Below are 144,179 nucleotides of genomic sequence, written 5' to 3' on the forward strand. Positions count from 1 at the left end.
GGGTCTTTGTCTTTCTGCTTGACCCATGTTCTCCTGAGGTTCACATCATGGACAGATGTCCTAACATTTCCCTTTAGACTTTGCTGGTATAATTCAGAGTTCGTTATTCTATCGATGATAGCTTTCCTGACCAAAAACCATGATACCACCCTAACCATGTTTGAAAGATGGGATACGTTTTTTTTATGCTGGAATGCAGGGTTTTTACTTTCTCCAAAAACATTTCTCATTTAAACCAAAAAGTTCTATTTTGGTCTAATCCGTCCGTAAAACATTATTCCAATAGCCTTCTGGCTTGTCCAAGTGATCTTAAGCAATCTTCAGAAGGGCATCAATGTTCTTTTTGGGAAGCAGGGTCTTTCTCCTTTCAATCCTGCCATGCACACCATTGTTGTTCAGTGGCCTCCTGACGGTGGACTCATGGACAATTAACATTAGCTAACGTGAGCAAGGCCTTTAGTTGCTTAGAGGTTACCTTGGGTTATTTAGTGACCTCACAGAATATGACCACTTCTGGGGAGGGTAATAATGGTCTTGTATTTCCTCCTTTTGCATACAATTTGTATGACTGATGATTGCAGGAGGCCAAACTCTTTAGAGATGGTTTTGTAACCTTTTCCAGGCTGATGAGCATCAACAACTCTTCTTCTGAGGTTCTCAAAAATCTCCTTTAATGTTCATGTCATGATTTACACTTCCACAAATCTCTATTATGAAGATCAGACTTTAGTAGATCCTGTTTCTTAAAATAAAACAGGTCGCCCACTGACATCTGATTGTCATCCCATTGCTTGAAAACACCTGACTTTATCCTAAAGGGCCACATACTTTTACCACTCGCAGACATATGGTATTGGATCATTTTTCTCCATAAATAAATGACCAGTTCTAATATGTTTGACTTATTTGTTTGATTTGGTTATCTTTATCTACTTTTAGGATTTGTGTAAAAATCTGATGTAGTTTTATGTAAAATGTATGCAGAACTATAGAATATTATGAAGGGTTCTCAAACTTTCAAGCATCTGGGACCCCGTACCCTCCTATCCCATGAGAGGACAGCAGTCCTATGAATGTTGTGAGATGGTGGGACAGCGCTGGTGGACATGTTGCAGGAGTTTCAAGATATAGATCTTCAGGTCCCCAATACAGTGTCTACCTCACCCTTATTTACTGGTCCCTTTGTGAACCAGGGGGCATCTGGTTAGAAAATCCATTTGTATTAGGATGTAAAGGAGGGGGGCCCTCATTTGGCGATTTAGAGGAGAGAGGACCTTAGGACCATTGATTTTAGTGAGAACTGTGTAATACTTTCTTTCACCTGCGGGGGTGCTGTAGGAGAATTGAACAGTCGCTACTGATTACCCAACAGACTACAGCTGATTGCTGGTGGTCTCCACGTGGCCTTATGTTCAGTGGATTCATGTAAAAAAGAGGAGGACCTCTATAACCTAAAGGATGCTAGTGTTGTTGACTTGGAGAACTGGTCAGGCCTTGGTAAAAAGACTCTTCCTCTGTAGACAGTTGTGTCATGTGGCTCATAATGGTTCTGCTCATTGGTCACAACTGTCCACTGTAGGGAGGAATTTGTGATAACCCTCGTGACTGACACATTGGGAGGTCATTCATGGTCTCCATTGCAGACCCTTAGGACATCAAAGGTTGCCCACTGTGCCCAGTTTGTAGACAGAGGACCAGTTAAACAAAAGCAGAAAAATCCAGATATTGACACACTTGAAAAAATTTTTACAAACCGACGCGAAGGTGAAGCTGGAGGCACGGCAGCACCCGGCAGCGAGGAAATCCTTCACTTAGTAAAATTATAAATCGTGAGAGCGGCAGACCTGGTGTGCAAAGCTCAAAGGAGGGGGGCGGACTGAGGAAAACACTCTACACGACAGCAGATTACAGGGCGGCAGCGCCAGGCAGGACCCGGGCAGCCGGGCCATGGAAATAATGCCTAAAGGAACAGGACTGCAGATGCACAAGGAGTAACTTGAGGCTCCTGGGCTCCAGTGCGAAATCTGGGCCCCTGCCCACCACGGATCACCTGTTGATGCAAACCACATGACTTTCATCATCAGATCATAACAAGTGACATCACTGTGCAGGAGCGATGATGTCACCAATGCAATTCTCAGTCCTGACTTGGTAAAGAGGTACTTGCCCCCCTTTATAAAGGCTATGCCATTAATTGATGACTGGTGGGCATCCCCACCAATCCTAAAAAAAAATGTAAGGGGTTGTCCAGGATAACAATAAACATGGGGATACTTTATTCCGAAAAATAACTATCAATGAGAGGACACATAATGGGCGCCGTGACACCAAATTTCCTTCTGCTAATCACCTAGAAATGTTCCGGGCAGAGACCACCGGGGTGAGTAATGAAGGGGCCACCTGCGTCTGGATGGTGGACACTTAGGCTAGGTCTACACGACGACAATAAGTCGCGCGACACATAGGGCACAACTACACTGCAACATGTGTCGCGCGACAATTTTTATAATGATAGTCTATGGTGTCGCAATGCGACATGCTGCAACTGCGACGCGACAGACGCAGAAAAATCCATCTCGAATGGATTTCTATGCTAACACAGCTACACTGCCTTCCTTGGGTGCCTCAATCCAACATCCAATGGCGTGGAACAGGGATCAGCAATCTTCAGCGCTCCAGCTGCTGTCAAACTACAACTCCCAGCATGCACACTTACTTGCTGTTCTTGTGACTCCCATAGAAGTATAAGAAAGAGAGGTTAACTATATATTTTTTATATAACTTTTTGATAATCCAGAACATTTCATAAATTAGGATCAGTAAAAACTAAATTAAAGGGATTCGGGTGGATTAGGTAATTGCTACTTAAGCAATTCCCTGGTCGTTTCAGCAGCATTCTCAGCTGAAAGTCATGGTCAGTTCTGAGAATAGTCACTTGGCTTCTCCAGACAGAAGGTCAGATATCAATGTCGTCTGAGTAGCAGCTGCTCATGTCCCCCCCCCCCCCCCCTCAATGATATGTCTAAGAATTCACGTGTTTTCTTTCTGTCTTCTCCAGATATTCACCCGTCTTCAGGGAAACAGCCAGAGGTTACAGAAACTACCCCTCGCTCCAAGACGACGTGCATGGTGGAGGCATCATCTGAGCAGGGCAGGCAAGGGTGGGAGGGCCGCCTGCCTCCATCTTCATCTAAAATTAGTCCCCTTGGAATGATCAGCTTGGGGGGGATCAAGTGTCATCTTCTAGAAGAGGAATAAGAGAGGGTGTTGGTGTTGGGGTGGGGTGGGGTGGGGGGGCATCGGAGGAGACCAAGAAGTGAAAAGCAACAAGACGAAGAGACGTAAGAAAGAAGGGGCGACGGGAGGGTGACTCATAAAGTATAAGGAAAACTGGAGGAGGCTTGAAATGTAGCAAGACAACGGAGAGAAGGACATTGAGAAGAATAAAGAGACAACAACGTCTTAAAAAGCAACTGGAGGGGCGGAAGACTTCTGGTGGCTCCAGAAGGTCCAGGATAAAACATGGACTACTGGGTGGCGATGCTAATATGCCTTATGGCAGGTGAGTGACATCCTTCTTGGTGAGCCCAAGTCAACTCTCCATTTAAAGGGGAATTCCACGTGACGTGGTAGAAAATATGTACCGGGTACTGTTCCCCTTTAAATCAACACAGTTGGCTATGAATGTAACAATATTCAGTCTAAATAATAAACAGTGCGATTGCTTTTAATCCTAACAGGCAGAGATCTGCTGGGAGTTGTAGTATCTCAACAGCTGGAGATCTGCAGTGGCAGATGGTGCACATGGTTATATAGTAGATAAGGCTGTGATATACAGGCGAAGGGGGGGTGGGGCGTTGGTGGCTTGTGCAATAGGCAGGACCAGATGGTTTTATTTCTATCCCCTGGTTCAAGGGCTCTGACCATCTGGAGACCTCATTTTTGCTGACTGAGGGTTGCGGTTGCGGGGGCATGTGGGGGCTTGTAATATTACGGTACAATAATATACAGAGCGGTACATGATACCGCGACCTGCCTGACATTTTGTATGTACCTGTGAGGAATGTGACTGCTGTGATTGGCCAACATCTGTGACCTTATAGTGTAACCGAGGTGCCTTCAGGGAACTCGCTAGGAGAGGGGGGGGGGGGGGGTTATAAGATGGTGTTAAATAATGAAGATCAGACATTACATAGTACAGGACAACCTCTTTCTAAAAAAGCTACAACCAGCCCTGTACCTCACATGGATCCAGAGATCTCCTCATTCATTGCTCCAATTGTTCTGCTACGTTTTTCAGTTTTTTTGTTTCAGTAGTGTTTCCGGTTCCATTCTGCTCTTCCGTTCCGTTTTTTCCGTATGGCATATACAGTATACAGTAATTACATAGAAAAAATTGGGCTGGTCATAACATTTTCAATAGATGGTTCTGCAAAAACGGAACGGATACGGAAGACATATGGAGTACATTCCGTATGTGTTCAGTTTTTTTTTGCGGACCCATTGACTTGAATGGAGCCACGGAACGTGATTTGCGGGCAATAATAGGACATGTTCTATCTTGGAACGGAAATACGGAAACGGAATGCATACGGAGTACATTCCGTTTTTTCCCCAGAACCATTGAAATGAATGGTTCCGTATACGGACCGTATACGGAAGGCAAAAAACTTTTGTGTGAACGAGCCCTAAAGTCCAGAATAAAACCTCATGTCAACTACATGTATGTACCTGCCCCTGGAGGCTTCATAAAAGAACCTGAAACAGGAGCCTGCGTTCTCCATAGTTCTCTGTGAGATGAACAGCCTGGACTTCAGACTGATACATTGTAGAGAGATGTGCTAACCTCACAGAGGATTGCCCAAACTGATACACTGTAACAAAACTTCAGAGTTAGAGTTGTGGGGTTTTCGGCCTCTGGATGTATGTATAAAGTAGTGAACCCCATCCTATTGTGAGGCTCACGGCTTGATTTTCTCACCACGTGCGTTTTTGTGCATCTTCTGATAATTGGCCAAAATCCAGTTTCACTTTGGCAAAAACGTTTTAGGTCGATGCAATCCACTTCTCCATGAAACAAGCAGGTCAGATGTGGCATGGACCGGCAGTTTACCCTGTAAATGCAGCTCATTTCAGGGGAGACCTCTAACCTTTAGGATGAAGGATTCTACCTACGGTATAGGTTTAAAGGGGTCTTCCACCTAAAATGGTCCTCTGACATCCCATATAAAAATCACTGAGCATACCTGATGCTATTCTGAGCTCCTCAACCCTCACCTTTAAGATACCAGTTGCAGTTCCAGGTCTTCTCGCTTGTCTACATGGAACCTTGACCAGTTCCACAGCAGCTCTGGTGCCCAGTAGACCATCTGAACCCCCCTTGGCACTGCTCATTGGGTAAATGCCTGATCTGATGCTTGTTCTCCACTGACTTCAGTATTTCATTTGAGCGCTGTGTCCAAGATTTCCAGTTATAAATGGTCTATCGGGCCCCTCGTACTGGTGGTGGTCCCAGCTCATGGTTCTCCACCAGGAGGTTCTGAATATACTTAGGTGGATGGAATGGGATCCACCGCAGGAGCAGCGTTTGTCGGCTTCAGCTCATGTCAAAGATGATATTACAGATGATGGGAGTAGCTACCTAACAGCACTTTCATTAGAGTAATCATGCAATATAGTGGTATTATGGTCATGTCCAGTGGTCAGCTCATATTGGGGGTTGTAGTTTCCTGTGTATGGAGTACAATAGAATTGTATTATGGTCATGTTCAGTAGCCGGTCATGTTGGGGGTTGTAGTATTCTATATGTAGAGAGTATAATAGAATTATATTATGTTCATGTCCAGTGGTCAGGTCATGTTGGGGGTTGTAGTGCTCTAGATATATATAGTGTATACAATTGTATTATGATCATATCCACTGGTCAGGTCATGTTGGGGGTTGTAGTTCTCTTTATATAGCGTATAATACAATTGTATTATGGTCATGTCCAGCGGTCAGGTCATGTTGGGGGTTGTAGTTCTCTTTATATAGCGTATAATACAATAGTATTATGTTCATATCCAGTGGTCAGGTCATGTTGAGGGTTGTAGTTCACTTTATATAGCATAAAATACAATTATATTATGGTCATGTCCAGCGGTCAGGACATGTTGGGGGTTGTAGTTCTCTTTATATAGTGTATAATACAATAGTATTATGGTCATGTCCAGTGGTCAGGTCATGTTGGGGGTTGTAGTTCTCTTTATATAGCGTATAATACAATTGTATTATGGTCATGTCCAGTGGTCAGGTCATGTTGGGGGTTGTAGTGCTCTCTATATAGCACATAATACAATTGTATTATGGCCATGTCCAGTGGTCAGATCATGTTGGGGGTTGTAGTGTTCTATATCTGGTGTATAATACAATTGTATTATGGTCACGTCCAGCGGTCAGGTCACGTTGGGGGTTGTAGTTTCTGACTGGTTGCTGTGCTCCACATCCAGTCACACGCAATCCTCTATTAGCAGGGTTTATCAGCTCCCATCCCATCGTGTCCATCATTCAGGCTCTTAATGGACTCACGCGTTTCCTTTTGGCTCTCCTGCTTTCCCTCTATGTTTCTCGGAAGGAAATGCTGAATCTGCAGATCTCTTGAAAAAAAAAAAAATGCAGGAGCCCTGATGGAATAGACATGGATGGGGAGGAGAGGGAGGGCAGCCGCAGCAGACGCCCTGACATGCTGCTCTCTGCACAGCAGGCCTGGGAAACACAAAATGCAATTTCCTATTCTGGGAAAAAATTGAATTTCCTTTGCCGGTGGAATGAGACGGGAGTAAATGCAGTTACACCACAACAGAGGCATTTGCAGCTCGGCTTTGTTCTGTCGGCTTACTGTATGGCGGAGCAGCAGGCCCTGTACTTATGTCAGCGGATAATTAGAGGGTTAATACATGAAGTAGGAGCAGAAATAACAATGCAATAATTAGGTAATTGATTTCATTCTTTCTGATGCCACAATCAGCAATTACTGAGCAATGTCACCTCTGCTGTGGTGCACGACTCCTTAAGGCTTGTTTGGTTAAGGAGCTTTCTTCAGTCAGAGCGGAAAACCACTGCAAAGACTCCCACTCTTCAGGCATCAGAGGGTCTTTGTATTACGTGATGATCCATTCATTCAAATGGACACGTATAATACTACAAGATCCTACAGGAATCATAAGGACCCACAGTGTCCCCTGCTGAGTGGTTGGGATTTCGGCTACTATTGGTTTTCAGTGTGTCTGCAGAGGGGATGTCCCATCGGGAACCCTTGAACTGTCTCTGGTCTCTTATGTTGGATCACCAGTTTTCAACTTCCATGGTTGTTGTCTGGTCGTCGTCTTTACTCAGCATTAATGACTTTGTAGAATTAGGCCCAAAAGATGAAAAATCCTTAGTAAGGTGCAGATGCATGGACTTCAACACTAAAGTCCAAGAGCATTCTGTTTGTTTTCATATTAATGCCATTAGGATCTTCTCAGTTGCTTTCATCCTTGCTCTACTGAGTACCAATCTACATCATACTTATAATGCCAAAAATGAAATGTGAACAGAACCTAAGTATCCATTTTTGACCTAAGGAGAAAAGGCCTGTAGAATCCCTAACTTTTCCAAAAAAGGGTGATCCTCTGACAGCTTCTTGCAGGTTTGGTTTGATCTAATCATTGCTTCCCACCAATGCAGAAGTCCAAAGTCATCAATACTTCTTCTGTCTTTCTTCTTTAGGGTTCAGTTCCTCAGACTGGACCATTCTGATTCTGCTTGTTTTCATAGAATTGTCAATGCGGGTGGCCATCTCTTTAAGATCTTTCTTCATGCTCTACTGAGTACCATTTTACCTCATACTTCTTATGCCAAAAATGAGATGTGAATAACAGAACCTAAGTAGGTACTTTTGACCTAAGGACTGACACTAAGGAGAGAAGACCTGTATGACCCCTAACTTTCTAAAAAAAACCTATGTGGTGGTGGTGGAGAAGAGTTTGTGTGTCTCTCTTAAGTTTGCCTTAAACATGAGTTATATGTTGGTTGAACCCCGGTAATTTTAATGGGACCAGTCTTCCTGACTCCCATGATGATTGATGTTGAGGAACAGTAGGTTCAGGCATTTGTATTTACACTTGCTTGATCCTTGTGATCTTGGGGAGATAAGCCACCATCATAGTTTCTGGCAGTGGCTTACTCCCCTCTCTCTATTTAGAACATGTACATGGCCAACTGAAGGTAGGCTCTGGCCTAGGGCCCAGGGTCCAGAGGTGGAATGGAAGCTTTGACTTGATTTTTTTCCCAGGAACCTCAGCCAACTATAATTCAACTCCATTCTTGACTTCTGGATCTTCCATTGTTCATAACTGACCCAAGAACAAAATGCTTCCAGTAGTTTTATGTTCCTCTGTTCACATCAACTCTGTGTCCTACCTGGACATGGTAGGGAACCTCTGTTTATGAGCTAGAATGGCTTCCATTCTTGTAAATCTAGCTCCATATATTACATAGTCATTTATCTGATTGCTCAATCCTCAGATTCTCCATCTTTCAATCTGAGGATTGAGCACAGTGTTCATAAACATTCTCATTTTCATAAGGCATATCTGCTGTGCTAAAACACTTCAAACCAATGCCACTGCCAGATACATCTTGCTGAGGACTCGTTGGGCACAGCTAAGGCTACGTTCACACCAGCGTTTTTGCTGGATCCGGCAGGGTTCAGCAAAAACACTTCCGTTACTGATAATACAACCATCTGCATCTGTTATGAACGGATCAGGTTGTATTATCTTGAAAATTGCCAAGACGGATCCGTCATGAACTCTACTGAAAGTCAATGGAGGACGGATCCGTTTTCTATTGTGGCAGAGAAAACGGATCCATCCCCATTGACTTGCATTGGGGGTCATGCCGGATGCGTCTTGCTCCGCATCCCAGGACTTAAAGCAAACTACAACATGTTGCGGTTTGCTCTCTGGTATGGGAACGCAACCAAACGGAACGGAATGCATTTTGGAACGTTCTGTTCAGTTTTGTCCCCATTGACAATGAATGGGGACAAAACTGAAGCGTTTTATTCCGATATTGAGACCCTATGACGGATCTCAAATGCTCAAACTAAAACGCTAGTTTCCAATGTGTTAAGGTTCTGTTTACATCTGTCTGAGGAACATTGCAGAGAATACTCCTGACATACACCTCTGACAAATAAGTAGATGTGAACAGAGCCTGAGCTGTTAATGTACAAATACAATATAGATCAATACCCTATGTAGGGTGGCTGGTTTGTGTGCGATTGCACACAGTAGGGTATTTGTTTGGCGCACAAAAGGACGACCTCAGACAGTGGACTTTGGTGAAATAGCTGTTTTTATTGTTCAGTAGACAACGCGTTTCGGAGTTTATAACTCCTTTATCAAGTCTGGAGCGTCTGGTTAGTGCTGGGAACGGCGTTCCCAGCACTAACCAGACGCTCCAGACTTGATAAAGGAGTTATAAACTCCGAAACGCGTTGTCTACTGAACAATAAAAACAGCTATTTCACCAAAGTCCACTGTCTGAGGTCGTCCTTTTGTGCGCCAAACAAATACCCTACTGTGTGCAATCGCACACAAACCAGCAACTTCTTCCTTCACAGTCCCTAGGAGTCCCTGGCAACTCCACCTAAGGGACCGAACGGGTATTGGCAGCACCGACCTTTCCAAAATAACCAACGCCCCCCTATTTCTCCACGTGTACCTACCTTCACGGACGTTGAGCTCCAACCAGCACAACACCAAAAGGTGAGCACACTTCGACCATTACGCAGAACAACACAACCGCTACCCACCACCCTATGAGCGCCTCTCCCCTTTCTTTTCTCTCTTGCCAAACTGCTCTATGTAGGGTGGAGTATTGACAGCTCAGATCTTTGCTAATATGGTCATGGCCAGCAGCTCTACCAGTCAATCAGTATTTCTTTTTCCTGGAACTATCGTCAAGATAATTCCCACCATACTGATTCCCCGAAAAATTTTCCTCTGGTCAATGATATACTGTATACCCTATGTCATAGCTAAATACTCCTATCAGATTTACTCATTCTAGAGATCATGAATTGTCTGGTTGGGTTTACATGATATAGCTTCATGGTAAACTATCTCAATTGTTCTCTTTGTCTTGGTTTAGGCTTTGATGGCCATCACTTAAACTATTCTTGGATTTCTTTTAGGGAAGTTCATTTATGTTTTTTTTTTTGATCCCTCTATCCTTGTGGTCAAATCCAGGAGGCAAATCTTAAACTTCAGGGGGTAGTTGAAGTTTATTTTTTCTTCTTGATAAGTGGTGGACAACAAAGGTGAAAATTCAGTCCTTCAATGGCCTAGTAAAACTATTGTCCTCGAAGTGGTGGGAGATGTGAAAGATGAGTATGTGACAATTGGAGTCAGGAGGCAGTAGGGAGGCTCCTATATACATTAGATGGTCAGCAGGTCCTACTAACACATACCTAGATACAAAGAACCAAAAAAAAGTGTCTTCTTTCTTCCAGAAACAGTGTCTCACTTTACCATGGGTTGTCTCTCTTGTTGCATCTCAGCTCCATTTAAGTGAATGGAGTTGATCTGTAATACTACACACAACCTATGATCAGGAACGGTGGTTTTGATGGAAAGTAGTCATGTTTTTCTAATCCTGTAATACTGTACAACTCAAAGCTATGAAGAAGAACATTTGCCCCAAAAATAACCAACCTTCCAAATGGCCATTATTGGTCTCTAAAGGGGTATTCCCATAGCAGGCATTGATGGCAGGTCGCCAGAATATAGTGTCTCTTCTCTCCTTGAAGTGAAGGGGAGTCCACCACGCAAGAGTGGCCACCGTCCATTCGCAGTTCCGAAAATGCATAGCTAAGCTCTATTTCCAGCAGTCTCATAGCAGTGAATGAAGAGGTGGACGTGCACATGCAATGTGTTCTCCTTCACTTTAGAAGCCCCTTTCTAGAGATAGAAGCAGGTCAGAGTTGGGAGCCGCATCTATTTGAAATCGATGGCAAATCCTGAGATGGCAATACCACTTTAATTAAGCAGAGCGCACCATGCAAGAGTGGCCACCATCCGTTCACCGCTATCGGAGTTTCAAAAATTGCTGAGCACTTGTTTGACTGTTTTCAGGAACTCCCATAGCAATGAATGGAGAGCGCGCTGTGCATGCGTAATGTGCTCTTCTTCACTTCGGGGACCCCGCTCAAGAGATACAGGTGCATCCCAGAGGTGGAACCTGTACCTATCTGACATTGATGGCATATTCTAGCAATATGTCACCAATGTCTGAGATGGTGAAACCCCTTTAAAGAAGAAGATATTAAAAGTTGCCCCCTACAATAAACCATTTGCAAAATATTTGGATGGACAAGGATTTGACTCTGACTTCACCTATCGCCTCCTCCTGTGATCTGCAGCAGTGCCACATGCGATAGCATGATGCAGCTTCTACAATGCTGCCATAAAAAGCAAGGGTGAATCCAAGATTTTCCTATGGACACCAGCCTTCTGGTTGGTCATATTTGGTCATTAAGGGTAGGGCTACAAAACGACTTAGCAGGTTTGGATTTATGGCGCCTTGTAGGTCATGGTCATGGCAACTTGCAGATTGCAAGGTGACCACATTCACTTTTGTTACGTAGCGATGTCGAATTACGAGGCTGCAGTCTTTGGACAGGCGCCATTGAGTCCTAGCCTACGGGGGCAGACACGAAAAGATCATTGTAACAATTCTATGGATGAATTGTAACATTGTTGCTACTTCTCTGATCAATTTTATTTCATGCTGGAAACCTACCAGTGTAGACATCCATGGTTATTAGAAGTACTTATTATGGCTTGTAAGTCATGCAGAATAAGTCATCGAGGCAACTCAACGGAGGAGCCGTGGACATTGCTAACAACATCACTGTCAGTCTATAAACCGAGGACATAAGAAGTCCTCAGCTTCTCTGGTGCATTCTGCTCACATCAGCATGGATGGAAGTGATGGACTTGGTAAATGAATGGACTTTGCAGAAGATATTCCTATAATAGATGTAAATTTGAAGTTTAGACTTCTCATTCACAACACAGAGTTAACCTATTACATGCTGGAATATAGTTTTCCTGTATCTCCACCTTGGCTAAACTGAGGTGAGAAGTAATATCCTTCTAGTCCTACTAGAAGTCATGATCTTTCTCAGTTAGGGTCTTGATAGGGGATGATGATGAGTACACAAAGGTATCAGATCCTTAGGCAGAGACTGATGCTGGTAGTACTGGTCAGAGGTCAGGTCAGACCATAGTTATAGTTACTGTGGCAGATTATAATTCAGGTTTGTCATAGACTTTTATTGACTCCATAAAGTTGGTTTTGGCTAAACCTGGGTATGATGTCTAAGGTGACCTCCCATTACTAACTCTTATATACCTCTGTATGGTGTCATGGTCAACATAAAGGTATCAAGTCAACAGGGAAAATCTTGGTTGGTCATTACAGCCAGAAATCAAGACAAGATCTGAGGCAGTAAAATTGGCACTGTGTGAAGACACTCTAAGGAGAGGGCTTTTAATCTTCAGCTATCAGTGCAGGCTGAGAGTTGTAGTTGTGCAAAACACAGTCAACCACATCTTGGGGATCGCTGCCAAGGAAAGTCTTGCTGGGAAGGTTGCCTCATACAGGTGTCATCTATAAAGGTGCAGATTATACTGTAGAGTCTCCAAATTTCCATTTGGACAGTCCAGGCCATGCCCATGCTTTGAGACTGTTGGCAATCAACGATTTGGCTTTACCCATCGTCAAAAGTAGGGGGTCCCGTTTAGATTTGACTATGGGGACATTCCTTCTAAGTAAGTCTCCTCCTCAGAAGAAAGTTTATCCTCTTTAAAGGGGTTCTCCAGGAATTAAAAAAAAGAAAATACTTAAATATTATTTTATAATAAATATATTCACAAATATATTTCATTTACCAGTCTGTCCTGTCCGTCCGCTCTGTACTTCATGTCTTCTCATGAACTAAATTCTCCAGAGATTCAGCTAAAGTTCTTATCATCTGTATTCAGGATCAGAACCCCTGACAAGCAGAGCAGAGAGGAGGATGAGGCAGCTCTTTACCTCAGTGTTGTAAAGTAACTTGTCCTCATGTGTGATCAGGACAGGTTTTGTGTGAACTAATAGGACGGCGGCCATTTTGTTTCTCCTGATGATTGTTCCCCAGACAAAATGAACCATTATAAATAATGGAAGGTATTTAAGAATATATTTATAAGAAAGTAAAATTTCTGTATCTTTATTTTCTTAATTCCTGGAGAACCCCTTTAAGGACATTAATGTCCTGTAGTTTATTACTGAGGTCCCAGCTGTTTCTTACCAGTTTCCTCCCAGTTATCGCTGACCAGTCTGGAATGTGTACAGAGATACAACGGGTTAAGATAATCCATTAACATGTCCTGGTTGTGGATCCACAGTCACTGACATTAGAAGCCTATAGTGTAAAGTGCACTCCCAGAGCCCCAGGGGCCCGCGCTGCCTCAGCACAGGATGCAGCTTTCATTACTGCTGAAATAGTCATATTCTTCCCCACAACAGAAACATAAGATATTCCAGGGTCCAAGCTCCTCACATTAGATCTATAACAATAGAGCACAACGAGGTGGTAAAGAAATGGTTAATACAAGATATGGACTCTAACTATACTGACACCTGATATATCTATCTATCTATTATCTATCTGTCTATCTATCTATCTATCTATCTATCTATCTATTATCTATCTATCTATCTCCTATCTATCTATCTATCTATCTATCCATCTCTCTACCTACCTCATATCTTTCTATCCCATTTCTTTCTCTCTGTCTCATATCTACAGATGTAGCCGAGGTAAACTTGACTCTGATGACACATGGCACAGTGTTATCTCGGTTATCTCCTGACAACACCAATTGAAATCCATTGAAAAGTTAGTCATCTTTTTCTTGCCATACTTTACTTAACGCGTAACCATCAAGTTCATCTCGGCTTCATCTGTATCTCATATCTATCTCTCTGTCTTCACCTACATGGGTCCTTGCATGTCTTTTGCTTTTGGTTTTATCTGCTTTGTTTTCTTCTGTCTGGGTTTATGGTCTGACCCCAGTTTTGACTCCTGGTCTGACCTCTGCTTAATATTTGGTCTCCTGTAGATGTGTGGTCCTGCATCTCCTTCTGTTTGCAGTGTGGCCGTGACCTTGGGTAGATGTCTTTCTATATTTGGCCTGTGCTCACAGTACAGATAGACAATATTTGCCCTCAGTGCCATAAAACCTTGTCTATTTTGACAAATGCTCCAGTGATCAGGAACACAACGCAGGGCATGAGGGGAGGAACATGTCACAGTTAACCTTTGTTTGGTATCTTCTGAATCCCTTTCTCATGCTCCACTCTTTGGGCACAACACTAAACAAAACAAAAAGTCTCCCTATTGGTGACTTGTGTGAGAACAGTCAGTGTTGGGACTGCCATGAGAAGGAGGTTTAGGGGTCGGTGGAGGAACCTATGTATAACTGTGTCAGTGGTGGCAGTATGGGCAGTGGTAGTGACAGTGGCACTCAGGGAAAATACAGAGCAGGGAATCGAGAAGGACCCCACGATGACAAGTTACGGTCTGATAAAAGTGGCGAGGAGGGTAAGAACTATGACAATGACTATGTGTTGGACAGGACCTAAGAGCTAGATTGCGGTGCTGAGGAGAGGGAGGAGGTGACATCAGAGGAGGACTGTGGTGGTCACAGGGGCGGCAATAAAGAGTAGAAGCAACAAATGGAAACTTTTGGCCAGGAAGCAACTCTACACACCCGGCATTCCGATGGTATGCAGGCTTAACTCCCACCTAGCCAAGTGGCTGGCCGTGCAGTCGCCGATGTACCTCTTAGGGGATTCTGCTGTCATTAGGAAGCTGATGGCATGTGCTGAGCCTCGCTAGAAGATTCCTAGCCAGCATTATCTCTCTCAAAAAGCAACCACTGCCTTATTCTCTCATGTCGCGGAGAACGTGGGCTTCTCCTTGCAATTCTCACTGTGCATGCCATGGTGGACACCTGGAACAACTGTTACAGGCAGGAACAGTACATGTCTTTCACAGCCCACTGGGTCATTGTTTTTTTTTTGTCCGCTGCAAAACAGCAGCCCAGCAACAACGCCAACTCCTATTTACACATCCATGTTTGTGTCGGCCTGGTTCCCACACCAGGCACTTATCCTCCTCCACCTCTTCCTCCATGGTCATCCTCCTGTCATCAGCAGAAGGGCAGGGCGTCACTCCCACCCTCTCCCTCCTATCACATGTGTAAATGGAAGTGTTGCCATGCAGTTTAAGAGATCGGCTCGGGTGAGAGTAGCCACACAACTGATCTCTTGCTGAAGCACATCAAGCAGCAAACATCCTGCTGGCTGTCTCCTTGCCAACTGGAAAATCATGGCCATGGTGGATAGGTGCAAATAACACGTGCTCCCTGCATGGCAATCGAGATGAATTTAGTCATGCAATGCTTTTTGAAAAGTACACTGGCTTGCAGATGGTGCTGGCCATGTCCAGGAAGCAGAAAGAACTGTCTCCTCTTGCACGCTGGCCAGAATGGCAAGCTGTATGCTCCAGTGTTTACATACTAACAGGCGTATTATTTACAAGGGGTAGTCTTTTAGACTATCGCTATCAAAGCAGAATGAGGGAATATTTTCCTCCTTATGAAAGTATAGCCAAATTACTTTATTACCAGTATATACACTGTACGCAGTTCGCTGCAGCAGACACCAGGAGGCCTGGATTTGGGAGGATTTTCACACATCTACAGCTGAGACCGATGAACAGATCTGCCATTGCTGACTATATTATCACCGGCCTGATCATGCCACTTCCGCTGTCTGCCTATCATTATGTTGCATACCATATGGGTGATGCTTCTGTTACTCCCTGCTAGTAACCCCCTGCTGCCACAATCTTTACCACTACACAGCCCCCACTACTACTACTACTACTACTACTACTCCAACAGAGCCGCACACACATCTGCTACCTTGTCTGTTCCATGCGAGCTTTTACTGCTACGACTACTTTTGTGGCCACATGCCATTTTTACCCTATTCTTTCTACATTCACATTTGTCCAGAACAAACCACAGTTTTTCTGACAATTAACAACTGTGTATGTATAAATAAGGACAGGCATTCTTCCCCTGTTAACATATCATTTTTGGATGCTTGTGCAGAACAAGCCACTGTTTCTTATTACGTTAACATATGCGTATAAACAGGGGCAGGGATTTGCCTCCGTTAAGGCATAATTTCTGGATGCTTGGTCCTAACAAGCCATTGTCCCCCCCCCCCCCCATAACACTGTGTGTGCATAACTGGGGACAATGCTGCTGCCAGTATTGGAGGGATGGGGCAGGTAATGTATGTCACTAACCATGTGATTAGGCATTTCTGCACTTTTATTTTCTTTTTTTGCTGCATTGATGGTTTATATAGGGGGATGACCAGGAAAAGCAAAATGCAAAAACCATTGTATATTTGTGTCCGCACCTGTTCCGTAATCTGGCAGAACTGATGCGGACCCATTCATTTTAATGGGGCTGCAAAAGATGCGGACAGTACACAGTGCGCTGTCCGCATCTATACTTCCGTTCCGTGGATGGATGCTAAATGTACCTACATACCCCCTCTAGCTGTCAAATTGTATCACAGCCAATCATATTTGTGGCCTCCATTAGAGTCAATGGAGACTAAGCCTCACCTAGTGGTGAGCGGATTATTCAAAAATGTTATTCGACTGCTTCACCGAATTTTACAAAAAAAAGTCACGAAGCTCATTTCTTCGTAAGTAGTGGGTGCAATGACAGGGACCCCCCGTCATTGTACCCTTCAGATGCTGCGTTCATCACTGATTGCACCATCTGATATAAATAGAGTATAAAATAAAACATAAAAAAAAAAATCATACTTATTCGATCCATTTGCTCGCGATGGGCCGGCCGCCCCCATCTTGCTTGAAGATCTGGTGCGAAATCTTGCATGGCCCGTGGTGACGTATGATTTCGCTTGAGATCTTCAAGTAAGATGGTGGCAGCTGGCCCGTCGCGAGCAAATGGAGGAGGTAAGTATAGTATATTTACACTATTTTAGGTTAAATCTATTCGCTACCACGAAGCACGAGGACATTTGGCTTTGTGGCGAATCGAATTTATCCTGAAATTCGGATCGATTCGCTCAGCACTAGGCCCCCCCTTTCGCTCTAACTTCTGGTTTTGGAGACCGTGCTCGTGTACACAGTCCATCTGCTGCAGAAGACGGGGAGAAAAGGGATCCTTTCTGCCTACAATATTACAGGAAGGCCCCATGCACACGGCCGTTGTTCACAGCCGTGTGCGGGCCGTGGAACCGCGGCCTGGATCCCTCCTGAGAGCAGGAGCGCACGGCGTCACTGGTTGCTATGACGCCGTGCGCCCCCTGCTGCCGCCGCAATACAGTAATACACTGGTACGATCTATACCAGTGTATTACTGTACTGTGCCGGCAGCAGGGGGCGCACGGCGTCATAGCAACCTGGGGGCCTAAAACTGCTTGCTGTTGAACCTTGCAGACATATGTAAGAGACATATTTATAAATGTACTAGCAGAAGGAGCCGGCTTTGCACGGGTATATTTCATCTATTTCATTGAATGTTTGTGTGTGTCGTTAAAAGATATCGACAGTATCCCCCATAACAGTGACCTCTACAGCTCCCCGCCCCCTTAACAGCGAACTCCACAGTCCCCCCACCCCTTAACACTGACCCCTCCCACAGTGCCCGCCACCAATGGGACCTCCACAGCAGCCCATCCCCTTAACTTTGACCTCCTCAGGGGCCGGCCCCCTTAATAGTGACCTTACAGTACCCTGCCCCCTTAACAGTGACCTCCACAGTGTCCCTCCCTTTAAGAGTGACCTCCACAGTGGCCTGCCCCTTTAATGCTAGGTCTACACGACGATATGTGTCGCGCAACATTTTGTATCAACAATTTTTATAATGAGAGGCTATGGTCTCGCACTGAGACATGTGACATGCTGCGATTGTGACACGACATTTGCTGAGTCTGTCGCGTCGCAGTATGTCACATGTCGCAGTGCAACACCATAGACTATCATTATAAAAATTGTAGCGCCACATTGGTGTCGAGCAACACATGTAGCAGTGTAGTTGTGCAGTATGTGTCGTGCAACATATGTCGTCGTCTAGCCTTAGACTAAAGCTGACCTACAGCAGTGAAGAAAAATGGCTGTGTTGTTATGGAAACCTGGTGTAAAACTGTGTGTATGTGGAGACTAACAGCCTGCGAGCTTCTATTGGCTGATAAGGGTCATGTGAACAGGATTCTATTGGCTAATGCATTTTTTGTGAATATCTCACACAGGGATATCCTTTTGAACAGCTCACTCTCAGACAGCAGCACTGTGCTGTCTGAGCATGAGCTGCAGGGAGAAAGTCATCCTCCCTCCCACCCCTGCAGCTGACAGAAGATGATTTTTACCTTTATTTTTTTAAATCTCTGTCGACTGTGGAGGGGAGGGGGCGTAGCCTAACCAGATCGGGGGCGTGCCTTATCGGGACCTGGGGGTGGGGTTTTTCAGTTCATCTTTTGAGGTTGGCCTGAATGGCCATCCTACCTGCCCCCTGAACTGTGACCTCCACAGCACTCCGCTCCCTTAACAGTGTCATCCACAGCACCCTGCCCCTTTAAAGCTGACCTACAGCAGTGGGCTGGGTTGTTATGGAAACCGGGAGTAAACTGTGTGTATGTGGAGACTAAGGGCCTGCAAGCTTTTATTGGCTGATAAAGGACATGTGACTGTGTGTATAGCAGTTGGGATACGAAGAGAAAGGCTTGCAGGCTTGTATTGGCTAATGCAGGTCATTTTTGGGGAATATGTCAGGAACAGTACGTCCTAGAGAGAGCTGTGGCCCCACCATATTTCTTTCCAGGTAGCAAGGGTTGTGTACACCAAGTGTAACGGATCTCCTGGCACCCCGACCGGGTACCTCCGTCAATGGATGCTCCTAGTGCTTCCCGAGGACTCCAAGCACTCCACTTGACCCATAAGCACTGCAGACCCCACGAACCGCCGAAGCTTGGTTGAGGTCTCACCGTCTCCTACCCACCCTGGACCTACGACAAGGCTCCAGGCTCCAGTGGGTGAACCTCTCCTAAATCCAGAGAGCAGGAACAGCTCTTACAAGAGCTAGGAGTTATAGCCAGGGGAGTATACAGCGTATAGCAATCCCTATACACATGAGACGAGGCTCTATGTTGAATGTAAAACAGGAACTCTTTATTGAACACACAAGCATTGACTTATACACATTTTCCAACAAGGTTATCACCCCCATGGACCTGGTTGGGAACTGAGGACTAGTGTTGATCACAAATATTCGAATTTCGAATTTTTATCGCGAATATAGGTACTTCGAAAATTCGCGAATATTTCGAATATAGTTATATATATTCGTATTTTCGAATATTCTAATTTTTTATTTATTTATTTTTTATTAGATTTTTTTTTTTTAATCAGTACACATGATCCCTCCCTGCTTCTAGCTTGTGGGCCAATAAGGATACTTTCACACTTGCGGCAGAACTGATCCGACATGCTGTTCACCATGTCGGATCCGTCCTGCGGCTATTTCGCCGTGCCGCCGGACTGCCGCTCCGTCCCCATTGACTATAATGGGGACGGGGGCGGAGCTACGGCGCAGCACGGCGGTGCACAGCGAAAGGCCGCCGGACTAAAATTACTGCATGTCAGGCTTTTTAGTCCGGCAGGTTTCGCCGTGCACCGCCGTGCTGCGCCGGAGCTCCGCCCCGTCCCCATTATAGTCAATGGGGGCGGAGCGGCGGTCCGACGGCACGGCGAAATAGCCGCAGGACGGATCCGACATGGTGAACAGCATGTCGGATCCGTCCTGCCGCAAGTGTGAAAGTAGCCTAAGAAGGCTGCAATATACTTGACTTTAGGAGTAGTAGTGTTTGCGAATTTTGCTCTATATTCGTTTTTTTCGAATATTCGCTATATTGCTATATATTCTTGTTTTAGAATATTACGAATATTCGAAAAAACTAAGTTATAGCAATATAGCGAATATTCAAAAAAAAACGAATATAGAGCAATTTAGCTAATATAGTGCTATAATCTTCTTTGTCTAATAGTTGTAAGTTGAAAAATTCGCAATAAAAAATTCGAATACGAAAATTCGCATATTACACAATCATTACCTTGCCGATTTTTTGAGAGAAAAAAAAATTACGAATTTTCGAATTTGCGAATATTCGACGAATATTCTACAAAATATTCGCAAAATATCGCGAATTCTAATATGACCCCTGCCGCTCATCACTACTGAGGACATGACCTAGCAGCCAATCCTTTACAGCTTTACAGTTAAAACACTCCCATACAAAATCCTCCCCTCTGCCTGTGATACAATTACCTTACACAATGGGTTGATGTAATTATCACAGGCAGGAGAATACATAGTTTTAAACAATGTCTTCTGTCCTGGAGACAACCGAGGAGTAATTCAATTATCTCTCAGGACAAAGGGAAATCGCCAATACACACGTGGGGACAATAGGGCAGACATCACTATTCAAATATACAATGTCCCAACCATTACAGTAAATATAGACATTTAACATATCCCCAGATGGCTTGGATCTGAGCGCTCAATATATCCAAACAGTGCTCAGATGCCAAAAACAGTCAAATCGCCATGGGGTTTAAGTTTAGCATGGGCTGATGAGAGGGCCCATAATCCTGGGGCAAGAGGCTGGCAACCAGGCTTCTTCAGCAAACAGTGGCGAGGTTGGTTTTGCCACACCAAGTTTTGTTGAAATCGATGGTTGTGTTTTTGAGTGATCGCCGAACATACACATATACATAGATGGCATTTAGTAATTATAAAAAAACAAAAACAAAACGAGGATGACAGGCAAATTTATAAGATTAGGCAGAGAGAGGCCAAGCAAGTTATAAGAGCTTCTAAAGCACAGGCAGAAGAGAAATTAGCTCAGTCAGGGAAAAAAGGCGATAAGACATTCTTCAGATACATAAATGAAAAAAGGAAACTAAAACAAGGAATTACAAAATTTAAAACAAAAGAAGAAAGGTATATGGAAGAAGATAAAGAACTAGCTGACTGCCTCAATGAATACTTCTGTTCAGTTTTTACAAAGGAAAATAAAGGAAAAGGACCTCAGTTAGGAAAGAAGACTAATGAATCTTTTGATGCATGTGTCTTTACAGAGGAAGAGGTTCTAAGTCAACTGTCTAAAATTAATACAAATAAGTCACAGGGGCTGATGGGATACACCCAAAGCTATTAAAAGAGCTCAGCGGTGAACTAGCAAAACCATTAACAGATTTATTTAACCAATCACTGGCAACAGGAGTCGTCCCAGAAGATTGGAAATTGGCAAATGTTGTGCCCATTCACAAGAAAGGTAGTAGGGAGGAATCGGGCAACTATAGGCCAGTAAGCCTGACATCAATAGTGGGGAAATTAATGGAAACCATACTTAAGGAGAGGATTGTGGAACATCTAAAATCCCATGGATCGAAAGATGAAAAACAGCATGGGATTACTTCAGGGAGATCACGTCAAACTAATATTATAGATTTTTTTGATTGGGTGACTAAAATAATAGATGGAGGAGGTGCAGTAGACATCGCTTATCTAGACTTTAGTAAGACTTTTGATACTGTCCCACATAGAAGGCTTATCAATAAATTAGAGATTTTGGGCTTGGACTCCCATATTGTTGAATGGATTAGGCAGTGGCTGAGGGACAGACAACAGAGGGTTGTAGTCAATGGAGTATATTCAGACCATGGTCTTGTTACCAGTGGGGTACCTCAGGGATCTGTTCTGGGACCCATATTGTTTAATATCTTTATCAGCGAAATTGCACAAGGCCTCGATGGTAAGGTGTGTCTTTTTGCTGATGACACAAAGATTTGTAACAGGGTTGATGTTCCTGGAGGGATACACCAAATGGAAAAGGACTTAGGAAAACTAGAGGAATGGTCAAAAATCTGGCAACTAAACTTTAATGTTGATAAGTGCAAGATAATGCACCTGGGACGTAAAAACCCAAGAGCAGAATATAAAATCAGTGATACAGTCCTAACCTCAGTATCTGAGGAAAGGGATTTAGGGGTCATTATTTCAGAAGACTTAAAGGTAGGCAGACAATGTCACAGAGCAGCAGGAAATGCTAGCAGAATGCTATCCATAGTATTCAGTATATTGGGCAGACTAGATGGGCCAAATGGTTCTTATCTGCCGACACATAGAAACATAGAATGTGCATCTGTTCCGTTAGGATGCGGTTGTGTGAAATCAAAACGGAAAAAAAACGGATTTGTCACTAAATACTTCAATGGGTGATGGATCAGTGCCAAATCTTTTTTCTTTTTTTCTTTTTATGACCGGACACAAAACCGCAGCTTGCAGCGGATTTGTGTCCTATCACAAAACGGAACGCTGCCAGAACGGAAGACATCCTGATGCATCCTGAACACATCTCTTTCCATTCAGTGTGCATGAGGACTAAACGGAAGCGTTTTTTTTTTTTCCGGTACTGAGATCCTCTGCCGGATCTCAATGAGGGTTGCCAAGGCCGGTAATTTTTTTCTACCGGCAATTGCTGGTATTTTCCTGTGCGGACTGCTACGGCTACTTTCACACTAGCGTTTTTTGCGGATCTGTCATGGATCTGAAAAAATGCTTCCATTACAATAATGCAACAGCCTGCATCCGTCATGAACGGATCCGGTTGTATTATGTCTTCTATAGCCAAGACGGATCCGTCATGAACACCATTGAAAGTCAATGGGGGACGGATCAGTTTTCTATTGTGTCAGAGAAAACGGATCCGTCTTGCTCTGCACCACACCGCGGACAGAAAAACGTTCAGTTCAGTTTTGTCCCCATTGACAATGAATGGGGACAAAAATGAAGCGTTTTCTTTCCCTATTGATAAACTATGACGGATATCAATAGCGGAATTGAAAGTAGCCTACTAATTGTGGAGCGCTCATTAGTGCAGCCTTTCCCCCGTGCACTTGCTGTACTGCTCTTCCTGTGCAGCAGGCTTTGTCTTCCCCTGTTATCTCTAGCTGGGAACTGGCTCCCTCTGCTGGACTGGAATGATGACAGCAAGTCTCTATGTCAGCATCTCCTGACACTACAAGCTCAGGATACTTTCACCTATGGGAACAGCCTGCCGGAATTCTCCGGATTCGGCGCCGCCGTATGCAAACTCAATGCCTGCCGGCCCCATTAAGTATAATGGGGTCCAGCTGAGATCCAAGCACATTCCGGCAACAGTGCTGAGAATCGCCCAGACACAAACCACTCCATGCTGTGGCCGATTCTCGGCAGTTTTGCCCGGTCAGGCGTCCAGAGCGATGGGAAAGTAGCCTCAGAGAGGATTGTGTAAAATGGCTACAACTGTAACAAGAACTCAGCGGTAAGCACCTTTAGGACCTTGCCCTGCCTTTCAATTTAAAGGGGATATCCAGGAATTAAAGGGGTATACCCATCTTGGAAATTGGGGTCATAAACCTAGGCTATGCCCCCAATTTCTGATAGGTGCGGGTCCCACCTCTGAGACCCGTACCTATACTTAGAATGGAGCCCGCAAAGTGGCAGAGGGTGCACCGGACATGGGGGCGGCCACCCTCCATTCATTCCTAAGGGAGCGGTGAATATAGCGAAGTGGCACAATCGGTTATTATTTAGGAAGTCTCACTGGAACGAATGGGAAGCACACAGCGCAAGTGCGGCCGTCGCTCCATACACTTCTATGGGGCTTACGGTAATAGCCGAGCCAGCGCTTGGCTATTATAAGCACTCCCATAGGAATGAATGGAGGGCGGCTGCGCATGCGCTGTGCGTCCTCGGGCACTTTGCATTCTAAGTATAAGTGTGGGTCTCAGAGGTGGCACCCGCACTCGGATATTGGGGGCATATCCTAGCACAAGGACCCTGAGGATAACCCCTTTAATTTCAGTGGTCAGGAAACTGAGTGGAAATCTCTCTGAATCATTTAAAATGTTGATAGAACCATTGTCGCTGTCATGCCTGCTGAGGGTTGTAGTTTTCCAAAGCTTGGAGAATATGTACAGATAATCTATAGTAACTTTGTCCTTCTTCACACGTAGCATACACTTGCTGGTCCGGCTGCGTGGAGGTGGATCCCGAGACAGAGGCCGTCTACGGGCATGAATTCAAAATCCGGTGCATTTCCTGCAAGAAGCGAGGAGAAACGGTCGCCAAAACCTTTACGGAGTGGTTTTTTAAAGGAGACACGATGGAGAAATTTGACCTGGTGAGTAATGCAGAAGAAAGCAGAATATTCAGGGAATACCATGTATAACCTAGGCATGTTCTGTACATTGTAATATGGAGCCTGCTGGTATAACCTGGGCATCTCCTGTATATAATTATATATGTACAGCGGGTATAACCTGGGCATCTCCTGTATATAATTATATATGTACAGCTGGTATAACCTGGGTATCTCCTGTATATAATTATATATGTACAGCGGGTATAACCTGGGCATCTCCTGTATATAATTATATATGTACAGCTGGTATAACCTGGGTATCTCCTGTATATAATTATATATGTACAGCTGGTATAAGTTATACATCTTCTGTGTATAGTGATATGGACTATGCTGGTATAACCTGGGTATCTCCTGTATATAACTATATATGTACAGCTGGTATAACCTGGGTATCTCCTGTATATAATTATATATGTACAGCTGGTATAAGTTATACATCTTCTTGTATATAGTGATATGGACCATGCTGGTATAACCTGGGCATCTCCTGTATATAATTATATATGTACAGCTGGTATAAGTTATACATCTTCTTGTATATAGTGATATGGACCATGCTGGTATAACCTGGGCATCTCCTGTATATAATTATATATGTACAGCTGGTATAAGTTATACATCTTCCTGTATATAGTGATATGGACCATGCTGGTATAACCTGGGCATCTCCTGTATATAATTATATATGTACAGCTGGTATAAGTTATACATCTTCTTGTATATAGTGATATGGACCATGCTGGTATAACCTGGGTATCTCCTGTATATAATTATATATGTACAGCTGGTATAAGTTATACATCTTCTTGTATATAGTGATATGGAGCATGCTGGTATAACCTGGGCATCTCCTGTATATAATTATATGTGTACAGCTGGTATAAGTTATACATCTTCTGTATATAGTGATATGGACCATGCTGGTATAACCTGGGTATCTCCTGTATATAATTATATATGTACAGCTGGTATAAGTTATACATCTTCTTGTATATAGTGATATGGACCATGCTGGTATAACCTGGGCATCTCCTGTATATAATTATATATGTACAGCGGGTATAAGTTATACATCTTCCTGTATATAGTGATATGGAGCATGCTGGTATAACCTGGGCATCTCCTGTATATAATTATATATGTACAGCTGGTATAAGTTATACATCTTCTTGTATATAGTGATATGGAGCATGCTGGTATAACCTGGGTATCTCCTGTATATAATTATATATGTACAGCTGGTATAAAGTTATACATCTTCCTGTATATAGTGATATGGACCATGCTGGTATAACCTGGGCATCTCCTGTATATAATTAGATAGGCACAGCTGGTATAAGTTATACATCTTCCTGTATATAGTGATATGGACCGTGCTGGTATAACCTGGGTATCTCCTGTATATAATTATATATGTACAGCTGGTATAAGTTATACATCTTGTATTCGTCTTCGTTGTGCTGCCTGCAGTCATTTTGAACTTCAAACTTCAAAGACATTTATTTTGCAGTTTGCTCCTTGTTGCCGGATCTTTTAGATATGAGCGATATAAATATTCAATCACGTCACTTATTTTTAGCTCTTCATTATGATGCCGTGCGCTGTGATCCGTAAAGCTTTAGGTGTTGTTTTATTTTCATTAGTTTCGCTCTTCAGAAGATCCCTGTATATAGATTTAACTTATTTCTGTTCCTGGGAAAGCTGGGTGACAACCTCTGTGGCTGATATTACAGCTCCTGCGGTCTGCTTATACAGCTGGCCTAGACTTAAGCAAGAGATTTTACTTGATAGAGGATTGAAGGACATTTTCGGTCCCTCTGTTTCCAAAGCCAGGAGAACACCATAATTCTTATATGGGGCATTTATCAAACTGGTGTACAGTAGAACTGGCTCAGTTGCCCATAGCAACCAATCAGATTCCACCTTTCATTTTCCAAAGGAGCTGTCCAAAATGAAAGGAGGAATCTGATTGGTTGCTATGGGAAACTGAGCCAGTTCTACTTTGCACTAGTTTGATAAATGACCCCCATAATAATAGTCTCTATTCCTATCGATGTATAACTAGGCAGCAAAATTATTAGTTTAATCATACAGAACTGGGAGGTTTGGAGATCAGATGCTGTGCATGCCTTTAAAGCCTGGGTGACTCTGTGAGTACAGCTGATAAAAAAAAAGTCTCCTAATTTAGATGGACTGATGTCACTTTACTCTCCTCTAATGTTTCCACCACATGTTCTCCAGGCAATCACACCTCCAAAGCAAAGCCACGTCTTAGGTGTCCACCTCGCTCACTCACAGTTCTATCTCTTCCTCGACTGCTCCACCAGAGCCAGTCTCAGCTCACACTTGTCTCACACACAGTCCAAACTAGTCCAGGACTTCTCCACCAGGGCCAGTCTCAGCTCACACACAGTCCAAACTAGTCCAGGACTTCTCCACCAGGGCCAGTCTCAGCTCACACACTACAAACTAGTCCAGGATTTCTCCACCAGAGCCAGTCTCAGCTCACACACAGTCCAAACTAGTCCAGGACTTCTCCACCAGAGCCAGTCTCAGCTAACACACTACAAACTAGTCCAGGGCTTCTCCACCAGAGCCAGTCTCAGCTCACACACAGTCCAAACTAGTCCAGGACTTCTCCACCAGAGCCAGTCTCAGCTCACACACAGTCCAAACTAGTCCAGGGCTTCTCCACCAGAGCCAGTCTCAGCTCACACACAGTCCAAACTAGTCGAGGGCTTCTCCACCAGAGCCAGTCTCAGCTCACACACAGTCCAAACTAGTCCAGGACTTGTTCACCAGAGCCAGTCTCAGCTCACACACAGTCCAAACTAGTCCAGGACTTCTCCACCAGAGCCAGTTTTAGCTCACACACTACAAACTAGTCCAGGATTTCTCCACCAGAGCCAGTCTCAGCTCACACACTACAAACTAGTCCAGGATTTCTCCACCAGAGCCAGTCTCAGCTCACACACTACAAACTAGTCCAGGGCTTCTCCACCAGAGCCAGTCTCAGCTCACACACAGTCCAAACTAGTCCAGGACTTGTCCACCAGAGCCAGTCTCAGCTCACACACAGTCCAAACTAGTCCAGGACTTCTCCACCAGAGCCAGTCTCAGCTCACACACTACAAACTAGTCCAGGGCTTCTCCACCAGAGCCAGTCTCAGCTCACACACAGTCCAAACTAGTCCAGGGCTTCTCCACCAGAGCCAGTCTCAGCTCACACACAGTCCAAACTAGTCCAGGACTTCTCCACCAGAGCCAGTCTCAGCTCACACACAGTCTAAACTAGCCTAGGACTTCTCCAACAGGCCACGTCTCAGTTCTGCACCTCGTTCACACTTGGCTAACACACAAGGGGTCATTTATTAAACAGAAAGACGCCTGACCTTTGTGCCGCAGTCTGCGGCTTTTCCCCGCTCACGCCAGGTATAAAAAAGTGGGCGTGGCGTGGGCAGGGAAGGGGGCAAGCCGGCAGGACCGTCTCATTTACCACTTTCTGTGCCTGGTTTTGGCGTAGAGAATGATCTAAATGTAAGACAGCAAGGAAGCTGTCTTACATTTAGAAGCGGCGCGTAGTTATGGAGAGGCCGACACCTTTGCATAACTTCGGCAGATCCACCGCCATCGCAGGGGCTTATTAAGACTGGCATCTAAAAAAACTGTCTTAATAAATGTGACCCCCACAGTCCATTCTAGTCCACAACTACTCCACCAGACCATGCCACAGGCCTGCAGGGCAATTATTCTCCACTAGTGTTGAGTGAACTTGTGTTTTAAGTTCGGCGTCTGAAGTTCGGGTTATCGAAGAATCGCGTTATGGATTCCGCTACCACGGACCATAACTTGGTCCGTGGTAGCGGAATCCTTAACGCAAATCTTCGATAACCCAAACCCAAACTTTAGACGCCGAACTTAAAACACAAGTTCCCTCAACACTATTCTCCACCAAACCTGCCTCTCTGGGCCTCTAACATGGAGCCTCTCTAATCCCACCAAGGACCTGAATAGTATCTCCCCCATTGAGTACAGTGCCCCCAAACACCAAGCTGTTTACTTGTATGCTTTAACATACACTATAGTTGCAAAATTTGGGAAATTTCAGTGAGGTTCTTGCTGTGGCACATGGTGCAACCTTTGGTCTTAAACCATACCACATTTACAAGGCTTCTGCTGCCAATTATGCCATGTTCTTCCCCTGGTGCCCCACAAGTCTCAGCTGTTAATGAGATCCTGGGACTGCTGATAGTCTCTGGTGTCCACTGTGATTTAAGGAGTTCTTCTTTTCCGGCAGGAACATAGAGGAACTTAGTCTAGTTTTCAGAGGTGGGTCCTGTGATGGAAGCTGTGTGGAACTCTGAGCAGCATGGGTGGCAACTCATAGTTTGTATGTGTCCTACCTACATGGTGGTGCAGTACGTCAACGTCACAATGCTCTGTCCTTTGCTGGCACTAGCCTCTTCCCGGGCATTACCAGTCCTCTGTACCTCTCCAGAAGACCCTGGTTCTCCTGAAGAATCTCATCCCTCATGCCTTATATACAGCTCAACATATATACATTGGTCTGCCCAGTCCTCCAGCAGATATGTAGTCCTCCTAAAGAAGCAGCAAACCCACAAAGGATTTAGCATAGTCCATCATATGCAGAGAGGACTTTTTCGATGACCCCAGAGGCTTCCTGGTCCATTTTTGCCCGTTACCTGATAACCGCCTCATGCCCACGACTGTGGTTTTTATCCGCATCTGATCCACATTCACTTCAATGGGGCCACGTCCATATCTCCATCCTGCAAAAACAGAATATGTCCTATTCTTGTCTGTTTTGCAGACAAAGATAGGACACTTCTACAAAGGGCAGGACATTCCGTTCCACAAAATGCAGTGATACTTCTTTATGTCTTGTCCTGTCAGTCAAAATGCAGAGGGCGCGGCAGTTGCAAAGAGAGCTGAGCCTCTAGGTGCAACTGCAATGCCCCCATTGCTCCTAGTGGCTCATTTGCATAAATTACATTTTTTAATTTTACATTAGAATTTTTTTTCTATGCTGACGGTAATGTTTCTCTTGTGTCTCCTTCTCTGAGACAGATACTTATGTACCAGTATCCGCAGCTGAGCGTCGTAGATGACCGCTTTACAGGGCGGCTGAAATGGAATGGGAGCAGTCACTCCGAAGACTTGCAGGACATGTCTGTCGTCATCACCAACGTGACCTACGACCACGCGGGGACCTACATGTGCCGCGTCAACCGCACGCTTATCTTTGATAGCCACGACTACAACACCAACGTCACCAAATTCATTGATGTGACAGTAGTGGACAAAGGTGAGTCATGGGGGGGGAGGGGCTGCTCTCCGTGTGTATAGTCTTAGCAAAGGATCAGTTTTTTGTCCCAGCGTTAAAGCTTGAGTGAAGTTTTGAAAAATTAGATTCTGCAGCTTCACCGAACCTCGTCAAGAAATTTGATTCGTTCCGAATGACTTTGTCACGAATCGCTTTTCATTGTATGGAGCGGGCTCAATGACTGGGAACGGCGATGGCGCCCTCCCCCCGTCATTTAACCCCTCAGATGCCATATTCAACGCTGATCACGGCATCTAAGACTCACATTCAGGTGCTCAGGGTTTAATTAGAGGTTAAAAAAATAAATGATACTCACCCCATCCACTTTATTGGTGGAGAGGCTGTCCAGTTCCATCTTGATAGACCTGCGGCGAGCGTGAAGACATCACCACATGATCACGCTGGACGCGCGTGGTGGACCGCAGGTCCTTTGGCCGGTTTTCTTCAATCAAGGTGGCCTCTCCGCGATCAATGTGCATGAGCCCTTAGGCTGAAAATGAATTTGAAAAGCAATTCCTACCCATGGTCTGTGAAAACCGTTGATCGCCTCCGTGTTGGGTCCGTGGTTTTCATGGAGCTATAATATGTGTGAGGTATCTGTAATGCCTGACCAAAATAGGACAGGCCTCCATGGTGTCACCACAGGTGACCCGCTGTCCATGGAAAACCAGTTACATGTGAACACACACATTAAAGTCAATGGATGCGTGTTGTAGACAGCACACGTCCACAATTCACCTACGTGTGAAAGAGGTCCCTAGGCCAGGGGTGGCAACCTCTGACACTCCAGCTGTGGTGTCGTGATTTACCAGGCATTATAATGATATACAGGGTGAGTGAAAAGTCGCAGGACGCCCTTTTATTTCTGAAACAAAAGGGAAAATGAAGTATCTGAATACCCTAGCAAGTAATGGGGGAGTGGCCTATCTTTTAGGAACATTTCCAGCCATCTTGAAAGTCTCCATATTGGCAAATTTTTCCAATGGGAAGGATGTCATGTAGCATATCAAAGAAGACCAGAATTTTCTCAGAAATCGATTGCCTCAATCAGATCTGCAATGTCTCTTGTGGTTCAAAAGTTATCAACACAGAAAGTTGTAACAACAACTGGGAACGTTCCCTGTGATGCACAGCTATTTGACGTGTTCAATCCCTGGTGCTGAACACAGAACTTTCTGTGTTGATACATTTTGAACCACAAGAGATATTGCAGCATCTGATTGCTGCAATCGATTTCTGAGTAAATTCTGATCTTCTCTGATATGCTACATGACCCGCTTCCCATTGGGAAAATTGATCCAATATGACAGCTTTCAAGATGGCGGCCATGTTCCGGACATAGCCTAAAAGATAGGCCCCCCTTACCCAATACTTGCTGGGGTATTCCGATATTTTATTTTCCCTCTCGTTTCTGAAATAAAAGGGTGTCCTGCGACGTTTGGCTCACCATGTATAATGCTGTGCAATCCTGTCGTAGGAGAAGTGTCCAGTCCACATGGATCGTGTTTCCGGCAGTGGACATGCTCGTCTGAAATTAGCCGTAAGTGTTTCGCAGATTCACAGAACACGGATACTGGTAGAGTGCATGCCGCCATTTTTGTTTTACTCCTGCTGAAATGTCCCATGTTTGTCTGCAAAACGGACAAGAATAGGACATGTTCTATTTTTTTTGCAGGGCCGCAGAACGGACTTACGGATGCGAACAGAACAAGGGTGTGCTGTCCGCATCTTTAGCGACCCCACTCAGATGAATGAGTCCGGCATCGGATCCGCGTTTTTTTGCCAAACTATGGCCGTGTACATGAGCCCTCAGGCGTAGCAAGGAGTTAGCTACACTCACCACCTATGTAACACACATTCACCCCCTCACTGGTATATACATACAGCATGCAAAGAGAAAAAAACTGCTGGGTGTGAACAGTAGCACACACTGACCTCCTCATTAGCGTCAGTGAAGGTGAATAAGAGAAACTGCTGCTGAATCACAAGGGGTTAACACCCGGAGAGCAATGAATGTAGCAGATTCTAAAAGGAATACAAATAGTTGTAACAATTGGCAACAAATATAAAAAATAAATAAAAATTATAAATAAATAAATGAATATAGTTCTCATATTATAAGGCAAGATTCAGCAACCTCCGGCACCCCCAGCCGCTGTGAAACTACAACTCCCAGCATGCACACTTGTTTGGTTGGTTTTAAAATTCTAATAGAGGTGCATGGAGCATGCTGGGAGTTGCAGTCCCACAACAGCCGGAAGCCGCTGACGCCCAGCTACAGTATAAGGGCTCATTCACACGACCGTATGAATGGGTCCTGCAACCGTTTCGCAATTTTTTTTGCAATTAATTTCAATGGGGCAGCAAAAGATGCCGACAGCACGCCGCGTGTTGTCCGCATCTGTTGCTCCGTGCCACGGCCCCGCAAAAAAGATAGAAAATGCTAATTCTTGTCCGCAATAGTCCTGACAAGAATAGGCATTTTCTATCATAGTGGCGGCCACGCTCGGTCCGCAAATTGCGGAACGCGCACTGGCCGGTATTCGTGTTTTTGGATCCGCAAAACACTACGGTCGTGTGAATGTAGCCTAAGGGACAAAGTGAATGTTCATAATGAAACATAAGTTCCCAGCAGAAATTAACTCCCAGGTATCTGATGAGAGGATCCAAAATATTATCGCCTCCTCTAGGGGGAGCTTTAACGTGTTCTACACCAAATGCTTTAAAAGACGCAAGCTTACCGTTTATTTAAATAAAGTTGGATCAAACCGTCTATATTTTGGACACAAGTGAATGACAGATGAGACAAAAAGAAAGGAAAAATTTTGCATGCAGCTTTGGCAGTGAGTGGAGAATATATCACACTGTAGCTCAAGTGTAAAAGCCAATATGACGTCAGACTGAGTGTTACACGATTCTGTGTCCCCGACGCAGGGAATAGAGATGTCGCCTCTATCGTGTCAGAGATCATGATGTACGTCCTCATCGTGGTGCTCACCATATGGCTGGTGGTCGAAATGATCTACTGCTATCGGAAGATTGCCGCCGCCGGGGAGGAGGCAGTTCTGGAGAACGCGTGAGTGCAATGTGTGGGACTATATGTTAGCCTCATGGATGCTGGACCCCCACGGCTCAGACTAATGGGGTTACCACTCATGAAGATGTGGCGGGGGAGGGGTGTTAGCATTTTCCTATTTCTGCATCCGCCTGTAGCAAAATTTCTATTGTCCAGCGTCACTGCGTGCAATAGATCAAAATATCCTCCAGTCTAACCTATATTGCCTGGGGCTGGTAACAGCTAATTGGATATAAAATGCAGAATTCCTATGTCAGTATGACTAAAACTCCACTGAAAAAATCCCATCATCTGCCATAACATCCCAAAGCTGGGAAATATAAGCCTCCATAGATTTGTTAATATGCAGCACCATCTAGTGGCCGTGCCAAGTATGGCATCCGACTGTGCAAACTTCTACATCTACAATATCCAAATCATGCCAGATTATCAAATATTCTGGATCAGCCGACAATCACTGCTGTAAAATACATATATGATTATTTGTCAGGGTAGAAATCTCCTAATAAGATCTGGAAAGAAAATACTGAGTCTCTTCAAAGTCATTGGGGCACATTTACTATGGCGTCTGTGCCTGTTTTTAGGAGTAAAAGTCTTATTCTTTTAAGTCTCATTTAGCAACTGATTTTTCGCCTGTTTAGGAGACGTTTGCACCTTGTACGTGTAATTCTTATTTTGAGACTGATTTCGTAGTCGTCTTATTTCCGATGTATTTGTGTTGGCGCGCCTTTTTTCCCTCCTGAATTAGACGCCTAAATGGTCTTATTTCTACTCCACGCCGGACCAGGCTACTTTTTTCCCTTCTGTTTTGCATTTTTGCACAATTTTTTGCATTGAATGAGACAGAGTTGTGACTTTATTTCATTTTGTGACAAGTCTTGGTGAATATGAACCTGTCTTACTAGAAAACAACCACTAGAGGTCAGACATCAACCAAATAATGAAGGCCTCTTTCACGCAAACGATACAGATTGTGTCAGGGTGCGTTCAGTGAAACTCGCACCATTTTGCAAGCAAGTCGTTTTTTCCGCGCGGGTGCAATCAGTTTTGTTGCGCTTTTCACGCGTGTGAAAAAAAACCTGAAGGTTTACAAACATCTCTTAGCAACCATCAGTGAAAAACACATCACACCCGCACTTGCTTCCGGATGCAATGTGTTTTTCACTGAAGCCCCATTCACTGCGTGAAAAACCCAGAATATAGAACGTGCTGCGATTCACACGCAACGCAGAACTGATGCGTGAAAAACAACTCTCATCTGCCAGACCTATTGAAATGAATGGGTCAGGATTCAGTTCGGGTGCTATGCGTTCCCGTCACGTCACGGAAAACTCGCTCGTGTGAAAGGGGCCTTGCGCTGATTTATTACAGGATCATAAATTTGAGGCAATTTAGAGACAGACGTTACAAATACTCCTGAAAATAGGAGAGCTTAGTAAATGTGCCCCAATGTCTACAGTATTTCCGTACAGACTCTCTCTTGATTTCCGAACCTCTTGGTGTTCTGTGTAGTTGCGGATTATCAGAATTACCGGACTACTGGATGCCAGATTAAATAAATTGTAATTGTATATTATAATAGTCACAGCACAGTCATAGAGCTACACGATAGAATTCCTGCTGCGCCTGCGCAGGTTATTTGGAGCTTTGTATCAGGGAAACGACGCTCAAACTGTTAAAAATGTATTCAAAAATTTACGTAAAAATCACAATGTGTCAGAAGACGCATATTAACTGTAAGGCGGACCTACTCGTTATTCGCAGGGCCGTTTATACGCATGACGTGCCCCGCATTGTTTGCATTGTATTGTTCGCGGTTTGACCCTTTTTTTGCCTTCTTTCACAGTTCAGATTATTTAGCAATAACCTCTGAAAGTAAAGACAATTGCCTAGGAGTGCAGCCGCAGGAATAGCAGGACCCGGGACAGCGACACAGGGAAACCAGGTAAGTGGCCAGACATATAGGGGGTCATTTATGAAAAAGGATACGCCACTTTTGGGCATATTAAGGCGCGGATTTTGTCGCAAAGGTGTTTTGTTGGCAAAAATCTGCTTCTTATGCCTCTTTTTTCGAGTTTTGAGAAAAGGAGGCATAAAGAGGGAAATGACGTAGATTTAATCTTGTTGAACGTCTACCGGACCACGCTCCTAAGTTAAGTAGAGGCCGGCTGCAGCGGACAGGAACTAAGACCGGCGACCAAATCGTCGGCCTTAGCAAATATCCCCCAAAATGTAATTTTTTTTCTATAAGACCAGGGGTGGTGCTAAAGGGGGTGCAGAGGTAGCAGTTGCAACGACCCGTCCGCCACATAGAAAGCCACCGGTTTTCTGAAATAGCAAGATCCAGAGTAGTGAATAGGGATGAGTGAACCCGAACTTTGCGAGTTCGGGTACCCGGACCCTGAACCCAGACTTTTTCACAAAAGTTCAAGTGTTCGGGTGATTTTATTATTTTCCGTTATAACGTGGTGATATATCGGAAAATAATTGTATTCTTAAGACAGAATGCAAAACAATATGGCCATTTAGGGGTTAAAAAAAAAACCTCACTTCATCCAGTCGATCACGCTGCAGAAGCTTCTTCTATCTTCACTGAACAGGACCTGCGATGTGCGAGATGACTTCACCACGTGTGAGAGAGCGCGGTGTCGTCATCACGCACATCGCGCACATCGCAGGTCCTGTTCAGTGGAGATAGAAGAAGCCGCTTCTGCAGCGCGATCAACTGGATGAGGTGAGGTTTTTTTAACCCCTAAATGGCCATATTTGTTTTGCATTCTGTCTTTTCCGATATAACCATGTAAAAAAAAATGAAAATAATAAAGTGAAGTTCGGGTCCCCATTGACTTCAATAGGGTTTAGGGCCAAGTATTGGTCCCGAACGTTTACCTGAAGTTCGTCCAAATCCGGCGAACCCAAACTTCCACAGATTCGCTCATCCCTAATCGAGAGAGATACCGGTTCTTACTGTTTGGGGGTGCAATGCTCCATGGGAAATGTATGCAAATTAGCCTATACCCAGCCAAACCAGAGCATTCATCTGAACTTTGCATACTTTTTTTCCCATGGTGAACTGTACAGCCGCCGGGTCTCTTCGATGAGATCGATGAGAACCGGTACTCCCTTCCCCCCCCCCGAGCTACATGTAAGGCATCTCATCCAGCCCACCAGTGCCAGCTCTGTACTGGTGAAGGGTGAAAACACCAAAACAAATGTGTGCCCCAGTATGGCTGGGAGTTCATTTGTGCAAGACGGTAAAAGACGGTGAGGTCCTGAATGCTAAAAGCGACTTGGGCATAAAGTGTTTCTTCCCCTTTAAATGATTCCCTTCATGTTGTCAACAGCGGAAAGAAGGTATGATGGAGCCAGGAGCAATGTGAACACTGCTGGGAGGATCGAAATCTGTAACAGGTCACCAATGAGCCCACCGCCGCCGCCGCCAACCCTATCACCACCGCCAACCCTATCGCCGCTGCCGCCACTCTCTCTCTCCCCCAGGAGTGCGTCAGGATCTGTTCCAAGTTGCTTTTTTTTATGCAGAAGACTCAACAAGACTCGATGCTCTTCACGCACATATGCAATGCTCCTTTGCGTCTTCACTGCTACCTCACCGGCAATGAAGGGGTTAAGGAAATTTTAAAAAATAAATAAAATAAATGCTTCCATGGAAAGTAAGACTTTTGCTTTTCGCGGCGTTGCTGTTGCTTTTTATTGCTCGCTGTTTGCTTCGGAAGCATGAAGTGGGGAGAGGAGGCTGCGTTCACAGGAGCCGACCATCAAATCCACATCCGATATTCTCGAAGAAAATTTTTAAAATTTCAATCTAAGGGGCACCCTAAATATTTCTTGCATGTCGCTCCAAGCACATATCCTTTTCTTCGCTGCTGCTGCTGCTGCAAACAAAAAAAAAATGTTGCATTTACTCAACCGTGCCAGGAAGGAAGGGGGGGGTTGCTCTCAAAGTATTGTCCGACAACGTGGTCCGGCACCCGATGAGTTAAACCCCCGCACATTCGAAGCTTTAATTACACGTCAATGCTCAGGACGGCATTATGGGGGAGATACCCATTGGAAAAGCGGATAGAACTCGCTCAGCTCTGCTGTTCCGGCTTCCGCAATGGATACCGGGACGACGTTATGAATGTGAACTACCTGCCGGGGTGAAATCCAAGTGTGATTCCCCAACTCCTGCTGTGTACTGGGTCTCTGAAGTTTGGGGGTGAAGGGGTTAAATGACTTTTTATCAAAGCATGTTATTTATTTTGTAATACAGAGAAAACACTTAACAAAAAAAAGAGAATAAAATTAGATTCTATTATGTATGATCCAAAGAGGAAGGTTTGACGAGGCTGCTTCTCCCCTGTGAGGCTCGGCAATCCAGAGGGGGTGGCCTTCTCTGAGATCCAATGCAAGCCCGAGGTAGGACGCTGCGGCCAAATTTCCTGAAAGCGCCAGTGGTCACCTATAGCCCCCTATTGCGTCCAACAATAGAGGGGTTTTGTTTCAAAAATGTCTGCCCCAATCGATGAGGATATATATTCACCCACAAAGCATGTATTTTTGTAATTCTTGCACTGGGCTATATCAGAAAATGTAAGTTCCTGCACTAAATATGTCTACCACTAGGTGGAACTCTGTGTCACTCATGGACAGGTCTCTTTTAAACAGCACACCATGTGGTCATACAGGGTATTACAAGCTAAACATATCAATATGGAGGCTAGATTGGCTCTATGACCCATGACGGAGGCATACTGTCTAGGGGGACTATGTCATGTTGACTGGTCAGCTGCCACCACCCTGAATGATACCAGCTGATTACCAAGAGAGTGGTCGCTGATCCAAACCTGACATCCCCTTTACTGCTAATTATTGGCGTTTCTAGAGGGGGCACCTCGGTGAATGATCTGCCGTACACGATTAGTGCAGAACCCAACCTGTTTAGGTTTTTTGGCCAAAGTCACTTCTGTGTCATCCCCTTATGGTGCATGAGGTGTAGTAAATATCCCTCCCCATAATTAACGGACAACTCCAGGCGAAAATTCTGCATTTATTTACAATCTATCTATCATGGCAGGTGTCTATGAAACTGAGATCTTCTCTTGTATAAGGTCCTTCTACCAAAGAGCTGCTCCACTACTGACTCCATGACCTTGCAAAGCAACTCTATGGTTAGTTATGTGGTCACCATATTTCTCATCCCATATCTGTGGTGATCCAGGGATGAAGCACTTTACAAGAACTCAATGTGACCCAATCATGGGGTTCGGAGTCCTTTCTTTGGTGGCCACGGCATCAATGACCGGTGGGCCCAACTCTCACAACCTAGCAATCATTTTTGATGATATCTCTCGTGGTCCAGAGATTTCATAGTTATCCCTGGTGTGCCAGTGGTGTCCCATGTAACCAATGTTCAGCTGTGGTTTTGTGCATACAATGACAATGAGAAGTGCTTCTTCTCTAGTGACCTCCATGTACCTTTCATGTGAACTCCACAGACTCCTGGGCAACTGAAGCAGCTCGTTGGAAGCAAGTTCTCATCCATGAGCGCCCGATCAATGGATTCTAGACCCTGTGATTCATAGATCTTGATTAAGTGCAGTCAACCCTTCCTGGTTTCGGCTGGAGTTGCCCTTTAAAGCCTCATGGAGAACTTGGCATGCCGATACAAACCTCCTCAGTAGCATATGATTTAGTAGGGCTACTGCGTAGCCGCAAATTATGTATGATGCATGCTGAATTTTACTGTACCAACAAGCTGCAGCCTTGCAAAGCAAGCTTCTACTGTCTTATTGTGCCTGCTTCTTAACCCTTCCTGAACCAGCCAGATGCTTCAAGCTGGAGATGAAGGGGTTGAACTTGTCTGTCTGTCATCACCCGCCGTCACCATGGTAATCCCTGATGTAAAATGTATTTTTCTTTTCATCTTTTATTATATTGTTACTCTTTCTATTTTTTTTTACATATAATTTTGCATACTTTCTGTTAATCTGAGGCTGGGAAACGTGCGGGCCGCACAATGTTTTTTTCTTTATTTTTCTTTTTTCTTTTTAGATAAAATATTCTATTTATTTGACTGAGACAAATAAAGAGATCTGACAATATAAACATCTAAAATGACTTTATACAAGGTCTGTCGTGTGAATTACTTATGTATGGATTGATATGTTGAGGAGGGCGGGCGGCTCGTCGTTCTGCCCTTTGGGTTCCAGATGCCTATGTTTTATGTATGCAACTTTACAGCAAACCAGATGAAGGCAATAGCAGAGCCCAAGGGTTACTGCTGCCCACTGAGGCCATAATAATCACTTAATGGTAAGTAGGTAACTCTGAGATGTTGATGTGGTGAGGGCCTCCTGGTATGTAAGAGACTCCATAGCAACATTATAAATGGAATGTGATAATTTAGGGATTATATCAATTTACAGTCAATGTGCGGCCAGTGCCAACCACAGTGCCCCAATACCAGCCACAGATTCTTCATGTCAGTTTTAGTGCTGTCAATGCCAACTACAGGCCCTCAGAACCAGCCGCAAAATCTCCAGTATCAGCCATAGCGCTGCCATTGCCAACCACTGTGCCCCAATACCAGCTGCAACGTTTCCAGTGTCAGCATAGCGCTGTCAGTGCCAACCACTGTGCTCCAATACCAGCTGCAACATTTACAGTGTCAGCATAGCGCTGTCAGTGCCAACCACTGTGCCCCAATACCAGCCACAGAGTCTCCAGTATCAGCGAAAGTGTTGCTAGTGCCAACCATAGTATCTCAATAGCAGCCACAAGGTCTCCGTTTCAGCCATAGTGCTGCTAGTGCCAACAACAGTGCCTAAATACCAGCCACAAAGTCTCCAGTATCATCCACAGTGATGCCAGTGCCACCACGTTACACCGGCACTGGCCACAAAGTCTCCAAAATCAGCCATATTACTGCCAGTGCTTACCACTGTGTCCCAATAGCAACTTCAATATCATTTACTTTGCACCAATACCAGCAGCAAAGTCTTCAGTATCAGCCATAGTGCTGTCACTGCCAACCACCGTGCCCCAATATCTACCACAAAGTCTCCGATATCAGTCACGGAAGATGGAACCCCCAGTTTTCACAAAAAAAACTAATATCAGCCACACATTTATTTATTTACAGCTTAACACCTTCAATTTTAAGCCATAATGCTTAAGTATTAGCCAGACCATCCCTAGCACTGGTCACACAGACCCCAGTAACAACTACAAAGTTATCAGGACCACAGTAACAGGGTGCGCCTCTGTAAACAGTGAATGGGACACAACCTTCGCTGGAGCGCAGCAGCTCTCTAATTCTGCTAACCAAGTACAAATGCCATACACAAGTATTGCAGTGTATAGTACTGCACAAGCGATCAACAGATCAGGTCCCCTAGGGGGGCTTACAAACTGAATAAATAAACCAGCACAATAAATTAATAAGCGGTGCCAGCCTGTTGGTCAATGTACTTATTCCTTGTGGAGAATGTCCAAAAATATAAATTCACAATACCACATTCACCTCCCACCAAAAAGAATGAATACAAATGATCCAAAAGCTGTATGTCCCTCAATAAATACTACAGCTTACCCTGCAAAAAAAATGAAAAAAACAAAAACCCTCATACAGCTCCGTTGACAGAAAAAACTGTTGTTATAAATGGTGTCATCACAAAATACAACCCATCGAGTAAAGAACAAGCCATGTTGTTGGAGACGTAAAAAAAAAAGTTTTGTCTTTTGGAAGCTGAGGAAGAAAAATGAAAACATCGCTGCCAAAACTGGCGGGGTCCTTAAGAGGGATAAATGTAGCAGACATTTCTTACATGCAAAGCACAATTTAATGAAAAGTTATACAATGCATAATGATTATATAATCGCAGGAAATAAGTGATTACAATAGTGCAGAGGGGTTCACAGAGCCAGACACCATAGGAAGGGTCAATACCAAAGATAAGTAGACAGAAGCTGTATTATCATGAAGTCATAGGATCCCGATGCTTGTAGACATCTTCATTGAGGTCTCTGGGGTGGTGGTCCTCATCATATGGCTCTGCACAGACGCAGAGCGGTGACTTTCATTAGGATGAATGTTGTTTTATGGAAGTTCGATGGCTACATCATTCTACGTTGTTACATTGAGATCCCGGTCATGACCTCAGAATCTAAGAGAAGCTTCAGAAGGCAAAGAGCACCTTCCCAAAAGATGTACCCTGACTCATGAGACCACTAGAAAATAGAAAGAGAATATTAGACATTTTCATGGTGTAGAACTGCAGCGTGCTGAAATATACTGCAAAGCACTGAAAGTGTGGATATCACTGTATTTCGTGTATTATGTGCATGTACTACAAATCCCATAAGGTTGTAATAGGGAGTGGAAGCCCCCATGTGGCAACAAGGGCTGGTTCCTCCCTTCCTCTCCAGGAGGAAGACTCTGGAATTTATGGCTGTCTGCTGAGGAGGGAACATCTCAGAGCAGCAAGGAGCAGCTCCTATAGGGAGATCCAAGTCACCTACAAAATACAAGCAGTTTATGTGCAAGTCCTTCAGAAGGGAAAGAATTTCCAGAAGGTTTAGCCAAGGCAGAGGGATTGTGGACTACTTTGCCAAAGAAGGTAATCACCTCTAGTCTGGCTACAGCCTCCTCTGCATGTGGTGGGAACACTATAAGCTACAAGCTGCCCACCATAACCAAAGGACAGGAGGGCCCTTAGTTCAGAGACTGTATTCCCCTGAAGATACCATGGATATTTATATACTTATTTATATCTGATGATAGAGAAGGTGCATCTCTTTAGGCTGTGAAAAGGAGAGATTGACCAGTTTGATTGTAAGAAAGAGAATCTAGCCTCCATATACAACTTTTTGGAATTGACCAGTCTGATTGTAAGGGCTCATGCACACAGCCGTTCTGTGCATTAGGGACCACAATTTGCGGTCCCTAATTCACGGGCAACATTGGTGCGGCGGCCAGGACGGATTGAGACCCATTCAACTTGAATGGGTCCGTGATCTGTCCGCACCGTAAAAAAATAGAACAGGTTATATTTTTTTGCAGTGTGGAGGGACGGACAGAAACACCACGGAAGCACTCCGTAGTGCCTCCATGGGCTCCCGATCCGTGTTTCCGTTCCACACCGCATCTCCCGGATTGCTGACCCATTCATGTGAATGGGTCTGCATCCATGATGCGGGGTGCACACGGCCAGTGCCCGTGTATTGTGGACACGCTGTATGCGGACCGGGCAACGGCTGTGTGCATGAGCCCTAAGAGAGAGAAGCTAGCCTCCATGTACAACCTTTGGGAATTACTTGAGTGGACTGTAAAGACTGGATTTCATGTGAATGGTGCTTGTATGGATCACCTGTGGACCGGCTTCAGTAAAGTGCTGTGCATCCGTTATACCAAACCCGGTCTCATCATTATACACTACATTTGCACCACAAGGTGCTGGCATCACGACAATCGGGTACCAAGATCAAGATCAAGGGTACCTCGACTGCCATCAGGCAGGATGAACCAGAGTGTGCCCCGAAGGGAAGAACCGGTGCACCCTTCCCGTCACTGCACACCGGCCCAGGGAGCTTCAGAAAACCGTGAGTACAATGTTGCTGCAAAGCCAGACTTTTATTCCAGCCAATAGTCAGATGAAACATCCGAAGTCGATTAGCATAAAACTTAGTTTCAATACTGTACGGAGAGAGCGCTCCGTACAATATTATAATGTATTTGCTCCGATGAGTCTCACGAGACTTCACATAATAACTTCATAAATTGATTTATTCTGTAAAAAACTACAATGATACCTGTGCTGTGCTTGTCTGCTTTATTATAGAGGCATTTCCGTGTCCATTCCGTACTGCACCCTTTTTCAAACCTACAAGCACTCGCCAATAGGACTATGCCGCTAGTGTCTGCGCTGCTCACCGATGTTACTTCTGTTGCCCTCAGCTTTGTCAATCTTTGCCCGTAGGCATCGGGCGAGTTCAATGCCTGCAAGCTGCAAGTATTAGTACTCATAATGGCCAGAGCACACCCTGTGCACTATTATTGCAGTACCCCAGTGGACAGGAGTACCTGCAGATATTTGTTAATGTACCGTACTGTAATGTTGTACACTGCAATTGAGAATGAAGATACCATACAATTTACATTACCAGGCTTTTCGTCATTTACACTATACACCGCTTACTCTAACTTGGGGGGTGTCTCAGAGCTGACAGATTCCCTCTAAGCATGAGGCAGGCACGGCCAGAGTTAACAGTCCTTGTCCAGCCTTCTCTGGAGCTTTGGGTGTGGGCTGGCCCCTCTCCCTAGTTCTAGGAGAAGATTCTAGTTGTTCTAGGAGTACGGAGTGTGAGGACTAGCCTGGAGGAGGCAGAAATCAGAGATTATTTGCTCCTCTTCTCAGGCATTCAGTTTCAATGCTATCGGAGATTAACAGATCCCTGTGTGTCCTGCACTACCATCAGAGAGAGAACAACTGGAGAATTTCCATTGCTACAGCATGTCAGTAAGGTAACCAGTTTGGAGCACCCATTAGGTTAGTGCAACATTTTAGTCAGCAAGGTGATCAGTGTACAGCAGTCTCAGGCCCTGCTGCAGTGGAGGGATAACGAGTTCAGACTTCAGGTATGATTTGGATCCATTCTATCAGCAGCCTCCATTCACTTTTACTGGGGATGGACTGCGCATGCACTAGTTCTTCAGTCCATCTCCAGGATAAGTAAATGGAGACCGCTGATGGGATCTTCCATCAACAGCCATGTTTCCAGTGCAGCGTTGGCACACAGATTATGGGACCGATGTGTAAACAGGAATAATTATTATTAAACTGTTGGATATCATTGCATAGTTTAAGAATTATTACTAGCTGCATGCATGTGCTGTTACCAGCAGATATGCATCCAGTAATAAGAAGAGTTAAACCACTTTAAATGCACCCTTACTGCTCCCATATAAATTAAGGAGATGCGTAGTATCCAGGTGCTGCTAATCAAATGCACTTAATGGGGTTTTCTGAAATGTTAATACTGATGACCTATCCTCATGAGGGTCTGACAGCCGGGACCCCCACTGATCAGCTGTTAGAGAAGGCATTGTCACTCGCAGTAGTGCCGTGGCCTTCTCTCTGCATTCTCTAGGCCAGTAACGTCACATTCATCATCACATGGCTGAGCTGCGATATCAAGCACAGCCACTAGACAAAGTACTGCATTGTGCTTGGTTGTGCATGGAGTAGGCTGCGATGCTCATAGGAGCTCTGGTGCCTTCTTAAACAGCTGATCAGTGAGGGTCCCAGGTGTCAGACCCCACACTAATCAGATACTGATAACCTAACCAGAGGATAGGTCATCAGTTTTAAAATCTCAGAAAACCCTTTAAATTAAATGATCATCAGCATGTGTGAGCACCTCTATAAAGGTAGACGTTTTGGCAGTTTGCTGGTCTGGAGCATTCAGGCATGTGATAACACAATGCCAATAAGGAAAGACATCAGCAGAAGATCTGAAGAAACTGTTGCTGTCCATCAATCGGGGAAGGGTTATAAGGTCACTTACAAACAATTTGAAGTCCATCATTCTACATAAGAAAAATTATTCACGTCTTCCAAAAGGGGGTAAATATTCAATGATGGAAAAATACCTACCAGGTAATAAACAGCCAAGCATGCTTCTCCTCCCCTTAGCAGGGATAGGGTGCCATCAAACGTAAATGTGTTGTCCATCTTTGGGGGTAGACATCCCTTTTGCAAGAGTCGGAGGAAAAGATACAGTGGATATAAAAAGTCTACACACCCCTGTTAAAATGTCAGGTTTCTGTGATGTAAATAAATGAGACAAAGATAAATCATTTCAGAACTGTACAACTCAATTGAAAAACAAACTGAAATCTTTTAGGTAGAGGGAATAAAAAACAAAACAAAAAAAAAAAAAATAATGTGGTTGCATAAGTGTGCACACCCTCTTATAACTGGGAATGTAGCTGTGTTCAGAATTAAGCAATCACATTCAAAATCATGATAAATAGGAGTCAGCATACACCGGCCATCATGTAAAGTGCCTCTGATTAACCCCAAATAAAGCTCAGCTGCTCTAGTTGGTCTTTCCTGAAATTTTCTTAGTCGCATCCCACAGCAAAAGCCATGGTCCACAGAGAGCTTCCAAAGCATCAGAGGGATCTCATTATTAGAAGGTATCAGTCAGGAGAAGGGAACAAAAGGATTTCCAAGGCATTAGATATACCATGGAAAACAGTGAAGACCGTCATCATCAAGTGGAGAAAATATGGCACAACAGTGACATTACCAAGAACTGGACGTCCCTCCAAAATTGATGAAAAGACGAGAAGAAAACTGGTCTGGGAGGCGACCAAGAGGCCTACAGCAACATTAAAGGAGCTGCAGGAATATCTGGCAAGTCCTGGCTGTGTGGTACATGTGACAACAATCTCCTGTATTCTTCATATGTCTGGGCTATGGGGTAGAGCGGCAAGACGACAGCCTTTTCTTAGAAAGAAAAACATCCAAGCCAGGCTACGTTTTGCAAAAACACATCTGAAGTCTCCCAAAAGCATGTGGGAAAAAGTGTTATCGTCTGATGAAACCAAGATGGAACTTTTTGGCCATAATTCCAAAAGATATGTTTGGCCCAAAAACAACACTGCACATCACCAAAAGAACACCATCCCCACAGTGAAGCATGGTGGTGGCAGCATCATGCCAAGGGCCTGTATTTCTTCAGCTGGAACTGGGGCCCTAGTTAAGCTAGAGGGAATTATGAACAGTTCCAAATACCAGTCAATATTGGCACAAAACCTTCAGGCTTCTGCTAGAAAGCTGAACATGAAGAGGAACTTCATCTTTCAGCATGACAACGACTCAAAGCAAACATCCAAATCAACCAAGGAATGGCTTCACCAGAAGAAGATTAAAGTTTTGGAATGGGAGGCATAGCGGCATGACGTGAGGACGTGCTGCGCTCTCGCCCCTTCCCTGCTCCATGGGCCGCGATGTTTGAATGGCGTCTGGACGCCGACAGCTAGAGGCTCCAGACTGAACCAGGAGGTGCCGATTGCTTCGAGGCGGCTGCAAGGGTGCATGATGGCCCCTGTTTTCTGATTATTCTCCCTTACGCTGCACTGAGGGTACTGAAGGCTGCGGCGCCTGAACTTCTTTCTTTAGCACAGCACAGCAACCCTGGTTTGACCGGGGGCGTGTGGACGGTCGCTGTAGCAGTTGGGGCTTGTGATAACGGCGGCCTCCACTAAGGAGGTGAGAGGCATGAGCGGCAGCTCAGGATCCATGTCGGAGCAGAAGTAGCTGGAATCAGGTGAATCCCCCGCCGTTACTTTCCCCCCGCAAAAGGCTGGCTGTCGATCCCCCCTTCTCCTCAGAGTTACACTGGAATACCTGGCGCTGAGAGCGCATTGAACTGTAAAGGGTGGCGACCAGGGAGTGTACCTGGGTTAAAACATTATGGATGGCCTGGTAATCAGGAATCCTGAAAACTGGGGAGGGGGGAGAGAGAAAGGAGAAAAGTGAAAGGAGGGGAGGAAGGAAAAGGAAAAGGGGAAAACGCCAGCTTATAGCTGTTCCTGAGGATTTACCAACTAGACTTTTTTCCTCTATCTTTTTATTGGTGGATGGGGGATTTGGAAGGAAGAGAAAGGGAGAGAAAGAAGGAGAAAGAGAGATTCACATGTAACCGGCGGAGCTGTTGATTGTATCTCTTGTCGGGTTCAAGAGTATTTGCTCGCTTGATATGTATCTATTCACCAGAGGAATTGCGGATTGTATTTTGAAGAGCATCCCTTGTTGGGAATATAAGTAATCAGACGAACTGCTGAATGTATCCCCCCCAGGTGGAGGACTGTGTTATTGCTGGATTTTTTTTCTTTTTTTTTTTCTTTCTTTACCTGCATCGCCAGCTAGATTTGTATGACACCAGGTGTTTTTGTTGATTATATTTTTTTCTTGTGTGGAGGAAGGCTTCTCTTGCTGGATACCTGTGCAATTAGAGGAACTGCTGAATAAATCTGGGCCTGTGGATAAGGGCACTGCTCGCTGGATACATAAGTTATCAGAAAGGATATTGACTAAACCCGCTCCCGTGGACGAATTATGAATTAAATCGAGTACTCCCTTCCCTCCCTACCCCAGCAATTATATTTAAGTGCTATGAACTGATTTGCTCTTGTTTTTTCTTTTTGAGAGTACTGTTTATTAGATATATACGTAATTAGAGGAAACACGGACGATATTATATACCCATTCTTCTTTTTTTTGCTGTATAAACTTTCGTTTAGTATCTGCTGGGGGGTTGTAATCATGCCTCCAAAGGGCATAAACCGAAGATCTGCTGGTACCTCCTCGCCGGGGGGTGGAAAGGGCAATAGCACAACAACTAGTCTGGAGAAATACCTTAGATCCCCCCCAAAAATTAAGAGCTCTTTACGGGGTAATAAGGAAATCCAGAAGGATATTGGTGAAGTCGTGGTTCTTGAGGAACACGGCAGGGTGGAAAGGAGGGTGGATAGTGGAGAGGGGATGGAGGAAAGAATTAACTTGGTAGATAATAAGCTTCTGGAAATTCTTGGTGCAGTACATCAAACTAACCATAGCCTGGAGGAGCTGACCATTAAGATTGCTTCAGTACAGGTTGATGAGGGGGGGATTGGTTGTCTTGGGAGTTCTAACAGGGTTTAAGGTGAAGGAAAAGCAAGTGATAGATCTGAATGAGTAGTATTATGACATGGAATGTACGGGGCCTTGGAGACAGGGTTAAAAGGGTAATGGTTTTTGACAATGTTACTAAACATCTCCCGGCCATAGTAGGATTGATAGAGACACATAGTACAAAAGATAAGCTAAACTGCTTAAAGAAGAAATGGGCCCAATACCAATATCATTCATGTTTTTCTACATACTCATCCGGAGTCAGTGTATACATTCATCACAAAGTAGATTACCTCCCAATTGATCAGAAAATAGATGAGAGGGGTCGATATGTATTCCTTCACTGTCAGTGGAATGGTATAGTATGTATTTTGGCTTTTGTATATATACCCCCCCCTTTTTCCTTATTGGTTATCCACAGATTGGTGGAGTATGCAGATTCAAGGGGTAAGTGCCCCATAATAATAATGGGGGATCTAAATAACGTTATGAACGACGAGTTAGATAGATATTCCGTGACCCCAAAAGCTACACACGTGACGAGGCGACAATCAATGCTGTGGAAAATATCGCAGGAACTCTCATTAATAGATGTATGGAGATATCTTTATGATGATAAGCCAGGGTTTTCCTGCTTTAGCCGGGGAAACAAAATAATGTCCAGGATAGATTTGGCACTAGTTAGCGTAGAATTAGTTAATAAGATATCCAGCATGAGGTATGAAGCAAATAGCATTTCAGATCATTCCCCCGTATGTCTGCTGTTTAAAACAAACTTGAGACGAACAAACCGTGAGTTTCGCTTGAATCCACACTGGTTGAATTTAATTAAGGAGGAAGACGATATAAGGGTGGACATAGAGGAGTTTTGGAAAAACAACTTGGGGTCAACAGGTTTAGGGTATGTATGGGATGCTTTTAAAAGCATTTTTACGTGGTATTCTGGTAAGCAAAATTAAGGGTCTGAAACGGGGATATGCAAAACAGGAGAGAGAACTGACAGATAGGATAAAAGAAATAGAAGTAGAACTTATGAATAGGAAAATCCCTGAAGTAATAGGCCAACTGGATCTTGCCAAAAGTGCACTGAGGAATTACTTGACGGAAAAGGCACAACAAAAAGTATTTTTTGAGGGGGAACGATACTTCAGGGAATCAGGGAAGTCGGGGAGATTGCTTTCCACACTTATACAGAATCAAAGGGGGGGGGGGGCACCAGGATTGATAGGGTGGAAAGAAGAGATGGGGGGATGGCATCCAGCCAGGGAGATATAGAGTTTGAATTTATGGAATATTATGGGGACCTATACTCCTCGGAGGGAGGAGGGGGACCCGAGGAAGTCAGACTCTTCCTGGAAGGAGTGCCGATCCCCAGACTCTCGGAGGAGGAGAGGGACTGGTTGAGTGGCCCCATTGAAGCAGAGGAATTACGGGAGACATTAAAAACCATTCAGGGGAACTCCAGTCCTGGGTTGGATGGCCTCCCCTTTGAGATATATAGAAGATATGAAGATATTACCCTACCAGTGTTAGTGCAGGTCCTAAATGAGTCATATGACAGTGGTGAACTCCCGTCCTCCCTCTCGGAAGCTGTAATAAGTTTGATAGGTAAAAAGGGGAAGGATGAGAAAAAGGTGGATTCATATCGCCCTATCTCCCTCCTTAATCTCCCTTATCTCCCTCCTTAATACGGATTTCAAAATATGTGCCAAATTACTTGCTAATCGCCTAAGAAAAGTTATTGAAAAGTTAATACACCCGGATCAATCAGGGTTCGTACCTAAACGTCAAGCTCAGACGAATATTCGACGAACACTACTCAACATGCAGATTGGTGGGGAGGGTGCTCATTCCATCCTGTCATTGGACGCTGAAAAAGCGTTTGACAGGGTGGAATGGGCATACCTCTGGAAGGTTATGTATGAGTTCAATTTGGGAGAAAAATTTATTAGATGGGTCCAGCTTTTATATAACAAATCAAGGGTTAGGATAAAAATTCATGGAGCAATATCAGAATCGATTCCTCTGCAGAGGGGAACCCGACAGGGGTGCCCACTTTCCCCACTATTGTTCGCCATATTTATTGAGCCGTTGGCTTGTAAGATCCGAGCAGATGATAAAATAAGGGGGTTTGGGGGAAAAGGTGCAGCGGATAAGATATGCCTTTATGCTGATGATATTCTGTTTTTCGTTAATGGTGGGGTACCAATGGTGCTGCACCTGATGGAAATAGTAAAGCAGTTTGGTCTCATCTCCGGCTTTAGGGTGAACTGGACAAAGTCGGTATTGCTCCCAATTGGTCAGGAAATCGGGCCGGAGGAAATAAATGTTAACATCTTGAAACCCACGGAGTCGTTTGAATATTTGGGCATTAAAATCAGCTCAAGGATACAGGAATATTTAGAACTCAATATTGAGCCTCTCTTAAAAAGGGTTAGGGAAAAAAACAGTACCTGGCAAAAATTGCTAATTCGACAAGTGGATCGAATTGCGATAATAAAGATGGATCTCTTACCACAGATCTTGTATGTTATCTCCGCCTGCCCAGTTTGGATAGGGGACCATTTTTTTTATGCTCTAGAAGGAGTGATAAATGACCTTATCTGGGGGAGAAAAAGGGTTAGGCTGAAACAAAAATACTTATGGCTAGATGAGGAAGACGGTGGCCTGTCTGTACCATGTTTCCGGGGGTATTATTATGCCTCTCAGCTTCAGTGGTTAATGATGGACTGCGTCGTTTTCTGGAAGGGGAACTGGGAGGGCTCCAATATAATATCATTAGCACCCTAGAAACTGGAGTGATAAAAATAAAGGGTAGGCAATGTCCAATTAGTAACATGATACATTTAGTTTGGGTTAAAGTTAAAAAATTATTAGGAATAAATTATGCACTAAAGTTTTCCCCCATTTGGGGAAATTTAAATTTAAAAGAATTTTGGAAGTTTGAAGATTTTATATTTTGGGATAAAAAGGGTATTAGGTTTGTGTTCCAGATGGTGGCGGAAGGACAGCTGAAGACACTAGAGGAAATGGGTTTAAATACAGATAAAGATTGCCTCACATGGTTTAGATATGCTAGATTAAAGCATGCATTCGATAAAACGGAGAATAGAGAATATTTTACTACGAAACACTCAGATTTTGCTGAATTTTGTTATCAGGGAATAGGGAGTAAAGTATCAATTTCACAGATTTATAAAAAAATAAAGAAGGGGTTGGGGGGGTGATTAGATTTAATAGTGAAAAGAAATGGGCACAGGAGGTGGAGCCCTTAACCCTGGACTGGAGAAGTATTTACAAAAATGTAAAAAGGAGCACCATCTCCAGTAGCTTTCGATTGACGCAGTTTTTTTTATCCTCCACCGGACCTATATTACCCCTAGGGTATTGAGCAAGATGTACAAAACAGGGGAGGCAAAGTGCTGGAAGTGTGGAAAGGACAGGGCCGACTTTGTGCATTTGATATGGCTCTGTTCGTTCGTACAGGGGTACTGGATTCAAGTTTTCCAGGACCTAGGGAGAGAGACTGGGAAATTTGCGCCTCTGGAAATCTATATAGCAGTGTTGGGAGATACTGGAAGAATAGGGGCGGATAAAGTAAGCGAAAGGAAATGGGAAAAGGGGTTGATGCTGGCATGTGTTGTACTGGCTAGAGGATGGGGAGCGGAAAGGCCCCCAAGCGTAGTTGAGTGGAAAAATCTATGTGAAAGGGTGTATAGATATGAGAAAATTAGCCAGGTAAAATAGGTAGGCAAAGAAGGAGTAAGAAGAGGAGAGTATAAGTGTTTGTAGAGAAAAGTTAGGGTAAGGAGACGCTGTGAGGATACTCCCAAGACAACCAAGAGGGTGGAGGGGAGAGGGAGAAGGGAAAAAGAAAAAAAAAGCAAGAGTAAATTGGTTGAGGGAAAATATTGTTTTAGTTCACCTTTGTAATTGACGATGGTGTATATTTGTATTTGTGTACTGTTTATTTTCCATTTTGTAACTTGTTTTAACGAGAAAATTGACAAAAAAATTTAATTAAAAAAAAAAAAAGTTTTGGAATGGCCCAGCCAGAGCCCAGACCTGAATCTGATTGAAAATCTGTGGGGTGATCTGAAGAGGGCTGTGCACAGGAGACTCGCAATCTGACAGATTTGGAGTGTTTTTGCAAAGAATAGTGGGCAACTCTTGCCAAGTCAAAATGTGCCATGCTGATAGACTCATACCCAAAAAGACTGAGTGCTGTAATAAAATCTAAAGGTGCTTCAACAAAGTATTAGTTTAAGGGTGTGCACACTTATGCAACCATATTATTTTATTTTTATATATTTTTTTCCCTCTACCTAAAAGATTTCTGTTTGTTTTTCAATTGAGTGGTACAGTTTACAGGTCACATTAAAGGTGGAAAAAAGTTCTGAAATGATTTATCTATATGTATCAGAAACCTGACATTTTCACAGGGGTGTGAAGACTTTTTATATCCAATGTATGCCCGCTACTTAACATTGAGTTCCAGCTTCTTCGCTACCCTCTTAGGGTGACCCGCCCCTCTTGTGTCACATGACATGATCTCATTGGTTGCCAATCCGGATGTTAACGTGTAGGGACCAGAGCACTGTGGCAGGGGAACAAAGGAGCTGGTGTGTATGCTTCCCTCTGCAGGTTTGGTTACATTGGGGAGGGGGGAGTCTCCCCAAACTGCCTCTATCTATATACACATATTAATATATACAGTCATCCAGTAGACTGGGATTACTGATAATCCAGCAATATAGCAGCTTCATAAACTTACCATCCTTCTGCAATTTTACCTATTGCAGCAAATCCCTTATTAACCCAGTAGTCAACTTTTACCAATAACGCTGCTCCTGTAAAAAAAAGAAAGTCAGCCCATTTATGATACTAGGAGTTCAACTAATGGCATATGTGGGGGTATCAGTTGCAAGATTAAGCTTCACATGTTACTCAGATCCCCAATACACAGGGTTAGTGCTGTCTCTGACACCAAGCATCTGGAGCTCACGTTTTGCCCTGTAACCGGGACCTCAGGACCAGTAACTGCATTAGTCTTCTCTGGACACATGTACAACTGCTGAGCAGAAAGCCATTGGCTGACTGCTCCACTATGTATTCTCATAGGCAAGAAGACACATGTGGCCTACAGGACGTTCAGACCATGTCCTTGAGATCAAGAGACCAGCATAGCGATGACTCTGCATCACAACATCCATGCAGTATGGCTGAGAGGTGCTCACCCAAGATGCCTTAGGGTTGAGTAGCTGTGTTTTTATTTCAGGAGGCACAAAGGAGGCACTACTAAAGAACAACATGATGAAACATAGAAAGAAAGAATGGGGCATAAAAAAAACACATTACCATGTGGGGGAACAATGTTCTGGGGGCACAAATGGAGACAACAGTACCGTGTGCGGGCAGAAGCATGCAGGTTCCATAACTGTGTGATAGTAGTTAGCTAACAAGAGGAGGTGAGCGGCGCTTGATAAATGTTGCACCACCTCATGGCTTGGATAGGACTGGAGCAGCAGTAATGTCTGCAGTACAAGGGAAGCCTAGAGCACAGGTAGCAGACAAACCTCAGCACCCTGGAGTGTCAGAGGACCTCAGCCAGCACAGACCATCCAGGAAGCTGCAAGTACAAACATTGGTATAGGGAATGGAGGACATAACAGAGTGTGAAGTGTGTGAGAACAGCAATCTGCCTGTGAAGAGTGTGCATCTGTGCGCCCCAAGGAGAGCTGCCGTGACCATCTTCATTGTTGTCTCTGAGAGGGCGACTCAAAGACAGAGGAAAGTCAGGTGCAACACCAGGGAGGAGAGGAAGCCTGTTGCCATTTTTCATCTCCCTATGCTATTTCTAAGGCATAAAAAAATGCCTAGACCCTGTGTTTGAGATGTTTTAAAAGCCATTGCTACAACATTTTGTTGCACTTAGCATTTCTACATTGCCCTTGTCACTTTCCAAAATGAGGCAAGGCATTGGCATGGAGGGGACAGTACCATCGGGCCCCGCACATTTATCTACTTTTACACCAGTTTTCTGGGGGTAAATGAAGACCCAAATCTATGGCAGCTCAGAACTAGATTTCAGGTTATGTGCACAGACTGTCGGAGGATGCACCTTGTATATGTGCCTCACCATAATGTAGGCGTATTTTCTAGAAGTGCAAGAATAACCATCAAGCTTGTTTCCCCATATGAGATCAGATTGTTCCTGTTCTCACAATGTCCACCTTTTACCTTGAGTGGGGAGCCCTGCACAATAATCACAGGCCAAAAAGATCCTTGGTATGGTCTGGTCTCGCTCTGATAACCCAACCTTTTGGTACTTGGATCGTTCATTAGCATTCGGCAACCAACAGGGTGGTCTCCCTAGCGGCAGGCATTATACTTCTGCTCCATTATTTGCACAGGTTGCTTAAATACAATACGTCCACTCCTTCTCTGGCTACTAGACAGTGGCACTATAAAAAGAGGATCCGGTAACCCTTGGGCTTGGCTTCCTAGATATATGTATCGCCCTCCTGGGTAGTGCCCAGGGGCACACAGCAGAAGCTACATGCTCTCCTCTCCTTTACTAAGCTCTCATCTCCACTTCCTGTGACTGACTGACCACCGCCTAGTGGTGACTGGATGTAATGAAGTTACCAGCCTGTTGTAGGGAATTTGCAGCTATTAGAGTAAATCGACATTATAATGAGATGACATATACAAAGGTTTTAAGTGTCCACTTTTAGCACATAGTGGGACATTGCATATGTACACCTTTGGGGGGGATTTTTTTAAATTTATTATTGCATTGTATTTATTTTGAGCTAAAAATAATTTTTTCAATTGTTTTTTATTAAAAATATGGAATCCTTTATTTGTGTACATAGCTGACATGCTCTTCTGTCTTTTCTGTCATCTGGGGAGCAGACAGACTCCTTATCTCTACTCTCTGACCAGATAAACACTCATTATAGCTCAGTTAGTTTCTTACTGATAAGAATGTGGCTTAAATAAGTGTTTATTAGCTCCTAGTAGTTTAGATATAAGGTTTATTAGATGACCGGCACAAAGTGAAAGGGAAAGTACCAGTCACACAGCTAGAAAAACAGTTAACTCTTTGTGACAGAACAGCTCAATATAAAAAAAAAAAGGCCAATTGAAAATATGATTTTAGCCAAAAAGGAGTAAAATGCAATCTTAAACAATTGCCTCCGAAGGTGTACATAGCCTTTAAGTATTTTTTTATTTTAATTTTTACATAGGGAGATTTCATAAGCGGTTAAAGCCAACATACCAAAAGTAGAAGTAGTAATATAATAGTATGTAATATATGAGATATGTACCTTTTGTAATCCAATTCGATGAATGGACGGATGGGATTCCACAGGTCCAAGAGCTGCCTGCCTATGCCACTAGAAAACAGAATAAGAGAATATTAGATATTTTCAGGGTGTAGAACCGGACTTTTATTCCAGCAGTAGATGCTGAGACTAGAGATGAGCGAAGTATTGAAAAATTCAACTCAGCTGCTTTGCCCATATTTGACAATTTGGTTTGTGAGGAATTACTTCGTAACAAAGCGCATTTCTTTGCAAGTTATGGGTGCAATGACAGGTGATAACAGGGACCCCCATCAATGTACCCCTCAGATGACGAGTTCATAGTACAGCGTAAAAAAAAAAAAAAATTACCTCCTCCATTTGATCGCGAGGAGCTGGCCGCCGGCATCTTGTTGAAGATTTAGCACGTACGCTCACGTGGTCTGCGATCACGTCGGCTGGAGTGGTGACGTCATACGTCACCACGTACACAGGATTTTCTAAGTATGCAGTATAGCACTCTATTGTATACAGCACCCCACAATATGCAGTATAGCACCCTATACTATACAGCACCCCACAGTATGCAGTATAGCACCATGTAGTATACAGCACCCCACAGTATGCAGCATAGCACCATGTAGTATACAGCACCCCACAGTATGCAGTATAGCACCATGTAGTATACAGCACCCCACAGTATGCAGTATAGCACCCTATTGTATACAGCACCCAACAGTATACAGTATAGCACCCTATAGTATACAGCACCCCACAGTATGCAGTATAGCACCCTATAGTATACAGCACCCCACAGTATGCAGTATAGCACCCTATAGAATACAGCACCCCACAGTATGCAGTATAGCACCATGTAGTATACAGCACCCCACAGTATGCAGTATAGCACTCTATAGTATACAGCACCCCACAGTATGCAGTATAGCACCATGTAGTATACAGCACCCCACAGTATGCAGTATAGCACCCTATAGTATACAGCACCCCACAGTATGCAGTATAGCACCATATAGTTTACAGCACCCCACAGTATGCAGTATAGCACCCTATAGTACACAGCATCCCACAGTATGCAAGCAGTATAGCACCCTATAGTATACAACACCCCACAGTATGCAGTATAGCACCCTATAGTATACAGCACCCCACAGTATGCAAGCAGTATAGCACCCTATAGTATACAACACCCCACAGTATGCAGTATAGCACCCTATAGTATACAGCACCCCACAGTATGCAGTATAGCACCCTATAGTATACAGCACCCCACAGTATGCAGTATAGCACCATTCGCGAGAATTCGCGAATATTTAGTTTTTCAAATATTCGTCAATTTTTTCCATCTGAAGTCATAATTCCTCCCTGCATAAGTTGCGGAATGGAGACGGAACGGAGGCAAACTGATGCATTCTGAGTGGATCCTTTTCCATTCAGAATGCATTGGGGCAAAACTGATCCGTTTTGGACCGCTGAGCCCTGAACGGATCTCACAAACGGAAAGCAAAAACAACAGTGTGAAAGTAGCCAATCACAGCTCTCGCTCTCACAGTTCACTGCCTGGAGTGCCCGCACGCAGGTAGGCATGGCAGCACCCCCTGTGTAGCTGACAGCATGACACCCGGGGAAGCCCCCCCCCCAGGACGCTACTCGATGTAAATGAATTTGTGGGCAGTGGCCAGCGGGACTCAAGAAATTTAGACAAGCACATTCATAGTCGCAGGTGCACATCCATAAATGTAACATGCAGAAAGCAAACAAAAAACAGGTATGGCAGCACATTCATATTTTGTTAGACCATAAAACCAAATCATGTACTAAAGGGACACCCCCCCCCCCCATTGGTATTGATTGCGGCATCATTAATGGTTAGTATCATGGAAACAACCAGGCTCCTCTACCTTTTCACAGGTGGAGAAAAGACACAGAGGGCGTCACATACCTGCGGCCAGCCCTGCCTCTATCTATATAGTCACATAACTGCGGCCAGCCCTGCCTCTATCTATATAGTCACATACCTGCGGCCAGCCCTGCCTCTATCTATATAGTCACATACCTGCGGCCAGCCCTACCTCTATCTATATAGTCACATACCTGCAGGCCGGCCCTGCCTCTATCTATATAGTCACATACCTGCGGCCAGCCCTGCCTCTATCTATATAGTCACATACCCTGCGGCCAGCCCTGCCTCTATCTATATAGGTCACATACCTGCGGCCAGCCCTGCCTCTATCTATATAGTCACATACCTGCGGCCAGCCCTGCCTCTATCTATATAGTCACATAACCTGCGGCCAGCCCTACATCTATCTATATAGTCACATACCTGCGGCCAGCCCCTGCCTCTATCTATATAGTCACATACCTGCGGCCAGCCCTGCCTCTATCTATATAGTCACATACCTGCGGCCAGCCCTGCCTCTATCTATATAGTCACATACCTGCGGCCAGCCCTGCCTCTATCTATATAGTCACATACCTGCGGCCAGCCCTGCCTCTATCTATATAGTCACTACCTGCGGCCAGCCCTGCCTCTATCTATAGTCACATACCTGCGGCCAGCCCTGCCTCTATCTATATAGTCACATACCTGCGGCCAGCCCTGCCTCTATCTATATAGTCACATACCTGCGGCCAGCCCTGCCTCTATCTATATAGTCACATACCTGCGGCCAGCCCTGCCTCTATCTATATAGTCACATACCTGCGGCCAGCCCTGCCTCTATCTATATAGTCACATGCCTGCGGCCAGCCCTGCCTCTATCTATATAGTCACATACCTGCGGCCAGCCCTGCCTCTATCTATATAGTCACATACCTGCGGCCAGCCCTACATCTATCTATATAGTCCATACCTGCGGCCAGCCCTGCCTCTATCTATATAGTCACATACCTGCGGCCAGCCCTGCCTCTATCTATATCACATACCTGCGGCCAGCCCTGCCTCTATCTATATAGTCACATACCTGCGGCCAGCCCTGCCTCTATCTATATAGTCACATACCTGCGGCCCGCCCTGCCTCTATCTATATAGTCACATACCTGCGGCCAGCCCTGCCTCTATCTATATAGTCACATACCTGCGGCCAGCCCTGCCTCTATCTATATAGTCACATACCTGCGGCCAGCCCTGCCTCTATCTATATAGTCACATACCTGCGGCCAGCCCTGCCTCTATCTATATAGTCACATACCTGCGGCCAGCCCTGCCTCTATCTATATAGTCACATACCTGCGGCCAGCCCTGCCTCTATCTATATAGTCACATACCTGCGGCCAGCCCTGCCTCTATCTATATAGTCACATACCTGCGGCCAGCCCCTGCCTCTATCTATATAGTCACATACCTGCAGCCAGCCCTGCCTCTATCTATATAGTCACATACCTGCGGCAGCCCTGCCTCTATCTATATAGTCACATACCTGCGGCCAGCCCTGCCTCTATCTATATAGTCACATACCTGCGGCCAGCCCTGCCTCTATCTATATAGTCACATACCTGCGGCCAGCCCTGCCTCTATCTATATAGTCACATACCTGCGGCCAGCCCTGCCTCTATCTATATAGTCACATACCTGCGGCCAGCCCTGCCTCTATCTATATAGTCACATACCTGCGGCCAGCCCTGCCTCTATCTATATAGTCACATACCTGCGGCCAGCCCTGCCTCTATCTATATAGTCACATAACTGCGGCCAGCCCTGCCTCTATCTATATAGTCACATACCTGCGGCCAGCCCTGCCTCTATCTATATAGTCACATACCTGCGGCCAGCCCTGCCTCTATCTATATAGTCACATACCTGCGGCCAGCCCTTCCTCTATCTATATAGTCACATACCTGCGGCCAGCCCTGCCTCTATCTATATAGTCACATACCTGCGGCCAGCCCTGTCCTCTATCTATATAGTCCACATACCTGCGGCCAGCCCTGCCTCTATCTATATAGTCACATACCTGCGGCCAGCCCTGCCTCTATCTATATAGTCACATACCTGCGGCCGGCCCTGCCTCTATCTATATAGTCACATACCTGCGGCCAGCCCTGCCTCTATCTATATAGTCACATACCTGCGGCCGGCCCTGCCTCTATCTATATAGTCACATACCTGCGGCCAGCCCTGCCTCTATCTATATAGTCACATACCTGCGGCCAGCCCTGCCTCTATCTATATAGTCACATACCTGCGGCCAGCCCTGCCTCTATCTATATAGTCACATACCTGCGGCAGGCCCTGCCTCTATCTATATAGTCACATACCTGCGGCCAGCCCTGTCTCTATCTATATAGTCACATACCTGCGGCCAGCCCTGCCTCTATCTATATAGTCACTACCTGCGGCCAGCCCTGCCTCCATCTATATAGTCACATACCTGCGACCAGCCCTGCCTCTATCTATATAGTCACATACCTGCGGCCAGCCCTGCCTCTATCTATATAGTCACATACCTGCGGCCAGCCCTGCCTCTATCTATATATCACATACCTGCGGCCAGCCCTGCCTCTATCTATATAGTCACATACCTGCGGCCGGCCCTGCCTCTATCTATATAGTCACATTACCTGCGGCCAGCCCCTGCCTCTATCTATATAGTCACATACCTGCGGCCAGCCCTGCCTCTATCTATATAGTCACATACCTGCGGCCAGCCCTGCCTCTATCTATATAGTCACATACCTGCGGCCAGCCCTGCCTCTATCTATATAGTCACCATACCTGCGGCCAGCCCTGCCTCTATCTATATAGTCACATACCTGCGGCCAGCCCTGCCTCTATCTATATAGTCACATACCTGCGGCCAGGCCCTGCCTCTATCTATATAGTCACATACCTGCGGCCAGCCCTGCCTCTATCTATATAGTCACATACCTGCGGCCGGCCCTGCCTCTATCTATATAGTCACATACCTGCGGCCAGCCCTGCCTCTATCTATATAGTCACATACCTGCGGCCAGCCCTGCCTCTATCTATATAGTCACATACCTGCGGCCAGCCCTGCCTCTATCTATATAGTCACATACCTGCGGCCAGCCCTGCCTCTATCTATATAGTCACATACCTGCGGCCAGCCCTGCCTCTATCTATATAGTCACATACCTGCGGCCAGCCCTGCCTCTATCTATATAGTCACATACCTGCGGCCAGCCCTGCCTCTATCTATATAGTCACATACCTGCGGCCAGCCCTGCCTCTATCTATATAGTCACATACCTGCGGCCAGCCCTGCCTCTATCTATATAGTCACATACCTGCGGCCAGCCCTGCCTCTATCTATATAGTCACATACCTGCGGCCAGCCCTGCCTCTATCTATATAGTCACATACCTGCGGCCAGCCCTGCCTCTATCTATATAGTCACATACCTGCAGCCCTGCCTCTATCTATATAGTCACATACCTGCGGCCAGCCCTGCCTCTATCTATATAGTCACATACCTGCGGCCAGCCCTGCCTCTATCTATATAGTCACATACCTGCGGCCAGCCCTGCCTCTATCTATATAGTCACATACCTGCGGCCAGCCCTGCCTCTATCTATAGTCACATACCTGCGGCCAGCCCTGCCTCTATCTATATAGTCACATACCTGCGGCCAGCCCTGCCTCTATCTATATAGTCACATACCTGCGGCCAGCCCTGCCTCTATCTATATAGTCACATACCTGCGGCCGGCCCTGCCTCTATCTATATAGTCACATACCTGCCCTGCCTCTATCTATATAGTCACATACCTGCGGCAGCCCTGCCTCTATCTATATAGTCACATACCTGCGGCAGCCCTGCCTCTATCTATATAGTCACATACCTGCGCCGAGGCCCTGCCTCTATCTATATAGTCACATACCTGCGGCCAGCCCTGCCTCTATCTATATAGTCACATACCTGCGGCCAGCCCTGCCTCTATCTATATAGTCACCATACCTGCGGCCAGGCCCTGCCTCTATCTATATAGTCACATACCTGCGGCCGGGCCCTGCCTCTATCTATATAGGTCACATACCTGCGGCCGGCCCTGCCTCTATCTATATAGTCACATACCTGGGCCGGCCCTGCCTCTATCTATATAGTCACAGACCTGCGGCCAGCCCTGCCTCTATCTATATAGACACATACCTGCGGCCAGGCCCTGCCTCTATCTATATAGTCACATACCTGCGGCCAGCCCTGCCTCTATCTATATAGTCACATACCTGCGGCCAGCCCTGCCTCTATCTATATAGTCACATACCTGCCTGCCTGCCTCATCATACCTGCGGCCGGCCCTGCCTCTATCTATATAGTCACATACCTGCGGCCGGCCCTGCCTCTATCTATATAGTCACATACCTGCGGCCGGCCCTGCCTCTATCTATATAGTCACATACCTGCGGCCAGCCCTGCCTCTATCTATATAGTCACATGCCTGCGGCCGGCCCTGGCCTCTATCTATATAGTCACATACCTGCGGCGGCCCTGCCTCTATCTATATAGTCACATACCTGCGGCCGGCCCTGCCCCTATCTATATAGTCACATACCTGCGGCCAGCCCTGCCTCTATCTATATAGTCACATACCTGCGGCCAGCCCTGCCTCTATCTATATACATGTGCATAGAAATATATACAGTATGTGTATTATACATAGACTGGGATACTAAGGATTCCAAAGTTTAGCAGTCTTAGGAATTCGTTACCACAAAGCACAAGGAAATTCGCTTCGTGGTTAGGGTGGGTTCTCATCACGTTTTTGCTATCCGTCTAACAGATAAAAAGTGCAGTACACCACTCTTTAAACGTTAAAGTATAATTTTTTTTACACTGGAACCCTATGGAGAACGGAGGCCACTGTATGGCGTTAGTCTGAGGCATTCGTTAACATATATGTTTTTTGTACACGTTAAACAGATGGCAAAAAACGTGATGTGAACACAGCCTTAAAAAGAGGTTTTTACAGTACTTACCATAAACTGGTCACTAAAGATACACCACCGCCTATCACACCAGTAACACACTCCATCATTTCCATGTCTTATTTTCTGCAAAAAATAAAACATCCTTATGGAGGTATCAAATGGGAGCTCGGGTCTCAAATGATATATGGATTTATGTTAATGATGTATATCATACACAGACTTTAAAGAGGTTGTCCTGCTAAATACAGCGCCTTGAAAAAGTATTTATATCCCTTGAAATTTTCCACATTTTTTCACGTTACACCCACAAACGTAAAGGGAATCTGTCACCAGTTTTATGGTGGGCTAAATACGGGCAACATAGTAACTAGTGACAGATCTCCTCGGCAAAATGCTGGGCCACTTTCTTTAATTGACCCAGCAATTTTGTTAAAATCTTGTATTGAACACCTCTGGTACATAACCAATGAGTCCCAATATTCATGAGCTCCTGGATTTCCCCACCCTCCTGTTGCTGATTCATATGGAAAATAACCTGTCACTCAGAGGCAGGTGGGCGGGAGATCTGAAGCTTATGAATATGGGGACTTGTTCGGATGCGCTGGAGATGTTCAATACAAGATTCTGGCAAAATGGTTAGTTCAATTCCAAAATTGACCCAGCATTTTGCTAAGGGGATCTGTCACTTGCTTATGTTGCCCTTAGACGGATTCCCTTAAACTCCTTAGGTACCGGGCTCATTTTCACCTTAAGGACCAGGCCATTTTTTGCAAATCTGACCAGTGTCACTTTATGTGTGAATAACTTTAAAACGCTTTGACTTATCCAGGCCTTTCTGAGATTGTTTTCTCGTCACTTATTGTACTTCATGACAGTGGTAAAATTGAGTAAAAAAAATACCAAATTTACCAAAAATTTTGAAAAATTTGCAAATTTCCAAGTTTCAATTTCTCTACTTCTATAATACATAGTAATACCTCCAAAAATAGTTATTAATTTACATTCCCAATATGTCTACTTCATTGATCACTTTGGATCATTTTGTGAATGCCATTTTATTTTTTGGGGGACGTTACAAGGCTTATAAGTTTAGAAGCCAATCTTGAAATTTTTCTGAAAATTTCTAAAACCCACTTTTTCAGGACCAGTTCAGGTCTGAAGTCACTTTGTGAGGCTTACCTAATAGAAACCACCCAAAAATGACCCGATTCTAGAAACTACACCCCTCTAGGTATTCAAAACTGATTTTACAAACTTTATTAACCCTTTAGGTATTCCACAAGAGTTAATGGAAAATAGAGATAAAATTTCAAAATTTCACTTTTTTGGCAGATTTTTCATTTTAATAATTTTTTTTCTAGTTACAAAGCAAGGGTTAACAGCCAAACAAAACTCAATATTTATGGCCCTGATTCTGTAGTTTACAGAAACACCCCATATGTGGTCGTAAACAGCTGTACAGGCACACGGCAGGGTGCAGAAGGAAAGGAACGCCATACGGTTTTTGGAAGGCAGATTTTGCTGGACTGTTTTTTTTGGCACCATGTCCCATTTGAAGCCCCCCTGATTCACCCCTAGAGTAGAAACTCCAAAAAAGTGACCCAATTTTAGAAACTACGGCATAGGGTGGCAGTATTGTTGGTACTGTTTTAGGGTACATATGATTTTTGGTTTCGACAATATGAAATATTACTTTTTTTGGTTGTTTGTTTCAGTTTTACATAACAAAGCATTTAAAAATAAATAAAGATTCTTTAGTGTCTCCACATTCTGAAAGATAGAGAAAAAAAGACAATGCAGCAGCACCCTGCATACCAGATAAAGTACAATAATGCCATAGTCACAAAAAATATTATAGTGCTAATGCTACGCTTATTTATAAAGTGAGATGCTTGGCAAATGCATTTTGTACAAAACCATCTGAGCCCGTCTGCCGTACGTCAAGGCGATCTCTGTTAGACGGGTCCTAACACTAAATACTACCTGTTATGCGCCATAATGGCCGCTATAAAGTTCAGGAAGTGTTGGATCCACATGCATGTTGGGTCCACTCTGCCTTTTACCATTTTTGGTGCCATAATGGCCTTTATTACTTACAAGGGATGCAGGTACCAACATGCATGCTGAGCCCACTCCATACTTTTCCTTGTGCCAGACAGCTTCCAATGAATGCAGTGAGAGCATGCCACAGCTTTAGGCCGAATGCACACGGCCGTGTTTCACAGCCGTGTGCGGGCCGTGGAACCGCGGCCTGGATCCCTGCCGAGAGCAGGAGCGCACGGCGTCATTGGTTGCTATGACGCCCTGCGCTCCCTGCTGCCGCCGCAATACAGTAATACACTGGTATGATCTATACCAGTGTATTACTGTACTGTGGCGGCAGCAGGGAGCACACGGCGTCATAGCAACCCATGACGCCGTGCGCTCCTGCTCTCAGGAGGGATCCAGGCCGCGGTTCCACGGCCCGCACACGGCCGTGTGCATTCGGCCTTATACTGAGACTAATTAAAATCAGCCTATGGGGCAGACAGGCTAATCAGAAGTGCACGACTCGCTGGAGTGCCACATCTCCAGCGCTGTAAATCTGCAAAGAAAAGGGGGTTAGTCAGCACATCCCAGTGCGCAGGTGCACGCCGCCATGGCTAAAAACATAGAGAAAAAATAATATTTTTTGTGACTATGGCATTATTGTACTCTATCTGATTTGCAGGGTGCTGTTGCATTGTCTTTTTTTCTCTATGTTTTAAGACATGGCAGCGTGCACCTGCGCACTGGGATGTGCTGACTAACCCCCTTTTCTTTGCAGATTTACAGCGCTGGAGATGTGGCACTCCAGCGAGTCGTGCACTCCTGATTAGCCTGTCTGCCCCATAGGCTGATTTTAATTAGTCTCAGTATAAGGCCTCTTTCACACTACCGTTTTTTTTTTCCGTTTTGCGGTCCGTTTTTTGCGTTCCGTATACGGTCCGTATACGGAACCATTCATTTCAATGGTTCCGCAAAAAAAACTGAATGTGTTCCGTATGCATTCCGTTTCCGTATTTCCGTTTTTCCGTTCCGTTGAAAGATAGAACATATCCTATATTTGGCCGCAAATCACGGTCCGTGGCTCCATTCAAGTCAATGGGTCCGCAAAAAAAACGGAACACATACGGAAATGCATCCGTATGTCTTCCGTATCCGTTCCGTTTTTTGCGGAACCATCTATTGAAAATGTTATGCCCAGCCCAATTTTTTCAATGTAATTACTGTATATGCCATACGGAAAAACGGAACGGAACAACGGAACGGAAACGGAATCACAACGGAAGCAAAAAAACGGCACAACGGATCCGTGAAAAACGGACCGCAAAACACTGAAATGGACATACTGTAGTGTGAAAGAGGCCTAAGGCTTCTTTCCCACGGGCGTGTGCGCCCAGTGGTCGTGCTGGGGCCCACAAAAAGATAGGACATGGTCTATCTTTTTGTGGAACGGAAGTACGGGACGAAACGCCACGGAAGCACTCCGTAGTGCTTCCGCAGGGTTCCGTGGTTTCCGTTCCGCACCATTCCGCATCTCCAGATTTGCGGACCCATTGAAGTGAATAGGTCCGCATCCGTGATGCGGAATGCCCACGGAACGGCTCCCGTGTATTGCGGATCCGCAAATGCACACGCCCGTGGAAAAGAGGCCTAAGGCTACATGCACACAAACGTTGTTTGTTTCCGTTTCAGTGTCCGTTCCTTTTTTTTTTGCGGCGGATAGGATGCGGACCCATTCATTTCAATGGGTCCGCAAAAAACGCAGGCAGAACACCGTGTGCTGTCCGCATCAGTATGTCCGTTCCATTGCCCCGCAAAAAAAATAGTGCATGTCCTATTTTTTTTCTAGTTTGTGGACAAGGATAGGCATTATTACAATTGATTTGCAAATGGATTTATTTTGCGGATCTGCAATTTGCAGATCGCAAAACACATACGGTCGTGTGCATGTAGCCTTAAGCTGTGGCCTGCTCTCACTACATTCATTGGAAGCTGTCAAGGCACAAGGAAAGGTATGTAGTGGGCTCGGCATGCATGCTGGTACCTGCATCCCTTGTAAGTAATAAAGGCCATTATGGCACCAAAAATGGTAAAAGGCAGAGTGGACCCAGCATGCATGTGGATCCAACACTTCCTAAACTTTATAGCGGCCATTATGGCGCATAACAGGTAGTATTTAGTGTTAGGACCCATCTAACAGAGATCGCCTTGACGTACGGCAGACGGGCTCAGATGCGCGCACTCACTCACACCCGGCCAGGCAGTTCCGTTTCTATAGTGAAGCAGGGAAACCTCACCGCTCCCTGCTTCACTGATCTTCAGAGCTCAGGAGCTCCCCCTGCTGGCCCCAGATTGTGCTGCTGGCTGTGGGAGGAGACCTGAAAGTCCGGCAATCTGCCTCCTCTCATCAGGGAAGAAGGTAAGTATGTGTATTTTTTTTTCTAACGCTGTAGACTGGGGGCAGGGGGGGGGGGGGTTTGATGGGAACAACTAGAGTGAGGGGGCACAAACAAAAGTTGGCATCTCTACTGAGGGGAACCTAATCTGCCATAACTAATTTGAGGGGGCATCTAATGTGGCATAACTACTGTGAGGGGGGTACATATAAAGGCATAACTATGAGGGGGCACATATGAAGGCATAACTACTGTGATGGGGCATGTAATCTGGCATAACCAATGTGAGGGGCACATAATCTGGCATGACTACTGTGAGGGGACACATAATCTGGCATAACCGCTCTGAGGGGGCACATATCTGGGCATATTTACTTTGAGGGGGGCACATAACTGGGCATAAATACTGTGAAGGGGCACATAATCTGGAATTACTACTGTGAGGGGACACATAATCTGGCATAACCACTCTGAGGGGGCACATATCTGGGCATATCTACTTTGAGGGGGCACATAACTGGGCATAAATACTGTGAGGGGCACATAATCTGGCATTACTACTGTGAGGGGCATATATTCTGGCATTACTAGGTGAGGGGCACATAGTCTGGCATTACTACTGTGAGGGGGCACATATCTGGGCATAACTACTGTAAGGGGACACATATTTGGCATAACTACTATGAGGGGGCACAAATCTCGGCATAATTACTGTGACAGGAACAAAGGTGGGCATAACTACTGTGAGGGGCCACAAGGTGGGCATTAGTACTGTGTGGTTGCACTTAGGGGAAATTTCCTAGATTACCCTGCTATACATTAGCATGGCTCAGTCTTACAGGCCAGCACAGCGCCCCCTGCTGGTGATTTCACAGGGGCAGTCACCATCCCTTCCTTATGTGATTATTCTTTTTTTCTCACCACAGGGACCTTGTTCTGGATCCAGCGGACATCAGGCCGATGCCAGCGACACCCTGGATGAGGTAGGACAAGATTTTATTAGGACTGGGTGAGTGTAGCCATGCATTGGGCTTAGGGCTCTTTAACATGAGCGGATCCCGTGCGGGTAATCCACTGCGTGAAAGACAGCCAAGCCCCGTTCCGGACAGCAGAGACACGGAGCAGTAACATGATTGATAATGCTTTGTGCCTCTCTGTGATCTTTTTACTACAAAATCACAGAGACATAAAGTTGTCACCGTGATTTTGTAGTAAAAAGATCACAGTCAATCATGTTACTGCTCCGTGTCTCTGCTGTCTATAATGGGGCTTGGCACTCAGTCACGCAGCGGATTAGCCACACGGAAAGAGTCCTTAGTAAGAAAATCTGCCGGTTCTTTGTAAAAATGTTTGGACTGGGGCCCATTACACTATAGTTACAACACCTCTAGGGGAGGTAGTGGAGGGGGGGGGGGGGGCTTGGATGCAGGTTGGGGGGGGGGGGGGGCGACGGGGAGGGGGCCCCATAGATCAGTTTCACACCGGGGCCCCATGGATTGTGTGTACGCCACTGCTCAGATGGTTTTGTACAAAATGCATTTGCCAAGCATCTCACTTTGTAAATAAGCGTAGCATTAGCACTATAATACTTTTTGTGACTATGGCATTATTGTACTTTATCTGATTTGCAGGGTGCTCTTGCATTGTCTTTTTTTTCTCTATGTTTTGGCCATAGCAGCGTGCACCTACGTATAGGGATGTGCTGACTAACCCCCTTTTCTTTGCAGATCCACATTCTGAAAGCCATATTTTATTTATTTTTTGGGCGACTGTCTTGTGTAGGGGCTCATGTTTTTCGGGATGAGATGATGGTTTGATTGGCACTATTTTGGTGTGCGTATGACATTTTGATAGCTTGCTATTACACTTTTTGTGATGTAATTTGACAAAAAAATGGCTTTTCTTATGCCGTTTTTTTTTTATTATTTTTATTACGGTATTCACCTGAGGAGTTAGGTCATGTGATAATTTTATAGAGCAGGTTCTTACGGACACGGTGATACCTAATATGTATATTTATTTTTATTTATGTAAGTTTTACACAATGATTTCATTTTTTAAACAAAAAAAATCATGTTTTAGTGTCTCCATAGTCTGAGAGCCATAGTTTTTTCAGTTTTTGAGCGATTATCTTGGGTAGGGTATGATTTTTGCGGGATGAGATGACGCTTTGATTGGCACTATTTTAGGGTGCGTATGACTTTTTGATTGCTTGCTATTACACTTTTTGTGATGTAAGGTGACAAAAAATAGCTTTTTTCTTAGATAGGGGCTCATTTTTTGCGGGATGAGGTTACGGTTAGATTGATACTATTTTGGTGGGCATACACCTTTTTGTTCGCTTGCTGTTCTTTTAGTGATGTAAGGTAACAAAAAAATGGTTTATTTAGCACAGTTTTTATTTTTAATTTTTTACGGTGTTCATCTGAGGGGTTAGGTCATGGAACAGCTGGCCCCTGATAGAACAGTACTATCCTTGTCCACTATGCATCCATTGGATGTAAATACCCTCAAATTACAGCTGGCAGTCTGCAGGTAAAACACATCTTGTTTGTTTCATTTCAAATCCATTGTGGTGATGTATAGAGCCAAAAATTTTTGAATTGTGTCGATGTCCCAATAATTATGGACCTGACTGTAGATATGCACATGATGCAGGACCTGGAAATTATACATCGAATGACATTAGGTTAACTACAGGAAACAGTAAGGCGCAAAGGTGGTAACGGCACTCTGGGGCGTTACAAGTCAAAAACAGGAAACCATACCATTACTGATCTTATAATGTGTCATATCCTCAGACTCATGTTCTCTGCTTTGCTTTTTCGTTACTTTATGATCATTACCATGAAGGGAAGAATTTCTAGTCTAGTCACTTGAGCTTGCTTTTCATTTTCTCCCAGTCTTCAAGACCTCTGCTTACTACCAGTGAATGGAAACATGGATGAATTATGTGGAGGTCACCAGTCGAGTGCCTCTACCACCCACACTCCTGATGCAGAGCACTTACTCCAATCCAGTTGTTAAGAATACAACTGGATACATTTATAAAATGACAACTGCCAGCATGCACTTACTATTGTCTTGTCACGGCTGAGGATGGGGAAAACCCTCAGCCGTGCGATGCCAGAAGATGTTAAGTGCTGCTTGGCCAGGACGACAGAATTAGGGAGCAGGTCACCTCCTATTGCGTCCCTAACCTGACCCTGACTCCTAACCATATGAGCCAACCCTGAAGGTGGGAGGGCTCATACACCGGATGCCTTGGGGTCCCTGCTAGCCCTCAGGATTGCCCTGGAACAAGGAGCAGGGTAAGACGACCTGTTCTTCCTAGGCACGGAGGAACAGGAGTCTCACTAGCCAAGCTGCAAAGGGAAAAGAACATAAACAGCCTATGGATATGGCAGGAGGATGAAAAGCACTTCCACACCTACCTGCCACAGACACACAGACTGGATCCCATGCAATACAAGCAAGTGTCCACACCCAAACACCAATGGACACAGCACACACACAAACACACAGGAACCCAGATCCATAGGTGCATAACATAACAAAGGAAAACATCAACCGAACATCATGACATAAAACTTAAGAGTCACAATTTGTTTATGACCACAAGGGTGGCTCCCACTGGCAGATGGAAATACAAGGAGGGTGTCTCCAGCAAAGCATGGCTGAAGCACCCCTCAGCTTCTGATCTCCAACAAGGCTATATAGCCCAAAGTGGCCACACCCACGCGGACACACCCCGTGCTCACAGCCTAGGAAGGGAATTAACCCTTCACACACTAGACAAGGGAAGACAGCAACTTAAAGGGGAAGTGAACACACAAACAACCCCGTGCACACCAAACATGGGAAGTGCACACCAATCACACAAGTTGCCAAGTGCAACCGCACGCACAACACAGCAAGCTGCCACGACACAGCTCAGGCTGCCATGCTGCCACATAAATACTGTTGCCAGCGGCAACCACAGGTGAGGCAAATACCACAGTCCTCACCTGTGATTGACAACCAGACCAAACCGCTGACAACCGCATGCGGTTTAGGAGTCACGACCATAACCATGGCCGTGACATGTCTATGCCAAACTAGCAGCTGTAGTTTTGCGTGTCCTTATGCAGTACCTAAGAACAGGGTACTTGCAAACTGTTCTTGTTGTGAAATGTTATTTAATGCTCTTTAATATGCTAATGCCGTTTAATACACCATATTTAAGTAACTGTATGGATCAGTTGGGGTTAAGTATCCTGGCTCTGCCACTACAGGAAGTTAGAGGTGAGGTCCGCCCCTAGCTCGCTCTACTGTTAACAGAGGAAGTGAGAGGTTGCGAAATGTCAATCATCTCTGGGGATACTTGCCTGAAGCAAGCCATCATTACTTCACAGTACTCCAGGGAGAAGCATAGAGGAAGATAGTGTCAAGAAGGTCCAGAATCTGGATGGTCCAGTAGTGAAGTCAGTAAGGGAGAGTTCACATCACCGTTTATTTTTCCGTTCTGCAACACGCCAGACCTGCAGGGTATAGCGAAGTGAGGTCACAGTTATGGGCAATCGAGGGTTACTCACTGTATTGGAGAACCCTGGGCAGGCGCGTGGCAGTGAAGGAGAGGTAGACACGGTTCCTCTGGGGCACACTCTGTATATAGGGACCAGGCCTGATGGTGGATGAGGTGCCCTGGATGTTACGGGTATTTTGAGTGCCTGGGGCAAGGTCCCTGTTGGATTCGTGACGCCAGTGCCTTTGGACGGTGGCACGCCGGTTGGTAGTTGGAATGATGGAGGTACACAAGTATATAGTGAACCAAAACGTAAACTTTACTGGACAATCCAACTTTGTACAGCAGGGAGTAGTACAGTCTTTCAATCACAGTTCCACAAGTAGGCTTATTCACAAAATGGCAGGTAATAATTATGCAAGATACACAGAGGGTAACTTCACAAGCACTCAGCAGCAGGTTGTACCTTTCCTCAGAATCAATGTACACTGTCCTTTCTAGAACTCCTGCTCTGGCTCTATATCCCAAGGCCCGGATGCCTAAAGGGTGGCTTATATCCTTGGTAATTACAGTATATCTTCCTCAGGTATTAGATTCTTGCTGCACTTTCTACTGCATCTGCCCATCAGGGTTACTTATCTTCCCCTGGAGTTTCCTCTCTTGTAAAGTGGATAACTGTGGGTTTCTCCCAGGAGGTTCTGTCCTGCGACTGGGGTATCTCTACTGAGCTAATCCTAGCCTCAGGAGCTTCAGGTGGATGAAGTAACTCCTCTAGTCCCCTGGAATGAACTAACCCTCCCCTGTCTGGGCCTTCCTATATGTAACTAGGGCTCTCCAGCTCCCTCTAACGTCCGGGAGGCCAAACTACACCCTGACAGGCCTGACACCCAGATAATACAGGGAAAAACATGCACATGACATTCAATGCAATGAAACACATTAACCTGTGCAGTGCCCACCTTTACCTAGTGGGACACTACAGTTCTACTGATCCTTCAGGAGCAGTGATGGCCAGTTCGCAGTGTTCGCCATCACAAGTCTGGCGATGCACAGGTAAGCCCTTACCTGTGCCTGTGTCGGGAGCCGGTCTGAAACAAATGCGGTCACCCGGAGCAGGCAGTTCCAAGAACAGCCCGATGAAGGCCCCCGGCGGCTGTTCTCGGAACTGCCTGCTCCCAGTGACCGCATTTGATTTCAGACCGGCTGGCGGCACAGATAAAGGCTTACCTGTGCATCACCGGACTTGTGAGTCAAGATGGCAGCCCGCACGTGTTCGTTGGCGAACACTGCGAACTGGCCATCACTGTTCAGGAGAACAGAAAAATAAAAGGGATCCTGTAAAAAAACAGACCATCAGTCATGTACATTTGGCATCCATTTGAGCCATTGCCATCTGAGATCCTGCATGCAGTGCTTTTGCTCTGTCTAAAAAACAGATGTCAGACCAAAATGGCTAAAAAGGATGCCAAATGTGCAACAGGATGCCTTTTTTTTTTTTGCATTATTTTTTTTTGTTTCTCTGCTGGTTTAGAAGGTGGGAAAAATACACAGTGATGTGAACTCTCTCTCCCTCATGCACACGACTGTTGGATGCTTTGTGGTCCTCAAAACACAGATACCAGCCATGTGAATCCCACATTTTGCAGAACGGAACGTCCGGCCCTCAATAGAACAGTCCTATCCTTGTGGAACAGCCGGACCTCTTTAATGTCAACGTGAAACAGGCCTAAAACTGCTGCCCTATAAAAAGACTCCTGGAAGCTACGTTTGGGTAGTGTTGTGTAGGCTCCGGATGGCCCAGACAGATCACTAATAGACAGGATCGTGTGATCCACCGACCAACAAGAGCAGCTCCACCATCCAGACACAGATGACTCCTTCATTACACACCCCTGTCTCTGCCTGGACCATTTCGAGGTAATTAGCAGGAGGGATTTGGTGTCACATTGCCCATTACATGTCCAGCCACTGTTGTCTTCATTTGCAGTGGTATTGTCAATGAGAAACCTGGACTGCTACAGACCAGATGCGGATAGTTGGCTTTGCTGCACTATGTTCTCTTGCTGTTAAGTTCTAGCACACAAGATAGGATCTCACACATCGGGGGCAAGTTGTGTGGAACTACAGATTCTCGAAGGGAGCTTGAGCGCAGAGGTCTCAGCACAAGGGAGAAGAGGTTTTACATCAAATGCGGCCTGTGTGAAGAATAAAGCTTGGTAAGGAGACCGAGTGCGGCAAGTGCACTTTCTTCTCTGTTGGAGGGAGTCACCTTTTGGAATTCATTTGAACTGGGACTTAGGAGCGTAGAGTGATACAAGTTTGTAAACTTGGACTTCTAGAACCACAGCAAAATGGGACATCAATAAAAGTGTCACAATTAAAAGGAAGCTGTCATGCTGAAAACCCAGTCCAATGTGCAGGCAGCAGGTTAGAGAGTAGGAGGAACTGAGCAGATTGATCTATAGTTTTATGCGAAAAGATTCAGTATAACACATTTTATGCATTTGTAATCATGCTGTTTATACACTTAGAAGTCTAGGGACGGTCCAATTAGTGATTGACAGCTATCTCTGAATGCACAGTCATACAAGAAATGCTCTCAGTCCCATTTAGAAGACGATGAAAATCATTTTAAGTCATCAGTCCAACCCTTTAACCCCTTAAGGACACAGGACGTACCGGTACATCCTAACTTAAAATCGGGATTCCGGCGCCGCGGGGGTTAATCACAACGGGATGCCGGCTGAAATCATTCAGCCGGCATCCCGTAACAACGCAGGGGAGTTCATTTGACCCTCCCGTATCGGCGATCGCAGAAAACCGCAGGTCAATTCAGACCTGCGGTTTTCTGCGTTTCCGGTCCATTCGGGTGTCCTGTGACCCGATGAACCGGAAAAACACTGCGATCGGTGGCGTGATTATACACCACCAATCGAAGTACGAAGATTTGAAGAGGCGGTGCTGGCCCTGGTGCTGAACGCCGCTGTCCAGGGTGCTGGTTCAGGGGAGAGAGTCGCGAGATTCAAACTTCCTGCGCTCCTCTCTCCCCTCCTCTTCCTGTTCTGCACGAGCACCCGGCAGCATCGTCCAGCACCAGCTCCTGCGTCCCCCTAATCGGCATCCATCACCCTTCTGCACCCATCGCCACCCAGGTAGGTTAGGGTCAGTGAGGGAGAGGCACCGTTAGGCAGGGAAAGAAGGGAAAAGTTAGTTAGGAAAAAAAAAGAAAAAGTACTTTTATTCAAAACTTAATTTGATCCATCTATCAGACCCCAGAACCCCACCACCACCAGACCCCCCACCCCCCACCGTTGTACCGCTGATCAGCAAGTTTGAACTTTTTTTTTTCCTAACACTTGCCCTTTTTTTTTTTGCAGCCGAGATGAGGACATTTTGGGGCCTCGTGCTGCATATGGGTCTAGTCCAAAAACCCAGTGTCAGGCAATACTGGAGTGGGGACGTCCTATACCAGACCCCACTGTACAGTATGGTCATGACACGCTCCCGGTTTGAGGCCATCCGGAAATGTCTGCATTATTCCGATAATGCAGCATGTCCACCCCGAGGTGATCCTGCCTATGACCGTCTGTATAAGATACGGCCGGCCATCGATCACTTTGGGGCCAAATTCATGGAGGCCTACGTACCTGGAAGGGAAGTAGCGGTTGATGAGTCTCTCGTTGCGTTCAAGGGGAGACTCAGTTTCCGCCAATATATTCCCACAAAGCGGGCGAGGTATGGCGTGAAGCTATACATAATTTGTGAGGGTACACTTACAAATTTCGTGTGTACGAGGGGCGAGATTCCCGTATTCAACCCCCAGAATGTCCCCCCACCGTTAGGCAGGGAAAGAAGGGAAAAGTTAGTTAGGAAAAAAAAAGAAAAAGTACTTTTATTCAAAACTTAATTTGATCCATCTATCAGACCCCAGAACCCCACCACCACCAGACCCCCCACCCCCCACCGTTGTACCGCTGATCAGCAAGTTTGAACTTTTTTTTTTCCTAACACTTGCCCTTTTTTTTTTTGCCTTTTTTAGTACGCGAACACCCGTTGCCCCCACACACACGCACATATAATAAAGTTTTCCACACACGCACACCTACACGCGCACACACCCATGGCCCGCCGCATGTTCTCGGCCGAGGAGACATACGCCCAGATTGCCTCAGACTCTGAGAGCCCCAGTGAGGATGAGGATGACCCCACATTCCTTTTGTCATCCGCATCCTCCTCATCATCAGCGGATGACGATGAGCCACCAAGGCGGCGGAGACGCCGCCAGGCGGAGCCAGGGGCCCCACATGCTAGGGATCCTGTGGCCCACCCTAGTACGAGCCGCCCTGGAGTTCGTACTGGTTTCCCGGCCCACCAAATAAGTCCACCGGAGCCCCCTGCTGATGAACTTAGTTGGTGTCCCCCAGTGGACTTTGAGCCTGAGATTCCGGATTTTGCTGGCAATCCTGGAATCCAGATTCCCACAGTGGGGTTTACTGAAATTGACTATTTTAGTTTTTTTTTCAGTAACCCACTGGTGAATCTGATGGTGGAGCAGACAAATCTGTACGCCCAACAGTTCGTCGCTCAAAACCCAGGCTCATTTTTGGCTAGACCTGGTGGCTGGATGCCGGTCAGTGCAGCCGAGATGAGGACATTTTGGGGCCTCGTGCTGCATATGGGTCTAGTCCAAAAACCCAGTGTCAGGCAATACTGGAGTGGGGACGTCCTATACCAGACCCCACTGTACAGTATGGTCATGACACGCTCCCGGTTTGAGGCCATCCGGAAATGTCTGCATTATTCCGATAATGCAGCATGTCCACCCCGAGGTGATCCTGCCTATGACCGTCTGTATAAGATACGGCCGGCCATCGATCACTTTGGGGCCAAATTCATGGAGGCCTACGTACCTGGAAGGGAAGTAGCGGTTGATGAGTCTCTCGTTGCGTTCAAGGGGAGACTCAGTTTCCGCCAATATATTCCCACAAAGCGGGCGAGGTATGGCGTGAAGCTATACATAATTTGTGAGGGTACACTTACAAATTTCGTGTGTACGAGGGGCGAGATTCCCGTATTCAACCCCCAGAATGTCCCCCCACTCTGGGTGTTAGCGGGAAACTCGTGTGGGACCTTATGTACCCACTGCTGGATAACGGTTACCACTTGTACGTGGATAACTTTTATACCAGTATCGCCTTGTTCAGGTCCCTTGCCGCCAGATCCACGTTCGCTTGTGGGACCATGCGGAAAAATCAACGCGGCCTCCCTGCCTACCCCCTCCAGGTACCTATCCCCAGGGGTGAGACCCGTGCACTTACCAGTGGAAACCTGTTGCTGGTCAGGTATAAGGACAGAGGGATGTCCTTATGCTGTCCACAATCCACGGTAACAGCACCACCCCAGTCTCTGTGCGAGGTACCACGGCAACGGTCCTCAAGCCCGATTGTATCGTCGACTACAATCGGTATATGGGAGGAGTTGATCTCTCTGATCAAGTCCTCAAGCCATATAACGCCATGCGCAAAACCCGGGCATGGTACAAAAAAGTTGGGGTCTACTTGGTGCAGGTTGCCTTGTACAACTCTTTTGTACTATCCCGAAGCGCTGGCAGCACAGGGACATTCCTCCAATTCTATGAGGCAGTCCTCAAGGACCTGATCTTTTCGGACCGGGAAAGAGCAGGCCGGAGTACCTCGGAAACTGTACGCGCCCGGATTAGGGTTGCCACCTTTTCTTCAAGCCAAACCCGAACAGAAGGGAGGGAGGGCCCCCTTCCAGGCCCCACCCATGTCCCGCCTCCAGCCACGCCCATGTTCCGCCTCCAGCCACGCCCATGTCCCACCTCCACTTCTGGTCGCTGTCGCACCGCGATCGTTACGCCCCTGATCCCACGCCTGCGCCGTCCCGTTTAGTATTCGGTGCAGGTGCGGGATTTACGGGACGAAGAGGAGAACTTGGACGTCAATCAACTGGACATGGACGTGCCACTGCCAAAGGGTGAATAGACGGAGCCTCTAGGTGCTGCAGCAATGCCCTCATAGCACCTAGAGGCTCATTAGCATATTATAAGTCTTTATTTTAAGAGAACAGCGGCAGCGGCGGGCAGGGAGTTATAAAACACACTGTTATGTACTGCTGACATTAGCCCATCGCTAATGTCAGTCAGCTACATAACAAAATGTTTTTTCTGATTGACAGATTCAGAATTGAGGCTGTTTAAACACTGTATGTTACATACACACTTCAAATGTTGTATATTTATACCTTTTTAGAAGTAGTAAGTGATTATCTGGTGTCTTGGTCAGGTTGAAAAACTGGCAGGGCACAGTGGGTACAGTCTGGGCTGGGCATGGGCAGGCTGCTGGAGCCTGGAGCTGCTGGAAGAATGATTTCAATTCTCCCTCCCTGCCTCTCTCTCTGATGTCACTTCCTGTGGACCTGACTTCCTTATCAGAGAGAAGGAGGGAGGGACTGGGAGGCAGGGGAGGAGCGAGGAGGAGACCGGAGACTACTGAACAGTGAGTGAGCTGGAGGAGAGGAGGAGGAGGGGAGAGGAGAGGAGGAGGGGAGAGGAGGAGGGGGAGGGAGCGCTCAGCCTCCGCTCCACTCCTCTCAGCTGATCACCCGGCCGCCGCAGTGTGAGTCACTAGTGACAGCCGACAGGCAGCTTATGCGATCGGACGGACTCCACACTCACTGTCTGCAGTTTGAATGAATAGAATAATCCTGTGCCCGGGTCTAAGAAAGGCTTGTACCCGGGCACAGGATTACAAACCCGGACTGTCCGGGTCAATCCCGGACGGGTGGCAACCCTAGCCCGGATCGTCCCTGGCCAACACTTTCCAGGTGTGGTCCCCCATACTGGAAAGAAGGGACGAACCCAAAAAAAAGTGCAGAGTGTGTCACAAGAGGGGGATACGGAAGGACACCACAACTCAGTGTGACACGTGCCCCGATCATCCGGGCCTCTGCATTATCGATTGCTTCAGGGAGTATCACACTTCCATGGAGTACTAAATTTTTATAATCCCCAACAGTCCCCTAGAGAACATAAAACACTATGGCTCTCAGACTTTGGAGACACGGAAAAAATTTTTCTTTCCCCCAAAAATATTAGTTTTAGTGCAGGCATCCTCAAACTGCGGCCCTCCAGATGTTGTAAAACTATAACTCCCAGCATGCCCAGACAACCTACAGCCATCATCAGGGCATGGTGGGAATTGTAGTTTTACAACATCTGGAGGGCCGCAGTTTTAGGATGCCTGCTTAGTGTCTCCAAAGTCTGAGAGCCATACATATTGGGCATCGTCGCGTGCGTAAAAGTCATCGCTATAAAAATAACTTTTGACCAAACGCCTCGGATGAACGGTGTTAAAAATATAAAATGAAAACGGTGCCAAAACACCCATTTTTGGGCAAAATTTCAATTTGAATCCATTTTGCCGGTAATAAAGCAAGGGTTAACAGCCAAACAAAACTAAATATTTTTTGCCCCGATTCTGTAGTTTGCAGAAACACCCCATATGTGGTCGTAAATGGCTATATAGCCGCACGGCAGGGCATAGAACGAAGGGAACTCCATACGGTTTCTGGAAGGCAGATTTTGATGGACAGTTTTTTTTTTACACCATGTCCCATTAGAAGCCCCCCCTGATGTAGCCTAGACTAGAAACTCCAAAAAAGTGACCCCATCTAAGAAACTACACCCCTCAAGTTATTCAAAAGTTACTTTACAAACTATGTTAACCCTTTAGGTGTTCCACAAAACTAAATAGCGAATGTAGAAACAATTTTAGAATTAAATTTTTTTGTTACATTGCCTCAAAAAAGAGTAATATAGAGCAACCAAAAATCAAATTTACCCCTACAATAGTCCCAAAACAACAACCACCTTATCCCGTAGTTTCCTAGATGGGGTCACTTTTATGGAGTTTCTACTCTAGGGGTGCATCAGGGGGCTTGAAAGGGTACATGGTGTAAATAAACCAGTCCTGCAAAATCTGCCTTCCAAAAACCATATGACGTTCCCCTTCTTCTATGTCCTGCCGTTTAGCCAAATAGTAGTTTACGACCACATATGGGGTGTTTCTGCAAACTACAGAATCAGGGCAACCCATTTTGAGTTTTATTTGGCTGTTAACCCATTTTTTCCAGTAATAAAGTAAGGGTTAAAATGGAAAATTTTCCAAAAAATAGAAATTTCGAAATTGTTTCTCCATCTGCCATTAACTCTTGTGGAACACCTAAAGGGTTAACAAAGTTTGTAAACCCAGTTTTGAATACCTTGAGGGGTGTACTTTCTTAGATGGAGTAACTTTTTTGAAATTTCTATTCTAGGGGTACAACAGGGGGCTTCAAATGGGACATGGTATAAACAAAACCAGTCCTGCAAAATCTGCTTTCCAAAACCCATATGGTGTTCCCCTCCTTCTATGTGCTCCCGTTCGGCCAAACAGTAGTTTACGACCACATATGGGGTGTTTCTACAAACTACAGAATCAGGGCAACCCATATTGAGTTTTGTTTGGCAGTTAACCCTTGTTTTACTCCTGGAAAAAATTGATTATATTGGAAAATTTTCCCAAAAATTGAAATTTCGAAATTGTTTCTCCATCTGCCATTAACTCTTGTGGAACACCTAAAGGGTTAACAAAGTTTGTAAACCCAGTTTTGAATACCTTGAGGGGTGTACTTTCTTAGATGGAGTCACTTTTTTGGAATTTCTATTCTAGGGGTGCAACAGGGGGCTTCAAATGGGACATGGTATAAACAAAACCAGTCCTGCAAAATCTGCCTTCCAAAACCCATATGGTGTTCCCCTCCTTCTATGTGCTACCGTTCGGCCAAACAGTAGTTTACGACCACATATGGGGTGTTTCTGCAAACTACAGAATCAGGGCAGCCCATTTTGAGTGTTGTTTGGCAGTTAACCCTTGTTTTACTCCTGGAAAAAATTGATTATATTGGAAAATTTTCCAAAGAATAGAAATTTCGAAATTGTTTCTCAATCTGCCATTAACTCTTGTGGAAGACCTAAAGGGTTAATAAAGTTTGAAAAAACAGTTTTGAATACCTTGAGGGGTGTAGTTTCTAGAATGGGGTCATTTTTGGGAGGTTTCTATTATCTAAGCCTCACAATATGACTTCAAACCTGAACTGGTCCATAAAAAGTGGGATTTTGAAGATTTCTGAAAAATTTCAAAATTTGCTTCTAAACTTTGTAACATCCCCAAAAAATAAAATATCATTCCCAAAATGCTACAAACATGAAGTAGACATATGGGGAATGTAAAGTCATCACAATTTTTGGGGGTATTACTATGTATTACAGAAGTAGAGAAACTGAAACTTTGAAATTTGCTAATTTTTCAAAATGTTTGGTAAATTTTTTATTTTTTTATGCAAAATTTTTTACTTTTTTGACCCAATTTTAGCAGTGTCATGAAGTACAATATGTGACGAAAAAACAATCTCAGAACGACCTGGGTAAGTCAAAGCATTTTAAAGTTATGAGCACTTAAAGGGACACTGGTCAGATTTGCAAAAAATGGCCTGGTCCTTAAGGTGAAATATGGCTGTGTCCTTAAGGGGTTAAGTAACTACTTATTATGGTAAAGCCTAAATGTATGATAAATGGCACAAAGCTATTCTAAAAAAAACTTTATAAAAAATACACACAGTACATGTCATTACACAATACAGGCACAATCATAAAACAGATAGTAAAATAGCAAAAGTAGACAAATGATCTCACCAGGTGTGTCGTAGACTCTCGTCGCAGTGGCACTCTGCTCGGATTCTCACCCCTACCTTATATGTACTCTGCTGTTCAACCAATAGGAAATGTGTTACTGTGCTAACCACCAGTCAAAAAGACTATTGATTGGCCATGGCTATTTCTTCTCCTCCTTTCTTCACTCTGGTTGTGCCCATAATTTTCACTTTCAGTTTTTGAGCATTTTTTTCTTGTTTTGCAGCCATTATTATATCTTTCTCGGTGACCTGTGATCTGTAAAGACATGCCTTACTGATGAATCACTGTGAAAGCAGATTGAAACTGTGCTCGATGTCTGCATAGTTTGTACCACAGATTTCTATAGACTCATCATGACCTACAAGTCTCTGATGGAGTTGATCATTACAATTAGAGATGAGCGAATCGAAGCTGACGAAGTGGAATTTGATCTAAATTTCAGGAATTATTTGATTTGCACCTAATACGAATTTCCTCCTGCTTCGTGGTGACGAATCACATTTTTTCCTAAAATAGCTGCTGCACATGTAAGGACATGGAGCAATGAACTCTGGGAACGGGGGATCATCCACAATGCCATGCATGCAGCCAATCAGCAGCCAGCCAGCCCTGAGATGTCACAGCCCTATAAATAGCCTCAGCCATCTTGGATTCAGCCATTTTCCAGTGTACTTAGTGCAGGGAGAGATGTCAGCAGGCGCTAGGGACAGTGCTAAGAAAGACTTGAAAACTTATATTTTGCTCAATAGAAGTTCAGGGAAAGATCATTAGAAGTGTAGGGAAAGGATAGGAAGGAATTATTCCACAGTATTGAAGCAGAACAGGGTTCAGTAGGAGAGGTTACAGCCTGGGTAGTAGGAACAATCCTATTACACCTTGCTGCACTGACTGGGGACCCAAATTGCCATTATACTGCTCTGTAATTCCAGCAAACCGTTCTTGTTATTGGGGTCTTATTAGGCCCCTTTCACACTAGCGTCAAGGGACTCCGGCAGGCTGTTACGGCAGGTAAACAGCCTGTTGGATCTGTGCTGCCGCTAGTGCACGCGTGGCGCCGGAGGTACACTCCATCCCTGTTGACTATAATGGGGTCGGGGCGGAGTTCTGGCGGAAGCATGGCAGTGCATGCCGAGAGGCGGCCGGAATAAAAGTACTACATGCAGGACTTTTATTCCGTCTGCCTCTCGGCATGAGCTGCAGTGCTGCCGCCAGGGGATGGAGCATACCTCCGTCGGCACGCGTGCACTAGTGACAGCACTGATCCGACAGGCTGTTCACCCACCGGAACACCCTGCCGGAGTTCCTTGCTGCTATTGTGAAAGTAGACTTAGCCCTTGTGCGGTGCAGTTATATGTTCTAAAGCTTTTTTTTTGTCATGTATTAGTGGGTGGAAAAAAAGGGGCTTATTAGCCGTTGTGTGGTGAAGTGGGAAAATTACAACTCTTTTTGGTGTGTATTAGTGGCAAAAAAAGTATTATTTGCCGTCCATGGCCGCAGTTATATGTAAAATCTAAAGCCTTTTTTGTAGTGTATTAGTGGGGGGGTGGGGGCAATAGGGTAGAAAGAAATTTGGGGGCTTCTGCTCTGCTCTATCTAGATGGATCTGGGCATCAGACTTGAGGGTATGCTATGGTGTGAGTGCTAGGCCCTAGGAGGGAAACACTAAGCCAACTTTCCCATCACAAACTTATGGTAGCAGTGGTTTCTGTGTGCTACTAATTTCTCAGCTATTGAGGGGATAGTTGTACTTTTCCAATATTTGGTCATGGATAATTTTGTAGCAAGGAGCAGGTGGGCTATGGGGGTTCTGTACGGTATTGGTATCTCTTGTATTCCCATAAAGAAGAGCGCCCAGAAAACTGATTTCTCAATGTGTAACCCGCTAAATCTAGAGGCGAGATGAAAGACTTCAGAATGTGTAGCAGTGTTCCCCTTCCTCCGCAGTTGCGCCAACATAATGGGGGTGTATTCGGTTGCATATGGCTAAGCCAGTCTGGTGTGTAGTACCAGTGAAGGCATGTTTAAATTGCAGCCTCGTAGTGTGTAGTGCATTTGAATGTGGAAGAGATAAAACGGAACATGTATAAGGCCATATATAAAGGTCGTATATTTTGCTTACTAGTCACACATTGAGGGTTTGACCATAATTTTATTTCAAGACACGGAGGCTCCTATTGCTTAATCTCTCTTTACTGACAACCACAGCAGCAAAGAAAAAGTGAACACATTAACATATTGCCATAGCAACGGACCCTCCCCACACAGTAGACCCTATATAATGTCCACCAGTCCTCATAACTTCCTCTTTCTTTGCTGCTGCCACAAGCTAAGTATACTCTTATTTCGCAGCATCTGTTTTAAAAGTATTGGATTCGTTTTGTGTTTGATTTATGCTCCATTATCCTGTTATTGCGGGGGGGGGGGGGGGGAGGCGGGTTCGGGGGACGGAAGGGTTAATTTTGTTCTTGCGCTCGCTGCTTGCCCCCACTTTTTCCCTCTATTCCTGGTGGGTCTAGCGCTCCGGACGTTGTTCCCCTTACCGTTTTTACTCTCCCCGCTTCGCCCGCCTGCGTTCTTTCAGCGGCCGTTTTTCTGTAGTCTTTTCTCCGGCGCCTTCTCCTTTCGGTCCTTCCCCCTGGCGCAGCCTTTCTCTCTTCCGTCTGTGGCCACGCCCCCCGCCCTGCGCTCGTTCAGTTTTCGGCTGCTTCCTGCGCGCACACTTGCTGGGTGACTACCCGTTGTGTGTCTCCTACCCCAGGCCCAGTCGCTCGGTTAGGTTGTTCCATCCCCTGATTGTTCTTGCCTGCCTTTAGATTTATTTGACCCTATTAGGTGCTCTTGCTGGCTACTGTGATTCTGTTGGGCACAGTTATCTTCTGCCAATCATGTCTCATACTGGGCATCCCTCACAAGTGGTGGAGACAGGGAGAGACGCACAGCTCTCTTCTCCTGCACCTGCAATGGCTGGCACCGCATTCTCTGCGGATGCTTTCCAGCGGTCTGTGTCTGAAGCCATCATGGCTGCTATGGGGTCTGTTACCAACACCCTCACTAAATCTATTTCTGATGCCCTTTCAGCACGCCCTAGTGTTTCTAGTGACACCATACAAGCTGAATTACCTGTTCCTCATGCCTCCAGAACCCCTGTGATTCGTGAGTCTAATGCCACCCAAGAGAGCTCGTTACCGCGCAAAAGAGCCTCATCCCGCCAGGCAGAACGGGCGCGGAATTGGAAGTGTGCGAGAGCACACCCTGAGTTTGAGATCGACTCCGAGGTCGACTCTGAGGAGGAGGTGAGATTTGAAGACATGGTTTTCCCTGAGGACGAGCTATCCGATTCTGCCCCTACCGACCTTGCTACGGCACCCACCCCGACGCCTCTGGGCGCTTCGTCCTCGGACGCTATACAGGGGCCTTCTGGCGTTCTAACCGACCCTCTCGGGGAACCCCTCTTTGATCCCGATAGTCTCCACCACCCTAGATCTGCCGAATGGCTTCCCCTTGACCACGTGGCACAATACCTGGAGGCACGGGTTCGTTGCCCTTTGTCTAAAGAGGCCCGCAATAAAATGAAAGCGGAATGCCCTAGACCCATTGTGGCAAATAAGGTTTGTGAGACTCCAGCGGTGGATCCTAAAATGGTCCAGTTCCTATCTAAGTCGGGGTGGAACCCCAGAAGGGGTCTGGAGTCGGCCCTAAAAGCGTGCCAGGACAAACTCCTGGACGTTTTCGGCCCGCTGGCAAAAATCTTTGAGATGGCTGAGATCGCCAGAGAGTCCAATACACCTGTGGATCCGGAGGAACTCCGTGGTTGGATCCAACGGGCCATATGTATAGCAGGCAACGTGAACAGTTTCCTGTCTATCGAACGCCGTAAGGCTATTTTATTTAAAATTGAGCCCAAATTAGTGAACTTGGCCCTCACTGAGGCCGGAAGTGATGCTCAGGGTCTCCTGTTTGGGGATTCCTTCATTAAGGACATGGGCAGATTCGTTGGAGCCCTTACAGCTCTTGATAAGGCACAATCTTCCATGAGGAAGGTATTCCAAGGCCGTTTTTCCTCAATTGCCGGCAATTTCAGGGGCCGTCCTGCCGGCCGCTCGTCCTTCCATGCCCGGGGCTCGGGCAGAGGCTCCTTCGGTCAAAGACCCTTTAACCAACGATCCTCCTTCCAGGACGCGAGGCAATCGCAGAGTTTCTTCCTGTCCCGAGGGGCTCCCAGCCGACGACCGTTCAGAGGAAGCTCCGGGTTCCGTCGTCCCCTTGGTAAGTGTTCCTCGTCTTCCTTCTTTTCCAGTTTGTGTAGGGGGCAGACTCCGACTTTTTTCGCATGTATGGGAATCAATCACGTCGGACGGCTGGGTGTTAGTGCAATCCAGGGTTTCCAGATAGAACTGGTTCAGTTCCCTTCTCATCTTCCTGCTCCCCCGCCTATTCCAGCTTCCGGGGCTGCGGCGTTAGCCATAGGCAAGGAGCTCACAGACAATCGAACTGGTCCCGTACCCTTCGGAGGGTCTGCTCAGCAGTATTTTCCTTGTGCGAAAAAAAGAGGGGCAGATGCGTCCCGTCATAAACCTCAAACCCCTAAACAGGTTTGTTCGTTACAGGCATTTCAAAATGGAGGGTATTCACCTTCTCAGGGATCTCCTTCTTCAAGGGGATTGGATGGTGAAGTTAGATCTGAATGATGCCTATCTCACCGTCCCGGTCTCAGTGCCGTCCAGAGATCTCCTCTGTTTCCTGTGGAAGGGTCAGGTTTGGCGTTTCACCTGTCTCCCCTTTCGGCCTGTCCTCGGCCCCCTGGTGCTTTACCAAGGTCATGCGCCCGGTTGTGGCTTGGCTCCGCAGTCGCGGGATCAGGCTGATCATCTACCTGGACGACATCCTTCTTATGGCCCAGGATCCCGCTGTTCTCCGCTCGCAGTTACAGGTAACTATGGACCTCCTATCCCGATTAGGTTTCCTCATCAACTACGAGAAGTCTTCCCTGGACCCCTCCAGGGTCATGGAATTCCTCGACTTCTCAGTGGATTCCATCTCAGAGACTCTCAGCCTCCCTCTAACGAAACTCCGGTCCATCCGCAAGGAACTACGCAAAACGCTGACTGCTCCTCGGATTACGCTTCGCCACCTTGCGCGGATTATAGGACTACTCTCCTCTTCCATTCAAGCGGTGTTTCCGGCTCCTCTCCACTACCGGGCTCTTCAGCGCTTGAAGCACGCTCACCTTCAGACCGGGGCTTCGTACGCGGATACGATCTCGCTGGATTCCGAGACTCGGGACGAGTTGCGTTGGTGGATCTCGAACCTTCAGGCATGGAATGGGAAGGCGATTTGCGGTCCTCGTCCGGATTTCACCATCGACTCCGACGCCAGCCTGCTCGGGTGGGGGGCCCACTGCGACGGAGTTTCCACTGGAGGTCCCTGGTCTCAGGAGGAGGCCTCACTCCATATCAACGCCCTGGAGCTCCTGGCCGGCTCCTTTGCCATCCGCAGTTTTGCCAAGAACAGTGCCAGTGCCTGCATTCGCCTACGCATGGACAACGTGTCGGCTGTCCGATATGTCAACTCCATGGGAGGTACCCATTTGAGCATGTTATCTCACTTGGCCAAGGAGTTCTGGTCCTTCTGCCTCAACCAGCAGGTTACGGTGGCGGAGTATCTCCCTGGTCTGCAGAACGTCCAGGCGGACTGGAACTCTCGGTATCTCAGGGATGGCAGCGATTGGAAGTTGGATGGTCGGGTGTTCTCACACATCTCCTCCCTCTGGGGTCCGTTTTGTATCGACCTGTTTGCCTCTCGGTTGAATACTCAGTTGCCACGCTTCTTCAGTTGGCGCCCGGATCCAGACGCAGAGGCTGTGGACGCATTCCTGCAGGATTGGCGCGGACCTCTACTTTACGCATTTCCACCGTTTGCGATTCTTCCACGGATCCTGACCCAGGTGCGCTGGCAGCAAGCCGAGTTGGTGTTGATCGCCCGTTTTGGACCTCTCAGTCATGGTTCCCTCACCTGCTGGACCTACTCATACTGCTGCCGTTGCTACTCCCGGATCTTCCAGAGCTTCTCTTAGACTCCGGAGGCGCGCAACACCCGCTATTGCTGGAGGGATCTCTCCGCCTGCTGGCATGCAGAATGTCAGGCGTTTCAGACAAGGCGAGGAGCTTTCGGACGCTGCTAGAAGACTCTTGGAGCAGTCGTGGGCTCCTGGTACCAGAAGGGCCTATAGAGCGGCCTGGAGATCGTGGACTAGTTGGTGCGTCGCACGATGTGTGGATCCCCTTTCGGCTCCTGTGTCAGACGTTTTAGAGTTTTTGACTTCTTTATTCGAGGAGGGTAAGGCGTACCGTACCATCAACCTTTTTCGGTCCGCAATTTCGTCCTTCCATCAGGGTTTTGAGGGTCGTCCTGCGGGGCAACATCCTCTTGTATGTCGTCTCCTGAAAGGTCTGCGTATGTCGCGACCCCCTCGACCACGTTTTTCTTCCACCTGGGATGTTTCTCTGGTCTTGGATCTTTTCACGGCTTGGCCGGCTAACTCTCTTCGCCAGCTCTCTGCCAAGCTAGTTACCCTCTTTTGTCTGGTATCTTGCAAGAGGGTTTCCAATGTTAGGGCATTGGATTTCGATGCCAGGTCATTTTACCCGGAGGGGGTCACTTTCAATATTTCTCGTCGGACCAAGACGCATATTCGCTCGGTCTCTTATCCCAGTTTTCCGGCCATTCCTAACCTTTGCCCGGTTGCTTGTCTCTGAGAGTATGAGGCTCGTACCTCTTTGCATAGGTCGACTGGAAAGCTTTTCAGTTGTTTCTCTCTTATCGGCGACCTTTTGCTCCTGGTTGCGACTCCCACGCTGGCTCATTGGGTTAAAGTGGTGTATGTCTTTGGCAGGAGTGGATACCTCTGTGTTCACGGCTCATTCAACTAGGAGTGCAGCTTCCACCTCTATGTTGGTGTCTGGGGCTCGTTTGGAGGACATTATGAAGATTGCCAACTGGTCTCGAGTTTCGGAATTTTATTTTCGCCCTGCTCGTCATGCATTTTCTTCTGTTGTTGTGCAGCTTTGAACTTGCAATAGGAGCCTCCGTGTCTTGAAATAAAATTGTTGGATTTTACTAGTCTATGACGTAAAGTCATGATTTTATGAAAGACACGGAGGCGAGTATTGCCCTCCCTTTATATTTCCCTCCCTTGGGTTATTGCTTATTTATTATGTACAGTGTCATTTTGGATGATTCATGTGGCTGTCGTTTGCTTGATTAACATGTTTGCAGGTCTTTTTGATACGGATGGAACATTTCCTTTCATGCATTTTTATTCTCTTGCAGGTTGAATAGGATGATGATTTGCATCCAGGTGTTCTTATGGGGTGTCTCCTGCCTGTTCCAGTTCGGCAGTTCCGTATTCACAGGAGGGCTCCCTTGTTTTCGTCCGTTCTGAGGAAGGATTCGGTTGTTGTCCCTCCGGTTTCCAGTTCTGCGGGTTTTGCAGTTTCCTGAGGTTTCCGGTTGAAAGTATCCAGTATCTGTTCCGGTGGAGGTGGCATTCGCCAAGAAAGAGGAAGTTATGAGGACTGGTGGACATTATATAGGGTCTACTGTGTGGGGAGGGTCCGTTGCTATGGCAATATGTTAATGTGTTCACTTTTTCTTTGCTGCTGTGGTTGTCAGTAAAGAGAGATTAAGCAATACTCGCCTCCGTGTCTTTCATAAAATCATACGTCATAGACTAGTAAAATCCAACAATTCAAATAGAGTCTTGTGTGCTATCACCTGATATTGGTTCTTATGTTCAATAGGTGCCTAATTTGCTGGAATTTATAAAAGTCTGTCCTTGGGATACCAAACTCAGTTTTTAGAATGTCGAGCGGTTTTAGACGGTCATCTGATAACAACTGAGAAATAAAGCTAATGCCCTTGTTCCTCCAGGTGGACAAGTACACCTCAGAGAGGTCTAGTTTAAGTAGCTGGATGGGTGCTACTTGAGCTAATGGGAAGCTTCCCGGAGTACACCTGCCATGGAATACCTGCCAATGCTGTATCGATGCCTCCACCAAAGAAGGTAGTGGATTGATGTTCGTGAGGTGGCTTCTCAAACCATTGATTACCAGGATCCGTAAGTCACGGGTTTTTACCAGACTGCGTTTAATGTCCACCCAGGGTATCTACACCCTTGGCGACTACCAGTTATATAAATGTTGAATTTGGGTGACTAGAAAATAATCTACTAAGTTCGGTATGCTCAGGCCTCCCACCTTGTTATGTTTTAAAAGGGTTTCTGCTGATATCCTAGGCTTCATCCCCGGCCATATGAACTGGTTCAGCATTCCCTGTGACTTAACAAAAAAGGACCAAGGTACTTTGATAGGGACTGTCCTAAATATAAACAGCAGTTTTGGGAGAATAAGCATTTGGCATGTGGCAATTCTGCCAACCCAGGAAATCTCAAATTTTGCATGTTGAGCCACATCAGCTCGAATGACCTCCACAATTGGTAGATAATTATGCCTAAATAATTTAGATAGCAAGGGTGTAAGTTGGATACCTAGGTATTTAAGTGTCTGTGCTTGCCAGGCCAGGGGTTTGGAGAATGTCAAGAGAACATCGTCAGCATATAAGTAGATCTGATGTTGCGAGTTGCCTATCTCTACACCATGTATATTTGGGTAGTTTCAGATTGCCTGGGCCAGTGGCTCCATAGCGATTACGAAGATAAGCAAGGACAGCCGGCAGCCCTGGTGTGTCCCATTGGTGATCAAGAATTCATCCAACACCGCTCCATTTATGAACACCTTGGCTGTTGGAAATGAACACAGTGCCTTGATTGCTAAGATAAAGGGCTGACCCAGGCATTCCCTGAGTTCCAATTTAAAGTGTGTTATCTAAATTGTGCAGGCATGGTCCAAGTTGGCCTTGTGCAATGTTTCCAAGGTTGCGAGCTGTTCTGAGATGGACTGTATTTTAAGATCTCTCTCTTTTTTTTGCCTATGGGAAAAATCAACCTAATGAACGCCTTATGGGCGTTCCACAGGCTGTGAGAATTGGTCACAGAGCCAGAATTGTGTTAAAAGTATTTCGCTATTGCTTTGCGAAGTTTGGAGTTTAAGGAGGGGTGCGAAATCAAATATGGATTACATCTCCATAAAGTGTCCCGAGCACTGTAGGTCTCTGATAGTGACAGGGATATGGCAGCTTGATCTGACCATTTTATCAGCTATATGGTAGACTTTGAGGCCGATTGGAGGAGGGAGCGGCTGATGAGAAACATATCAATACGAGAGTATGTGTGATGGACGGAAAAAAAACATAACATTGTTAAGTTGGCATATTAGGATTATGTATTTCCCTTGGCTATCTATAACTGATCTGTCTAGCTGAAAAGCCACTGTATTTTTAACAGCAATCAGGACACCTCTTTGTTTCTTAGAAAAATGGGCTTGGATAAGTAACATGGGAGTGGGTATACCCTCAGTGTTAGTGAGTGTAGAGCAGAATTTAGCATTTTTAGTTAGTGAACATAAAATGAATAAGCAACTAAACAACAGAAAACATAACACATAGCTAAAAAACATAGCAAATCCTTAACTGAAGGTGAGAGAAGAATAATCCCAGAATAAAGTTCATGACCAGGTTATTGTCTATTCATTTCGGGGAGTATACCACTTACCTGAAACACCCCCTGACTTCCCCCTTTCCTACCTTACCATCCTAGGAGTAATAACGACACAGAGACCGATCTTGGATTTAATGGCCACAGCAGCCGTTTATTCCCAAATCTTAAATACATAACCATAAATAACACATAAAATTTCCATAGCATTAAATAACATTAAATAACATTAAATAACATTAAATACCGTGTTATCTTCCCCACTGACGAGGGAGGTCCTCGAAGCCCCAACTTTATTAAACCGCACTTGCCCAGACTGGCACCACCGTCCTGCCTCCAGCCGTAAAAACGCCAGCTCGGAGACCAATTCACGGACGCCTTCTCCACGAGCCAACTACACCTACCATGGGAGTCCAGCCCCCACCATTGAGGCCCTCCCCTCCTCCATAAGCATCAGTGTCACCAACTTCGAGGACCTCCCCCCTCCAACGGCGCACAACCTGACCCCAACCTTAGGCTTGCGCGTCCCTCCACAATCTCAGTGCTCGCTCAACACCATCCTGTAACCCCAAAGACCAAAGACCAAAGATCAATACCAACGGCATTTAGATGAATGCCGTCAGCCCTCCAAAACGCTCCCTCACCCCGTTCCAATTCAGTATGATGAACTGCCACGGCCCCATTGCTGGCCACAAATTTACCTATCAGCCTGTTGACCTTGATCCGCGCCTTGTTAAGGCGTTCAACCGACCGAGCACCACGCCACACCTTCCGTGACACAATATCCGACCACACCGTGATAGTGCCTGGGAATAAGGACCATAGCCGAAGCAAATCAAACTTGATGTCCTGAATCAACTCCCGTACTGGCCTTGCTCCTAAATCATTGCCCCCCACATGCAGAACCAATACGTCTGGGGGCCTATTCAATCTAACATACCTGTGAACCTCTCTCATCACACCACCCCACAACATGCCTCTTACCCCAAGCCAACGGACTTCAGCTACGTCCCTATGGAAACCCAGTTGCCGACCATCAGGGCGCACATCCACCCGCAGAGCGCCACAAAAAACGAAAGAGTGGCCAAGCAACCACACTAACGCTGGATTGTAACCTGCAAAACACAACAAGAAAAACACATCAGTCAATACATACAATATTAAATGCCACCTAACCGCACATAGGAGCGGAAACGCACTGATTCCCAGCAACCTATTTTCTTAATCACGTCATCACTCAGGCCCGCCCTCGCTGCTTCGGTCGCCGCCCCAATGCGAAACGAGTGACCTGTAAAATCATCAGCTGCCATACCCAACTTGAGTATGCAGCGTTTAAACACTGCCACAAACTGATAACGCTATAAATATGATCCATCCTCATGAGTCAACAGTGGGCCAACTGGGAACATCCCACCAACACAATACTCCCTCAAGCATCGGGCCAAGTGCATCGGTCGTGGGACAAGACAACATCCTCTCTCAATATTTCCCCGCCAACGACCTGCACACTTCTGCAAACAAGTTCCCCCAGCCGAAATGCCCCAAAAAAGGCAAGAGAAAAAGCAACACGAAATAGCTTTACTTCCCAAGATGAATGACAAACCAGCTCCAGCTGCCCGCCAATCCGCAACAGGAGTTGAAAGGAAACCGGCCTACGGCTATCTGCTGACCGCGCCCCGTGCCTCCAACCTTTTAACACCTGTCGGACCAAAAAAGCCTTGGTAACATCTGGCCACTGTCGTAGCGTGAAACTAAACACAACACCCGCTATCCATTTATTAAGACTCGCGACCGACCAGCCCGTCTCCCTGATATGCCCCAAAAACAGTAACAGCGGGACCTCCCCCTCGTTCGCTGAGACACCCAAATCCGAGCACCACGACAGCCACTCCTGCCACGCTTTACCGTACGCTACCCACGTCCCGACACTCATGGAATCCTGCAGTAACCGACCTATGGCTCCTCCAACAACACCCACATGGATTCCGGACACCGCAGACCCTCGAGCTCCGCATCCGGCGCCAGCTGCCGAAACCGGTCCCACTGCGAACGAGAAAGGGCATCCGCAATACAGTTAGTAACCCCGGGCACATGTACAGCAACAATCCAAGCATTCAACCTCAGGCAAAGTAACACTAAGTGCTGCAACAAACGAATCACAGGCGGCGAGGATGCCGTCATGCCATTAATGATGTCCACAACCCCCAAATTGTCGCAGTGAAAACACCGTTTTTTGTCCCTAAAAAGGTCCCCCCACAACACCACTGCAAGCACAATCGGGAATAGTTCCAAAAGCACCAGGTTCTTAACCCAACCACGGTCCGCCCAAGCATCCGGCCATGTACCTGCGCACCACTGCCCATGACAATAGACCCCGAAACTGGATCCGCCCGCTGCATCCGAAAACAGGTCAAAATCAAAGTTGTCCACCACGTCACCTAAAACCAAAGACCTCCCAATAAAATGTTGTAAAAAATCAGCCCATACCGCCAGATGCCCCTTGAGCTCCCTGCCTAAACGAATGAAATGATGCAGGGCCGTTACACCAGCCATAGCCCCGCCAACCGACGACAAAATATTTTTCCCATGGGCATGATTCTGCATGCAAAATTGAATTTTCCCAGCAGCGACTGCAAGTCTTTTAACCTAGTTTTAGGGGACTGCCTAGCCCTGTCTACCGCCAACTTCAAGTCCACTAACTTATCCTCTGGCAGACGACATTCTAACCTGTCGGTGTTGATCACAATACCCAGAAAACTCAATTCTGTGGTGGGGCCCACCGTTTTTTCCTCCGCTAGTGGCACCCCAAAGGAATGAAAAACCGCCCTCAACGTGTTTAGTAACAGAGAACAAACCCTGGAGCCCGCCGGGCCCAGACAAAGGAAGTCATCCAAATAATGGATGAACAACCTGACATGTCAACTAACACCCACTCCAAAAAAGAGCTGAAGAAAATGCTACGCCTGATATTGACCCTATGATGTTGTGGCTAACGCACAAAGCTTACATGCGAGGAAGACTGATAGGGATTGCTTCTAAGCTGAAAAAGGAGAGGAACTCAACATTACTTGCTTTAGAGCAGTCATGTCCAAACTGCGGCCCTCCAGCTGTTGCAAAACTACAACTCCCAGCATGCCTGGGAAGCTTACAGCTATTAGGGCATGCTGGGAGTTGTAGTTTTGCAACAGCTGGAGGGCCGCAGTTTGGACATGCCTGCTTTAGAGGCTAAATTGACGAGGTTGGTTCGAGCACATCAACAAAACCCCTCTCTTTACCTTCTAAAAGCGATTAAAGATGTTAAGGCCCAAATGAATGTTCTGCTTTCCAATAACACAGAGAAGGCCTTACGCTGGACAGCCTCTTATTACTACAAATACGCCAACAAACCGGATAAGATGCTTGCCAGCCAGCTGAAGGCTAGACAGAGAATTAATCAGGTTTTCCAAATCCGTACTAGCTCGGGCCAGACCACCTCAAACCCGGACCTTATTTACGATACATTTCACTCTTTTTATAATAAACTTTACTCCAACTCTAGGGAGGCCAATGATTCCACAGGGGGAGACTTTTTGTCTTCAGTCCCACTACAAAAACTCACTCCAGAGGCAGCAGCAGGGTTGGGGGTGGAAATATCAGGGGATGAAGTAGAATATACAATCAAGACTCTGAAAATAGGAAAGGCCCCGGGTCCTGACGGATTCTCTGCACTATATTATAAGAAGTTTGCGACTTCATTAATTCCTCATATTACTAAATATTGTAATGGCCTATTACAGGGCTCTAGACCCCCGCCAGAGTTTTTATCGGCTAAAATTACAGTATTGCCCAAACCAAATAGAGACCCTCTATCACCTTCTAATTACAGACCTATCTCCCTCCTAAATTTAGACAACAAAATATTTACCTCCATTTTAGCACGCCGGCTCAATAGGCTACTCCCCGATCTTATACATAAGGATCAGACAGGGTTTATTCCTGGGAGGGAAGCCCCGGATAATATCAGGAAAGTGTTAAACTTGATACAGAAGGCCAACAGATCTAACACTCCTTTGGCGGTGCTGGCTCTAGATATAGAGAAGGCCTTCGACACTGTGACATGGCAATACCTCCATAAAGTGCTCTCCACAATGGGCTTCAGAGGCCCCTTTATAGCAGCGATACAGTCATTGTATTCCTCACCTGAGGCCAGCCTCAAACTACCTGCCTCAAGTTACTCACCTATCCGAATCCACAGAGGTACTAGACAAGGCTGCCCCTTATCACCGGCATTGTTTGCACTTGCTATGGAACCATTGGCTTCCCACATAAGATCACATCATGATATCACTGGTGTCTCGGTCGGAGGGAAAGAATATAAATTGAGCCTCTTTGCAGATGATATATTGTTGACTATTACAAACCCGGCTGTGTCCCTCCCCTCACTGATGAAGACGCTGGATGCCTTTTCATTAGTGTCGGGACTCAAGATGAACCACACCAAATCAGAGCTCCTGTTATGTAATGTTAAACCCCACATGAAATCCCTTATTCTAGATAATTTCCCGTTCCAGCACAAGCCCCACCATATCCCCTACCTAGGGATACAACTACCCACTTCAATTGAAATGGTCTATAAAACTAACTTTGTCCCACTGTACCGTAAACTCAAAACCGATCTTATATCTTGGAATACTTTACCTGTGTCTTGGGTCGGTAGGATTAACATTATAAGAATGGTGGTTCTTCCCAGACTCCTCTACCTGTTTCGGTCACTCCCAGTACCAGTTATCTGTAGGGATCTAAGAGCTCTCCAGGCTGCCATTATGAAATTCATTTGGGCTAACAAACGCCCCCGAATTGCTAGGGCGACGATGTGTCGTCACAAATCCCAAGGAGGCCTTTCAGTACCAGATCTTATAAAATATTATAAGGCAGCCAGACTGGCGCAATTGTTTTTAACTCACCTAGACCCTAAAACACATCCGCTGTGGATCCCATTGGAACAATCTTTGATAGCCCCATACACCTGGAGAGCTCTGACTTGGTCCAACCTTCTATTACCGGGTATCATCCGCACTAATTCCATACTAACACACTATTCCCTCATATTATGGAGGTCAGTTAGATTTAAGTACTCACTGCAATCCAAAACCCCACCGCTAACATACTTGGTAGGTAACCCCGCTTTCCTCCCAGGCATCCAAGCATCCTCCATGGACTGGTGGGTTTCCAACAAGCTGTGCTCCCTTTACAGGTTTTTGACTAGGGGTAAATTGCTTTCTATGTCAGACTTTGAGGACAAATACTCCCCCCCTGTACGGGAAAGGTTTTTGACCAGGCAAATTTTCTCCTTTCTGCAATCACTTAGTGCAAATAACCAATCTATCGAATTTACCCAGTTCGAGCGATTTGTTACCTATTCAATGTGTAAACAAGGCCTATTATCTCAGATTTATGGAATACTCAACGCACCACAAGAGGGAGCTAAACTGCCTTACATGAGGGCCTGGGAGGAGGATTTGAACGAGAGCTACACCGCATCCAGATGGCACCAGCGCTCACAAACACTCACTAAAGGGTCTTGGCAAACAACATTAGCAGAAACCTCCATAAAGATTTTACACAGAACCTACCTGGTGCCATCTAGACTGCACCATATCTATCCTGAAGTTTCTCCTAGGTGTTTTAGGGGATGTGAAGATAATGGTACAATGCTTCACATCTGGTGGACTTGTCCAATAGTTAGGAGATTTTGGGGCAAGATTAGCAATCTCATATCCTCCACTCTAGGTTGTACCTATCCGACATCTCCACAGCTGTGCCTACTAAGTGATAAACCTACTTGGCTTCGATATTCCAACTTTAAACTATCTCAGTTTATATTATTAGCAGCAAGAATACATATAGCTTATAAGTGGAAGTCACCTGACCTAAGTTACCAAGCGGTATTAGACAGGGTCAACAGGATCTTATTGAATGAAAGATTATCGGCCATTCGGATGGATACTTTCTCCACCTTTGAAAAATTCTGGGAACCTTGGCTTTCATCCCCACACTCCTCAGACATACGTTACTGTCTTACTCTATGATTGGTAGTGACATGTCGAGATGTATATCATCAACTCACTGTCTGGTTTTATATTCTGCCTTTATTGCACCGACTGTACTAAATCGTGTATCGCAATAGGAATGTCACCATGTACTGTTATTTCATTTGAAGTATATTCAAGTTTAAGACCTGAATTGTTCTATATTGAAATGTTAAACATTTTTACTATGCTCTCATCAATAAATACCCCATTGAAACCAAAAAAGAGCTGAAGGACTCGAAATATGCACAGGACACCGAACAACCCATTGGTAGGCACCTATCCACAAAATATCCCCCCCCCCAAAAAAAACCCAACAAATGTAAACTATCTGGTTTAACTGTCAAGAGGCGAAATGCCGCCTCAATGTCCGTTTTCGCCAATAACGCCCCCGCCCCTAACCGCCGAACCCAGGCCACAGTCGCGTCAAATGAAGTGTACACCACCGAACATAAGTCCGGATCAATACCATCATTGACCGACGCCCCCTTTGGGTAGGATATGGCGTCCATATAACAAAATAAAGCCGATCAACACTCCGGCTTTTTTTCCCCAATCACGCTGGCCAGGATCGCGAACGCTTGAAGCCAGTTAGAAAAAGTACGTGGGATTAAACGGAACCTATGTTTCTCCTTCCTCTTTTTTGCCATCATCCTTCTTCCCCCTTTCCAAATTAAAACGCTCTAGGGGAAGTAGGGAAAAAAATTTCCACATGCTCCCCCTTCCAAATACGTTCACGCATGTCTTGTTTCAAATGAGCCCCTAAAGGCCTTTCAAAACAGACATATACTTCACCACGTGCGGAATCGTCAACCTTAAGCCTGTCATCCTCTCCACCTGCTTGTACCGAGACTGAAACCCCCTCGCCAGACCTCCCAACCTCAATGCTCGAACAAGCGCCAACTCCCCCAGCCGCACCGTTACTCCCAACTGCCGCACCTGCACCTACAGTTACCATCCCAGGCAATCCGCCACTCCCCACAGTATCCCCTCCAGGCAACACACCTCCCAGACACCCCACTTCCAGCAGTTCCTACCCCCCATGCTGTGACTGGTGAGACCCCAGACGCCCCAAAACCGGACACCCAACCCGCCAGGCTATAAAAAAGCTGTCCTAAGTCCCTACCTAAATCCCATTGTGGGCCCCCCACTGCCCTGGGGCCTAATCTAAGAAGGTCATGCACGCCCCTAGTGGTCTCACCTAGCTGCCGGGGGGCTGTGGACCCCGCAGCTGAAGATCCTGGATCCAGAATGGCGCTCCTGCGTTCTGGCCTCTCTTCTCCAATCTCATCTTGCGGCGAGGCTCCTGACTGGTCCTGCATCCCAGCATGATCAATGCTGAATGCGCACATGACGCCGGCGTCCCTCCTCGGCATCCCCGGACTCCATGCGCATAGCCGCGGCAGATCGGGTCCCGCTTTCGCGCCGGGCGGCCTCCCCAGGAGTGGGAGGAGCCGCCGCTCCTGGTCCTGGATTCATGACAGCAGGAGGCAGGGGAAGATTCCGCCTGCTCGATGATAGGCCCCGTGCACAAGGATACCTCCCGCGCCGGGAGGGCCTGGTACCGGGCACTGCTTCAGCCTCCCGGCGCGGAGGGTCCCCGGAGGGGCTCCGCACTCTGCGCCTGGACCTGGGGGCCATGTCGGGGCTCAGGCGCGCCGGCAGCCATACCCGTCGCGGCCATCTAGCTGGTGGCGGTGAGCTGGTGTTACTCACCGCCGCCCCCTGCAACACTCCGGACACCTGCTCTTGGAGCCATCCCAGTCCACGCTCCTCAGCGGCCACTTGCAGACGCTGGATCAGCTCCTCCACAGACTCCATGGTGTGCGTGTCAGTTCAGGTTCACTGAGAAAAAGTGCAGGTACTGACCTACCCCTGATCTCTTCTTATATAAACTTTTCCTCCCGCCTTTTCCTCACTCCTCCCCCCTCCTTGCTTCACTGCCCTAACTTTGAAACTTTTAACCCTCAACTCGCCAAACTACCCTTCTGCAGCCAAAAGCCTGTCATGTCGGCCTCCCCTTAATTGGTGGCCCAGTACAGCCTCTCTGGATTTCAGCGGCTTGGGATGAAAAAGTCTGGTCAGATGTCAAAATCTCGGTGCAACTGCTCGGCACCTGTCGCGGTTGTTCTTTCAATGCTTGGTTCCTCAAAGTGTTGTAACTGTACGCCACTCTGTGTCCAGATGGTTCGGTGTGGCCACTTCAGGAGCTATACGGATGTTCTAAGTGTCCAGCATGCGGTGGCCTGCTTATACTGAAGAAATGATATGCTGAGTGCCATTCCTGGTAATCAAAATTTTTACTGGGAATCCCCATCTATATGCTATTTAGTAGTCTCTGAGGGCCATGGTGATTTGGGATGATGACTTCCGTTGGCGAAGGGTCGCCGCAGACAGGTCCGCTTATAGTCGGGCAGATTGGTATGGGAAAGGGAGCTCTGTTTTCTTGCGAGCTGTTTCCATTAGTTTCTCTTTTATATGGTAAAAATGTATACGATTCAGGGTGTCTCTAGGCGCTGTATTGGGTAAGTGGCGTGAGCGCGGGATCCTGTGTGCCCTGTTGATTATAATATCATTTGTAGAAGCCATTGGGAGTAGGGTTTTAATTATCCCCTGTAGGTAGCTGGACATTTCTACCGCTGTGACCTCCTCGGGGATACCCCAAAATTTAATGTCGTTGCGCCTAGATCGTGAGCTTTGCTTTAATCTACTTCAGGTCATCAGTTATATCATTATGGGTGTCTACCAAGTTATTGAGGGAACCAGCAAATTCCCCCATCTTAGTTTCGACATGAGATACCCTCTGGTCAAGGTCAGAAATTCACGCTTGTATAGGGGACAGTAGCAAGGCAATGACTTTATGGATTAGTATAAAACTAAGGAAAAGAGGATAAATTGGACCTGTACATTGACAGAGACCCCGACAAAGGCGGAGCAGGGCCTAGTCTTGCTATGAGCTCCCCGCCACGTTCTCAATCAACTTCTCCATCCCGCTCACCTTCAAGCGCCACAAGCAGCTCTCAGAAGTCGGGAACAGGAGTGGAATCCCCTGCATCTCCGCTTGACCCCAGGAAGCAGACAGACAAAGGTTCTCCCTGAATAACCGCGCACCATGCCGCCTCCCCGGAAAGGCTCGCCGCCATCTTGCTCTCTGACCCAGAGCTCTGAAAAAGAGAGGCCTAAACTACACGCTGCTACGCAACTGAATGGTGGCTCTATACATCAAGCAGATGAGCCTAATAGTAACACTATTCTGCTAGACAATTTCTCCACCTCAGAATAACCGGCCTCCAGCACATTGCTTAGTTTCTTGTTTCATTAGTTCAAAACAGTCATGTATGTCATCTGAGTCACTAAATGGGCACAGTTCTCATGGTGACCCCTCTTCTGACTCCTATTCCACCCCAGTTGTACGTCTGTCTCCTATTTGTCTCTTCTCTGGCCATTCTTCACTCCCCTCTCCTGGAGTAATGTAGCTAGATTTAGAACTGTGCAGCATTAATAGTTATATTTGGAGGGGTGAGAAAAGCTACTTCATATTTAGTAAGCCTTGCAGCAGACTGATGTTTGGTGCAAACCTGGGAGAGTATGTCCCGTCTTCTTTCATTATATGCATCTATTAGAGAGGGATGGGTGAGTGTGTGTGTGTGTGTGTGTGTGTGTGTGTATGGGGGGGGGGGGGCTGGAGGGTTCAGGGCAGTAGGGATGGCAGAATGGGATATCTCTGGATAGCTGGGGGATGGTAGGGGTAGGGGAACCATTCTTGCACATCAAACATATGAGATCTCTCTGTGGGCATCAATCACCACAGGAGTAGCAAATATTCTCTAATGGTCTAATGGCTGTGATTTGTTTTCTATACAGATCCAGTGACTCTAACTTAAGCTAATGATATATGGGGGATCTGGTGAAATTAGATTACCTATGTGATAATGTGAATGACTACAAGTTATAGGGCCCTAGTGTCTAGATCTCCTATCTTTCCCTTATTTCTTCCCTTGATAAAAGGGGGGGGGGGGGTAGATTGGGGGGTAGGTTATTGTAGCTCATCGGTGGCTGTTGTGTGACAATGAGAAGAGGAAGTTATACAATGGAAGCAGAAAGAGGCAGCAGAGTTTATGGTTGAGCTGCGATTATTGGGGAAGGTTAATGGGACTCTTAGGCTGAGGTGAGGTGCTCATCATCTTAGCTCAGTCTTACTACTCTACCACATACATTACCGCTCCTCTACCTTCTTACCTCTTCTACTCTTCACTTACTCAGAGACCTCTATCCATACTTTCACCTCTCCTTCACTTCTTTCTTTTGCTCTCCATTTCCTTTCTTTCTACTGGAACCCTTACAATTTATCCAAACACCGGTCTTGGGCATTTTTCCCCTTTTTATCACCTCCTTTATACCTTCCACTGCCTATCCTCCCTTAAGATCTATAGCATTCACTCCCTGGGACTGACTTTACCTCAGTTCACCCACCTGAGTTTTTTTACTATTACTTAAGTTCCCTCACAAAAATCCATAACATTCACTCCCCGTGGGTCTGACTTCACCTCAGTTCACCCACCTGAGTCCTTCTACAATTTTGTGAGCCCATGATCCCCTCCTGATAGGGTTGCTATGCCTACTCGCGGGACCTCTCTTCCCCTTTTGGAGGACTGGATTCCGTAACACTGCTCCATATGCCTTACAATGGTACCCCTTTTTTCTGATCCTTGAGCACAAATACAACAGAGTCACCATCATCAAGAAAGTCCCGAGATGAGGTTAACCACACCCCCTCCATCAGCCCACCATGACTATTCACAAAAAGGTATCACTATCCCACACAGCCACAAATTGATCAGATATGCATAGATCTATCCTGATTGCCTATGTCACATAGTAATCCTAGGGCTTATCTATTTCCGGGCATATGCATCTGTAAATGAGCTTTAAGGGTCTCTTATCACTCAATCACATACTCCATGGCAAACACCGGGTTCTGTGTTCACTCTACATGCACCATCTCTCACAGCAGTCTCACACTCCCTTGAATCCTGTCCATCTCTTGCTCCTGGCTGTTTGCGCCTCACTGGGTCACAAATCAGTCTCGCAGGAGAGGTATCCCGACTCGTAGGCAGGGGTGGATACCCGTCACTTCTGCAAGGATCAACTTCTAATCTGATTCCAGTGGACCCAGGGATCAGGGGCCAGAGGGAACACCTCGGACATGCCGTTTGGCGTTATCTCAGTATTTATTCTGGGTCCACGTATTGGAATCACAACAGAAGCGCTCCTGTCATTCACTCTCCTTTCACACACATAGCCTAGTGCAGTGATGGCTAACCTCGAAACTACGACTCCCAGCATGCTCCGTTCATTTCTATGGAGTTCTGAGATCAGCCAAGCAAGTGTGCATCTTGGGAGTCATAGTTTTACCACAGCTGGAGTGCGGGAAGCTAGCCATCACTGGCCTAGTGTATTGACAGGGACAAACCTGACAAACAACATGGGGACAGACAAATGAACCTCGACAAGTTCTCAGAGATTCCCCATTTCCCACACTGACTGAAAAGAGAACTCAACTATAGAGGGAAGGAGAGAGATCAGTAAGACAGGGGCGTACTCACCGCTGTTTTTATGTCTCTCCTTTCCTCTCGGGAGCTCCCTTCACCGGCTGGGGGACATCAGGCACACACACAGATGGTGCACAGTAGAGTTCGGGGTTCCCCTTCCTCAGTGTTTGTTTATACACAAAAAAAAAAACACAAAGCCAATCAGATGTTTATGATATAGAGCACTGACCAATCAGATTATAGATAATAGGGCATGATAGCCTCATGTCAGGACAGAGCAGGTTATGGTGGAATGTGTGGACAGGGTCTGCCTAGCCTTAGCCATTGGCAACCAAAACAAGTCTTGTAGCCCACCACCCTCTTCCCACACCTTATATTGGAATGTCCATAAGCAGTTTGAAAAAGTTTGTTTAAAGACAAGGTGGAGTCGGTTACATTACCGGAGAGATGTGACAAGCGCTAAGGACAGTGTTTAAGAAACCCTTAATTGTGGAATGTTGGATAGGGAGACTGCAGGCACAGTTCAGAGACAGTGCAGAGAGATCGTAGGGAGAGTTTTATAGGGAGAGCATAGGGAGACTGCAGGGTCAAATTTAACTGTTATTGGGGTGTCCACCTTGTTTAATAGACAAGCAATTCCATTAGGCCTTGATTCTTAAGTTGGGGTGAATAATCTCTCATTTAACTGTTATTGGGGTGTCCACCTTGTTTAATAGATAAGCAATTCTATCAGGCTTTAATTCTCAAATCGGGGTGAATAACCTGTCTTGTTCTACTGTTATTAGGGTGTCCACATTGACATTGAATAACTAACTTATTTTACACATACAGTTAGTGTTACTGTACATTATGTACAGTATGTCCAACAGACAGTTGCCCAGGCTCTCCAAAGGGACGGGCGGGGTCAAAAATGTTGCTGGAATCGGCAGAACTAGCAGCAGAAGGGGGGGGGGGTATCAGCAGCTGCAGCAACATTCCAGAGCTTCCACTGTCATCCAGTGGTATTTTGACCAGCAATCCAGCTGTCCTTGAATGGTTGACTTGGTCTTCAACATCATCTCAATTGACATCACACACCCACAGCCAGGAGTCGGTGGGTTCCTCTGACACCACACTTAGTTGGCATAGCTCAGGAACAAGCTCTGTGCCCTCACCTGTCCTGAACCTGGCTCTTTCCTTTTCAGCTCCTTCTGCCAGGCAAGTAATTTATGATGCCGGCTCTGCTCCGCTTTTCAGCGAGGATGAGCTTATTGAGAACAGTCAGCAGCTACTGCCCAGCCCAGATTTAGAAGAGAGGTCTACTGCATCCTGCTGTAGGAGTGCGAGTAGCGATAATGACGGTCGCATAAGAGCAGGTGTTGCGAGCGGTCAGGGATGTGGCCATGAAACTGGTGAAGGTGACATAAGTGATGAGCAGATAGTAGTGGATGATGATGTAGACATTCGCACGTGGGAGCCAGGCAAAGAGGGGACTTCTTCATCATCATCAGGGGTGGGGGGGGGCAGCTTGCCCATGAGACAGAGGCAGGATGGCAGCATGTGGCTTAGCCAGCAGGGTACAAGCGTGGCTGTGAGCCAGCAGGGTGGAAGTAGTATGAGATCTGGAGCTAAATGTGCACAAGGTAGACCATCTGCTACTCAGGAGCCTACCTGTCCGGAAATAACTAGCAGTGCATGGCTTCATAGAGGCAGCGGCAGGCAGGCAGCAATGAGTGGTGGGAATAAAATGCTATACTCGCCGGTGTGGTAATTTCTCATCAAGTCGCTGGAGGACGTCAGTGTGGCTGTATGTAGAATCTGTGGGCAAAAGGTGAAATGCGGCCAGGGTGCCAATGTTGGCACCACGGCGCCCTGCGTCACCATAAAGTGGCCTGGGAAAAATATGGCACTAATGTAGTGATACAGCCTGACGCATTTCCCAGGGGCCTGAACCCTTTCTCCAGCAGTCAAGGCACAACCACCTCAGCAGAAGGGAGCTATATTTTCTTCCCATCGTCTACTGGTCCTGATGCTCCTCCTACTCCTCGTTTCGCCAGCTATTGGTCAACGAGGCAACTGCAAAAAGACAAAAGCATGCGTGAACTCACCCAACGGCGCAGAAACTGAACGTGCTCCTGGCTTAGTTGCTGGTACTACAGTCCCGTCCTTTCCCCATGGTTGACATTTCAGTGAACTGATGACTTTTGTTGAGCCATGGTGGAGAGTCACAAGCCGTTACTACTTCTCTAAAAAAAGCTGTACCAGCTCTGCTTACGTAGAAATAGCAGAAGGTGGGCCAGTCCTTGAGCCTGTCGGTGTGTGATACAGTTCATGGCAGCACTGACATGTTGCATTGTAACTATGGTCAAGAACAATATATGTCCTTTATGGCCCACTGGGAAAATGTGGTTACTTCCCGCCGCCACCAGCAACTTGGCCAGATAATGGCAATGCCGTCTTCACCTTCTCATGTGGGATTCCAGCGCCTATGTCCTCCTCTGCCTCCTCATCATCCACCTTGTCCTCAGCCTCCACTGTAGGCACAGTTCTGAGTGGTCCTCCAGCATGCCACCTTTGCAGAGCATGTTGGTGTCACACTGTTCTGCATCTGGCCAGCCTGAGCAAACTAAGTCACATCAGGGAGGAACTGCTCTGCGTCCTTCATCAAGAAATCAAATCCTGAGTGTCTTTTAGCCAACTGAGAATCGGAGCCATGGTCACCGATAACGGGAAGAAAATTCTGTAGGCGCTGCGTCAAAGAGGGCTGATCCATGGGCCCTGCAGGGCAAATGTCTTTAATTAATCTGGTTGTAACATGGTTCCTGAAGTCTTCCACCCAACTGCAAGACATCTTGAAAATGGCCAGGAAACTGTGCATGCACTTCAGCCACTCTTACCATGCAAAACATGTCCTCCTTGAGCTGCAAAGGGAGAATGGTGTTCTGCAACAACCCCAACTCTACCCTCCACATCTTTGACCAACTGTATGAGCAGAGGAAGGCCAAGAATGATTTCTTAATGATGTAGGCAGACAGGAGTACTCCCCTGTGTAACTTCAACATTAGCCTATAGAAGTTCATGCGTGACACCTGCCGTTTGCTCAGGCACTTTGAGGAGGCCACTTAATTTGTCAGTCTCCAGGACTATGGGATGAATGATTGTCATTCTACTCCTTCATGTCCTGGAGCAGATGCTGATAAATCTGGCTGGCCAGGGGACAGGAGACGTGGTGCCTACATCTTACGGCCACCTGAGCCCCATCGGGCTTAACTGGCGGAGAACGAGGATGAGGAAAAGGATATTAACGTATCAGTAAAAGTAACAGAAATATGAGGAGCTGGCGGGCGATGAGGAAGACCAGGCAGATGACCCTGACAGACCGTGGCAGTATGCAGTGGAGATGGAGGCAGAGAGTCCCTCTAAGTCCCTTGCGCAAATGGCCAGATTCATGCTGAGTTGCCACATTATCACCATTTGGCAGGGGGATTGCTACTGGCTCTCTACAATGTTAGACTCTTGCTACCGGGCCAAAATGAGGGGCCTTTTTTACACCAGCTTATAGGGAGGATAAACTGAACTACTATCAAGACATTCAATGTAGTCAGTTGGTTGGTGCGCCATCGCCCATCCTCACTAAGGTCTGACCCGGGGGACCTTCTGTACTCACATTCCACTGCCATGACTGCTGGAGCACGTGGAGAGCAGGGGCAGCACTAGCTACGTTAACAGTAACTTGATTCTTAAGTCTCTGATGAGCACGTTTCTTCACAAACTAAAGAAACCAGCCAGCAGCAGCAGCAGAACTTGGAGCAGAACCTGAACCAGCAATTGATGGCATACTTGGACTGCACTTTGTCATCCAGACCCAAGATCCCCTGGACTACTGAACAGCCAAACTTGGCCGCAACTGGCAGAGTTTTCTCTGGGCAAGCTTTACTGCCAGCCCAGTAGTGTGGCATCAGAGCAGGTGATTAGTGCAGCGGGAGTCATAGTTACCCCTAGAGAACTCCCCTTTCAACACAAACTGTAGAGAGATTAAGCTTTATAAAGATGAATCAAACGTGGGTCTGCCAAGATTTCTTTACACCTGTGAATGATACATCAGACTAGATCATTCTTGCGCTAATTGATCGGAATGCAACTGAGCAGGACATCTGCATGGCAAAATGAAATTCTTCCATAGGGCTGTTGACTCTGCTGTCAGATCCTGGGTAGGGACAACTACTGCAAACTTTGTTGAGTGGTCCACGATGACCAGCAAGTACTTATATTCCCTCAGGGGTTCTTCCACCGCCAGGTAATCCATCATTACAAGCTGTAGTGGATAATGCGTTTGGATATCACCAACTGGGGCCTGCTGGTCCCCAGCCCTGCCCAAGCTACAGCTCTGGTAACTTCCATACACGCTTATGGCTACCTTCTGGAGATTAGGATGGTAATAGAACCGTTGCAGCCACAAAAATGTTTTAGCTGGCCCAAAATGTTCCTTCTTCTCATGTATCCACTGAAAAATCATTCTCACCTCATCAGTAGGTATCACCACTTGCCAAGTGGGTCCAATTTCTGTAGGAAGTTGGACTCTTCGGTAAATGACACCTTCTCATAAAGCCAGCCAGTCCCTCTGCTGCCTTCTTACCCTCATAGGTCAGGGCCTCTCGCTCCTCCCGTGTGGGTTGGTAGTTGGCCTGCAGCCACCCATCTACTCTGGTAACCTGTTGGTCCTGAAGTGGACATTCCTGCCAATCTCTACCAACCATCTCAGGCTCTGTCCCTTGGACTGGAGTGATTTCTCATACAGGAGTCATCTGCCTGAAGTCCGGGGTCTCATCTTCCTCTTGGTCATCATCAGTGGATTCCACAGGATTTTGGGACAGGGCCTCAGCATTCATATTCTCTCGGCCTGGCCTGTATTGAGGGTTAAAAGTGAATTTGCTGAGGCGAGCCTTCCACCGCTGTTTCAGGGCTCCCAACTTGCCCATGTCCAGGTGAACCAAGGGATTGTTGTCAGTCAACAAAGTGAACTCTGCCCCAGTTAAGATGTCAGCAAACTTCTCGGTCACTACCCATACCACAGCCAACAGCTACAGACTGTACGATGTATATTTCTCAGGATTTTTCTCACTCTCTCATGGTGTTCTACTCACATATGCAATCACCTGTTCGCATCTATCTTGCACCTGGTTGAGCGCTGGACCCAATTCTCGCAGCTCCCATCTGTCTGTAACATGAAGGGCTGGTGAAGTCAGCATAGGCCAGTATGGGAGCACTGGCCAACAACTTCTTCAATTCTCAGAAAGCATGGTCAGCTTCCAAACTCGAAAGGAGGGCTCTGTTTTTGTCTCCCTAGGAGAACCCCTAGCAAGCAGGTCACCTTAGCCAAGTCCTTGATAAATCTTTGGTAGTAATTGATTAACCCTAGGAAGGACCATAATTCGCTACCTTTGGTAAGCACTGGGCACTGTTGCTTGGCTCTGACCTTTTGAGTCCATGGGTTGGACCCCTCTTTGAAAACTCTGTGCCCCAAGTACTCAAGGCTCTCCCTAAACAAATGACACTTGTGGAGTTTTAGCTTCAACCCATGCTTTTCCAAACGGGTAAAGACTTGATCGAGTCGCTCCAGATGCTCCTCAAATGTGGAAGAGAAGATTATAATGTCATCAAGAAAAATAAGCAGGCCCTTATGATTTAGCGCTCCCAAGCACAGCTTCATTAGCCTTTGAAACGTAGCAGGGGCATTATTCATTCCAAAGTACATTCTCAGAAACTCATACAGTACAATCCCATAGGTGGACATGCCGAAGGACATTCTCAGAAACTGATACACTCCCATAGGTGGACATGTCTTCTCCTTTTCCTTATCTGCAACTGGCACTTGCCAATACCCACTAGCCAGATTGAGGGTGGAGAAGTAGCGGGCCTGTCGCAATGCTGCCAAGGATTCCTAGATTCAGGGAAGTGGTTAGCCATCCAGCACGGTACAAGCATTCAGGCGCCGGTAATCAACACAAAATCGTATAGTCCCATCCTTCTTCAATCTTGACCAATACAATTGGAGATGCCCAAGGACTTTTACCGGGCCAAACCACTTGACTCTCCTGCATCTGCTTGAGTAGAGTTTTCACTTTTTGATATAGCGCTGGTGGGATCTGCCGATAGCATTGTCGGATGGCTGTTGACTCCCCTGTTGGGATTTTGTGCTCCAGTGTCTGCGTCACCCAAAAATCAGCTTTATTCTGGGAGAAGGAATTAGTGTGCGCTCCTAGAACCCAAGCCAACTGTATCCGCTCTTTCAGAGACATTTGGGTTTCTTCCTGGTGCACTTTTTCCAACATCTGGTCACCGGTCATTGACATCACATTCGCCTCTTTCAATGACCCTCCCCCTTTGGACTGAGCACAGGGTTTGACCTACTGCTAACCCCTCTCTTTGCAGTATTGGTTCAAGCATAACAGAACCCCCCTGTATCTGAAAGTTAATGCCTTACCAGGAGTGGTAGTAAAACTTCATGGCCAGCTCGTACTACTAGGGATACGGAGGGAGGAACCTTCACTGAGTCCACTATCCCTGTCAGTCCCAAAAGGACAGCCTGCAATCTACACTGTTTAAGTGTCTTCTGCAGGGCTATTTGTGGGGGGTTTCTGGTTTGGGACTCTCTTCCAGTACTCGGGTCCCATCTCTTGCGCCATCAACCTGTTGAGCTCCCGCCGCATGTTCATGCCCAAGAGTACAGGTACCTTAGGGTTCATAACATCCTCTACCACCACCACCCCCTTCTCTTTCATGGTACGGCCCCAAAACTCAATGGGCCAGATTTATCATTAGCTCAGGTCAGAATAATGGAGTGAAAAAGTCCCCAAAAAAGTCTCAAATGCGCACAAATTTGCTCCTTTTTTCTGCTCTGCACTATGCTCGCCAGTTTTCTGATAGTGGGCGTGTTTTCTTATGTAAATGAATCTCTAGACAGATTTACTATTGGGACTGTTTAAAAAGTCGCAAAAAAATTGCAGATTTCACTCCAGTGAGGACCATGCTTATCTTATGAGACTTTTTAATAGAACATGCGACTTTTGTAAAGCTGCTTACTGACGGATAAACTGCTACCGTCAAACCACATTTATTACAGTCTTATAGGGCCGATCATATATCTGACTTGGCTAAAACTCACTTTAGCCATATGTGAAAGTGGAGTGAGCTGTCAGAGTCATGATAAATCTGGCCCTATGTCTGCACACATAGCCTAGTTTGTCAAATGGGAAGGTTTTTGGTACCCTTTAAACTCATTCAGTGTGGATCTTCCCAAAAAAAGCAGCTGGTGGGAAGTGGGCCTCAGAAGCGGACCGGGTAATAATAGTGACCTGAAATTCAGTATCAATCAAACAGGACAGTTCAACTCCATTTAACTTAGCTTCTATGTTGGGGCACACAATGGTATCTTTTGTGCTTTGCCCCTCAATCACAGGTGATGTTAGTTTAAATCCTCCTGACGTGTTGCAGAACCCTGGTGTGGACAGTTTCTAGCTCGGTAATCTTCCTGGTGGCAAATCCGACATCATCTCTCTGCAGATCGAGGTCTGTGGCCGTACTGTCGCCTTCTAACTCTGTTCCTCTTGTTTATTCAATGCGACAAGTATTCCTTTCATTGCTTCCTCTAGAAATGCCATCCTAGAAGCCTCTAAGTTGCCCCCTTTATCAGGAGCAGTCTCCTCCTTCTCTAGGATAATGGCCTCTTGAAGTATTCCATGTAAGGTCATCTGCGGCTCCAATTTTAGTCTTTCTCTAAGGGTCCATTCACACATCCGTGTGTGTTTTGCGGATCCACGGATCCGCAAAACACGGACACTGGCAATGTGCGTTCCGCATTTTGCGGACCGCACATCGCCGGCACTAATAGAATATGCCTATTCTTGATCGCTATAAGCCTCAATGGTTGGCTTCTAGGACCCAGAATAAACTGATTACTGGTTTAGAATTGGAGAAGGACGCAGCCTGCTGTTCTTCCTTTTCCTGTAGTGCAGCCATCACCTCCTGCAGTCCATTTGCATACTGCGCTAAAGTCTTATGCCCTTTTTGCAGCCTGGCGAAGAACTTCTTTCTTAACACTGCTTCAGAAGATACATCACCCCATACACATCCTCTGGTAATCAGAGAATCTGTTCAAAGGTCTGTCTGCGTTTGGCCGGCTGTAACATCACGGTTTTCCTAGCTTCGCCTTCTAGTGTGCTCATAGCGAGTTCCGTCTTTAAGTGCTGCGTCACATTACACAGTCTGACCCCTCCCTCCAGTCTCTCCTTCCTAATACATTTGTGCCATTAAACTTTGGGAGGTAGCTAAGCAAGTCTCCCACTGAAACTGCATGGTTTGAACGTTATATTCCACAAATAACTCTTGGTTAACCCTATCTTCAGCCGCACGCCTGTGTAAGGGGAGTCTTCCTCACACGTTATCTCTCAGGGTATAGCAATGAACAATGTCTCTTTAACAACAACTGAGACACTGGGAGCTGATTCTGAAGTGGCAGTGTGTCTAATAGAGATGAGCGAATCGAATCCCACAAAGTGGAATTCGATCTGAATTTCAGGATAAATTTGATTCGCCTAGAAGCCAAATTTCCTTGTGCTTTGTGTCAGCGAATCGAGATAACCTGAAATAGTATAAAATTATTAAATTACTTCATCAGGCCGGCTGGTGTGATGATGTCATACGTCACCACGCCAGCCAGCATGATGACGTGATTTCACGACATGCGGGATTTCGGCCAAGATCTTCAAGCAAGGTGGGGGCGGCCGGCCCGTCGCGAGCAAATTAAGGTGGTATGTTTGATTTTGTAAGTTTGAATTATTGTTAATTTTACACTTAGATTCAGCGATCATGTATGAATGCAGCATCTGAGGGGTACAATGATGGGGGCGGCGCTATTGCAGCTTCCTGTCATTGCACCCGCTACTTACAGAAAATGCACTTCGTGACGAAGTAAAAATTTTGGGGTAAATTCAGCGAAGCAGCCGAATCGAATTTTCAATAAATTATCTCTAGTGTCTAACAAACTTATACAGAGAAAAACTCCTGAAAACCACTTGTATGCTTTAAGTGCAGTATTTTATTGCATAGGCTGTTTTCCACAAAACGTGAACTGGTAAACCCTTGCCGAGTACATTAAGGAACAACGCATCCCCAGGGGCCTCCGCATGACCACTAGACCCACACTGTTCAAGGAAGATCCTGAGTACTGAGAGCAATTCCAACAGATCCTAAATCGATGCTCATTCGACCTGATGACGTTAACCATCTCTTTTCTACAAAACAGTATCCAGAAAATTGAGGAACAGATCAAGACAGCAGAACAACAACTACAAGCAACTTTACCAGCATCTGACTACAACTCCCTCAAAGAGAAGCTCTCCAGCACCTTAACCTCCCACAGAAGAGAGGTCGAGAATCAAAAACGGAAAAAGTTTCAAAGTGACGTCGAGGACTATCGTACAAATTGAATATACAGATGGCACAGCAACTATCCCCGACCATTAGATTACCAAAGAAAGTATCCATCTTCCTCTGAATCCTCCTACTCCAGCAGGGAAAGGGAGGCTTACCACAGACAAGAAAACCCCACAGCCACATTTTTGGGACAAAGAAGAAACAGAGGCTGCCGGGCAAGACTTGACACAGCAGGACCCAATAGAGTCTATCCAACAGGGAGGACGACGATATCACAGGTAATGGAAACCGCACCACACTCATGATCAATATATCCTCTAGAACACTAACCTCTAAACAGATCCAGGTCCTACAGAAGGGTCTATCCTTTTGTCCATCATATAGGTTCAACACCTTCCAGATGGAATTGGACCTCTTGAGATTCTATAGGAATCTACGCCTGAAAGCACACTTTATGGATAGTGACAGGCAGCATCCTAGTAGGGACCCTTGCATTCACAGCCACCCAGGAGCGAATACAGCTAAAGAACTTGTCTTAAAATGCAAGAGTCACTACTGTCCCCCAAAGAAACATCATCCTGTTGAGACTTTCATATCCCTTGTCAATAGGGACATGGAGACATACAGGAAGGAGATAGAACAAGGCAAATACAACTGCCAATCTAACCTAACGAGGGAGGAACACGAGGCGATACGGACCCTAAAAAAATGATAAGGACTTAATCATCAAACCGGTCGACAAAGGCGGGGTTTTGGTGGTTATGGACAAAAAAGATTACCTGGAGGAAATTCACAGTCAACTGGATGACACAGCGGTAAAGGAGATAAGATCTACCTAGGGATCCAAAACCGAACATTGAGAAAAAGATCAAACAAACCCTTCAGACATACCTAGAAAAAGACACCATTGACCAGGATACAATCGCATTTATAACTAATCTTCACCCCATAATCTAGGTCCTGTAAACTCTCCCCAAGGTCAATAAGCGCCTCAATAAACCACCAGGACGCCCAATAGTATCCTCATCTGACTCTATTCTATTGCCACTATCCATATTTCTCGAGAAAATCCTCACCCCCAAGATAAAAACCACCAAATCCTTCTTACTTGACACATCAACATTTCTTCAGATCATAAGAGACATCAAACAGGTCCACCCCAACTCCATTCTAGCCACACTAGATGTAGTCAGCCTATATATGTCCATCACACATACCAAGGGGCTCACGGCCACTACAAGGCTCTTAGAAGCAACTGATACTGACAGAGAGGTGGTCTCCCTCTGCATGGAACTTCTACAATTAGTTATTACACAGACCTATTTTATGTTCCAAGACACATTCTATGTCCAGAAACGCGGGACCGCCATGGGCGAGCATATGGCACCGCCATATGCTAATGGGTACATGGCAATGTTTGGGGAGGAACACATATATACAGACACGAATTTCCAACAACAAGCCATACATAGATGATGTCTTCTGCATATGGAACGGTAGTACAGATTCCCTACATACTTTTTTGTCCACGATCAATACCATATGGCCCGAATTGCAATTTACTCTACACCAGAGCCACAACTCGGTAAACTTTCTTGATACAGTAGTGTATAAGGACCCAGACGGCACCCTACACACTGACCACTTTACCAAACCTACAGACCGCAATAGTCTATTGCATTACTCTAGCTTCCATTCAAAAAGTATGAAAAAATCCCTGCCACGCTCACAATTCAAAAGAGTATCCAGGATTGTCGATAACACGACAATCAGAGACAATAGACTACTTGAGATGGCCAATCGTTTCCATGATAGGGGCTACCCTGAGAAAACAATCAAGGAAGGGCTGACTGAGAACAAAAAAGTGAGGAGATTTCAGGGCAAGAGGATCCCTTTTGTCCATACAGATCACCCTTTTGCGACCAAGGTACAAAACATTCTGCACAGGCATTGGCACCTCCTGCACAAGTCCTATCCCAACATAGAGGAATTTACATCCCCATTCTTACCCTGCAATAGGCGTCCAAAAAACCTTAAAGATATGTTAGTACGAGCTGATGAGGGCCCTACAACAAAAATACAGAGGCTGACATTCCTTGGGACACCACGCAAGGGCACATTCCCCTGCTTTCACTGTGCACAGTGCTCCCATGTGACTAAAGGAGATAAGATCTACCACTAAAGGAGATAAGATCTACCACCCCCAAATAGGCAGAGGCTTCGCCATACGAGACTTCTATACATGCGAAACTTCCAATGTGATCTACATAATAAAATGTCCATGTGACCTAGCATACATAGGCAAAACCACACAAAACGTCAGGGATAGAATCTGTAAGCACAACATTTTTCTACCCATACCGGCGCACTTCATAGCCAAACGACATAGCATCGCTCAACTACGGTTCCAAGTAATTGAACAGGTTAAAATACCTAGGAGAGGCGGCGACATTAGCAGAATACTTAAAAACAGAGAAGCGTTTTGGATCCATCAATTCCAGACGCTGGAACCGAAGCGTCTCAACCGTGAATTTGAACCAGAAAGCTTTATATAACAAATGGATGTGATTTATATCTAGATATGCTTACACACTATTGCCTTAATCATCAGGTTGTCTTTGATTTATTATCCTTATTAATAGACATGTGTATCAGTCATTGTATGAATTAATTGATATTATTTCCCTTACAGATGAGGTACTAACCCCCCTTGCCTGTGATGAAGCCGCACTCTGTATCCTTTTATAGTCATTCTCCACCCATTCAGTCAACCACATAATACATCTTTCTCTTGAAGCTATGAACATAATTCCCTTGTACACCACTAGAGCTTTGAGCCATGATTATAACCCCTCTGAGCCAGGATTATACCCCCCCAGAGCCAAGTTCACACTCCCTTTGAGCCATGATTATACTTTCTCTACATAACACTAGAGCTCCCCGGCCTCCGCTCCTACTTCTCTAGCGCATGCACGATAAGAGACACAAACAGCGCCCGCCATCTTTGAATTCCCTATGCCCGAGCTTCCCGCACTCCAGTGCATGCACAACACCGGCGCAACGTCACTTCCCCTACCTCCGGCTCTCTCCCTGGCATACGGCGCCGCCTCGCTCCCAGGGCCGTCTTTAATATTGATTGGACCCTGGGCAAAAATTTACTTGGGCCCCCTGTATCCAGCCTTCCCACACCCTAGCAGGCAATCACGCCTCCACCACAACACACACACACAAAATCCACACATCTGGTAGAGTACAGTGATATAAATACTTCCAGTTCTGAAGACTCCAGCGGCTCAGGATCAGTGCTCTGGGCAGCTGGGCTCAGGCTGGAAGTGGGAAGGAGGCCAGGGCTCGGCTCACCCTAGTGTTACAGTGCACCCTAGCACCCCACAGTATGCAGTATAGCACCCTATAGTATACAGCACCCCACAGTATGCAGTATAGCATCCCACACTATACAGTACCCCACAGTATATAGTCGAGCAGTATAGCACCCCACAGTATACATCACCCCACAGTATACAACACCCCACAGTATACAGTAGAGCAGTATAGCACCTCACCATATACAGCACCCCAAACTATACACGATACAGCACCCCACACTATACAGCCCCCCACACTATACAGTACAGCAGTATAGCACTCCAGGCCCCCCCACAGTATACAGGCCCCACACAGTATACAGCCCCCCCACACAGTATACAGCCCCCCCACACAGTATATAGCCCCCCAAACAGTATACAGCCCCCCAGGTATACAGCCCCCCAGTATACAGCCCCCCCACAGTAAACAGCCCCCCCACAGTATACAGGCCCCCCCCCCACAGTATACAGCCCCCCCACAGTATACAGGCCCCCCACAGTATACAAGCCCACACACAGTATACAGCACCCCACTATACACTAGTTTACAGTATATTAGCATTAGCATAACAGCCCCTGTCACTTTTTCCTGATGTAATCTTCACAAAAAAGCTCCACAGTTAAGGCAAACTTCTCCTGCAACACTCAAGGACCTGTGATGACCTCATAGCCATGTGACCAGTAATATTGCTAGGTTACTGGTCACATGGTGATGATGTCATTAAGGTCCTAGATCACAGCTCTCACAGACACAGTACGGTAGCTAACAGCCTGACACCCGGGGCAGTGGCTAGCAGGGCTCAAGAGGCAGCTGCCTTGGGCCCCCCAGGAGCAACTGGGCCCGGGGCAGCTGCCCCTTTTGCCCCTTGGTAAAGACGGCCCTGCGCGCTCAGCCCCAGACATAGTGCAGACCCTGCTTGGTAGGCTATCACCAGAATGAGGGGGCAGCAGACCAGCTGTCTCCACTGGACTCAGACACGCCCCCACGCCGGCAAACCCCTACCTAAAGATATGCGCCACACTTCCCAACATGGCGCCAAAATACAGGGCAGCAGCCTACATCCCACAAGCGCACTCCAGGCCACTGAGCCCCCAAACCTTGGACCTTAGTCCATATTACTACACCAGCACAAGCGGCTCATCCAGGTAAGGATACCTACATCTCCATAAACATGTCTATCTCCCTGTTTACTTTGAAGCCACCAATATCTGCATGCTCAAGTTTCAAATGTCCTCACAACTGCCTGTACCTCGTGCTCAACCTTGTTCTCTGTATATACTTTATGCTCCATGTCTGCATGAACTCCTATTACTGCATATAATATCCTGCTGTTTCCAATAAGATAGTCTGATGTGTTTACTATGATAGCCTGCTCTTACCAAGATTTAAGAATGCCTCTTCCCTTAACAAACATCATCTATGTACTTCAGAAAATGAATACCATTCGAATATATCATGGATATCCTCGAAAGTATACGGACAATCTGTGTAGGTGCCCGTCACACCTAGCACATGACCGCCCGGGATTCTTCACTTATAGAATAGGATGACCACCCGCCAATTCAAGTCTTATATAAGATTCACATTACTATGTATACTGGTAATATTGCACTGTCACTAATTTATTGCTTTGTTTTGTATAACTATTCCAGTATTTTGAGGAAGGCTATACGCCGAAAAACATTTTGTGAACGGGAAAACAGCCTATGCAATAAAATATTGCACATAAAGCATACAAGTGGTTTTCAGGAGTTTTTCTCTATATTGCACCTCAGCCTGGGAACCGTCTCCTGACACCCACGAATAATTCCCCACCCAGAGTGTGATCCAACAACTCACTAACAAACTTATACAACATACATTCCCTGTCCTGGGGAATGCTACACTCACCGTTGTTGCCTGCACGTGCATATCACTATGGCCGATGGCCCTCACTAGGTCCTTTCAGGACCCCCTGGTAGTCTGCAGTGTGCACTGCACGGTTCACCTGACAGCCTCTGTCCCTGTCGGTAAACCAGCCTGGGGGATCACCTATTCCAGCTTTCAGCCAAGTCTGTGGCCTGCTTTGTGGCTGACAGAGCCAGAACCCCTGGAAACTGCTTGTTCTGTCCTCCTTAGGTGTGAAGGTACATAGCTTGACAGACAGCTAAACCTTATGCCGGCAATGAATTGACAATGGAGTAATGTCCAACTTTATCTTTATTGCAAGGATGTAAATCAGCGGTAAAACTGGGGAACAGAAAAAACAATGCGCTTACTAATGGAGTCTGACATATAGTAATGCATATACAAACACAGATGCATATCTAAGCAGAGCATGTTACCTATCTGCATAACAAGCATGGTCCCTAGCTGCTAACTATAAGCTGCTATAAAGGAAAGGAAAAGGATATGCAAAATACATAAGAAACAGATGCAAAACAGGCTGTAATGTGGCTATGTGACATACCAGAGATGCTACTGTGAGCTTAGATGTAGAGGATGTCTCAAGAGGCTGGAGAGAGCAACAAAATCAGTTCAGTAACAGGTCTGAGGAAGAGTTTAGGCTCAAGTTGCCTGCAGACTTTAACTTCCACCTTTCTGACCTTCCCATCTTCACTTGGGAACACCTTGGTTATCAGTCCCAAAGGCCAGTCATTTATTTTCGACTGAGGGCCTTTAACAAGGGCAACATTATCAATTTCCATTGTCTATGTATACGCACATTAGATAATGCTTTTAGAGAGTCTCTCCATGTTACCCATAGCGCCTCTTTCTCTGAGGGAAGTGGTGAATCCCAATCACATACATCTGTTGTTAGCTCCCTGATCAGAGTCTTACCTTGGATGATCACAGAAGCTGCAAATCCAAGTGGATCATATAGACTGTTGATGGTGGACAGGACTCCACATCGTGTGAAGGGTTTCTGTTCTTGGTCGACCTGAAAGGTAAAGGTGTCAGACTTGAGGTCCCAGCTGAGCCCTAGGCTGTGCTGCATGGGTAATGGGTCTGTTGCCAAGTCTAGATCCTTCAAATCACTAGCATGATCTTGAGTAGGAAAGGCCTCCATAACAACTTTGCTGTTTGAAGCTTTCTTATGCAGCCTGAGGTTTGAACAGGAAAGCATACTTTGAGTACTTTTGAGAAGACCGATTGCGGCCTCTGGTGAGGGAAGCGACTTTAAGCCATCATCTACATAGAAGTGTCTTTCAACAAACTTCTTACTGTCCTCTCCATAGAATTTTTCACCTTCTTGGGCAGAAAGTCTGAGTCCATAAATAGTGACTGCAGGAGATGGGCTGTTGCCAAAAACATGCACCTTCATGCAATATTCGATGATGTCTTGGGTAGGGTCGTTGTCCTTGAACCAAAAGAATCTTAAGAAGTTCCTGTGCTCTTCTTTAACTAGGAAACAATAGAACATTTGTTGTATGTCGGCAACTACAACAATAGGTTCTTTGCGGAATCTGATGAGGACACAGAGAAGTGTGTTGTTGAGGTCTTGTCCTGTCAAAAAAACATCGTTGAGAGAGACTCCCTCATATTGTGAACTGGAGTCAAATACTACTCAGATTTGTCCTGGCTTCTTAGGGTGGTAAATGCCAAAGATTGGTAAGTACCAGCATTCTTCATTTTCTATTAAGGGTGAAGCTACTTCTGCATGACTGTTCTCCAATATCTTGTCCATGAATAAGAAAAAATGTTCCATAATTTCTGGTCTTTTCTGAAAGTTGCGTTGGAGTGAACAGAATAGTTTAAAGGCTTGATCTCTGTTGTTGGGAAGACAGCGTCTCTGTGTTTTGAAAGATAGTGGTGCAACCCAGGTGTTCGTTTTATCCTTGAAGAATCCTTGCTCCATTATGTTTAAGAAGGCCTCATCTTCAATAGAGGGAGCTATCTTGTAGTCTTCCTTTGTCCTCTGGAACACCTTCCACAAGTAAGGTTCACGATTTCTGAAAAGTCAGGATACAGCACACTTGTCGGCTTCTCTCTTACAAGGAATCTCTTAGGACAAGGCTGAAAGAGGGATGGATGCCCGTTCGCCAAGGTATTCGTGTAAAGAGAATTCACTGTGGTAGGCTTGTGAACATTTCCTTAGCAGACATCACCTATAATGAACGACCCCAGGTCAAGCTTCAGGGCATATGGAGAATCGCGAGGACCGTTTATTTGTTTCCTCACCTTGTGGACTCTTGCGGCTGATTGACTCCCCCCAGTGGGTGAGCGGGCAGTGGATCCCAGATCTGTTTGCACCTTGCACCTTGCACCAGCTGAGAAGCACGATCACTTTATCCAGATTGAACTTCCAGCACCTACCTCAAATATAAGAGACTTACTCCTGCCAGAGCCTATCTCCCAGGAATCCCAAGAACACCACTCTGGGCGGAGCCCCGACAGAGACACTGTGGGTGTGGCCTGGTTAGGTACCCTTATTAACCCTGCCCCACTGCGCCAGCCCGTCTGTGCCCATCCGGGTGCGGTTGGATTATTAGACTAACTGACATTGCCGGTGCGCCCTTGGCTATCACCAAGATTCCTTCATTATTGGGAAACGCTCGCCTGGTCTGATTGGAGAACTTGGGTAACACAATTGACATTTTAATGTCTTTGTCTTTTATAATGTACTAATTACTATTGCAATTACTTTTGTAGTTTTAATTTTTATTATGACTTTACAGTAATTTTATTCCAATAACAGATTTTTTGGGATGGTTATCGATGTGATGATGTACACATGTAATGAGCTAATTGCTCTGAATGAGCCACATTGTCACTATTGCCCGCACAAACAACGAGGAAATTGACCACACATCATTTGTGGAAATCCGCCATCTTGCCAAAAACCCATAGGCATTTAAGAAGAAGGAAAAGCTTACCGAAAAATATTACACCTTCGAGGCCGATTCCAAATCAGAACCAGCATTTGCTGAAAGGGGCACTTCTAAACTGCCGTTCTGCGGTTAAGAATGCAGCCAACATTTACGATTTGATTTTATCTAATAATCTAGACTATTTGTGCCTAACTGAAACGTGGTTTTCGGAGGGGGTGGATCCTCTGTTGGATGAATTGGTCCCCCCCCCTTGTACAAAATTCTTCACATAGACAGGGCCACTAGAGGTGGAGGTGTCGCAATGGTCTTTCGTGAGCATCTAGTGATGACAGCTCTTAAGAATGGCCCAATTTTCAAAACCTTCAAACACCTAGCTATCAAATGCCAGAAGAGTCCAGAAGAGGCCTTCTCAATCTATATTGTCTACCACCCCCCAGATTTAAAAACAGCATTTGATGATGAACTGCTGGAATTGGCCACATCGGCCTTCCTAGATAGTCAGAAGAACATCATTGTGGGCATTATAAATTGCTGGGCCGATGATGTGTCCAACATCCAAACCCAGCAATTATTGACATCCCTTGAGACCATTGGATTCATGCAGGAGGTGGCCTCCCCGACTCATAGGGGCAGCCACATCCTGGACTGGATTCTGACATCCGGGGTGGAGATACAGGTCCAATCCATACATGATCTGGTGTGGACTGATCATAAAAATATACTTTTTACTCAATCAAATTATCCCCCCTTTAAAAAAAGCTCCCCATTTTCCAGTGAGAGATAAGACTCTCACCCAACAAAGAAATTATAAAATTCTTAATTTGGAGGAATTTGGCAATAGCTTTAGGGAGAATCTGGATATAGATTTATTCAGTTCCATAGAATCCACGGAAGCAAAGCTAACAGCTTTTAATGATTGCATAGAGGTCACACTAAACACCTTAGCACCTATAAAATATAAATAGCAACCTCATCCCCCTAATAAAAACCCGCCTTGGTTCACTGCTGAATTAAGAGAGGATAAAAAGACTACCAGAGCCCTGGAAAAGGCCTGGAGAAAAAATCCCATAGAAGACACCAAAATGAAATACATGATAAGTATGAGAAAGTATAGAGATAATATTAAAAATACCAAAAGAACATACTACTCAAATAAAATAGGCAATGTGGCTAACAACACCAGAGAACTTTTCAAAGTGGCTAAGGAACTAGCCAATCCTAGATATAAGATTGCAACGATGGAGCACTCTCAAGCACTGTGCCAGCAAATGACCGACTACTTTGCTGAAAAAATCCAGAAGCTTAGGGACAATATCCCTATGGTCAGGTGCCGGCTATTCTGAAGCAGGCAGTGGTAACACCCCTGCCTAAGAAACCGGCGCTACCTGACAGATCTGAGTAATCTTAGACCGATTTCGGGACTGCCATTTGCTGCAAAGATAGGCGAGAGGGAGGTTGTTGCACAACTACAGGGATATCTGGAGGCCAATCACATTCTTGACGACTTCCAGACGGGATTTCGACCCGGAAGGGGTACTGAGACCGCTCTGGTCAATGTTCAGGACGATCTACTGATGGCATTAGACCAGAACGACTCTTTGGTCCTAGTCCTTCTGGACCTATCATCCGCTTTTGACACTATTGACCATCAAGTGTTACTGAACCGGTTGAAAGTGGTAGCCGGATTAGATGGAAAGGCCTTGGCATGGATGGTCTCATTTCTCCAGGACAGGGTACAACGAGTGAAGCTGGGGGCATTTCACTCAGCCGATCTCCCACTGTCCTGTGGAGTACCACAAGGCTCGGCACTATCCCCAGTCTTATTCAACATCTATTTGAGACTATTGGCCGACATCATCAGGAGCCACAATCTTCAGTTTCATGTTTATGCGGATGATACACAACTGTACTTAAGGCTTGCCAAAGGAACAGTTGATCAAGTCGATCTGGCCGGATGTCTCTTGGAGATCGATCACTGGATGAGTGCCAATCATCTAAAGCTTAATGGCACCAAAACCAAATGTATTACATTCAGTGACCAGAAAATTACACCCTCAGCACCCCAATGGCCATTGTCTTTTGGACCTGTCCCTGATACAGCCATCCAGGTCAGGGACTTGGGAGTAGTCTTGGACTCCAGATTAACCCTGGCTCCTCAGATAAATCAGGTGGTGAGTACTTGTCACTACCAGCTGAAACTTCTGAGGAGGATCTTAAAATACATTGAATCCCCTCTCAGGAAAGCCTTGGTCGGAGCAGCGATCAGCAGTCGGTTAGACTATTGTAATGCCTTGTACATGGGACTCCCTAAGAAGAACTTGCATAGACTTCAACTTGTGCAGAATGCCGCAGCAAGGCTACTAACGGGTGTTGCCCGTCGAGAGCGTATCACTTCCTCTCTTAATGCCTTGCACTGGCTCCCCGTCCAACAACGGATGATGTTCAAGATTGGATGCTTCATGCATAGGGTATTCCATGGTGTGGGGCCCCTGTACCTGCGACGTAAATTCACCAGGTACGCTCCGTTGAGGACATTGAGGTCTAGTAACTCTGCGAATTTTAACATCCCGCAAATTAACAAGATCGGATGTGGAGGTAGATCCTTTTCGGCTCAAGGGGCCAGATTTTGGAACTACCTACCTCTGGCCCTGAAAATGATTCCTAGTCTTCTCTCATTCAGACGTGCACTGAAAACCTTACTTTTCAAACAGGCGTTTGATCTTCCTATATAATACTTATTTTTGGTTCATATAATTTTGGGGGTTTTCCTAAATCTTAGTTTATAAATTCACGGTTGGTAATGTCCCTTCTATTTTAAAGATACTTTTCCTCACATTTATTAATTTTGTTCTCTTCAAATTCTCTATATCTCGTCCGAACCCTTTGAACCTTGAGATCCCTCTACCTTCCCTCCCTTTTTCTTGATTCTCTATTTGATAAGTGCTAGGAAATTGGTCTCTGGAATAGGTGCCTTATTCTCTAGGCCTTTGCGGCCCATGGCAAAGTGTCATGCCTTCTTCTGGAATCAGCCAGCTAAGCGCATCAAGGTCCTAAGGGTAAGACTGCGTGTACACAAGACTATACATCATCATCATCTTCCTAGCAGAAGTATTATTTGGGCCTCTGGGTCGAGTGGAGGTATGAGATGTGCTATGGATTTTAGATGTCCATGATGTAATGCTGCCTCAGGTGTAGGAATCTCTTCTCTATTGTTTGGACTTCGGTGCACTGGGGTGTCACTTCAGGTGGTACTGTGTCTCTCTCCTCCCCGCCATGCTCTACAGCCTGTTCTGAGGGTGTGAAAGTCCATGCAGCTGGCCCAGGGTATAAGTCTGTATTGTGCTCTTCACTGTTGCATTCAGAGCATTTGATGTTTACGGTACAGTCTTTTGCAAGATGAGAGGTTGATGCACAACATCTGTAACAAATGTGGTTCTCCTTGAGGAAAGTTTTGCGGTCCCTGAGAAGTGTTTCTCTAAATCCTCTGCATTTCAGCAATGAGTGTGGTTTCTTATGTAGGCGACATTCTCTGCATGGGTCTTTTGTTGAGATCTTCTCAATCTCTGAGGTACTGTAGGTTTTGTTTGAGGGGTCTTCGGAAGATACACTGGTCTTGTGTACTGCAACAGGTGTACCTTTCATGTTACGGAGTAAGTGTGTAGAAAACGGGATTGCTTATGACCCCAACAGCTCAACGCGTTTCGGGGTAGAGTCCCCTACTTTGCTCTTGATAAAGGGGACTCTACCCGGAAACGCGTTGAGCTATTTAGATTAAATAAAGAAAGGACTTCTCCACTTTTGAAACCCTGGTTACTATTCTTTGGGGATGTGGAAGCAAAGTCTGACCACCTGATAAGCGACCTCGGCGGGGGAGGAGAAGGTATAGGTGTTATGTGCTTATCCTTTACCTCCCTCCCTAGTGAAGTAAGTTTCTGAGACTCCTTCTCCAACTTTTAATTGGATTTTAATTTGTTATTATTATTTCTTTTGTCTCCTGCATTCAACCTTAATTTGAACTGTATGACAGCAATGGCAATTACCCCTACCAACTAGTGTGGAATCTACGACCACATTAATTAAGCTTGATCGCACCTTGGCGCCCCTCCGCTAACCATCACCCTTTGCTTTCATAAACAAGCTGTTGGGGTCGTTAGCAATCCCGTTTTCTACACACTTGCAACCTTTGCAGTGTATTCCTTACACTGCCCACTTTAGGGTGCAGCCTCGGAACACGTTTATTCTTCCCTTTTCTCACATCTCCCCCCCTTTTTTTCCTACCATCCACCTAATAGCTCCCTTGGCGCTCCTTAATCCATCTTGGTAATTTTTTCTCCCTGACCACTATGTTACGGAGTAAGACAGGCCTACCTGGTTTAGGGTAAGTAGTGTCAAACATCGAGAAGTCAAAGCTGGGATCATTCCTAGTCTTTGCGTGCTGGTGCACGAAGTTCACAAAGAATGAGAATGGAGGAAATGGGACGTTGTACTGTTGCTTGTACCTGGAACCTTGAGCAATCCACTTCTCTTGAAGGTTATAAGGTAGCTTTTGTACTAAATGGTTTACACCACGTGCAGTATCTAAGAATGCCAGACCTTGTAAATCTCCTTCAGCTTTGGCAACTTGGAGCTCTGTCAGCAGATCACTCAGTTCTCTCAGTTTCTGTAACCCTTTGTTCTGGATTTTGGGGAAATCCTCAATTCTTTTGAAGAGTGTTGTGACGAAACCAACCTCGCCACGGTGTTTTGGAGGGGGCTGTTTGCCAGCCTCCTGCCCCAGGATTACGGCCCTTTGAGATACTTTTGCTAACTTTTAAACCCCTGAACCTATTCGAGTGAATTTTGGATGGGTTTGTCCCCAAGTTATACTGGTTGGGTTGATGTGGGTTATGTGTATGTACAATGTAGGCTCACAAAGTTGTGGCAATTTATGAGAGGTGTAACATTTCAGCTTAGGAGATAGTTGGGTAGATACAGAGATTGACTCAATTGTCTCCTAGACAGAGGGGAGGAATATGCTGGGTGTGTTTCTATTGTCCCATTGTGCCATTGTCCCATTGTGTGTTTAAATGGTAATTTCTGTCCTGTTGTCTCCACATGTGTATTGGCGATTTCCCTTTGTCCTGAGAGATAATTGAATTGCTCCTCGGGTGTCTCCGCGGCAGAGGGGAGGAGGCCATGATGCATTGTGGGGATGTGTTGTGTCTGTGTGTCGCAGTCTCCCTTCTGGTCCCCTGGGGGCGTGTCCAGGGGATACAATAAATACAGGCGGGTAGCCCTCAATAAAGAGTTGCTGTTTTTATACTTTCATGAAGTCTTGGATCATGTTTGGGGAATGCGATAACTAAACTCTTGGGGATTGCTATATCACAATACTCCCCTGAGTAGAAGCTCTCGTAAGAGCTTGTTCCTGGTTCCTGTCTCTGCATTTAGGAGAGGTTCACCCACTAGAGCCTGGAGCCTTGTCGTAGGTCCAGGGTGGGTAGAAGACGGCGAGACCTCCACCAAGCTTCGGCGGTTCGTGGGGTCTGCAGCGCTGACGGTGTCAAGTGGAGTGCTTGGAGTCCTCTGGAAGCACTAGGAGCATCTATCGACGGAGGTACCCGGCCGGGGTGCTAGGCGTTCCGTTACATTGGTGGCAAGCGAGGAGAAGCAGCTCAGAGACACCGGTAACATGTGGAGTTACAAATTGAGGGCAACGCTAGCACTCGTGCAGCGCCCCTGGAAGCAGAGGTATCCAGCGACTTGGAGCAGACAAGTATGGAAGTATCTGAAGATGACTGGCTGGCTGAGGTGAGGCAGCGAGTGGCCCAGTATGGAGATAATGTGTCCATGGATATATGCCAGGCCATCTGGAACCAGGTCACAGCCAAGCGACACGCAAGGATGGAATGAGAATTCCGATGGCGAAAGAGAGAGAAATTGCCCAGCGGAAGGAGTGTTACAGCAGCCGAGCAGAGGCTGCATCCGAGGAGGTTAGCAGTCTCCCCCTGAGGCGCCCAGAGGAACCTGAAGTAGGGGTCCTCATAGACTGGTCCTGTGAGGAACCACAACAGGCAGGTGAAGACGGGACCGAGGTCTCTCCACCGGGATGCTGGGCAGCTGGCCCAGACCCTCAGCAGCAGCCGGAGTTGCCATGTGTGGACGCAGGTGGTCCTTACTCGCAAATGTTGAGGGACCTCACAGACTGGTCCTGGGAAGACCCACAGATGGCAGGTGGAGATGGGACCGAGGTCTCTCTACCGGCCCTACAGGGATGCTGGGCAGCCGGCCCAGATCTCCAACTCTAGATGGGGGTAATACAGGGAGAGAAGGGTGTCGTCCTCCCTTCCCAGCGGCAGAGGGTGTTAATAGGAGAAGAGACAGCCGGTCTCTCTCCCCAGCGGCAGTGTACTTTGAAGGGAGAGGAGACAACCGGTCTCTCTCCCCAACCACAGGGGGACAGCACCCCTAACTCCAATGACGCAGATGGGACCGCAGTCTCTGCACCAGGCCTACCGGGATGCTGGACGGCCAGTACAGAGTTCCCACCAACCCCGCAGTTATGCCAGGAGGGGGAGGTAAGTGATCCCTCCTGTCCACAGCTGATCCGCAACAAGGTCCTGGGGTAGGATTCCCTGACCCCATCCCAGCGGAAGAGCTGGCATCTGGGCAGAGTGCAGTCGGCCTCTGCCCCCCTCCCCTATCCTCTTCATCAGAGCCGGACTTCCCACAGGCTACCCCAGCGGAAGAGCTGGCATCTGGGCAGAGCGCAGTCGGCCTCTGCCCACCAAGTACCTACAGCTCCAAGCTGGAGAACCACAAGGAAGCAAGGAGTAGCAGATGCCCACTCAACAGCTGGGGACATACAGAACAGAGCCAGGCCCCAAGATTCAACAGGTCCAGTATTGGGTTGTGGTTGGACTGCCAGACTAACTCAGGTACTGACCGTGAGGTCAGGTATCTGGTTAGTCTTCCCTGGGAGGGGGAGATGTGTGACGAAACCAACCTCGCCACAGTGTTTTGGAGGGGGCTGTTTTCCAGCCTCCTGCCCCAGGATTACAGTCCTTTGAGATACTTTTGCTAACTTTTAAACCGCTGAACCTATTTGAGTGAATTTTGGATGGGTTTGTCCCCAAGTTATACTGGTTGGGTTGATGTGGGTTATGTGTATGAACAATGTAGGCTCACAAAGTTGTGGGAATTTATGAGAGGTGTAACTTTTCAGCTTAGGAGATAGTTGGGTAGATACAGAGATTGACTCAATTGTCTCCTAGACAGAGGGGAGGAATATGCTGGGTGTGTTTCTATTGTCCCATTGTTCTATGGTCCCATTGTGCCATTGTCCCATTGTGTGTTTAAATGGTAATTTCCGTCCTGTTGTCTCCACATGTGTATTGTGTGTATATTATGAGGTAACCATCTGTCACACCAGTAAGTGAATACATCTAAGGCACTTTTTAGTAGTTAATGATTGTATATAATTAGTTAGATTATAATCAAATATCCACATGACAGGTTCCCTTTAAAGATGTACAATTTATTATACTCACAAGAGAAATAGTATAAAAAGCCTTAAAACATCGCTGTATAGCCTTATGTTCATACCCGACCCAGGTTTCGCTTAATGCTTCTTCTGGGGCGAACAAACTACTAAACTCTGGGCTGTCTAATATATTCAATGAAACTCCGCCCTTTTCCTCAACAGGTTAAAATCATTAAACAATCACTAAAAAAAATCGCAATAAAAAACGCATCAAATAATCGCATCAACTCATCATATCAAATAATCACATCAAATAATCGCATCAAATAATCGCATACGCACAATACAAGCTCAGATCAGATAAATAATCTCCACATAATTTCACATTAATGATTCACTATGTAAATCCAACAATCTCATGTCGGAACTATCCTATGAGAGCGAACCAACCTATTCAAAATCCTTTCAAACATCACATACGGTATCTCTTCATTCATAAAATGGGACTTAGTCACATGGTAGCTCCCCACCTATTAGAGGTCTTCCAATCACAGCTAACTACAACGTAGGGGAAGTGGGATGTTCAACCCTGTATTCCGTAACCTTCTGTAAGTACTATACCAGGCAAGGCTTGAGGTCGAATTCTACATTTAAGCCACCTGGCTATAGGGTGGCCAGCTTGTACATCCATTCAACCTCACGTTTATTAATTCGAGCAATCTGATCTCCACCCCGCCAGTATGGTTTCACCAGTTCTATGCCCATGAATTTTAAATCTTTGGGATTTCTTTGGTGTACCTTCTTAAAGTGTAATGACACACTGTGGGTTCCAAGATCCTTTTTTATGTTCCTTATGTGTTCCTGTATTCTTATCTTTAATTTGCGGGTGGTGCGCCTGATATACTGCAGCCGCAAGGACATTCTAACAGGTAAATAACACCTTATTTTTCACAGGTGATTTCCCCATAGATTTTATGACAGTTACCCTTGACAGTTGATACAAAGGTCTGTGTGCACCGCTTCCTATCAGCTGTAATTCTATTTTTGCATGGTAGGCAGAAACCACACCATATGAATTGTGACTTGTGTTTCTTTTTTATCCTGTATAGCACTGTGAACCAGATGGCTGCGCATATTGGGGGCTCTCTTATAGAGGATATCAGGTTGTTTAGGTATTACACCACCCAAAATGGGATCGTTTTTTTAAAATAGATAAATTCTTGCAAATAGAGATTTTTATGACTCCAGCTCCCATATTGTACTGAGTGAGGAATGTGAAGTGAAAATCCTTCTCTTTCTTCAAATACACTCTCTCTTTTTTGCCCGACCTTCTATCTATATCTACTTGTTTCTTACTTTCATTGAGATCTTCAATGTTGTACCCCTTCTCTACAAAGCGGTCTTGTATGATTTTACTCTGTTCTTCGTACACAACATCTTCTGTACAATTCCGTCTGATTCTGGTAAACTCCCCTCTTAGGAACATTCTTAATCCAGTGGGCATAGTGGCAGCTGGATATTGGCAATGTACCCATTGATGTCCTCCGTCTTTAAAAAAAAAAATGTTTTTAGTAAGTCCTGCTCAACATAGATGGTTAAATCCAGGAAGTCAATGGATACATTGCTAATTGTGCTTGTGAATTAGATGTTCCAGTTGTTGCTATTTAATGTTTCTATAAGGGCCTCCAATCCCTGTCTCTCTCCTTCCCAAAAAAGCAAGCAGTCATCTATGTACCTCCTCCAGACAACCAATGTGCCACCTGATGTCAATTTGGACAAGATAGGCTTGATGTATTCTTCCTCCCATAAATTCATAAAAATATTCGCATAACTGGAGGTGAATTTCGCCCCCATCGCCGTCCCAGTCTGCTGCAAATAATACTGTCCCTTAAACAAAACAAAATTATGTTTCAAACAGAACTCCACCCTGTCTAGGATAAATTGTCCCTGTTGCTCTGGCATTAGTTCTCTGGGACAGTATTATTTGCAGCAGACTGGGGCGGCGATGGGGGCAAAATTCACCTCCAGCTATGCCCCCTGGATTAAGAATGTTCCTAAGGGGCAGTTTACCAGAATCAGGCGGAATTGTACAGAAGATGTTGTGTACGAAGAACAGAGTAAAATCATACAAGACCGCTTTGTAGAGAAGGGGTACAACATTGAAGATCTCAATGAAAGTAAGAAACAAGTAGATATAGATAGAAGGTCGGGCAAAAAAGAGAGAGTGTATTTGAAGAAAGAGAAGGATTTTCACTTCATATTCCTCACTCAGTACAATATGGGAGCTGGAGTCATAAAAATCTCTATTTGCAAGAATTTATCTATTTTAAAAAACGATCCCATTTTGGGTGGTGTAATACCTAAACAACCTGATATCCTCTATAAGAGAGCCCCCAATATGCGCAGCCATCTGGTTCACAGTGCTATACAGGATAAAAAAGAAACACAAGTCACAATTCATATGGTGTGGTTTCTGCCTACCATGCAAAAATAGAATTACAGCTGATAGGAAGCGGTGCACACAGACCTTTGTATCAACTGTCAAGGGTAACTGTCATAAAATCTATGGGGAAATCACCTGTGAAAAATAAGGTGTTATTTACCTGTTAGAATGTCCTTGCGGCTGCAGTATATCAGGCGCACCACCCGCAAATTAAAGATAAGAATACAGGAACACATAAGGAACATAAAAAAGGATCTTGGAACCCACAGTGTGTCATTACACTTTAAGAAGGTACACCAAAGAAATCCCAAAGGTTTAAAGTTCATGGGCATAGAACTGGTGAAACCATACTGGTGGGGTGGAGATCAGATTGCTCGAATTAATAGACGCGAGGTTGAATGGATGTACAAGCTGGCCACCCTATAGCCAGGTGGCTTAAATGTAGAATTCGACCTCAAGCCTTGCCTGGTATAGTACTTACAGAAGGTTGCGGAATACAGGGTTGAACATCCCACTTCCCCTACGTTGTAGTTAGCTGTGATTGGAAGACCTCTAATAAGGTGGGGAGCTACCATGTGACTAAGTCCCATTTTATGAATGAAGAGATACCGTATGTGATGTTTGAAAGGATTTTGAATAGGTTGGTTCGCTCTCATAGGATAGTTCCGACATGAGATTGTTGGATTTACATAGTGAATCATTAATGTGAAATTATGTGGAGATTATTTATCTGATCTGAGCTTGTATTGTGCGTATGCGATTATTTGATGCGATTATTTGATGTGATGAGTTGATGCGATTATTTGATGCGATTATTTGATGTGATGAGTTGATGCGATTATTTGATGTGATTATTTTATGCGCTTTTTTAATGCGATTTTTTAAGTGATTGTTTAATGATTTTAACCTGTTGAGGAAAAGGGCGGAGTTTCATTGAATATATTAGACAGCCCAGAGTTTCGTAGTTTGTTCGCCCCAGAAGAAGAGTCAAGCGAAACCTGGGTTGGGTATGAACATAAGGTTATACAGCGATGTTTTAAGGCTTTTTATACTATTTCTCTTGTAAGTATAATAAATTGTACATCTTTAACCTCTTGTGGCGGTACTTCACTATTACGCACATCCCTTTAAAGGTTATACCATCTACCAGGAGGGTAAAAGCGGTTGTGAAGAGTCGTATGTCACTGCATTTAAAAAGTGCGGAAGAATCCCATTGTGAGAGGATATCCCTTGATGGAGAGTGAAGCAGCGCGGTCCTACACTCAAAACACAGTAGAGAAGTATACTGACCACACTATTTCCCAATGTTTCGGGGCCTCCCCAAATAAAAAATTCCAAAATAACACAAAACAAAAACTGTGTTGGCTACCTCCTTTGCCTCCTCCACCTCTTCCCCCTACACCGCCATGTCCACCTCCTCCTCCTCCACTTGGACCTCCACCTCCTGGCTCAAGATTATTATTTCTTATATTGGCAGAGTAGAGAAGTATACCGGCCGCATCTCAAAAAATGGCTTTAGGTCACACACAGAATTACCAGACAAATAAAAAAATAAAAAACAAAATCTAATAAAAAAAAAAACACAAAATACCTACACGGCCACATCCACAGCCTCCTCAACTTCCTACTCTACTTGGACCTATGGTTCAAGATTATTAATTTTTATTTTAAAGGGAACCTGTCACCTGGATTTTGTGTATAGAGCTTAGGACATGGGTTGCTAGATGGCCGCTAGCAGATCCGCAATACCCAGTCCCCATAGCTCTGTGTGCTTTTATTGTGTAAAAAAAAACGATTTAATCCATATGCAAATTAACCTGAGATGAGTCCTGTAGGTGAGATGAGTCAGGGACAGGACTCATCTCAGGTTAATTTGCATATGGATCAAATCGTTTTTTTTACACAATAAAAGCACATAGAGCTATGGGGACTGGGTATTGCGGATGTGCTAGTGGCCATCTAGCAACCCATGTCCTCAGCTCTATACACAAAATCCTGGTGACAGGTTCCCTTTAAGTCATTTCCCTATCCACATTTGTTTGCAGGGCAATTGTACTGCTCTTACCCCCATTTTGGATCTTTTTGCAGCCCCAAAGTTTGGATCCTCATTGACTTTAATGGGGTTCAGGTTCAGGGTCAAGTTTGGCTAGGGCAGCACTAAAGCCCGCCCATCAGAGGTGGCAATAGCACTGGGAACACTGCTAGGAACAGAAGCTATTGTAAACAAAAAACCTGTGCGATACAGCACAAGGCAAGGATAGCATCGGAGCATGAAATGCTCCGATGCTCATGTCATGGGAGCTGGAGGGGTGAAGGTGGGGGTATGTCTGGGTTCAGCTCTGACCCGGACAACCCCTTTAACTTAAAGGGAACCTGTCATGTGGATATTTGATTATAATCTAACTAATTATATACAATCATTAACTACTAAAAAGTACCTTAGATGTATTCACTTACTGGTGTGACAGATGTTTACCTTATAATATACACACAAAGATGCCGCATGCCTCATGCTAATGAGCTGATTTGTGTCCAGCGTGATGTCATTGAGTCCAGCGTATATTTAATTCAGAGCTATAGCCACTCCCCTGCCCACCTGCTGCTGATTCATATGGAAAAAAAACTGTCATTCAGCAGCAGGTGGGCGGGGAGTGTCAGGAGCTCATGAATATTCAGGACTCATCATTATCACCTGGAGCTTTTCAATACAAGATGTTGGCAGATTGACTGGGTCAAGTAAAGAAAGTGACCCAGCATTTTTCTGAAAGAATCAGTCACTTATTTATGTTGCCCTTAACCCCTTAAGGACGTAGGGCGTACCGGTACGCCCTATTTACCGAGTCCTTAAGGACTCAGGGCGTACCGGTACGCCCTAACTTTAAATAGATATTCCAGCGCTGCGGGGGTTAATCGCAACGGGATGCCGGCTGAAATCATTCAGCCGGCATCCTGTCACAATGCCAGGGGGGGTCAATTCAGACCTTCGGTTTGCTGCGATTTCTGCAGTTTCTGATCCCCGTGGTCCCTGACAGCGGGGATCAGAAACTTTAAAATGCCCAAAATGACGATTTGCACCCCCCCCTGCACCCCTGCACCCCTGCACCCCTGCATGATTTATGTGGGTGGGAGGTGCAGGGGGGAGTGTCGCAGGTGGTGCGGGCGTTGCGGGAGGTGGGCGGTGCGACAGGCGGGATCGCGATCCCCCGCCCGCCTCCCCTTGAAAATTCGTTGGCGTCTAGTGGTTATACCAGGGTGTCAGCACTGTATGGAAAAGGTTAACTGTCATCGGTCAGGGAGCTCCCTCCCTCTCCCATCGGGGGGCTGCTATGCCTTTGCAGCCCCCCGATGGAGAGGGAGAGAGCCCCCCGCCAGCCCTGTGCTCACCCTTCCCCGTCTGCGAAGTTGTGGCAGACGGGGAAGGTTCTTATGGCAACAGGACGCCTTCTCAGGCATTCTGATGTCTATGGTGCTGAACAGATCTATGCTAAAAGCATAGATCTGCTCAGTGTAAGTAAAATACAGTACAGAACCCTATATGGTGTACTTTACTGTATTATACAGACATCAGAACCACTGTATCTTCAAGAATCAAGTGGGTCTGGGTCAAATTTTTTTTAAAAAAAGTGAAAAAAGTTAAGAAAAAAATAAAAAAACATTTATCACTGAATAAAATAAAAAATAAAATACACTACACATATTAGGTATCGCCGTGTCCGTAACGACCTGATCTATAAAACGGTCATGTTACTTTCCCCACACGGTGAACGTCATAAAAATAAAAATAAATAAATAAAAACTATGAGAAAATTGAAATTTTGCCCACCTTACTTCCCAAAAAAGGTAATAAAAGTGATCAAAAAAGTTGCATGAACGCCAAAATAGTACCAATCAAACCGTCATCTCATCCCGCAAAAATCATACCCTACCCAAGATAATCGCCGAAAAACTGAAAAAACTATGGCTCTTAGACTATGGAAACACTAAAACTATGGCTACTTTGAAGAACCTAGAATATGACATATTTTCAGTCATTTCACACTTTTTTGTTATGTATATAATTCCACATGTGTTAATTCATAGTTTTGATGCCTTCAGTGTGAATCTACAATTTTCATAGTCATGAAAATAAAGAAAACTCTTTGAATGAGAAGGTGTGTCCAAACTTTTGGTCTGTACTGTACATAAATAAAAAAAATTGAATACATATTAGGTATCACCGCGTCCGTGACAACCTGCTCTATAAAATTACCACATGATCTATGATGAATGTTGTAAATAACAAAAAATAAAAAAAGTGCCAAAAAAGCTATTTCTTGTTACCTTGCCGCACTAAAAGTGTAATATAGAGCAACTGAAAATCATATGTACCCTAAACTAGTACCAACAAAACTGCCACCCTATCCCATAGTTTCTAAAATGGGGTCACTTTTTTGGAGTTTCTACTCTAGGGGTGCATCAGGGGGCTTCAAATGGGACATGGTGTCAAAAAAACAGTCCAGCAAAATCTGCCTTCCAAAAACCGTATGGCATTCCTTTCCTTCTGCGTCCTGCCATTTGCCCGTACAGCGGTTTACGACCACATATGGGGTGTTTCTGTAAACTAAAGAATCAGGGCCATAAATATTGAGTCTTTTTTGGCTGTTAACCCTTGCTTTGTAACTGGAAAAAAAATATAAAAATGGAAAATCTGCCAAAAAAGTGAAATTTTGAAATTGTATCTCTATTTTCCATTAAATCTTGTGCAACACCTAAAGGGTTAACAAAGTTTGTAAAAATCAGTTTTGAATACCTTGAGGGGTGTTGTTTCTAAGATGCGGTCACTTTTATGGAGTTTCTACTCTAGGGGTGCATCAGGGGGGCTTCAAATGGGACATAGTGTCAAAAAACCAGTTCAGCAAAATCTGGCTTCCAAAAACCATACGGTGCACCTTTCACTCTACGCCCCGCTGTGTGGCCGTACAGTAGTTTACGGCCACATATGGGGTGTTTCTGTAAACGGCAGAGTCAGGGCAATAAAGATACAGTCTTGTTTGGCTGTTAACCCTTGCTTTGTTAGTGGAAAAAATGGGTTAAAATGGAAAATTAGACAAAAAAATTAAATTCTCAAATTTCATCCCCATTTGCCAATAACTCCTGTGCAACACCTAAAGGGTTAACAAAGTTTGTAAAATCAGTTTTGAATGCCTTGAGGGGTGTAGTTTATAGAATGGGGTCATTTTTGTGCAGTTTCTATTATGTAAGCCTCGCAAAGTGACTTCAGACCTGTAGTGGTCCCTAAAAATTGCTTCTAAACTTCTAAGCCTTGTAACGTCCCCAAAAAATAAAATATAATTCCCAAAATAATTCAAACATGAAGTAGACATATGGGGAATGTAAAGCCATCACAATTTTTGGGGGTATTACTATGTATTACAGAAGTAGAGAAACTGAAACTTTGAAATTTGCTAATTTTTCCATATTTTTGGTAAATTAGGTATTTTTTTTTATGCAAAAAAAATTATTTTTTTGACTTAATTTTACCAGTGTCATGAAGTACAATATGTGATGAAAAAACAATCTCAGAATGGCCTGGAAAAGTCAAAGTGTTTTAAAGTTATGAGCACTTAAAGTGACACTGGTCAGATTTGCAAAAAATGGCCAAGTCCTTAAGGTGAAATAGTCCTTAAGGGGTTAATTAGGACACCATAATACTGGTGACAGGTTCCCTTTAAGGCTGAACTTAAACAGGTTGTTACAGTCTCAGTTATAGCAAAAATTACAGGTTTGCCTTCTGTGTTTTTTTCTTCCAGGGTGCTACTGCTGCTTAAAAGTCAAAATTGCATTCAACAGTAAAGCAAATAGGTGTGTTCTGTAACACCCCAGAGTTATGTTACTAGACTGCTCTACCCCGCTACTATCTCCTAAGAGGCTTTATACTGTCATCAGATATGATTTTGCTCATGTCTTCCACAAATGTGCATATAAATTCAATTGTTCATGTAATTTGCCTGGTTACCAATAGGTGGCAGCAACACATTGGCAGGTACAAGTCACAGTTTAGTGTATCTAAGCTGGAATGGTTTATGTGGAGAGTGGGCTAGTCCCACATCCTGCAGCATGGGTGGAGAAGGAAGTTAGAGTGAGTGTAGCCCACCCCCTGCTAGGGGTAGGGTGTGTGTGTGAGGAGTTCCCCTTCATACAGTAGACAGCAAGGGCCTAGTCTCGGCTGAGACTTAGCCATATTCCCAGCTAGAGCACCTTCAGCTCTGCTGGATGAGGAAAGCAGAAACTACAGACCAACTCCAGAGTTCCAGGAAGAAAGCATCCCCTGAGAATCCATCTGTGAGATAAGTCCAGAGTCCTAGGAGAAGCCAAATCCTCCTCAGCTAGCCTGTCCCCATACAGCAGAAGTTACCAGATAAGTGCAGAAGCTAATCTTGCCACAGTTACAGAGCTACCAAGCAGACGTTTTATCCTGCAAGCTCCACATTTAAAGCAGAAGTATTCATCCCTGCCAATGATTGTCAAAACCTGCTGGGACCAAGAGACCAAAGCTGTATACCATTTGGATGCTAGGTATTTCAAGTAAAGAAACGTTTGAACTTCATCTAAAGGTCTGGACATCATTTCTTCTGCAAAATTCCTCGATTACTCCAACTATCACTACACTCAAATTTGCAAATTTGCAAGTGAGCCAGGAGCCAGCAGTCCGGCCGTACCCAGGTAGAAGACATTGTGACACGACTACCACCAAACTACAGAGACATTATAGGCCATTACACCACTCTGGCATTCCTAATCTGGGACGTGCATTATAACACCTTGGAATGGCCCTGGGATAGTACCCTGCGCACGCTGCAATTGGCGTCCCGACAAATACAAAATATTATCCACCCGTCCTTGGCCACTGCACTTCTTCAGAGATTCTTGAGAGAGCTTCAAGATGTTTATTTGTTAATCTACTTTGTTTGCTTGACTTTATCCTGTTTTGTGTGAAAAACATAACGTTTACAGCTTACAGTGGATAACAGTAGAGTAAAAGCTATTAAAGCCAGAGCGCAACATTCTGGATACATTAGCACATTATCTACCATGTAAGAAAAGAAAAACTGCCAAAGGTCAGCCCTTTCCATGCCCTTGTACCTCCACCCATTTGTTTCGTAAACTTTACTCATTTGGAAGTTTGCACTGATAGGTGGAGGCTTCAGCTTCTGGTACACTAAACTTTTGAACAATAATGTGTAATGAGTCATCCTTTGAAATGACATGGGGAACAGACCATGGGTTTGTAACCTAACCCAGATCAGATAAAACAGATAAGGCTACTTTCACATTGGCGTTTTGGTTTCCATTTGTGAGATCCGTTCAGGGCTCTCACAATCGGTCCAAAATGGATCAGTTTTGCCCTAATGCATTCTGAATGGATAAGGATCCACTCAAAATGCATCAGTTTGCCTCCGTTCAGTCACCATTCCGCTCTGGAGGCTGCCTGCAGCGTTTTGGTGTCCGCCTGACGATGCGTCCCCATTGACTTACATTGTGTGTCAGGACGGATCCGTTTTCACTGACACGATATGGCACAATAGAAAACGGATCCGTGCCCTATTGACTTTCAATGGTGTTCAAGACGGATCTGTTACGGATGATCTGCGAGAATATTGAACCATCCTCACAATATTATCAATATTACTATCCCTTACTGATCAATGGGCCTATTAAACAGTCCTTATTTCCATAGGGGCCCCCAGAGCTTACAATCTGATTACTCAGAGCGTCTCCTTCTATGTACCCAGAGAACAAAAAGGTCCTTTTGTTCAAGTCAGTCAATAGAGGCCAGCATGCTTCAGACTTCCTACAGACTGTCTATCACAGCCAAAACTGGAAATGGACTGAATGCTAACTTCATTACGGCGTCCTCTACAATTAACTGATCAGACTGTGGCATTCGTCTGCATCCCTGGTAAATAAGAAATGTGAAGTCAGTTTCCTGAAAAGGAAGTTACCTGGGTGAAACTATAGACAGTCAGGAACCGCGATCTGAGATATGATTTTTATCCTTTTTAAGAGAGACCATGCATCTTACGGACATAAAAATTACTTCATCTTGTCCCTCAGAATTCACTGGACATTTACATATGACAAACATAACTCTAGGAGATGCCCAGGTAAAGTTATGGTGTTACCCCATCATAGAACCAGGTATAATAGTCATATTTGATATCCCTGATCTTTTCTCTAGCCATAACACTGCAAAAACTTACCCTAGCCTCTCCGAAGAGAAAGATACTCGGTTCTGTTATCCAGATAGTGGGTTCCTTGCTCCCATAAATTGCAAGGTGGTGGCAGTTAAACTACCCTGTGTGTGGTTCCGGTCCGGTCACTCACACGCTTACTTGTGGTCAATCTGCGGTCCAATCCCCGCGCTTTCAGCCTATCGACTGTACGGACTCAAGTTAGACTGTCGGTGTGCTGAAAGGGGCTGGGAGGCCTGTTTCCGGATTGACCACTAGGGGCGCTGTGACGGTTTCGTGACATATTGTGGCCACGGCGGTTGCAGTTCGTCACATATTGGTAGGCAGTTACTGGGATTTTTTGCATGTGTTTAGAACCAAACCAAGTTGGTGGTGGTGGTGTGGCTGAGTGCAATACATTTGTTTGTGTGTACAGAGAGATTGTGTAGTCCAGTACCCTCCCCGAAATCTTGTTTTCTTTATCTATCTTTTATTTGGCGTGAAAATGGCTTTGGCAAATCTGGAAAATTTGTGCCAAGAACGGGGCATTGAAGTCGGTCGCAAGACGAAGACCGACCTGATAAAAGACTTGTTGTTCCGATGGGATAGCCAACAACTGCGGCTGTTGGATGTGTCTACTGCGGGAGACACCGGCCCATCTGACTCGAGTTCTGAGGAACCGGAGACTGAGAATCCTGACTACCCGGAGGAAGAACAACCTGCGGGCCCTGTTGGCCCCCTGGCGCAGAATTTCAGTACAGATCCAAATTTTTCTTCAAGTACTCGCCTGGAACCGGCCAGTACCGGACTATCTATTTTGTTTATGAAATGCATGACGTACATGCTAATGTGATTTCTACATGTGATGGTGAAAATGCTAATCTGCATTGCTCTGAGGTCATACCTGTCCTAGCTGTGACTCGGAGTCGGGCCACCCAGAAACTGAGCTCAGAACAGGGGGAAGAGGCTCTGGTCTCCTCCCCCTCCTCTGACCCCAGGGAGGGTGGCTGTCAAACGCAGGCCTTGTACGCCACGGGCCAGCTGGCTGAAATGTATCGTGCGGCCTTCGAGCACGCACTTCAAACCTTTAAGAGAGACCATGCATCTTACGGACATAAAAATTAATTCATCTTTTTCCCTCAGAATTCACTGGACATTTACATATGACAAACATAACTCTAGGAGATGCCCAGGTAAAGTTATGGCGTTACCCCATTGTCACGAACTATGGATCCGATCGCTCCGGATCCCACAGCTGTGACGTAGTGGTCTGTGACGGAGTCTGCGCACACACAGAGACCTCATGTGACCGGGGTATTACCATTCGGCTAACACCCCCCCACTATACTTCGGTAACTGCCACCACATGGGTTCCCGGTCCACGAGCCGACTATCCGGGTCATTCATTATCACACAGATCAGTGGATGAACCGGATATCACTTACTGACCAACCGCAGTCAATCACCCCCAGCTACAATTCCTAAATGCAATTTGACTAACTACCTGGTAACGTCTCTTCAAAGGCAAGGTACGTTGTTCAGCAGCTTAGAATATGGAAGACTTGGCTATTTAGATTTTATAATCTTTAATAAGCGGTAAAAAGCAGTGCATACAAGTCTAATGAAAATGACTATAAATCTACAGAATAATAATAACAATATAAATAATCACGACAGTTCAAATGAAAGGGAAAAAGATGAAAGAATACTTAGTTTCTCTGGAGGGTTTCAGATGGTCGTTCATATGTCCTTTTTGAATCCTTGCAAACCCCTTTTCAGTATGTATCAGGGGAGACCCTCAAAGTTCTTCTGATACAGGGATATGCCGTCAATGTCCAATTAAGTGTCTGGTGATGTTCCATGGGTCTCTCTCCTCTGTCCTTGTGCACGGATTTTTATGAACTCTCCCATGGGCAGGAGACTTACTCCTGTCAGCCAATGGCAGCAGAATGACTGTGAAGCCTAGGGAATGGCCCCCAAGTGTTTTATGACCCCATCAAAGTTCAGTTCCTACAATGAGGATTATACTTAAGCCCGTATCTCCTTGATACATCGGCATATTTTTATACAGAATACATATTTGCGATCCTTATTTATTTACCTACAGAATGAGACCATACACGGTAATGCTGGGACCTGTAGTTCTTCTACCACCCATAGGTCAGCTACAGAATCACATCCTCTAGTCATATTTGATACCCAATTAACCACAATACTCTGTAAAGCCTGGGTCTGGTGTCAGAAAGGGCATAAGTTGATTCATAAATGAAATATGAAAGTGGACTGGTTTTATGCCCAGAGCTAATTAAGGGCTATTAGCTCTCCTCAAACCAGACCTGGAAATTAATGACGTCACGCTCCAGCCAGGCTTGACAGCGAGCTGATCTTATCTTAAAGAACAGGATGAGCTGGGCAGGGTATAGCCTTTATGACCTTTTTATAGCTGGCCTCAAAGAGTAGTGGTAATAAAAGTGTCCATCTATATCATAGGCGACCCAGGCTTCAGGAAGATGAGAGTTCACAGTTTTTTTACATATGCCAGAAGCATATAAGATGGCTACCCAGAGAAATTATGTATGTATGCCGGCACACCTCCCTCTTTTAAAAGGTTACCTGGGGAAATGGCCACAAGCCTATTCCACAGCAATTCAGCCGTCTCCGGCCGATTCTCCCTGCCGCGACAACCCGTCGGCATTTCCATGTAAACTACCTTTTCTGTGCTGCACGGTGAAGTTGTACTGCTGCAAAATCAGGCTCCATCTCAGCAGTTTCGCATTGTCTCCTGCGAGACGTGCCAACCAGCTGAGGGGATTGTGATCAGTGATCACTGTGAAATTGCATCCATACAGGTAGTGTTGTAGCTTTTGCAGGGACCACACAATAGCTAAACACTCCTTCTCTATTGTGGAGTAGCTGGTCTCCCTGGCCAGTAACTTACGGCTCAGGTATAGTACAGGATGCTCCTCCCCGGCCTGGTTCACCTGACTCAGGACTGCACCCAGACCAAAGGCGGAAGCATCCGTGTGGACCACAAACTTCCGAGTGAAATCTGGGGCCTGAAGCACAGGAGCACTGGCTAGTGCATCCTTCAGGGCCTGGAAGCCTTGCTCGCATTCCGGCGTCCATGACACCATCCTGGGCAGCTTCTTCTTGGTCAAGTCTGTCAGAGGCTTGGCCAGGGCGCTATAGTTCGGGATGAACTTCCTATAGTACCCGGCCGTTCCCAAGAAAGACATGACCTGCTTCTTGGTGAGAGGTGTTGGCCATCTCGTAATGGCTTTCACCTTCTCTATTTCAGGCCTCAGTGTGCCTCCTCCTACTCTGTGGCCTAAGTAAGTGACCTCATTCATGCCCAGCTGACACTTGCTAGGCTTAACAGTTAGTCCAGCCGCAGCAAGTTTGTCCAGTACTTGCGACAGGTGCACCAGATGCTCCTTCCACGTGGGGCTATACACGGCAATGTCGTCTAAATAGGCGACAGCACATTCTTCTAGTCCTTCCAGCAAGTCATTCACAAGCCTTTGAAAGGTGGCTGGCGCATTCTTCATCCCAAACGGCATTACAGTAAATTCGTATAAGCCGAAAGGGGTGATGAAGGCCGACTTCTCCTGAGCCTCCGAGGTCAGGGGAATCTGCCAATACCCCCTGCTCAGGTCCATGATTGTCAGGTAGCTGGCTCCTGCCAACTTATCTAACAGTTCATCAATCCTGGGCATGGGGTAAGCATCCGAGGTTGTGATGGCATTCAGTTTCCGATAATCCACACAGAACCTGGCTGTCTGATCTTTCTTCGGGACCAGAACCACCGGTGAGGCCCAAGCGCTGTGGGATTTCTGAATGACCCCGAGCTGCTTCATTTCCTCGATCTCCCTCCTGAGGTCTGCCTGGACCTCCATTGAGACACGGTAGGCGGACTGCTTTGTGGGAGCATGTGTACCTGTGTCCACATGATGGACTGCAAGGTGAGTTCTCCCGGGTTTCCCTGTAAAAGTGTCACGGTGAGCCGTCAACACTTCTAAGAGCTGAGATCTCTGCTGGGACGAGAGTTGAGGGTTGAGGGTTAAGTCCACCTCCAACTCTCGAGTGTCAGCTAGCAGATCTAGTAGGGGGTCGGCCTCCTCCCTTTCGGCCAGGCTGCAAACCGGCATAACATGTGGCGTTCTCTTGTGATGCTCCTTGAGCATGTTGACGTGAAACGTCGTCTGTCTCCTACCTCCCTGCATGGGAAGGGTACGGCCCTTCCCATGCAGCTTGCAGTTTGTTTTGCCGCACTGGCAGCAGGACATAGACCTTCTGCCCCTCCTGGTAGATTCTCTCTCGGGCAGTGCGGTTATACCACTGCTTCTGTTTGCTTTGGGCCTGCACCATATTCTCCTGTACCAGACCTACCAGCGACTCCATTTTGTCTCGGAACCTGAGGACATAGTCTACTACAGAGACTTCAGTTCCGGCAACCTTGCCTTCCCAAGACTCTCTGATTAGGTCTAGGGGACCTCTTACTCGTCGACCATACAGGAGTAAGAAGGGCAAAAACCCGGTTGACTCCTGGGGAACCTCTCTGTAGGCAAATAGCAGGTGAGGTAGATATCGTTCCAGGTCCTTCCCTTGCGCCTCCACAAACGTCTTCAGCATCTGCTTCAACGTCCCGTTGAAGCGCTCACAGAGGCCGTTTGTTTGTGGGTGGTAAAGGCTGGCTACGATATGGTTCACCTTTATTTTCCTACAGAGCCCCTGCATTAGTTCAGACATGAACTGAGGTCCTTGGTCGCTGAGAAGCTCAGCTGGGAACCCCACTCTCGTGAAGATCCCCAGCAGGGTGTCTGCAACCTTGTCCGCCCTAATGGAGGATAACGACACTGCTTCCGGGTAGCGCGTCGCGTAATCCACCAGGGTTAATATGAACCGTTTACCCGAACTGCTGGGGATGGCCAGTGGACCAATGATGTCCACGGCCACACTCCTGAAGGGTTCATCAATTATTGGTAAGGGATTCAATGGAGCTCGGTGACGGTCTCCTGCTTTGCCAACTCGCTGACAGGTGTCGCAGGACCTGCAGTACTTGGCGACATCTGCCCCGAGGCCAGGCCAGAAAAAATTCTGCATCACCCGGGACTTTGTTTTGGTTATTCCCAGGTGACCAGCTAAGGGGATCTCATGAGCCACTTGCAGTAATTGTTCCCTGAACTGCACAGGTACAATGAGCTGCCTCTTGAGTGGCCCCACCCTACTGTCACTGTGGGAGATGTCCTCCTTATACAGTTTCCCATTGTCCCAACACACTCGGTATTTGTCTCCCTCAGTGGGAGGGCTGGCAGCTAACCCTCTTAGCTGCTCCAAGGTAGGGTCATCTCGCAGGGCCTGCTCAAAGGCGGCACTACAAGTCCCAGCCAGCTGTCCTGTGGCGAACAGGGACAGTGGCTGAGGCTCTGACGCGGTTAAGTCCACGGGGTCCGAACCGGTGGAAGGGGACACTTCCACTTGCTCTTCCCCAATGGAGCGTTCCGCTGCGGCTTTTGCAGCCCTGCGAGTGACGGGCAACACAGGCACAATAATGTCATCACATTTAACATTTGCACAACTTGAATCAGTTAAACACATGTCCGCTACCTGTGTACATACACCCGCCATCCCCTCTACATCTCCTGTCATAGGAGAACTGCTCCCACACACCCCACCTCCCACCTCCCGAGGTCCATCCCCAAGGTTATCTGATGTTACGCAAACATCCTTGCACAGTACCTCGGTATGTCCAGGGACCTCCATAGGGAGGGTGAGTCCTGTGTGCTTCCAGGGGGCACGTAGCACGAGACCAATCGTCCTAGGTCAGTGCCTAATAAAACATTTGTGGGGATCTCCGCAGAGACTCCCACCTCCCTTACTCCACTCCCAGCCCCCCAATCAAGGAAAACACGAGCTAGGGGAACATTAGGGCTCACCCCCCCAACTCCCATGATGGTGAGGCTTTTGCCGGGAATAAGGTCTGTGTCATCCACTAGTTCAGGCCGAACTAGTGTGACTTCGGCTCCTGTATCGTGGAAGCCTGTGGTGCATCGGTTGCCCACAGTAACCGACTGTAGGTTGTCTGCGGTGTGTCTTGCAGCTCCATTCACTAACAGCACAGATGATGGGTTGCGGGCAAGCTTGCCAGGGGGTGCTGTCTTCTTTTCCGGGCACGAGTGGCTGAGGTGTCCTGGCTTGCCGCACGCATAGCACTTGCGCACGTCTGTCGGTGCTGGCTTGACTCCTTCAGGTCTTTGTGCAGGCCTGTGAAAGGGTCGCTGGACAGGAATCGACAAAGCTGGCCGGGAGGAAGAAGCAGATGAAGAGGTTCCTCCCAGACGGGACAGAGTGTCTTTGAATGCCCGAGTGCTGGGCATGGCGACATATTCATCGGCTAGCTCGGCCGCCTCTCGCGCACTCTTCGGCTTGTGCTCACATACATATTTTTGCACATCTGTGGGGCAATTGGAGACAAACTGTTCTCGGACCATCAGATCCGCCAGGGACTGCTTGGTGTCCTCTGTGAGGGGATCAGACCACTGTTGGAAGGTGGTCTGCAACTTGCCCAGATGGTCCATAAGAGTATCTCCGGGCCCTCTCCGCAGGGACCGGAACCGTAAACGGTAAGTCTCTGGAGTCAGCTGGTACTTGACCAGAATAGCCTTTTTGATGACCGCGTAACTGGTACGCTCTGCTAATGGTAGTCCGACCAGGGCCTCCATAGATTTGCCCTTCAGTGCGGACATTAGATGTCCCGCCCACTGTGGCTCTGGTACCTGGTACTGCTGGCAGGAGG

At 46.0% G+C, this 144,179-nt stretch overlaps 1 protein-coding gene and 1 long non-coding RNA gene across 2 annotated transcripts; one reads left to right on the forward strand and one right to left on the reverse strand.

The window, feature by feature from the left end:
• Positions 1-3,284: 3,284 nt before the first annotated feature.
• On the forward strand, positions 3,285-38,981 carry SCN1B (sodium voltage-gated channel beta subunit 1). Its single transcript, XM_044278647.1, has 6 exons — positions 3,285-3,562; positions 24,254-24,420; positions 29,533-29,770; positions 32,723-32,864; positions 34,711-34,809; positions 36,209-38,981. The coding sequence occupies exons 1-5, from the start codon at positions 3,523-3,525 to the stop codon at positions 34,775-34,777; spliced, it is 654 nt and encodes a 217-aa protein (XP_044134582.1). The 5' UTR covers positions 3,285-3,522; the 3' UTR covers positions 34,778-34,809; positions 36,209-38,981.
• Positions 38,982-40,683: 1,702 nt separating this feature from the next.
• On the reverse strand, positions 40,684-80,495 carry LOC122929083. The gene is made up of 5 exons (XR_006387954.1): positions 80,448-80,495; positions 61,817-61,891; positions 54,883-54,951; positions 52,323-52,398; positions 40,684-41,096 (listed from the first exon to the last, which is right to left on the reverse strand). It is a non-coding gene; the product is annotated as an uncharacterized LOC122929083 (long non-coding RNA).
• Positions 80,496-144,179: the final 63,684 nt, after the last annotated feature.

This window comes from Bufo gargarizans, chromosome 2 (genome assembly GCF_014858855.1).
Source record: "Bufo gargarizans isolate SCDJY-AF-19 chromosome 2, ASM1485885v1, whole genome shotgun sequence".
NCBI lineage: Eukaryota > Metazoa > Chordata > Amphibia > Anura > Bufonidae > Bufo > Bufo gargarizans.

What these genes read in the sequence shown, in the direction of transcription:
- SCN1B (XM_044278647.1), top strand. Translation starts at nt 3,523, where the DNA reads ATGGACTACTGGGTGGCGATGCTAATATGCCTTATGGCAG. An exon ending in CGATGGAGAAATTTGACCTG is followed by an intron (nt 24,421 to 29,532) that starts GTGAGTAATGCA and finishes TCTCTGAGACAG; the next exon opens with ATACTTATGTACCAGTATCC. An exon ending in TGTGACAGTAGTGGACAAAG is followed by an intron (nt 29,771 to 32,722) that starts GTGAGTCATGGG and finishes TCCCCGACGCAG; the next exon opens with GGAATAGAGATGTCGCCTCT.